The 121,896-nt window shown below is 37.9% G+C and overlaps 6 protein-coding genes and 2 long non-coding RNA genes across 12 annotated transcripts; 4 read left to right on the top strand and 4 right to left on the bottom strand.

The window, feature by feature from the left end:
- Positions 1 to 10,683: 10,683 nt before the first annotated feature.
- On the bottom strand, positions 10,684 to 49,160 carry LOC131333134 (eukaryotic initiation factor 4A-3-like). The gene is made up of 13 exons (XM_058367489.1): positions 48,828 to 49,160; positions 46,191 to 46,431; positions 45,849 to 45,896; positions 45,517 to 45,624; positions 45,297 to 45,404; positions 42,218 to 42,385; positions 38,604 to 38,899; positions 38,403 to 38,512; positions 37,648 to 37,790; positions 35,082 to 35,201; positions 33,632 to 33,901; positions 32,678 to 32,741; positions 10,684 to 11,246 (listed from the first exon to the last, which is right to left on the bottom strand). The coding sequence occupies exons 2-7, from the start codon at positions 46,239 to 46,241 to the stop codon at positions 38,639 to 38,641; spliced, it is 744 nt and encodes a 247-aa protein (XP_058223472.1). The 5' UTR covers positions 46,242 to 46,431; positions 48,828 to 49,160; the 3' UTR covers positions 10,684 to 11,246; positions 32,678 to 32,741; positions 33,632 to 33,901; positions 35,082 to 35,201; positions 37,648 to 37,790; positions 38,403 to 38,512; positions 38,604 to 38,638.
- Positions 30,865 to 32,141, top strand: LOC131333136 (uncharacterized). The gene is made up of 2 exons (XR_009201726.1): positions 30,865 to 31,112; positions 31,769 to 32,141. It is a non-coding gene; the product is annotated as an uncharacterized LOC131333136 (long non-coding RNA).
- LOC131332766 (uncharacterized) lies at positions 49,049 to 49,786 on the top strand. The gene has a single exon (XM_058367062.1). The coding sequence runs from the start codon at positions 49,049 to 49,051 to the stop codon at positions 49,784 to 49,786; it is 738 nt and encodes a 245-aa protein (XP_058223045.1).
- A 5,950-nt stretch (positions 49,787 to 55,736) lies between these two features.
- On the bottom strand, positions 55,737 to 60,174 carry LOC131333135 (uncharacterized). 2 transcript variants are annotated; one of them, XR_009201725.1, is made up of 7 exons: positions 59,836 to 60,174; positions 59,260 to 59,549; positions 58,681 to 58,986; positions 58,559 to 58,635; positions 58,355 to 58,488; positions 57,655 to 57,984; positions 55,737 to 56,615 (listed from the first exon to the last, which is right to left on the bottom strand). It is a non-coding gene; the product is annotated as an uncharacterized LOC131333135 (long non-coding RNA). The 2 variants fall into 2 exon arrangements; XR_009201724.1 differs by lacking the exon at positions 58,559 to 58,635 and having other exon boundaries at positions 58,355 to 58,476; positions 58,784 to 58,986; positions 59,836 to 60,170.
- A 6,132-nt stretch (positions 60,175 to 66,306) lies between these two features.
- LOC131333175 (uncharacterized) lies at positions 66,307 to 68,488 on the top strand. Of its 2 annotated transcripts, XM_058367543.1 has the most exons (3): positions 67,143 to 67,348; positions 67,446 to 67,564; positions 67,657 to 68,488. In XM_058367543.1, the coding sequence occupies exons 1-3, from the start codon at positions 67,183 to 67,185 to the stop codon at positions 68,047 to 68,049; spliced, it is 678 nt and encodes a 225-aa protein (XP_058223526.1). In that variant the 5' UTR covers positions 67,143 to 67,182; the 3' UTR covers positions 68,050 to 68,488. The 2 variants fall into 2 exon arrangements, 1 of the variants encoding a protein (XP_058223526.1); XR_009201744.1 differs by having other exon boundaries at positions 66,307 to 67,564.
- Positions 68,489 to 77,746: 9,258 nt separating this feature from the next.
- LOC131332477 (mitochondrial carrier protein CoAc1) lies at positions 77,747 to 89,794 on the bottom strand. 3 transcript variants are annotated; one of them, XM_058366742.1, is made up of 8 exons: positions 89,473 to 89,794; positions 88,454 to 89,314; positions 87,887 to 87,972; positions 87,590 to 87,797; positions 81,407 to 81,539; positions 80,634 to 80,818; positions 78,625 to 78,753; positions 77,747 to 78,094 (listed from the first exon to the last, which is right to left on the bottom strand). In XM_058366742.1, the coding sequence occupies exons 2-8, from the start codon at positions 88,646 to 88,648 to the stop codon at positions 77,993 to 77,995; spliced, it is 1,038 nt and encodes a 345-aa protein (XP_058222725.1). In that variant the 5' UTR covers positions 88,649 to 89,314; positions 89,473 to 89,794; the 3' UTR covers positions 77,747 to 77,992. The 3 variants fall into 3 exon arrangements, with proteins under 3 accessions (XP_058222725.1, XP_058222726.1, XP_058222727.1); XM_058366743.1 differs by having other exon boundaries at positions 88,454 to 89,152; positions 89,473 to 89,722; XM_058366744.1 differs by lacking the exon at positions 87,887 to 87,972 and having other exon boundaries at positions 88,454 to 89,718.
- Positions 89,795 to 93,683: 3,889 nt separating this feature from the next.
- Positions 93,684 to 96,247, top strand: LOC131332765 (uncharacterized). Its single transcript, XM_058367060.1, has 4 exons — positions 93,684 to 94,079; positions 94,175 to 94,880; positions 95,088 to 95,255; positions 95,472 to 96,247. Exons 1-4 carry the CDS (start codon positions 93,684 to 93,686, stop codon positions 96,128 to 96,130), a joined length of 1,929 nt encoding a protein of 642 aa, XP_058223043.1. The 3' UTR covers positions 96,131 to 96,247.
- A 4,383-nt stretch (positions 96,248 to 100,630) lies between these two features.
- On the bottom strand, positions 100,631 to 101,543 carry LOC131333657 (uncharacterized). The gene has a single exon (XM_058368291.1). It carries the CDS (start codon positions 101,327 to 101,329, stop codon positions 100,766 to 100,768), a length of 564 nt encoding a protein of 187 aa, XP_058224274.1. The 5' UTR covers positions 101,330 to 101,543; the 3' UTR covers positions 100,631 to 100,765.
- Between the last annotated feature and the right edge of the window lie 20,353 nt (positions 101,544 to 121,896).

Raw genomic sequence — 121,896 nt, 5'->3', positions numbered from 1 at the left:
AAAAAAGTGGTCCAAGAGTTGGGCATTATTTGCCCCTCTTACCACTGAACAACAATTCTCCCTTTTAAAAAGTTAGAGGGTCAGGTAAATTTCAGTGACGCCCCCGATGTTTTTTCTTAATGATAGATACTCCCTCCGTCCCCTTATTATAGTCCAGTATTTCATTTTGGGCTGTCCCTTAATAAGTGTCCATTTGGTAAAGTTAGTGGGTAAAAGTTGGTACATTGTCTATTTTGTCCCTAAAAGTAGATTCCATTTTGAAAAGTTAGTGAGTAAAAAGTGTAGTGATGATGGGTAAGTAGGGAAAGTGGAGGAAAAAGTTGATGTGAAAGGTATAATGATGATGTTTTTTTAATAAATTGGAGTTACGAAGCAGGACATTTAAAAAGAGACGGAGGGAGTACATCTTTCCTATATGAGAAACAATTATAAATTCTTCAGAATTTCAACGTTCATTTTTGATAATAAAACAAATGACAAAAAACTTCTCAATTCTCAAATTTTTGTACACGAATTTAATGAATTTGTCCTTTTTATTGAACAAGTTTTTTCAACGAGTAAAAAATAAAGGGCTATTAAAAATAAACGTATTCTTCTCCTTGTGGGTCGAGTGCTATGCTGAAATCGGATATGCTCGAATCTCAAGGCTCCATATCTTTCGCTGAAGATGAGCTAAACAGTTTCGACATAGTTCCGGAGATGCTCGGATTCTCTTGGCAGGATGCGGTTGAGATAATAGACTCCTTAGGAACAAATGGCTGCGAAACCTCAATAGTAGATATCAACTCTGCCCCACCGAAGAGGAAAAGGCAAGCGCCCAGGAAGATCAAAATGTTTGATAAGGTAAAGGGTTTGGGCATCCCGACTTGTCTTCCGAATGGCAAGATTCCCATAGATTTTGGGGGTTCTTGGCATTCTTCCTTCCTCAAGGACATGGTACCATCCTTCAGTTTATGCCAAGAGTTTGGTCGAAGTTAAGTTTAGTGGGGTAAAATTTAAAGGGCGATGGCATAATTTTCTTACTTCTGTCCCCAAGTTTCACCCGTCAGTTCTTGATGAGGAGTGGTTTCGACCATTTCCCCGAAGATAGAATCGTTCACCAATAAAAGAACCCTGGAGCATGCATTATTTGAGCGCTGGTTTTTTGAGACTAACACCTTGCATTTACTAGGCTTCGAGTTGAGTTCGACTCCTTCAGATTGGTTCATGATCACGGGATTGAGATTTGGAAGTATTCCAGTAGCGCGATATACAAGGACTAAAAAGCAAGCAATGAGGATATGCGATTTTGAGGATAAATATTTCTTCAAAGGCAAGATAAAGGGAAGTTGCTTATGTCCGAACAAAACTTTCCACTCCAAACTACTGGATGTAGATGAGGTTTTTCATCAGAGGTGCCGTTGCATGGTGATCTATTTACTCACCTGCTTTTAGCCAATAGAGAATGGCTGCTTCTCGTGTGACTGGGTGAGCATTGTGGAGACCAACAAGAATTTAAGAAGCAATGATTGGGGCAGTTTCACTCTTCCTTCTTTTCTTCGGGCTATGAGAATTCGGGTATCCTGCCCGATTGGGACTTTTCTGGGTTGCTTTCAGTTTTTGGCTTGCTGTTTCTGGGAGTATGCAAACGTTGGAGGGCCAACGATCTCCGAGACTGGTCTTGTCTACTTCCCTAGGGCCTCTTGCTGGGCGAGGGCAACAGCTAACCCAGGTAGCATTTCCACCCATAGGGCAAGTTTAGACAAACTCTCAGCTTTCAATATCATGTGGAGACCATACAACATTTCTGATTGCCCTAAGCAGTATCCCTTTAAGCAGGCCGAAGAGTTTTTAAAGTCAAGATGTTGTTTTGTCAGATTCTCCACGTGGGAGGCCTTCTTGAGGGAAAGATGCGCCAAACAGCTCTGAGGCTCATTATTAGCGCCTGAACCTCCTCCAAAGATTTTTTTTTTTGGTAAGCTAAGCTCTTTGAACGATCCTTCGCTAAATTATCCACCTTATGAGAATGCTCTGAAGTTCTCTTGGTCCAATGAAGAGTATTTCCCTTGGTACAAGAGAATATCGATCGAAAAATTGTCCATGGTCCAGAATGAGGATGGCCAGACTGAAGATGCTCAGCTAGCCATGATTAAACAGGAGAAATATGAGATTCAGGTTGAACGGGACAATGCTCTTTCGCATGCCGCCCATATGCGGTAACCGGCCACTTAGATGCAGCAACAAGCCGCTCAGATATAGTAGCACGCCACCCAGATTGTCACGCCCTCGAATTTAAATATAATTATTAATAACTTGTCATAAATAAAATCCTCGCAATATTGTACATAATTCCAACAAAAGGTTTTCCAAACTCATTTCACCGAATCATGGACAGTTCAAGTTATTACAATACAGAGACTCCAGCCCAAAGTTTTCAGATTTTAGTTCCTTTTTATATTATATTAGAATATAAAATATATAATATCAAACTAGTGGACAAACAAAAAATACAATTAGACTCGCTCTTCATAGACAAACTTGGGATTTACGAGCCCGTGTAAATCGGTATTAAGGGGTCTTTTTCTATCAGATAGGAAAGGCTGTTGTACAAAGTGTACTTCTAAGTAAGATACACCTTCCAACAAAACAAATATATTTTACTATGATGCTGAGACAACTTCCCTTCAACCTAACTTTCAACGAAAGTCTGACCCTGTACCAAGTGCTCCAAGCTACTACTGCCTCTCGTCCTTACCTGAAAATGAAGGGTTGAGCACACAATTGCCCAGTAGGAAAAACTCTAACTAACTTTATGTGCTAATGGGAGGATATGTGCCAAGAAAATATTTCAGCAAGAGCAAAAATATTTTTAACTGAAGGTAGAACTTACAACGCAATCCTTACTTTGGGAAACATAGAACTCTTCTTCACTCACATCAACACTCTCACCTACACACGCGCACGCACCCATTTCTATCTTAAGTAAACTTAGATTGTCATTACCGAACTCAAAACATATTACTACATTTTCATTTTAGCGACTTAAAGACAACCCCGAATTCTTTAATCAACCAATTTCTCTTTCTTCCCCCACTTCATTGGCCACACTTTTATCTAAGTCGACACACTACACATAAGGAAGTGAAATATAATGTGCACAAGGATTTCAGACGAGACCTCAATGTGTCATCAAAGAACTCGCACGTCCACCTAATTTAATCTTTCCAAACTTAAGTTTTATCTTGTCCTCCCTCGTATCCCTTTTTATCCTGTCTTCTTCTTTTCTTTTCTTTTTGTTTTGTTTTTTGTAGACACCCCAATTTGATACTCCTAAGATCTCCAATGATGATACGAGACAGAACCACGGATTTGAAGGCTTGATCAATGACTTTTGAGCATCCTAGAACCTGAACCCATCAACTGTCCAGCACAAGGCGTCATGTGCCCAGTGCAACGCACCAATTGCCCAGCGCAAAAGAGTCTACTACACTCTCTAGCGCTAAACACTCACTCCCCAGCGCTAGGAATCAAAATCTGTTACTAACAGCTTTGACTACTGCAGGAATCTCATCATGACCCTATAAAGCATCTAGCAAACTCTAAGCCTGCACAGATGTCCCCCCTCCATTTTTTCTTATAAATAAAGGTGCTTAGAGTCATTTCAAAACACACACACATACATACAATAACCATATACACCCCCACTCCACTTCTCTCCACAATATACCTCTTTCTCTCTCTAGAATATACATATATTCTGGTTTTCTTCATACACACTTGAAGAAAATTCAAAAATGGCTTACATTTGAAGAGAAAAATCTCATTTCCATCCTAAACCTACATTTCTTCAACACTCCACCACAACAATTCTTCTTCATCATCCATCAATCACCAAACAACCCTCAAATCATCCAAATCCAAGCTCAAAGTCTGGATCAAGCACTCAAAAGGTAGAAAACTACATACATTTCTGGTTTCTATCAATTTGAGGAAACCAAGAAACCAAAGCAGAGATACTAGCTAGCTAACGCGATCGTGGGTTTTTGTTACAAAAAAATGTGATTGCGTGTGCTTTGCACTGGGCATTCACACCCCAGCACAAAGCACTTGTTCGTCGGCTTGCTAAGTGCTTTGTGCTAGGCACTCGCTTCTCAGCATAAAGCTCTTTCTCCTGTGCTCGCTGATTAATCCGATATCAGTGGGGTCCAGGGGCTTCCACACCCATTTCTAATATTCATTATTCGCCTTTAATGCTTCTTTCAATGCTGTCTTTTTACTGTTTCATCTAGAAATACCTCATAAAAAGCTATTATTCATGCATTTTACCAATTAATCCACTGTTTGGATAAAAAAAAAACATTTTCAGAAATTAATCTGGATAACTGCTTTGCGCTGGGCATTGAGGTCCAAGCACAAAGGAGTTGTCCCAGAAGGTGCTTTGCGCTGGATAATAACTTCCCATAACATTTTCAGAAATTATCTCCATCTTCTGCAGACTTTCGACAATTTGCATTCATTTCATCCATAACATGTATCTTTCTATTTTGTTTCATTCTTGTATATATTATACACTTCAGCACACGTCTACACCACACATTCAACTTGCTATGTGTTTAAAAGTTAAGGAATTAGCATTTTTCAAAATCCCACAAGTATTTCGTAGAGACCGGTTCTCGTATCAGGCAAGAAGGGTGCTGGACAAAAGCCTTCCCTTCTCGTAACTCGGCTTCCGAATCCAAAATCTCTAGTTCATTTTCAAACTCAAATTTCATTTTCAAGTTCCAGGTTTCTCGGGTTGCAAACCATTTTTACAAAAAACTCGGGTGGCGACTCTTTCAAATTCTCAATAAATCCAAGGACGGTTAGCGCGCGGGGGAGCCCCCTCCGAAAAGGGGTGTCTCGGGCTCTAGTAGCCCACAGTAGCGACTCTGTTGGGGAGTTGAGAGCCAAGCTTGAAAGATATTTGTGGGATTTCAAGAAAAATGCTTATATTCTTAATTTTTTCTTTACACTTGCACCGTTCACTAGCCGCGCTGGCGTATTTTGGCTATCCTGTTAAATGTCAGGGAATCCCGAAATACACAGCAACCTCCGACAAAGAAGGGTCATGCTGCCATCGACCACTGCTCGGCGTACGTTCAGTAGTGAGAGACATACCTGTGACTCTGAGTTCGAGGAACCCCTCTCAAACCAAAACCCGACCTTTTTCACTTGTAGATAACCATAGAACTCTCCCTACTAGGACAGGAGCCCGTTGGTTTAGAACTGTGTGATATACTCTGCTTACGTGTTGCATCTTTTTCATCTACATGTACATCATTATGCTTCATCACATGTATAGTTCAACCATTAGGGTAGTTCTAGAACTTTCCTTTTTCTTTCCTGCAGCCTAGAAAAGGTTGCTAAGACCCGATGAAGAATCGTGTACATCATCAAATATACGCTGTCTAAAGGATGGTCCCTTCCAAGCAATAAGCCTTAAGAGGAATCAAAACTTGTTGCATCCTAAGCTTGTTCTTCGATCAAAGATCCAATGGAGAATGAATAAGTAATCAAGTGGAAGCGTCACGGTACCCACACCACTCATACAACGGTGCCATATCACCGTTCAGCTAAAAGCGTCATGCAACTCACGCCACTGTGGTTACGGTCTCATGTCGCTATTGCTAAGTTGTTTCCAAAATCAAAATTGGGACCTTGACTGAAGAACGAACTAAGATGAAACTTGTTTTGGCATCTCTCGAGTCTTTTACAACGAAAGGTGTATTCTTAAAATAAAAAAAATACTGAGGATCGAGGCAACCTTCAAGGGTTGTTTCCAAAGAGTCCAGGAGACTTAATATCCATGGAGTATACCTCTAGTGTTAGCCATGCTCGAACGGCTTCCCCGTGCTTTTGTTTCCTTAAGGTCTGTTTGTATCTAAGTCCTGGCAACCTCATTGCTTTGTCTCGGATGATCAAGATAAGGAGATTGGCTCTAGCTTCGATAGTATGAACTTAACCTGCCTGCAACGACTTGCCCGTGGTTGTTGTGACCCTTGGTACAAAAGCTATTGAGTGAAACAAAAGGACTGCGGATAGGTCTAGGGAAACGTAGACAATAACGATATACAAGCATAACATCCTCTTAAATAATAAGAAAATCACTCTTGAATTGATCTTTTGCTTTACTGTCAGTCTTGAATCATTGAGAAGAAGGCGAAGAAGGACACCGATCCCCATTGGACTCGACCCGCTAGACAATGATTCATTCGGCTTGAACCGGAAACACCTTTGCCAATTCAAATGACGGGCCGAAACGATGAGGAGGACGTTAGGAAAATGGTGACACGACAATCCAATCAGATAGAGTAGCTCATGGACATGATGAAAATGGTGACACGACAATCCAATCAGATAGAGTAGCTCATGGACATGATGGAAAAGCTCAATGCCCGTCTCCCTCCCACATCTGATGAAGACACGTCTGCTGGAAGCTTGAACACCGACATGGCTGATTTCGCGGCCATGATTATCAAACTTGATGAGGCAATCCTTAAGAGTGAGAAAATCGCTGTAACTAGGGTGGATATGGATAAGCTCTGCTTGTTCCCAAATGCCACGCTCCCGGAGAAATTCAAAATGCCGGACTTTGCTAAGTTTGACGGTACCGCTGACCCCAAGGCTCATCTAATGGGGTATGTGGGCTCCTTGTCAATGTGGAAGATCGAAAATGATGCAATGGCTCAAATGTTTCATCAAAGCTTGACGGGACTTGCTCTCCAATGGTTCTTGGCTCTAAACCTATCTAAAAAGAAGAGTTGGGAGGACATAGGTGCAGCCTTTGTCGCCCAATACAATTATAACATACAACTGGAAATGACCACCCGGGAGCTGGAATCAACCAAAATGGACTCTAAAGAGACCTTTGCTGATTTTGTCAAACGAAGGAGGTTCAAGGCAACACAGATGGTGGAGAGGCCAGAAAAGGACCAAATCCGCATGATCACTCGTAATTTGCAGCCAGCCTTTTCTAAGAACTTGGTTCTCGCCCAAGCCTCAGCCAACTTCAAGACCTTCTTTGAGGCTGGTCTTGCAATCGAGGAAGCATTGCAAACCGGCGTTCTAGAGAAAGGGGATTCAAACACCCACAATCGAAAGACCTATTCTAAACAACAATTTCAATCTCTACGCCCCCGACCGAGCCAACTCCACCTCTAACCGATCAGAACCAGTCAACCAGATATCAACCCAATCTAATTCCCAACCATCAAAGCAACCACGTACCTTTGCCAAATTTCCCATCCCCATCCATATTATCCTAGAAAGACTCGTTCAAAAAGCAATTGTCAAACCACTCCAACCAACCCCTCTCCCGCAAAAGCTGCCAGCCTCACAAAACCCTAACTCCCACTGTGCCTATCACCAAATGCCTGGTCACACCATCGATGACTGTTGGAGACTCAAACACAAGCTTCAAGATCTCATCGAGGATGAGACCATTGAAAATCCACCTTCCAAGCCAAACACCATTACCAATCCGCTCTCAAAACATGCTTAGGATTCCCAAGTTAACCATGCCAACATGAATCCTACTATATTCGACCCAAGCCAATACATAGTGCCATCAACCGAACCTAGACCTATGGCCCAAATTCCTGAAGAAAGAGGAATTCACAATGTCTAGGACATGGAATACGAATGGACCATCAAATGGGGGAACCTTGTGGATGAATGGCTGGAAAGGGAAGCTGCAGAATTCTATGCTAAAAACCAACTTGAACCCATGGAAGAGGGCATGGGAATTCTCCAAGCCAATGATGAATGGCTAAACATTGATTTCATGAACATCGATGAGGATAAACCAGAATGGGATTCAACGCCCAATGAATGGCAAATGATAAAGGAGGATGATCCACTAGACTATGTCACACTGCCCCTCCTCTTCATGGAATACGAGCAAGATGTTACCCGTGATCGAGTGAGTCCACGACCATTTGGGCAACCACTAGAAAATTTGGAAAACCTCTGCGGAAATGACAAGTTTTGTCCTTAAAACTACATCATCAATGATTTGTTGCCAAAACCTGTCGTCCATATTCCCAATAAGCATTGCGTTTCAGTCATCCAAGGCTTATAGGAAGACGATGACACAGTCAACCTCTGGGTGGGAGGAGAAGAATGGAGTGTCAGAAAGGCTGCGCTAGAGGAAGGAATCATAAGAGATGACTTATGGGCCTGCAAGACTGTGGAAGAATTAGGGGAAGCTTTGACTGCTACATGGCTAGACAAAGGAAAGCACAAGGCTGAAATTGGCCTCACTGATTTGTACGATGACTAGGAAGTATACCCGAAACTCATGAATCACGTGACAAGGAGCGGACGCATCTACCAACCTTAGGAATCTTCAAGCTGGAGGACCGTCTCGCCCAATACAAAATGGTCTCTTTAATCCCGTAGTTCAAAACAACATTCCTGAGGAAGATGTCATCTAGAGACAATTGGCCGAAATCCCTGTTGCTGTCTCTATTTAGGGCCTTCTATCTCAATCCCATGCCCACGGCCAAAAGTTGATTCAAATGCTCTCGCGAATGAAATTGCTCCCGAAACAACTCCTGAGGACATGGTGGCTTTACTTACTCCTCGCCTCTCAAAGCATGTTGTTACATTCACCGAGGCTGACCTACCAATAGAGGGAGCTGGACCCAACAAACCTTTGCACATCACTCTCAAGTGCATGGGGAAATGGGTCCCAATTATCCTTGTAGATAATGGCTCAGCCCTCATTGTTTGCCCTCTCCAAACCGCTTATTACTTGGGATTGAAAAACAAAGACTTCACACCATCAGACCAAGGCGTCAGCTCCTATGATAACTCCCTCTGAAGGGTAGAATGCACTATTATGATCAAGGTGATGGTGGAGAACTATGAAATGGAAGTGGAGTTCCATATTTTGGATATTCCTTCCTTGTTTAATCTACTCTTGGGTAGGTCGTGGCTTCACCATCCAAATATCATGGCGGTACCCTATACTCTTTACCAGAAAGTCCAGTTAGGACTTGCTTCCGGTACTTAAACTATCCATGGAGACTCCGGTATTCGCCCGCACTGCTAAGACAATTCCCCTCTGCTAGAAATTGAACACGGAGAAGAAGACATCATGCTAGGAGGTTTCTCTTTCGACATTGCCGGTAATGTTCTCACCATTAAAATAGACGAGGATTTCTACATTAGTTCCACGGTTATTGAGATGAGGAAAATGTCCTTAGAATGGGTTTTGGGCGTAATCTGCAAGGCCTGTCTGAATTCCCTGACTTTGAATCAAATCCTGGGCAGTATGGTTTGGGGTTTGACCTCACAGAAGAAGAGGCTAAGAAAGAAAGGAGGGGAAACAATGTGCGAAGAGCATTATTCTAAGATCCCGTCCCTATTCACTTCGTGCCAGGAAATGAGACCACCTATTAGGGGCATCCAGAACTGTTTTGGGATTCTGAGACAAAAGAGCAACACCTTCGTTTTGAGATCTTCGCTGTCGACACTTGGGAGGACGAGGAAACTGAGAAGCTGGAGGCACTGGTAAAGGCTTTGGCACCAAATTGGGAGGATGTTTTCAATTCAGGTAGTCTTGAGTCTTTGTTTGAGGAAACTGGTCCGGGGGTTCGATCAAGGATGCAGAGGTAATGATGATGGGGGACGAAGCTGTTGAATATCCAACCTCACTCATTATGGAAGCCATTGGAAACTATAAAAAAATGCACTTTCACACATGTCGCAACTTGTACTGGCACTGACTCTGAGTCTTCCGAGAATGACACTGAGTCTTGTTTTGAGTCGAAATTTGTGCCTTTAGGCCCTCCCCGTTGCAGCTTTATTTCGAGTTCGAGTCCACTGCCATGTATCCCTCTGTGGGAACCTCTGATGAAATCAATGAAGTGATTGATTCCATTTCCCCCTTTGTGTTTGAAATAAATTGCGTTGACCCCGATGATGAAGGGATAGAGTTTGAAGGGGACATCCCCAAGGAACTGAGACCTCTAATCGAAAGGGAGGACGAAAGGCATGCTGCTTCATCGTCTCCGATATAATGGAATAACACCCCAAACGTATGGATTAATATGTCGAGATAAACATAATTATCCGGAAGACCGGATATCGTACCCAAGGGAATATTTGTTACGACTTAGATGGATTTGTAGATGTAAGCAAGATTTTCGGCCTTTAGACAGCCAACTTTGTTTTACTTAAAGCGGTGAAAAATAAACAGCTAAATTAAACGAAGAATAAACTAATTTAAAATGAAATGCTAGGTCTAAGAGATCTTAACACCCACGACTCATGTCAAATCACTTTCTCATCCTATTACTCAGTTTGAGTTATACAACTAAGGTTCTCAACCCGGAAGAAATGTGGTTCGAATACGAACCGAGTTCTAAAATTCATTTGGTAAACACCTCGAGCGACAGAACTCCAAACATCGTGTGTGGCAAATAGCATACTCTTGCCTACACATGATCAATGAGGTTAACACCTTAGCAAGTTTGACAAACGAATCCAAACTAATCTCGATTTCCGAACCAAAGATTAAAACTTTATAATGAAAAAAGCAATATTAACTCAAGACATGAGGTGCTAATCACTCTATGACCAAGCCTTATAAACTACTCACTCATATCTAGAGAGATAGAAGCAAGACAAAATCTAGCTAATATATTTAATCAACGAAACTTGAAATAAATTAGAGATTTATATAGATCGAGAGCGTAGCTACAACTTTAATAAGAACAAAATAACAAACTACAAGAATCTAAGGTAGAAAATGTGGGAATTAAGCAAGAACAATAAAAACAATGAAGAGTAAGCAACAAGAAATTCTAAATCTAGTCTACATCTACAAATACAATAATATCTAGTTGTCTTGTTTTGTGACATCACATCGAATTTATATCACACCACGTTACGGGATATCCCAAAGATGCCCTAAAAATTCTGCTCTGAAGGCCCTTGGTACTGATACCTCTGCTGATTTGGTGACGGTACCGAAGCTACTAAGCTCCTTCCTTCTAACTCACTTGGTATTGATACCTCTGCTACTTTGGTATCGATACCAAAGCCTTTATCTGCAACTTTAGTGCTTCGGGCCTCCTCTTGGCCTTTGGTGCTTTCGGGTATATCCTTCGAGGCTTCCTTCCTTGGCTTAGAAATCCGATCACTCCACTCTTGATCATCTTTAAGTCTTGGATGCCTCCGACGCGCTTTAAGCTTTAAATATTCTTTATTAAGCGGTTTCCCTACAAAATGAAAATAACAAACCCTACGTGCCATATCAAACAACAAGCTAAATTAACTCAACATAATGTGATAAAACTAAGGACTTAGTGCAACCATAATGGCATTATCAGGTGCTTATCACACCCCCCAACTTGAACTTTGCTAGTCCTTAACAAACGAAATACAGAAAATTTGAAAACATAGAAACTATACAATCTTTCCGCTATCACAATTCAAAACATGCTCAAAGCTACCAACTAGCAAAAGTTCTTCAATCCGGCTTTTATTTCCTTTCTACAACTTACAGCTCGAGAATTTGACTAAACAACTATGTAAAGAGCAAGTTTATAAGGTTTGTTTCCTCGAAAACAGGGAGGCTACGGGACACAAAACTGCGAATTCAGACTAGTAACCATACCCCACGAAGAAGTGCTCGGAAATAGGCAAAAGTGAACAAGAATTACTATGCCTCAAATATGAAAAGCACTTAACTAATCGAAATGAGAACTAGTAGATGAAAACTTGGATATGAAAGGAAAACATGCCGTAATACTAAGGGAAATTTATAGAACTGGTCCTCCTAGTTTCATCCGAGTCTCATTTTCGTCCTCTAAGTATCAATTGCAACTCTTTTGACCTTCAAGTTTGGTTTTTGTACCAAATCGGTCCAATTGATGACTTCTATCAAACAAAATGGACGAAAAAAATTAGATTGATCGCAGTTTGGACGTTGCAGTTCGTACCAAGTTAGTCCAATTGGTAATGTCTGCTCTCAATCTGATTTTTTCCATCCAATTTGCCTGACAAATGTTATCAATTGGACCAACTTGGTACGAAAACTAAACTTGAAGGACGAAAATGAGACTCGAATAAAACTAGGAGGACCATTTCTATAAATTTCTCTAATACTACTAACCATGCAAATATCAGACATTGAATCATTAAGGAATCTAGGCGCATAAAAGATCAACTAAGGACTTTTTCAGCTTCTTAAGGGTTAGCAAAATGGGCGACGGACATTTACTAGCTTGGACAACTACCCGATTGACCGCCGCCAAAACAAAAACAACCAAGTCAGAGGCCACACCGGCCAAACCAATAATATTCAACTACTATTATGCATAACTAAACTACGACATGATAAGCAACAAAATGAAAGATAGAGTAGTTGGCATGTCAACCACCCTAGACCACGACCAAGTAAGGCGAATTTCTACTTTCCGAATCATCATCACACCACCTCACCACATCACCAAGTCAATCTCCCAACTCCTCACTAGCATACCCTGCAAAGTCATCACTCACCTCAGCTTCCTCTAATGATTAAACAACAATAATATATACTCCACTCAGATACCAATACCAAATCTCCACTGCTAAAGCCCTTACACTTCATATCTTTTGATAATAGTCCCTTATTTTTCGCATACTACACTTACAACACAATAATTTGAGCGAAATCTCAAATCCACTGCCCTAGTTACCAAAAAAACTGAGGACACCAATATAGGGCTAATACTGAGTAAGCCTTGCAAATCAAATTCTCTGCCAGTGTCATACAAAAAGAGTAGCGCGGCCACAATTCTTAAAGTCAAATTACTTTACTACATCTTGATGCATAGAGGTTCCATGTCCATTTTCTAACTATATACGACACCATATAAATTCTAAAACTTTATATACGTCTTCCAACCAAAGTTTTTTTTTTTTTTTGTTCGAAAAAGTACATAAACATCCCCCTTCTAAAAGTTCATATACGTCCAAACCACGTATAGCCATCCCTACGCACACATCACCAACACTCCTCTCTCTCTCTCTCTCTCACACACACACACACACACATTACAATCCTACACAAAAATTAAAGAATTTTCCAAATAAATTAAATACTAATACATGCAACCCAAATAACTTGATCTTCTCTAATAATGTTACTGCTCCAAAGTAATGAAACAAACAAGAATAATATTACGTACCCTGATAGAAGATCGAGAACGAGTTCCAAAACCATGGTGTAAGATCGGCTCCAAAGAACCCTAAGACTATGACTGTTGCTCCATATCCCAAAGCCTGCTCTCAATATTCTATCAACGTATAACCAAAGTATGTTGTGAATATCTCCTTGAGAGTAACTTTATTAAACCACCCATAACTCACAAAACCCTTGCTTCTAGCTGATTGATTCCCTAAAGTGCTTAATTATGGCACACTGCTACCTCTAATGTGCAAAAAATAGTAAAATAGGTTTGTACTATAAAAGCAGAATTTTTAGAAAAAATAATTATTTGGAAAAAGAAAAGATGTGGCCATAACATCCTCCCAACACTAACCAATATATCAATTCCCTTAAGACATACAAAAATCCACATATATCAAACCAACCCAGTGCTCATCCCTCTCTTAAATTAAAGCATCAACAAACCACCACATTGATATCCCTTCTCCGAAAAAATAATTTTTTTTTTTCAATGACTTCTAATCTTATAATGGAATTCAAAACACAACGCTACACAAAGTCACCTTTGTCGTCAATACTCCTTTACTTCAAGGATCACTAAACATAGGCTACTTATTTCACACCAAACTAGTACTTCAACATGAATGGCAAAATGAGACAAATGCCTATCCCGAAAATTGGGTTGCTTACTATTTGATACCCTTATGTTTCCCAAATACAACATATGCTCAAAGCAATTTCTCTATCTCTTCATCATATAACAATGAATCCTCCTAACCAAAGCAAATCACCCCATAACTAAATTGAAGTTTTTTTTTTTCGACTACCAAGGATTAGAAGCATGTCCACAAAGAAATCAGTGGGCATATATGTTACCATAAAGAACTCACTCCAAAATAAATAAATAAAAGTATAGACCAAAAGAATCCAAGTCTACAATTAGCCCAAGCTCTGATGATTAGATAGCAATAATATATAATCCGCTTAGGTACCAATACCAAATCTCCACCGCTAAAAATCTTACACTTCATATCTTTTGATAATTGTCCATTGTTTTTCGCATACAACAATTACAACACAATAATTTGACCGAAATCTCAAATCGACTGCCCTTGTTACCATAAACAAATGACGATTCCAATATTGGGTTAATCATGAGTAAGCCTTGCAAATCCAATTCTCTGCCAATGTCATAAAAAAAGATTAGTGTGGCCACAATTCATGAAGTCAAATTACTTTACTACATCCAGATGCATAGAGGTTCCATTTCCATTTTCTAACTATTAGACTATCTCTTCTACACACGACTCTATATAAATTCTAAAAGTTCACATACGTCCTGCTTCCAAAGTTTTTTTTTATTTAAAAAAAGTTTATATACGTCCTCACCTCGTATAGCCATGCATACACACACATCACCAAAACCACCAACACTCCTCTCTGTCTCTCTCACAGACGCACACACACACACATTACAATCCTACAAAAAAATCACAGATTTTCCCAAATAAATTAAATACTAATACATGCAACCCAAATAACTGGATCCCCTCTAATAATGTTACTGCTCCAAAGTAAAGAAACAAATAAGAATAATATTACGTAACCCAACGGAAGAATGAGAATGAGTTCGAAAACCGTGGTGTAAGATCGGCTCCAAAGAACCCTAAGACTATGGCTACTGCTCCATCTCCCAAAGCCTCCTCCCAATATTCTATCAAAATATAACCCCAGTATGTTGTGAATATTACCTTGAGAGTTACTTTATTAAACCACCCATGACTCACAAAACCATTCCTTCTAGCCGATTGATTACCTAAAGTGCTTAATTACGATACACCACTATTTATTAAAGTTAACTAGACTTACACCCTCAAATCCTTAATAATGACAATTATACCTCTAATGTGCACAAAATAGTAAAATGGGATCGTACCATAAATGCCAAATTTTTAGCAAAAATAATTATTTGGAAAAAGAAAAGGTATGGCGTAACATCCTCCCAACACTAACCAATATATCAATTCCCTAAAGACAAACAAAAATACACATATATCAAACCAACCTAGTGCTCATCCCTCTCTGGAACAAAAGCATCAACAAACCACCATATTGATATCCCTTCTCCGAATAAATAAATATTTGTTTTCAATGACTTCCAATCTTATAACAGAATTCAAAACACAACACTACACAAACTCACCTTTGTCGTCAATACTCCTTTACTTCAAGGATCACTAAACATAGGCTACTTATTTCAACACCAAACTAGTACTCCAACACGAATGGCTAAACGAGACAAATGCCTATCTCGAAAGTGGGGTTGCTTACTATCTGATATCTTTATGTTTGCCAAATACTAAATGTTTAAAACAATCTCTCTATCTCTTCATCATATAACAATGAATCTTCCTATACAACGCAAATCACCCCATAACTAAATTGAAGATTTTTCATTTCGACAACCAAGGACAAGAAGTATGTCCACAAAGAAATCACTGCGCATATATGTTAACATAAGGAACTCACTCCAACATAAAAAAGTATAGACTAAAAGAATCCTAGTCTATAATTAGCCAAAGCTCTGATGATTAGACAGCAATAATAAATACTCCGCTTAGGTACGAATGCCAAATCTCAACCACTGAAGCCCTTCCAATTCCTATCTTTTGGTAATTGTCCCTTATTTTTCGCATACTAAGTAAGCCTTGCAAATCCAATTCTCTACCAGTGTCATACAAAAAAAGTAGTGTGGCCACAATTCTTGAAGTCATATTACTTGACTAAATCTTGATGCATAGAGGTTCCATATCCTTTTTCTAACTATCAGACTGTCTCTTCTACATACGACTCCATATAAATTCTAAAAGTTCATATACGTCCTCACCACGTATAGCCAAGCATACACACACCACCAAAACAACCAACACTCCTCTCTCTCTCTCTCTCTCTCTCTCTCTCAAATCCACTGCCCTAGTTACCATAAACAAATGAAGACTACAATATAAGGCTAATACTGAGTAAGCCTTGCAAAACCATTTCTCTGCCAGTGTCATACAAAAAAAGTAGTGCGGCCACAATTCTGGAAGTCAAATTACTTTACCACATCTTGATGCATAGAGGTTCCATGTCCATTTTCTAACTATTAGACTGTCTCTTCTACATACGACTCCATATAAATTCTAAAAGTTCATATACGTTCTACGTCCAAGGTTTTTTTTGTTTTTTTTTAAAAAGTTCATATACGACCTACTTCTAAAAGTTAATCCATGTCCCAACCACATATAGCCATGCGTACACACACATTACCAAAACCACCAACAGCTCTCTCTCTCTCTCTCTCTCTCTCTCACTCTCTCTCACACACACACACAAAACAATCCTACACCAAAATGACAGATTTTCCCAAATAAATTAAATACTAGTACATGCAACCCAATTAACTTGATCCCCTCTAATAATGTAACTGCTCCAAAGTAAAGAAACAAATAAGAATAATATTATGTAACCCGACGGAAGAACGAGAACGAGTTCGAAAACCGTGGTGGAAGATCGGCTCCACAGAACCCTAAGACTATGTCTACTGCTCCATCTCCCAAAACCTTCTCCCAATATTCTACCAAAATATAACCCCAGTTTGTTGTGAATATTTCCTTGAGAGTAACTTTATTAAACCACCCATGACTCACAAAACCATTCCTTCTAGCCGATTGATTACCTAAAGTGTTTAATTATGGTACACCACAAATTATAAAAATTAATTAGACTTACAGCCTCAAATCCTTCATAATAACAATTCTACCTCTAATGTGCACAAAATAGTAAAATGGGATCGTACTATAAATGCCAAATTTTTAGCATAAATAATTATTTGGAAAAGAAAAGGTATGACGTAACATCCTCCCAACACTAACCAATATATCAATTCCCTAAAGACATACAAAAATACACATATCAAACCAACCTAGTGCTCATCCCTCTCTGGAACAAAAGCATCAACAAACCACCATATTAATATCCCTTCTCCGAACAAATAAATATTTTTTTTCCATGACTTCCAATCTTATAACGGAATTCAAAACACAACACTACACAAACTCACCTTTGTCGTTGAATAGGCTATTTATTTGAACACCAAACCAGTACTCCAACAAGAATGGCTAAACGAGACAAATGCCTATCTCGAAAGTTGGGTTGCTTACTATCCGATACCCTTCTGTTTGCCAAATACTATATGTTTAAAACAATTTCTCTATCTCTTCATCATATTACAATGAATCCTCCTAACCAACGCAAATCACCCCATAATTAAATTGAAGTTTTTTTTTTTCGACAACCAAGGACAAGAAGTATGTCCACAAAGAAATCGCTGCACATATATGTTAACATAAGGAACTCACTCCAAGATAAAAAAAAGTATAGACCAAAAGAATCCTAGTCTACAATTAGCCAAAGCTCTGATGATTAGACAGCAATAATATATACTCTGCTCAGGTAAGAATGCCAAATCTCAACCGCTGAAGCCCTTACACTTCTTAACTTTTGGTAATTGTCCCTTATTTTTCGCATACTGAGTAAGCCTTGCAAATCCAATTCTCTACCAGTGTCATACAAAAAGAGTAGTGTGGCCACAATTCTTGAAGTCATATTACTTGACTACATCTTTGATGCATAGAGGTTCCATATCCATTTTCTAACTATTAGACTGTCTCTTCTACATACGACTCCATATAAATTCTAAAAGTTCATATACGTCCTCACCACGTATAGCCATGCATACAAACACATCACCAAAACCACCAACACTCCTCTCTCTCCCACACACAGTTCAATCCTACACCAAAATCACATATTTTCCTAAATAAATTAAATACTAATACATGCAACCCAAATAACTTGATCTCCTGATATAATCTTACTGCACCAAACTAAAGAAACAAACAAGAATAATATTATGTAACCCGACGGAAGAACGAGAACGAGTTCGAAAACCGTGGTGGAAGATCGGCTCCACAGAACCCTAAGACTATGTCTACTGCTCCATCTCCCAAAACCTTCTCCCAATATTCTACCAAAATATAACCCCAGTTTGTTGTGAATATTTCCTTGAGAGTAACTTTATTAAACCACCCATGACTCACAAAACCATTCCTTCTAGCCGATTGATTACCTAAAGTGTTTAATTATGGTACACCACAAATTATAAAAATTAATTAGACTTACAGCCTCAAATCCTTCATAATAACAATTCTACCTCTAATGTGCACAAAATAGTAAAATGGGATCGTACTATAAATGCCAAATTTTTAGCATAAATAATTATTTGGAAAAGAAAAGGTATGACGTAACATCCTCCCAACACTAACCAATATATCAATTCCCTAAAGACATACAAAAATACACATATCAAACCAACCTAGTGCTCATCCCTCTCTGGAACAAAAGCATCAACAAACCACCATATTAATATCCCTTCTCCGAACAAATAAATATTTTTTTTCCATGACTTCCAATCTTATAACGGAATTCAAAACACAACACTACACAAACTCACCTTTGTCGTTGAATAGGCTATTTATTTGAACACCAAACCAGTACTCCAACAAGAATGGCTAAACGAGACAAATGCCTATCTCGAAAGTTGGGTTGCTTACTATCCGATACCCTTCTGTTTGCCAAATACTATATGTTTAAAACAATTTCTCTATCTCTTCATCATATTACAATGAATCCTCCTAACCAACGCAAATCACCCCATAATTAAATTGAAGTTTTTTTTTTTCGACAACCAAGGACAAGAAGTATGTCCACAAAGAAATCGCTGCACATATATGTTAACATAAGGAACTCACTCCAAGATAAAAAAAAGTATAGACCAAAAGAATCCTAGTCTACAATTAGCCAAAGCTCTGATGATTAGACAGCAATAATATATACTCTGCTCAGGTAAGAATGCCAAATCTCAACCGCTGAAGCCCTTACACTTCTTAACTTTTGGTAATTGTCCCTTATTTTTCGCATACTGAGTAAGCCTTGCAAATCCAATTCTCTACCAGTGTCATACAAAAAGAGTAGTGTGGCCACAATTCTTGAAGTCATATTACTTGACTACATCTTTGATGCATAGAGGTTCCATATCCATTTTCTAACTATTAGACTGTCTCTTCTACATACGACTCCATATAAATTCTAAAAGTTCATATACGTCCTCACCACGTATAGCCATGCATACAAACACATCACCAAAACCACCAACACTCCTCTCTCTCCCACACACAGTTCAATCCTACACCAAAATCACATATTTTCCTAAATAAATTAAATACTAATACATGCAACCCAAATAACTTGATCTCCTGATATAATCTTACTGCACCAAACTAAAGAAACAAACAAGAATAATATTATGTACCGAAAAGTTCATATACGTCATCCGTCTAAAACTTCTTATACGTCCTCAACACGTATAGCCATGCATACAAACACATCACCAAAACCACCAACACTCCTCTCTCTCCCACACACAGTACAATCCTACACCAAAATCACAGATTTTCCTAAATTAATTAAATACTTATAAACCCAAATAACTTGATCTCCTCATATAATCTTACTGCACCAAACTAAAGAAACAAACAAGAATAATATTTCGTAACGAAAAGAACCCTAAGACTATGCCTACTACTCCATCTCCCAAAGCCTCCTCTCAATATTTTATCAAAATATAACCCAAGGATGTTGTGAATATCTTATTAAGAGTAGCTTTATTAAACCACCTATAACTAACAAAACCCATACTTCTAGCCGATTGATTACCTAAAAAGCTTAATTACGGTACACAACTAATTTGTAAAATTAATTATACTTATAGCTTCAAATCCATAATAATGACAATTATACCTCTAATGTGCACAAAATAGTAAAATAGGATCACACTATAAATACCAAATTTTTAGCAAAAATAATTGTTTGGAAAATGAAAAGGTATGGCGTAACATCCACCCAACACTAACCAATATATCAATTCCCCTAAGACATACAAAAATCCACATATGTCAAACCAACCCATTGCTCATCCCTCTCTTGAACTAAAGCATCAAAAAACCACCACATTTATATCCCTTCTCTGAGAAAACATTTTCTTTTTTTTCAATGACTTCCAATCATATAACATAATTCAAAACACAACGCTAGACAAACTCACCTTTGTCGTCAATACTCCTTTACTTTAAGGATCACTAAACATAGGCTACTTATTTCAACACCAAACTAATACTCCAACATGAATGGCTAAACGAGACAAATACCTATCTCGAAAGTTGGTTTTCTTACTATCTGAGACCCTTATGTTTGGCGAATACTATATAAGTTCATAGCAACTTCTCTCTCTCTTCATCATATAACAATGAATCCTCCAAACGAACGCAAATCACCCCAGAACTAAGTTGAAGTTTTTTTTTTCGACAACCAAGGATTAGAAATATGAACACAAAGAAATCACTGCGCAACTATGTTAACATAAGGAACTCACTCCAAGATAAATAAGTATAGACCAAAAGAGTCCTAGTCTATAATTAGCCCAAGCTCTGATGATTAGATAGCAATAATATATACCCCGCTCAGGTACGAATAACAAATCTCCACCTCTAAAGCCCTTACACTTCAAATCTTTTGATAGTTGTCCTTTATTTTTCGCATACTACACTTATAACAATAATTTGAGCGAAATCTCAAATCCACTGCCCTAGTTACCATAAACAAATGACGAATCCAATATAGGGCAAATACTAAGTAAGCCTTACAAATTCAATTCTCTACCAGTGTCATACAAAAAGAGGTAGTGCGGCCACAATACTTCATATCAATCTACTTTACTACATCCTGATGCATAGAGGTTCCGTGTCCATTTTCTAACTATTAGACTTTCTCTTCTACAAACGACTAAACATAAATTCTAAAAATTCCTATATGTCCTTCCAAAGTGTTTTTTTTTTTTTTTCAAAGAAAACTTAATATACGTCCTTCTAAAACATCTTATACGTCCTCACCACATGTAGCCATTCCCACAAACACATCACCAAAACCACCAACACTCCTCTCTCACACACATTACAATCCAACACCAAAATCAAAGATTTTCTTAAATAAATTAAATACTAATACATGCAACCCAAATAACTTGATCTCCTCTCATAATATTACTGCTCCAAATTAAAGAAACAAACAAGAATAATATTATGTACCCCGACGGAAGATCGAAAATGAGTTCGAAAACCGTGGTGTAAGATCTCCTCCAAAGAACCCTAAGACTATGCCTGCTCCTCCATCTCCCAAAGCCTTCTCTCAATATTCTATCAAAATATAATCCCAGCATGTTGTGAGTATCTTCTTGAGAGTAACTTTATCAAACCACCCAAAAGTCACAAAACCATTACTTCTAGACGATTGATTACCTAAAGTGCTTAATTACGGTACACCACTAATTACTAAAATTAATTAGACTTGCACCCTCAAATCCTTAATAATGACAATTATACCTCATATGTGCACAAAATAGAAAAATATGATAGTTCTATAAATGCCGAATTTTAAGCAAAAATAATTATTTGGAAAAAGAAAAGGTTTGTCGTAACATCCTCCCAACACTAACCAATATATCAATTCCTCTAAGACATACAAAAATCCATAAATATCTAACAAACCCAGTGCTCATCCCTCTCTTGAACTAAAGCATCAACAAACCATCCCATTGATATCCCTTCTTCGAATAAATAAATATTTTTTTTTCAATGACTTCTAATCTTATAACGGAATTCAAAACACAACGCAACACAAACTCACATTTGTCGTCAATACTCCTTTACTTCAACGACCACTAAACATAGGCTACTTATTTCAACACCAAATTAGTACTCCAACAAGAATGGCAAATCGAGACAAATGCCTATCTCGAAAGTTGGGTTGCTTACTATCTGATACCCTTATGTTGGCCAAATACTATATATGTTCAAAGGAATTTCTCTATCTCTTCATCATATAACAATGAATCCTTCTAACCAACGCAAATCACCCCAAAACTAAATAGAAGTTTTTTTCATTTCGACAACCAAGGACTAGAAATATGTCCACAAAGAAATAACTGTGCATATATTAACATAAGGAACTCAATCCAAGATAATAATAAAAAAAGTATAGACCAAAAGAATCCTAGTCTACAATTAGCCAAAGCTCTGATGATTACACAGCAATAATATATACTCCGCTCAAGTACGAATACCAAATCTCCACCGTTAAAGCCTTTACACTTCATATATTTTTCTAATTGTCCCTTATTTTTTGCATGCTACACAATAATTTTTGCGAAATCTCAAATCCACTGCCCTAGTTACGATAAACAAATCATGACTCCAATATAGGGTTAATACTGAGTAAGCCTTGCAAATCCATTTATCTACCAGTGTCATACAAAAAGAGTAGTGCAGCCACAATTCTTGAAGTCAAGTGACTTTACTACATCAAGATGCATAGAGGTTCCATGTTAATTTTCTAACTATTAGAATGTCTCTTCTACATACAACTCAATATAAATTCTAAAAGTTCAAATACAACATCCTTCGAAAGTTTTTTTTTTTTTTAAAGTTCATATACGTCCTCCTAAAACTTCATAAACGTCATCACCACGTATAGCCATGCATACAAACACATCACCAAAACCACCAACACTCCTCTCTCTCTCTCTCTCTCTCTCTCACGCATTACAATCCTACACCAAAATCACAAATTTTTCTAAATAAATTAAATACTAATGCATGCAACACAAATAACTTGATCTCCTTTAATAATGTTACTACTCCAAAGTAAAGAAACAAACAAGAATAATATTACATACCCCGACGGAAGATCGAAAACGAGTTCGAAAACCATGGTTTAAGATTGGCTCCAAAGAACCCTAAGACTATGCCTGCTGCTCCATCTCCCAAAGCATCCTCCCCATCACAAACCACTACATTGATATCCCTTCTCCGAAAAAATAATTATTATTTTTCAATGATTTCTGATCTTATAACTTAATTCAAAACACAACACTACACAAACTTACATTTGTCATCAATACTCCTTTACTTCAAGGATCACTAAACATAGGTTACTTATTTCAACACCAAACTAGTACTCCAACATGAATGGCTAAACGAGACAAATAACTATCTCGAAAAATGGGTTGCTTCCTATCTGATACCCTTATGTGTGCCAAATACCATATATGTTCAAAGCAATTTCTCTATCTCTTCATCATATAAAAATGAATCCTCCTAAGCAACTCAAATCATCCCGGAACTAAATTGAAGTTTTTTTATTTTTTATTTTTTCGACAGCTAAGGATTAGAAGTATGTCCACAAAGAAATCACTGTGCATTTTTGTTAACATAAGGAACTCACTCCAAGAAAAAAAGTATAGACCAAAAGAATCCTAGTCTACAATTACCCCAAGCCCTGATGATTAGACAGCAATAATATATACTCCGCTCAGGTATGAATACCAAATCTCCACCGCTAAAGCCCTTACACTTCATATCTTTATATAATTGTCCATTATTTTCCACATACTACACTTACAACACAATAGTTTGAGCGAAATCTCAAATCCACTGCCCTAGTTACCATAAACAAAAGACGACTCCAATATAGGGTTAATACTGAGTAACCTTGCAAATTATATTCTATGCTAGTGTCATACAAAAAGAGAAGTGCGGCCACAATTCTTGAAGTCAAATTACTTTACTACATCCAGATGCATAGAGGTTCAATGTCCATTTCATAACTATTAAACTGTCTCTTCTACATGCGACTCCATATAAATTCTAAAAGTTCATATAAGTCCTTTCAATTCCCCTGAGACATACAAAAATCCACATATCAAACTAACCCATTGCCCATCCCTCTCTTGAACTAAAGCATCAATAAACCACCACATTGATATCCCTTCGCCGAGAAAATAAAATATTTGTTTTCAATGACTTCCAATCATATAACGGAATTGAAAATACAACACTAGACAAACTCACCGTTGTCGTCAATACTCCTTTACTTCAAGGATCACTATACATAGGCTACTTATTTGAACACCAAACTAATACTCCAACAGGAATGGCTAAACGAGACAAATAACAATCTCGAAAGTTCATTTTCTTATTATCTGATACCCTTATGTTTGCCGAATACTATATAAGTTCATAGCAACTTCTCTATCTCTTCATCATATAACAATGAATCCTTCTAACCAACGCAAATCACCCCAGAACTAAGTTGAAGTTTTTTTTTTCGACAACCAAGGATTAGAACCATGAACATAAAGAAATCACTGAGCATCTATGTCAGTAAAAGGAACTCACTCCAAGATAAAAAAGTAAAGATCAAAAGAATCCTAGTCCATAATTAGCCCAAGCTCTGATGATTAGATAACAATAATATATACCCCGCTCAGGTACGAATACCAAATCTCCACCTCTGAAGCCCTTACACTTCATATCTTTTGATAATTGTCCCTTATTTTTCTCATACTACACTTGCAACACAATAATTTGAGCAAAATCTCAAATCCACTGCCCTATTTACGATAAGCAAATGACGACTCCAATATAGGGCAAATATTGAGTAAGCCTTGCAAATCCAATTCTCTTCAGTGTCATACAAAAAGAGGTAGGGCGGCCACAATTCTTAAAGTCAAATTAGTTTACTACATCATGATGCATAGAGGTTCCATGTCCATTTTCTAACTATTAGACTTTCTCTTCTACATACGACTCCACATAAATTCTAAAATTTCATATACGTCCTTCCAAAGTGTTTTTTTTTTTTAAAGTTCATATACGTCCTCCTTCTAAAACATATTATACGTCCTCACCACATATAGCCATTCACACAAACACATCACAAAAACCACCAACACTCCTCTCTCTCTCTCTCTCTCTCTCTCTCTCTCTCTCTCATTACAATCCAACACCAAAATCACAGATTTTCTTAAATAAATTAAATACTAATATATGCAACCCAAATAACTTGATCTCCTATCATAATGTTACTGCTCCAAATTAAAGAAACAAACAAGAATTATATTACGTACCCCGACGGAAGATCGAATATGAGTTCGAAAATCGTGGTGTAAGATCGGCTCCAAAGAACCCTGAGACAGAACCCTAAGACTATGCCTGCTCCTCCATCTCCCAAAGACTTCTCTTCTCTCAATATTCTATCAAAATATAATCCCAGCATGTTGTGAGTATCTTCTTGAGAGTTACTTTATCAAACCACCCAAAACTCACAAAACCATTACTTCAAGAAGATTGAATACCTAAAGTGCTTAATTACGGTACACCACTAATTACTAAAATTATTAGACTTGCACCCTCAAATCCTTAATAATTATTTGGAAAAACAAAAGGTTTGGCGTAGCAGCCTCCCAACACTAACCAACATATAAATTCCTCTAAGACATACAAAAATCCACATATATTTAACAAACCTAGTGCTCATCCCTCTCTTGAACTAAAGCATCAAAAAACCACCCCATTGATATCCCTTCTCTGAATAATAATTTTTTTTTTCAATGACTTCTAATCTTATAACGGAATTCAAAACACAACACAACACAAACTCACATTTGTCGTCAATACTCCTTTGCTTCAAGGATCACTAAACATAGGCTACTTATTTCAACACCAAACTAGTACTCCAACATGAATGGCTAAACAAGACAAATGCCTATCTCGAAAGTTGGGTTGCTTACTATCTGATACCCTTATGTTTGCCAAATACTATATATGTTCAAAGCAATTTCTCTATCTCTTCATCATATAACAATGAATCCTCCTAACCAACGAAAATCACCCCAGAACTAAATAGAAGTTTTTTGTTTCGACAACCAAGGATTAGAAGTATGTCCACAAAGAAATAACTGTGCATATATGTTAACATAAGGAACTCAATCCAAGATTAAAAAAAAAAAAAGTATAGACCAAAAGAATCCTCGTCTACAATTAGCCAAAGCTCTATTGATTACACAGCAATAATATATACTCTGCTCAAGTACGAATACCAAATTCCACCACTAAAGCCCTTACACTTCATATCTATTTATTATTGTCCTTTATTTTTCGCATACTACACTTACTACACAATAATTTTTGCGAAATCTCAAATCCACTGCCCTAGTTACAATAAACAAATCACGACTCCAATATAGGGCTAATACTGAGTAAGCCTTGCAAATCCATTTCTCTTCCAGTGTCATACAAAAAGAGTAGTGCGGCCACAATTCTTGAAGTCAAATTACTTTACTACATCCAGATGCATAGAGGTTACATGTTCATTTTCTAACTATTAGACTGTCTCTTCTACATACGACTCAATATAAATTCTAAAAGCTCATATAAAACATCCTTCCACAGTTATTTATTTTTATTTTTTTTAAAAGTTCATATGTGTCCACCTTCTAAAACTTCATATACGTCCTCACCACGTATAGCCATGCATACAAACACATCACCAAAACCACCAACACTGCTCTCTCTCTCTCTCATGCATTACAATCCTACACCAAAATCACAGATTTTTCTAAATAAATTAAATACTAATGCATGCAACCCAAATAACTTGATCTCCTCTAATAATGTTACTACTCCAAAGTAAAGAAACAAACAAGAATAATATTAAGTACCCCGACGGAAGATCGAAAACAAGTTCGAAAACCGTGGTTTAAGATCGGGTTTCAAAGAACCCTAAGACTATGCCTACTGCTCCATCTCCCAAAGCCTCCTCTCCATCAACAAACCACTACATTGATATCTCTTCTCCGAAAAAATTATTATTATTTTTCAATGATTTCCGATCTCATAACTTAATTCAAAACACAACACTACACAAACTCACCTTTGTCCTCAATACTCCTTTACTTCAAGGAATCACTGATCATAGGCTACTTATTTCAACACCAAACTAGTACTCCAACATGAATGGCTAAACGAGACAAATGCCTATCTCGAAAAATGGGATGCTTACTATCTGATACCCTTATGTTTGCCAAATACCATATACGTTCAAAGCAATTTCTCTATCTCTTCATCATATAACAATGAATCCTCGTAACCAACACAAATCATCCCGGAACTAAATTGAAGTTTTTTTTTTTCAATAGCTAAGGATTAGAAGTATGTCCACAAAGAAATCACTGCGCATTTTTGTTAACATAAGGAACTCACTCAAAGATAATAAAATTAAAGACCAAAAGAATCCTAGTCTACAATTAGCCCAAGCTCTGATGACAAGGTAGCAATAATATATACTCCGCTCAAGTACGAAAACAAAATTTCCGCCGCTAACGCCCTTACACTTCATATCTTTTGATAGTTCTCTAATTTTTCCCATACTATACTTGCAACACAATAATTTGAGCAAAATCTCAAATTCATTGCACTAGTTACCATAAACAAATGATGTCTCCAATATAGTGCTAATACTGAGTAACTATTGCAAATCCAATTCTCTGCCAGTGTCATACAAAATGAGTAAGGCGGCCACAATTCTTGAAGTCAAATTACTTTACTACATCCTGATGCATAGATGTTTCATGTCCATTTTCTAACTATTAGACTGTCTCTTCTACATAAAACTCCATATAAATTCTACAAGTTCATATACGTCCTCACCACGTACAGCCATGCATACACACACATCACCAAAATCACCAACACTCTCTCTCTCTCTCTCTCTCTCTCTCACACACACACACACACACACACTAGAATCCTACACCAAAATCAGAGATTTTTCCAAATAAATTAAATATACTTCTACATGCAACCCAAATAACTTGATCCACTCTAATAATGTTATTGCTCCACAGTAAGATACAAACAAAAATAATATTACGTACCCTGACCGAAGATCGACAACGAGTTTGAAACTGTGGTGTAAGATCGGCTCCAAAGAACCCTAAGACTATGGCTGCTGCTCCATCTCCCAAGCCTCCTCTCAATATTCTATCAAAATATAACCCCAGTATGTTGTGAATATCTCCTTGAGAGTAACTTTATTAAACCACCCATAACTCACAAAACCCTTACTTCTAGCCGATTGATTACCTAAAGTGCTTAATTACGGTACACCACTAATTACTAAAATTAATTAGACTTACACCCTCAAATCCTTAATAATGATGACAATTATACCTCTAATGTGCACAAAATAGTAAAATAGGATAGTACTATAAATGCCGAATTTTTAGGAAAAATAATTATTTGGGAAAAGAAAAGCTATGGCATAATATTCTCCCAACACTAACCAATATATCAATTCCCCTAAGACATACAAAAATCCACATATATCAAACCAACCCAGTGCTCATCCCTCTCTTGAACTAAAGCATCATCAAACCACCACATTGATATCCCTTCTCCGAAAAAATATATATATTTTTTTCAATGACTTCCAATGTTACAACGGAATTCAAAACACAACGCTACACAAACTCACCTTTGTCGTCAATACTTCTTTACTTCAAGGATCACTAAACATAGGCTACTTATTTCAACACCAAACTAGTACTCCAACATGAATGGCTAAACAAGACAAATGCCTGTCTCGAAAATTGGATTGCTTACTATTTGATACCCTTATGTTTGCTAAATACTATATATGTTCAAAGCAATTTCTCTATCTCTTCATCATATAACAATGAATCCTCGTAACCAACGCAAATCACCCCAGATCTAAATTTCAGTTTTTTTTTTCGACAATTAAGAATTAGAAGTATGTCCACAAAGATATCACTGCGCATATATGTTAACATAAGGAACTCACTCCAAGATAAAAAAAAAAGTATAGACCAAAAGAATCCTAGTCTAAAATTAGCCTGATGATTAGACAGCAATAATATATACTCCGCTCAGGTACGAACACCAAATCTCCACCGCTAAAGCCCTTACACTTCATATCTTTTGATAATTGTCCATTATTTTTCACATACTACACTTACAACACAATAATTTGATCTCAAATCCACTGCCCTAGTTACCATAAACAAATGACGACTCCAATATAGGGCTAATACTAAGTAAGCCTTGCATATCCAATTCTCTGCCAATGTCATACAAAGAGAGTAGTGCAGCCACAAATCTTGGAAGTCAAATTACTTTACTACATCCTAATGCATAGAGGTTCCATGTCCATTTTCTAACTATTAGACTGTCTCTTCTACATACGACTCCATATAAATTCTAAAAGTTCATATACGTCCTCCTTCCAAAGTTTTTTTTTCTTTTTTCTGGAACATCTTACTCCGACCTATAACAATAACAATCAGCAAATTCACAAAAAATTACCTCAAATTATAATCCAACTTCACCCAAGAATTGCACATTCAAAATAGAAAAGAAGATAATCAACCAAGTCATTAATCGAATTTACAATTAGCTAAGTCATGGAAAGAATAACAACAAATCCTAGCCCAAACCAAATAAGCCAAGTAATGATGAATAAACTTCTATTACTAACTAATACTATACATCGAGTCTCAAAACCCCAAATCTAACTTATTTAACACCTGATATACCAATGATGCAAATAAAAGAATAAACATTTACCAAATTCCAACTACAAATCCGAGTCCGCTTAGCCACCTAAAGAGATGACAAAGTTATTGGCGATCATCATATAAACATGGACACCCTTATCAATTACTAAACTTCAGTATGGTTGTGAAAAGTAGTGCATTCCAAAAGAAAAGTCCATAGTACAATATCCCAATAAATAGCAATAGTCAAGACCAACTATTCCCTCAACAACTTAGGGCCTAAACCCACGCATCGAAGCATTAAAAATAATTTTATAGAATCTTGGGCACTACAAATTCCATCCATTATCACTGCAAAATCAGGTGTCCAAATCATCAAAAGAAGTAAATGATCCCAAAACCACCCATAATCAAGATCAGTATTAATCCATATTCACTTGAACGTCACAGTAGCAAGTTTCATCTCATAAGTTTATCCCGACACAATCTTCTATATACAAACTACCCATAATCACAAGATAGTAACGCTAGCTCATTAGTACATCAAATTCCATAATCGACACCTAAACATTCCATGGCTTCATGCAAGTGTCTTATGAGCAAAATATACCCTAACAATCCACTTCCATATAGCCCAAACAATCCACACATTCTCATGAACTTTACATATATTGTCGTAACCTACCAAATGGCCCTAACCATTCTAAAACTAAAACCTCCATTGATCACCAAGTTCTCCAAACCTAAATGGCTGTCATGAGAAAAATTGACCAAAATTGCACAATGATACCAATCAAACCATGGAGTCTCTCCTAAATCCTAGATTTTCTAACATAATACCTTTCAACGACGAAACATAGGATTCCTATCGACTCATGCTACTATTCACCTCCTGATGAACATCCGCAAATCCAAAGAGTATTTCCTAAGATGGTTTAAATCATTTATCTTTTCCAATAAACCAGTAACCAAGTCTGTATTAGGATACTAACAAAAGAAGTCTATAAAAAAGTATAATTACAATTGATCTCACCAAAAGTTACCGCATGCCAATTCAAAGAACAAAATATAAACATTTATGTGTCGTCAATTTCTAAAATTCATAAAAGGGGCACGGGAAAGATCAAAAGTATGTAACATGCTTAACATGGGTTCAAAGCAATGCAACATGAACACAGAACACGATACTAACATGTACATAACGAACCATACGAAATCACTAACTTTTTCAAATATAATACTACCTAGAGCAACTTAGATCTACCCGAAACGTAATTAACTATTGTACCCTTAAAACTAAATCAACTCAAGTCTCCAGTCAACTACCAAACCTAAAACTCTTATCTCCAAGTCCTTCAAGAAGTCCTCCAAGTAGTTTGATCCCTAATTGCAAGAACCTCCTATGTGGGTGGCGAATCCACCTCGAAACCTCGCCTCCGCGCTCATTCCTAGGAACCTCACTCCCATTGAGAAAGGAACCCACTCTCAACTAGGATAGAATTTCCAAGGCATATATATCCCATAAGAAACAAAAATAAAAAGACACCAAGCAAGAGAAAAGACAAAGTGATGATACTATATTATAAAAATATTAACTTAAATTTGCTCAATTACTTAATATAACCATAATATATTACTTAGTCACTAAGACAATCTTTGCAATTGACATGAATGACACATACTAATATTTCCTTGCGTACATATTTTCATGTATTATTCTTCAATGCTCCCCGTCCCGAAAGAGGAGCTCCGATAATCCTCCGCCCCCGCTTAGTGCAACTATGATAGAGAACAGCTGGAATCACATATTAAAATCATAAATATTTTTATGTTTTGCAATTTAAGTGGTAGAATAAAATTTCTTTTTGACATTTAACTATGTTAAAATACATTAAAATATTTATAACTTTAATAATATTTCATATATGCTCCTGATGACGCTCCCACACTTCTATGATCATCCATTCCCTCGCCCCCGCTCTCAGTTTTCGTTCCTGCTCCTGTTTCGTGCAACTAAGGTTTGATCCACGTACCAAAAACCACTTCCAAGTGCCAAAACCTCATGTTCCTATTCAAAACATCTAACCAACAACACTAGATTTATACTGTACTATAAAACTAGATTCTTTGCGTATACTATATACAAGCAGAAGTCAAACACACACGCCACCCCAACTCACCACATACAATCATGCATACACACACATCACCAAAACCACCAACACTCCACCGTCTCTTTATACTCTACAATAAAATTAGATAATCACACACACCACCCCAACTCACCGTGTACAGCCATGCATACACACACATCACCAAAACCACCAACACTCCTCTCTCTCTCTCTCTCGCTCTCTCTCATTACCATCCTACACCAAAATCACATATTTTCCCAAGTAAACTAAATACCAAAACATGCAACCCAATAACTTGATCCCCTATAATAATGTTACTACTCCAAAGTAAGGAAACAAACAAGAATAATATTATGTACACTGACGCAAGATCGAGAACAAGTTCAAAAACCGTGGTGTAAGATCGGCTCCAAAGAACCCTAAGACTGTGGTTGTTGCTCTCTCCCCCAAAGCCTCCTCTCAATATTCTATCAAAATATAACCCTAGTAGTTTGTGAATATCTCCTTGAGAGTAACTTTATAAAACTCCCCATAACTCACAAAACACTTACTTCTAGCCGACTGATTACATAAAGTGCTTAATTATGGCACACCACTAATTACTAAAACTAATTAGACTTATAACCTCAAATCCATAATAATGACAATTATACTTCTAATGTGCACAAAATAGTTAAATAGGACCATACTATAAATGCCGAATTTTTAGAAACAATAATTATTTGAAAAAAGAAAAGGTAGGGCATAACATAACTTGCTTTAGAAGGGCCTCAGAGCACATTGAGAGATCACCTTTAAGTTTGTGCCAGCTTCCGTATTGTCTCCAAATCTCAGATCCTCCATCACTTCGAATCTCCTATATCGGAGCAAAAATCCAATTGCGAATCTTTATAAATGACAACATTTGCATAGGCATCTAGGCTTTAAAGACTTGTTTCATTCTGTAATTTTTTTTATGGCCCACTGGGCATCGATTGCTCTTACCTCAATCATCTATTGAAGTTAAAGATCTTGTTTATTTAAAGGCCCAAAACCATAGATGTAGATGTTTTTACAGCTACAATATTTTACATGCCTACTTTAAGACTACTATAGTTAACCAGAGGTGGCATTTCCAACCCAAACCCGTCACCTCAACCAAACCCACCCTGACTGAATGGGGTTTGATTCCATGATTACACTATGGCACGGGGGTTCACCAATAACAACCCGCACGTAGATGTATTGATTGTCAAACGTCAATGGGCTAAAATATTGAACTTACCCGCCAGTCACGTAGCATATTCATGCAAGAAAGACATTATCACTTTTATTACAAGACTCGAAATTGTAAATTAAATGACTTTACATCCTTTATGTGGCAATAAAATCCAATCTACTTAAGAAATAAATGGGCAAAACCTAATTATTTGACACACAACCCACATATGAGATAACCTAAAAGGCTTGATAGGTTTTCTAGACTAGACCCCGCCAAATTGAACCCAACCTAACCTGCCTCAGCCAAGTTGGGTTAGTTTACCACGTAAACAATTTCGATCCACCCAATCCTCCAAACCCAGCACACACACACACTTTTACAAGTTGCTTCTCTACATAAATTCATTAATATATGTGAAGAATACACGTAGGTATGTATATCATGCAATAAGAAAAACCCAAGAGTAGCGTAAAATTTATTAGATTAAGGAGAGATGAGAAAAGAAACTGAAGGAATATGAACATATTAAAAAAAAAATTGGCCACCTGTCATAAAATTTTCCCAAGCAACTCCACCAAAGGATCAGTTTCTTGTGTTTTAACCACTTCTGGATCAGTCGACCCATTAGCACAACCGATGTAAGAATTAACGGAAAGGGTTTGGTTGGCATCCTTATCGTCATTTGTGCTAACATGCAATTGAGAATGGCTAGTTTAGGCCCGCCCTTCAATCTCTAGCATCATCCTCTCTAAGAACTGTGCATCGGTTCTGTTATTGCTAATTATGTCTAACACCAGCTTTGTCGCTTCCAGTGCCTGCCACATTAAATCACAGATACCTTCATATAGAATCAAGAATTCTCATCAATTTCCACACAAGACGAATGCAGTACCCAAGAAGTCAGATCACTAAGTCAATGTGAATCATTTACACAAGGAACAGACCCAAACAATATGAAGTAGTTGGTGTAACTCATGCACATAGTACTACAGCATACCGACTAAGCATTCTATACATGATAGGTATGGTGGGCCAGGATGAATTATCTTATTTGATTATGGATAAAAAAAAAAAAAAAAACTTAGATGAAATGTTCTGACCTTGCCCACTTCAAGTAAAGTACATGGAGGGCAAAGTTTCAGTAGACTGATTCCTTCCCTAGTCATAGATCGTGTCATCAAGCAGAGTTTAGGAACAAGGGGTGTAACTATTGTTTCTGTGTATATTTCCTCAAGTCTCTTGGTCACCTGGGGGATAATGAATGCATCATTACTAGCAGAACTTCATATCCAGGCGCATAACTATAACTATATCTATGACTAGTTTTCTGATAATTAGACACCTCCCACAAGGACAGAATCCAAAAAAAGAATTATAAGCACCTTCACTCTTAAACCGAAGCTAGACCCATCTTTGGTTACAAATGCAAGGTCAAACATATACCTATCTAGTACTCAATGAGGGCTGCCCCTACAGCACAGTTTCGTAGTATATATGATTCTTAACATACCCTTGCTCAAGCAAACACAGAGAAAAAAAGAAAATGATAAATCATGAGTAAACCAACTCGGAGAGAATAAATAAATACAGCACAACCTAGCCAGTTCTATGAACCTGTGAACTGGACAACAAATGTTATTCACATCAAACCCTAAACATCCTATATCAGCATCTGCCTTTCACCTGACACCCTCAATATTTTCATATTTTCTCTAGATGCTTAACATGAAACATGTGCAGAAAGTGAAGGGGCCAAAGATCATCTCTTTCATTTGAAACGGGCAATGCACAGGGATATACTGTGTTTTCCATATGTTTTCATCTTGTCCGTATGTAATTTTTACCGATCAATACAACCCCGCTATCTCTATTCAAATCGTGCACAGAAGAGTGGAATAAAGTATAAAATAAAATAAAAATTAAACGCCGCAACAATTATCCCGCAACCAAACATGCCATATTGTGTACAACCAAAAATAGAGGATTAGGGGAGACCTCGTGTTGGGACGAACAACAGTCCGGATAAAACGAAGAAAGAAGAGGGGCATTGACAGAGACAACAACGAAGCACTTCAAGAGCTTGCAGTAAGCGGACTGTCGATCATTTGGAATTGGCTGTTCTTCAAGGAAAAATAAAATGATATATGAACCATGTTACTTTATCTCAAACATTTGAACATACACCAACATGTCTACAACATTTCAACTATATACACCAAGCTTCATATTTAGATTACATAATCAATGCATGTTCCTTTCAAAAAAAATAAAAAATAAAAAAAGTTCGAATACACATGGCTTGATCATAACATCTAAATACCATGAGTCCCAAGTTCAAGATTACAAATTTCATAGGTAAAGTGCTAAGTTTGACCTTATCGCCTTACAAAAGAATATAGGTTGAATATTTACATCAAAATACTACAAAAAGGAGTCATCAACCATAAATCCTTCCTCTTAAGTCCTTGAATCCTCTTTTGGTCCTGAGATGGTTACAACACATGAGCAAACCCGTAGGAATGCATGCTAAATATATGGATAAGATTAAGTAAGCATGATACTCAAAAAACTACGTAGGTCCCCATTTATAGAGTTATAGTATCCAAAAGATAGATTTCTCATCTTTATTCATGAAAAATAAAGTGTCTGACTGTAGCCATTCTATTCTAAATCAAATCGCCAAAGAAGAACTCACTCATAAGGGCTAAGGAATTTTGAATTAGCTCCAGTGCGAACATATTTTATTATACACCTATTAACGCATCATAGTCCCCAAATGTACACCTTACACATTTCACTAGTTATATACCCTTCTCGATATAAAAAAAACGCATTCCTACATTTCGCTAAAACACAAATCCATGTTAATATTCATTTTCATATCCTGTACCATTTCGATCATTCTCATTATCACTTTTCATTCGTTGTTTCTATCAACAGTTAACTTTCACTATCAAAACACCATTCACAACAAAACTAACATTTTAACAATAACCAAAAGCTCCCAACTCAATATTCAATGGAACACATTCATATCTACTTGATCAATTTGAAAGATACATATTTCCTAAAAATGCCCGATTATGATAACAACATCTATCAACACATGGTGGCAAAAGCCTCATAACTTAAAATTCAAATATCTCTTAACATTTCTCTATGTGCCCTAAAGTCCATTATCCAGGTAAAATATCACACAATGAAGCCAGGTTATCCTTATCAAATACTATTCTATCAACCAGCATTTCATCGAACACAAGATGGGCATAAATATATCCAAACAACTTCTTTGTTTATTTATTGATGCATTATAACCTCCTCTAATCAACACAAACTGTATACAAGTTGAGAGAAAGATTATAATAGTTCATTATAATGGTTCACCAAACACCTCCTCCATCTATGCCATCTTTCCCTCCCTTTGTTCGAGCATTCACATGTAGGCTATCGTGTCCTCAAGAGTTGGAGACACTACTAAGGAAGGCTGGAAAGAGATACTGATGCGGCGACGCCGGGCGGTGGCGGTGGTGGTGGATCCTTTGTTCCAGAGATACCAGTATCTGCGTTTTGGAATTCACCACCCATTTTGATCGGACGTCAAGTAGAGTTAGGTCGGATAAGAGAGGTGGAAGAGAGAGGGATCTAAACCACCGTATCTGAAGTTTCACGTTGGGTTCCTTAAACTATTGTAATTAAGATCAATCATAAACTTGCACATACAATTGTATTCCGTTTTTCTTACCAAGCAAGGCTACCATACACAACCTAAAACGGGCATTCAATATTCCAACCACAAAAGATCGTAGCACCACAAAATAAAATAGTTCTTCTCTAGCACCCACAAAAGTATATAACATATCTGCACAGAAAACCAATAAGTTTTCTCGCCACAAGTCCTTGTACTACACAATGATTCGTAGAATTGATTGGAAAATGTGAACCACAGATTTCACCTCTGTGCACATACAAATATAAATTCAATGTATATGTGAAGTGAAGAGAGAGATGTAGCTGCCCAAAAAGAAGATAAGTCGCAATATCCACATCCCAAAACTCAAAGCTTTGCTCTCCAGCCAAAGAAATAAACACGGGCACTTGGACTAATTAGTCAGTGTACTGTATAGACTACCCAAAAATGAGCATCACACTTCCTTCTAAGTTGCATTCTCTAACTAAACTTCAACCAGTCCAAACTCAATCAATTTAGCTAGTCATAAACGGATCTTTCGGTCATAGTGGTCTCTGTAGATTTTTCTTCTTTACATTTTCTATGGCCAGACAAATTTGTGTGCATTTTTGTTCCTAGCCCAGAAAATGCACTATTTTTTACAAAGGTCTATTTTTGTTCATCCGACATGTGAGATTTAATTCACTTTCTATATGCAGATAATATGTACTACACATTCTTTATATAAAAATGGAGAACATTCCCTGCAGAAAGGAGAAAATGACTTACAACCTGCCACACTGGTTTTCATATGCAGTAAACATTCAACACATGCACATTGTAATTCCTTTAACGTGATATTATTATATGGAGAAGAAGGACGAGAACTCTTACCTTGAGCAATTTGACCCCCTCTTGAAAAGTAAGCCGAAGGCCTTTCTCAAGTACTGTACAACCAATCAATCTCAATAGTCAACACAAACAAGTGTATAGCTATGAAGCATGGATTATAGGATACGAATACGATACGGATACAGCTGCACGAAAAACTCGGAAAAATTAGGATATGGGTATAACCCAAATACATTAGACTACATAAAATGCAAGTATGGTGAGAACCGTTCTGAGCTCTTCGTATGCAAAAGTGTAGTACACAAGTTTACACAGTCACTTGTTGAAATCAAATTTTATGAACACATGTATGCCATAATGAATGTATTAAAAACAATTAAAAATATTGATACAATTTTCATCTTAATATATCTTCCTCTCTCTAAAAAGTGAAGTATTAGACATGAACATTATCTGTATTCCTATTTCCTAACAATTTACTCCAATACTATGTAAGAAGTGCCACATTCTTAATTTCATAAAGTTCAAATACATGACCAAGACCATCCAAAAAGGATCCGATACTTCAATAATCAAAAATAATAATTTTATATAGTAGATGCTTCTGGGATATTCATCCGTGAGTATGGGAGGAGAATCAGTATCCGATACAGATACACTTCCCATATAGAAGTAATTCACGCAAAATACGAGTATACCCACGTGATAGGAAAATTAAAATAATTTATATTAACTTTCTAGCATGCAGGCATATAATAACATCAGTGTCAGCAACACATTGATAATGGTTCACAGACCTTTAAAGGCTCAAATGGATATTGTTTTCCATGGCTTCAAGCTCTTTCTGAAATCTTTCATCCAAACTGTCAAACAGTGCAACAAACAAGCGGTCCACGATGTCCATAACCTGCATGAAAAAGCTAGGCATCTTAACATCACACAGGTTATAACCTTTGTTAATTTGTGATCCTACACTCATAAGCCAACAACTCAATTACCTCAGAATAGTGCCTCCTTGATCTCCATCTCAACATCAAAACCTGTAAACTTGTACAAATGTCTGTGGGTGGGTAAAGGAATCCTTTGCTCTGAAACCATGACCTACCTCAAAAACACGGCCAAAATCACCACAAATTGCCATTTGCTTGTGAGGCTGAGGTGACTGAACTAGACATGCAGGTTGCCCTTTGTAGTCCAGCCTGAACATAGCTGAGCCGCCCTCATTAGAGCCTGCTATCAACTTTGGCGTATGAATCCCCACAAAGCCTTCAGATAGCAAGAACTGCTTGAATATCTGTAGAACAGCATAAACTGAATTACAAACCAGGCTACTAATCACACCATGTGCTCTAGTCTAAGTGTAAAACAACAATGAAAGAAAAAGGCAAATTGGTATGTACAACTGCAACAAAACATGTGTCATACACAGAGTGAAAGACAACAATAATAAAGATGAAAAACTTGTGCCAAAATAGCCTACACTACTACTGCTTGAAATTGATAGCAACCACAATAAGAACACCGAACAATTACAAACGAGAAGGCAATAATGATGTCCAAAAACAACCTAGTTTTGGAAGAAGGCTAGAACAAATCGAACAAAAAGAGTGCATACACAATCATTGTCAACAAATAAACAGTGGATCTAGAAAACCCATGAATGGTCCACTACTGCAGTGAGTTAAATGGTACAGTCAAGCCAACATAAACGATTTGGTAATGCCTACAAAAGTCACGTGTTTATCCCTATATTTCCTTCATATGACTAGTAGTCTTAAAACCTACTAACCGTTGTGTGTTTTTCTCGTGTGGTCAGTGGTCATAAACTACAAGGAAGTAGGAACAACTTCTTTACTTCCATCTCATCAAGAAAACATGGTCCTTTTATTTCGAATCAAAGCAATAGGCACATTCTTTTATCTATAAGATTGATCCAACTCTTTCAATGAGAGCAACATTAGTTCGACGCAACAAATACTTATTGGATCTAGTACGTAATCTTTGATCAATATTAGACCGAGGCAACATCAATTCCAAGTAACAAGTACATTTCGGATCCGGTACGAAAACTTTTATACATATAAAACCGACATAACATTGAATCCACATGCTCCAAAACCATTCAAGGCAATAAATATTTCACAATACTGGACTTATTCGATGAATTGGAACTTTCTATTGAATCAGAGCAAAATATATTTTGGACCCATCAAAGATTCTTGATCTTACAACATTTTGACAATTTTTGTTCTCCGTAGCTAGTAGCCCTCTATTAGGAATCACTTTTTCAACGACCAGTAACCTTCTAACCTTCTACTAGGAGCTACATATTGTTGTCGGTAGTCTCGTTAAATTACTGGCTCCAACTTTTTCCTAATTTCATTATCTCAAATGCACACTTTCAAAATTCTAATTACTCAGTAATCAGTAGTCTTTACACCTACGACAAATCACAATTTTTCATTCACATGACTAGTAGTCTATACACCTACTAAGCATCACGTGTTTATCACTCTATTTACTTCACATGACTAGTAGCCTTAAAACCTATTAACCGTCACCCGTCATGTGTTTTTCTCGTGTGGTCAGTAGTCATAAAATACAAGGAAGTAGGGACAACTTCTTTATTTCCATCTCATAAAGAAAACATGGTCCTTTTATTTCAAACCGAACAACAGGAAAAATTTTGGATCTTTAAAATTGATCCAACTCTTTCAATGGGAGCAACATTAATTGGAGGAAACAAGTTCTTATTGGATCTAGTACGTAACTTTGATTCATATTAGACCAAGGCACCATCGATTCGAGGCTACAAGTATGTTTCAAATCTAGTACGTAAACTTTGATCCGTATTCAACCAACATAACATTGAATCCATATGTTCCAAAACTAATCGAGGCAACAAATATTTCTCAATAAAGGACTTATCACATGAATTGGAACTTTCTTTTGAATCGGAGCAAAATATATTTTATACCATCAAAGATACTTGGTCTAATAAGATTTTGACAAATTTCATCCTCGGTAGCCAATAGCCCTCTACTAGGAATCACTTTTTCAGTAACCACTAACCAGTAGCCTTCCACTAGGAGCTGCATATTGTTGTCAGTAGTCCCGTTAACCTACTAGCACCAACTATTTTTCTAATTTCATTATCTCAAATGCACATTTTCAAAGTTCACTTAATAATCAATAGTCTTTACACCTACTAGGAATCAATATTTTTCTTTCACATGACTAGTAGCCTAAACACCTACTAACTGTCATGTGTTTATCACTATATTTCCTTCACATTACTAGTAGTCTTAACACCTACTAACCGTCATGTGTTTTTCTCGTGCGGCCAGTTATTACTAGGAAGTAGGAACAACTTTATTTCCATCTCGTCAAGAAAACATGGTCCTTTTATTTCGAACCGAAGCAACAAGCAAATTTTTTGATGTGTAAAATTGATCCAACTCTTTCAATGAGAGCACTATTAATTCAAGGCAACAAATAATTATTGGATCAAGTACGTAATCTTTGATCCATATTAGACCGAGGGAGCATCAATTCGAGGCAACAAGTACGTTTCGGATCCAGTATGAAAATATTAATACATATAAAACCGACGTAACATTGAACATAGATCTTGAGCATCTCCCAACATAACCCACTCGAAGGGCCAACATATCAAGCTTAATATCTCGTTCTGTGCTTTTAATTATTTTCTCGTCTTATATTAGGCCAAAATTAGAGGCCAAACAAACTAGTTTGGTTTATACCCCAAACAAACTAGTTTGGTTTATACCCCAAACCAGCTATTTTCTTGATGAACTAAACCACTTCATTAGGAAAGTCGTTGCTTTACCTGGTTTATCAAGAATGGTCCATTACACATGCGATTTCTATGACGAGTATCGAAACTGGGCCAAAATACCTGCTACGTCTAGGACAACATCTAGAACCTAACTGACATGTCAAAAATTCGCCAAATACATAGTATTCGAGAGATGGACCAAAGCTTAAATTTCATGATTGAGAACATACAACTCTCAATGTGTTACTTGAGTTAGGCCCTATCCTACCTCTAATACTCACGACCTTCTACTCAATAACTTCTTTGCCCAACAACCACCAAATGGATGGACCGAGTTATGCTGCTCATTACATTCATCAACCACCAATTTGTGTTTTTAACATCCGAAATTGCCAATTGAATTAGATCTAGTTAGGCTAGTAATTATGCTAAGCAAATATAGCTGAGTACATAAATAGCATCACCAGTTCACAAATGTTCACATAACTATTAAATAGTCCCTTGGCACAAATACTACAAAGGACAAACTACAAATGCCTTGTTCGGTTGTGAGTTTGGAAAATTTTTGGGTTTGGTTTTTGGGTAATGAGTGAGGAGAGAAAATACGGTAATAATTGGGGATAGGGGTAATGAGTAGAGAGAGATAGACAGAGAAATGAGATTAGTGATTGGATATAGGGGTAATGAGTGAAGAGAGAAATGAAAGTAATGATTGGAAATATAGGTAATGAGTGGATTTGGGTTTGGAATTTCCAAACCCACAACCGAACAAGGGCAAAGTGTATGAACAACGAGACGAAAGAGAGTACTTGCCTGTTGAACATCCAGCCCTCGAGCCCAAACATCAATAGTGATTAGAACATGGGTGTCACGATCTCGGAACTCTTTCATTGTTGCATCTCTCTCCTTCTGGGGCATATCTCCATGCATAGAAGAGACAGTAAAGTTGTTGCTAGGCATCTTCTCAGTTAGCCAATCAACCTACACATAAAACATGGTAGTTAAATACAAAAGAACTTATTGAAATTAAACTGTTCTATTAATCACTGGAAAGTGGCCAAGTACAACTCAAGCTCTATAAACAGTGGCCAAGTATAACTCAAGCTCTACAAACAGAAAGAAAATATTCTTGAATAACTTCTACCTCTTGGCAAACATCGTAGAGAACCATGTAAATGATACAATTATTCTTTTTACAGATGTAGATAAGATTTGAAACTACAAAAACACATTACTCATCCCTGAAGTCAGTACAAGAACAGAATACATGAAATATCTTTGATCATCTAACACAGTGTGGTTATAAAAGTTACACCTAGAAGAGAAAGATTTGTAGCATCAAATGAGTACTGCAATGGAAAAACTAACATAGAATTCATTGTTTTAAATTACCTTAATGTCATAAAGTGTCCCAAACCATCCACACGAGAGAGAAAAAGGAAAAAAAAAAAACTGACTACCAACATACCTGGTAAGCAAGTTTGGTACGAGCCAAATCCAATGGATAAGTGCACAAAACTGCTGTTCCTCCAGATGCTGAACCAGCTAAAAAATCTACAATGGGACCCGTTCCCAAGGCAGAGTAGTTATCCAGGATCCAATCTCGATACTGCTCATATGTCATGAAATGAAATGCCGCATAGGGAATAATCCGAAGGACGCTAGCTCCATTTCATCTGGAAGAGATGATAACAAGAGTTTAAACATCTTTGTCCAAGAAACAAGTCAAGTTGAAAATGACCAAATATTGTAACTTAGAACTTACTTATAGAATCCTAAACCACCTTCATGCTTTAGTACACTTTCTTCAGTGACTGATAGACCCCTAGAGAATGGAACCCTTCGGTTCTAGTCTACACATATCACACAAGATGGGAGGGTTAGAAAAATATTTAAGGTATTTGCAGAGGCGACAACTAGGTAAAACATATATCTAATATAAGTAAATCATCAAGAAGAAAATACGGCAGATGCTTAACAAGCACCAAAGTTGTAAATTCCATAAAGAAATCATCCAAAACATAAGAAACCTTCACATAAGTACTTCAATTACTACTAACGGAAACCAATAGGAAGAAGAAAAAGAAACCCAAAAATAGCTAATTTGGGGGTTATGCCGTTATGGTGCAATGGCATTAGTTTGTAGAAACAAGTTTTGGTGTTTTTGTAATCCTTTACAATGAGAAAAAACTCAATGTGTAACACCAGAAGACAATCCACACACTCCAAATATAAGCAGAGTGAAAAGATTACTCAAAATCCGTAACAAGCTTGAACCCACTACATTAAATCCAACTTATCATGAAAAAAAACGTTCACCTGCAAGAGTATTTTAATCTGTCCCAAAGGAGCAACAGCAGTTTTTGCAAATGCTCCAGCAGTGCCTCCTGCGATAAGTTCCCTGACATATCCGGGCAAACAATCAACCAATACAACCTCTCTATCCACCGCTGACCCATCAACAAGCCCTGCCACATCTGTGGACAAACTACAAAGTATATGAACAACGAAACGAAAGAGAGTACTTGCCTGTTGAACATCCAGCCCTCAAGCCCAAACATCAATAGTGATCAGAACGTGGGTGTCACCATCTTGGAACTCTTTCATTGTTGCATCTCTCTCCTTCTAGGGCATAACTCCATGCATAGGAGAGACAGTAAAGTTGTTGCTAGGCATCTTCTCAGTCAGCCAATCAACCTGTACATAAAACATGGCAGTTAAATACAGATGAACTTATTGAAATTCGACTGTTCTATTAATCACTGGAAAGTGGCCAAGTACAACTCAAGCTCTATAAACAGTGGCCAAGTACAACTCAAGCTCTACAAATAGAAAGAAAATATTTCCATCCCAATGCATTGTCCTTGACAATCAAAGATAGCCCCCAAATCCTTTCCTTTACAATATTTTGGCATAGATAATATTCTACATCCCAAAAGTAATCCATACAAGGTCAAATAGCAAATAAACACCAATCAAATACTCTGAAAGTTTCAGCAGCCAATTTGTCCCTTGATCAACCAGATGGAATGGAATAGTAGAATGATGGATGTGTAAGTTGAAACTACAAGGGAGTTGACTAAGACAAGGAATGTACTCATTACCTTCAATAAACAGAGGTTGAATGTAAAAAACACAGGGCATTATTCTAGTCTTTGAAGTTAATTAAACCCCGTTTTCAAATGAAGGAACCGAAGGGAACACATTTTGGCCAACTTCAAGACAGGTCTAATTACTTGGATTTCAAATGTTGGATTCTTACTATGATATAGGCCTAAATCAATCATAGGATACAAACTTAATGGATAGCTGGCTGATTATCTAAAACAAATGCAATCAACTAAACTGAATAGATTAAAATTGATAGCAACAAATCAAAAGGGTACGGCCAACAGTTGAAAACACCAGATTTGGTCATCTTAATTGGGCATTAACATTAACAATTTCAATTATAAAACTGCATCTGGAGTTATATGAAGCATGGGTACGTCAAAAATGATGCCTCTGAATACATATTTGATGTTGGTATAGCCCGGGCATGACTGATTGTATGGGGTATAAGGTACATGAATTACGTGACCAATTTTTTCTTAATACTGTTATAGCCGATCACCATTTGGGCATATCTACGGTGCGTACAGGTACTTAAGTGGATACGGAGAGGCTTCAACATAATTTTCTTGCACTACATGGAAAAGAAATATATTGTTAAGCCGATGCCAACACCTATTCCCTCTGCATACCGGGAAATAAAGAATTAGACACAAAAATGCATATACATTTAGATCCCAATTACATTTTGTCTACTATTAATATGCCATAAACTGCATCACAATGAGACATTAAGTACATCAACACTCAATATCATGAACAAGACCACTGAAAACAATACCTTCCGCATTGTGTTGCACAAAATAACAGCCTGGGTGATGGTAAGGGTATCATAAAGATCACACAAAGTATCAAACTTCCACTCCTCCCTTTCTACTGCAACGAAGAACTGCTTATGCAATATTTGGAAAATATAGTTAAAAGGCAATTAACAGGGAATGAAATTTGAATTTTAGATTCTCAAAACTCAAAAGGAAGATAAAGAGCAAAAGATAAGTTACCTCAATAGTCAACTCATCACGTTTAACAAGAATCCTAATAGGATCATTCATAAATTTGCTCGTCGTCTCCAAAATTTCATTAGGAAGGGTAGCAGATATCAAAACCACCTGCAATAAAGTTCAGATATTATACATTCTAAATATTCAACCATGCCACTCCCGGCAGGATCTGCACACGTCTCCATGTGTGAGCAGCTAACTACCAGTAATGCGAACCCAAATTATGTCTCAGCACAAGCTAGGTGCATGCTTAAATAAGTAACTACAAACAAAATTATCATAATTATGTCTCAGCACAAGCTAGGCGCATGCTTAAATCAGTAACTACACACAAAATTGTCATAAACCAGTAGAAGCTCTGGTGGAAGGTATCTGACTATCTGTAGACATCATAAATTTGATCCTTAAAACCTCAGCTAAGCATCTCATCCGACTCATCCTAGCTCTGGTGGAAGGTATCTGACTATCTGTAGACATCATAAATTTGATCCTTAAAACCTCGGCTTAGCATCTCATCAGACTCTTCCTGTTGCAATATCGATTACATAGAAATGAATTCCCCAAGTGATATCCTCAACATTTAACAATAATCTCTACAAAAAGAACCGGACATAGAAAAATAGCAGAAATAACTAAATGAAAAAAAAAATACAAAAACGGGAAGTTATACTCACAAGAACCAACATTTTGATAGCTCTAGTCCACAATGTTCTCTGCTTGATCATGTCACAAACTCTCCGAAGAGTTCCAGAAACCACATGAACTCCACTTTCTAGTCTTCTGATATCCTCACCTATGCTTTTGCCTCCAACGCATGCAAGGGTCTGTATATTAAGGATATTCCCAAGGGCTAATATCGTCTTTTCTGTTTGAGTAGCTAGTTCCCGTGTCAGTCACAATATCAATGCTTGGACCCTGTGAGATTGAAATGAATTTATCAAGCTGCAAGATATTTAAAAGCTAACAAAGAAGTTAACTAAACCTTTGACTATAGTAGAAAGAGGAAATTGTTAATATTATAATCGACTATTCCAGTCAATCCCACACTGCTTTTTTCTTTTCTACATCTCCTTTTCATCCACAAAGCAATACACCCATCTTTTCCACATAAAGTTTGCCTAACCAATCACCATCGGACCATCCTCCAGTTATTCAATCCAGTTCCCCGAAGAGACGGGAATGGGTGTTTGAATAATCTCAGGATACCCCCTTCTTTATATTTTGATTTTGATGGTGAGTCTCAGGATACCTTTACGCAACTCATTGCGTAATTTGACAAAAGGAAAAATAGAAGTTTCACAGGGGACCTGCTCAGAACTTTGGCATTTTAACTTTGTGTTCAAGACTGTATGCTTTATTGATAGGAACACGACTCTGGTTTTTCATAGCAATGTTTTTGTTCAATCACAAGGTCAAAAGTACCCTTATCGGGCATCCAGTTAAGGGTATGGGATTTGTAACTTGAGTTCACCAAAAAACTCAGGATAAATCTTGCACACTGTGTATAGAATAACATATAGCACTTGTTAAAAACATATTTATCCTAGGACACAAGACCAAAACACAGATTTGTTAAAAACTTAGTATGTCTATTTTTCATGTCCCTGTGTTTTTAAGATGGCAATTAGATGAATCAGAAACTTGGACATATACATGCACAATGCACCCAACCCCCATGCACGAGTTCTTATAACTTAAGAGTATTTGGGGCAATACCATGGGTATTGCCCTAATAGTGACCCAAAAATAGAAAGATATGTCAGTGTCATTAAAAAATGCTACCAAACACAAAGCAAATGCTACAATATAAAGAAACCAACATAAAACGCAGAAAGCCATCAAATGGGAACAACAGAAAGACATCAATCGGAATTACGGTCCTCTTACAAACAACATACTCCAAGCCCTAGACTACAGGATAAATCAAATACGAAAACAGCACAAGCCCTACGCGTCCACAAACAACATAATACACAAAAACCCCAAACACGCATACTTATGTAACTTTATAGTCATTGTTTAAACCCCAAAAAAAGAGGAGGGGCAAGGACATTAGGGTACGGACTGGCAAACGGCGAGGGCAATCATGGAGGAAATTATTATATGATTGAAAATTGCAACGAGACGCAATATAGCAAGAAGAGAAAAAAAAAAAAAAAACAAATCCATCAAAATTAGGGTTCTGCAACAAGCAACATTCACCAAGCCCTAAAATACAAGATTTCCGGAACCAAATACAAAGACAAGACGAACCCTGTTCCTCCAGAAACAACATAAAACGCTCAAACACTAAAACGACAAAGTGTTGGGTGACGACGGTCTAGCAAGAGATTGAATCGGAGCAACATATATTTTGGACCCATCAAAGATACTTGGTCTAACAAAATAGTGACAACCTCACTCAACCCAACTGATTCAATTTCTTACTTCAACTTGACGAAACAAGAAAAAGGCTGAATGTGCAAACTCAAAAGAAATAAATGAGGATAGCTTGAAGCCTTAAATGATAAGCAAAGCTACTGTCAAGTTCATGAAATCCCTTTTCTACACTAATCAAGTTCATGAACTCCAATAATTCATGAAGTATTCAAGAAACTAATTTGGTTCCATGGTGCAAAATTGATAGTTCAATATCCAGGAGGAAAACTTATGTTGATACAACACAATTAGGAGAAATTATACATCACTAGAGAGACGTATATCAGACTCATGTTCTCACTTTGTTTTTCAACTTGTAAGCAGGTATGCTGTAATGTTAGAGCATTTCAAACTTCAAAGTCAATAATATACTGAGACTACCATGGATCATCCACAAAGTTTGCAAAAAAGGAAAATGAGGAATCGAGGAACATTAGGTAGATGCTCATTACCAAGTCCATTAATCACTTTCACTGTCAGAAAGCTCGACCGCAATAGAAAGAATATGAGCCCAGTTCCTCTAAAACAAGTAACTTTCTACCACCAAACATAGTGCACCAAGGTTTTAAAGGAGTTCCATTAGAGTGCAAAAGGAGGACAATAGAACCTAAAACATCACAATTTAAAGTAGCATCATTTGGTAAGATTTTCACTTGAGAAAACCTCTATATGCAGTTTTCAAGTGACATCAATTTCTTTCCAATTGTTTGCTACTATTGTTAGAAGTTAATTTGTAATTATCTAGAAGTCTGAAGAAGTCTTGTGGAAAGGTCTAGAATTGGTTAAGATTAATTGAGTCTTATCTTGAAGTTGGAAGGTCAAGAGTTAATATTATCTAGTTACATCAGCAAGTATAAATAGGAGATCCTGATGTAATCTTTGGAGGTAAGTACCAAGAATAAAATTCCAGAAAAATGCTTCTCTTTGCTGCACCTCAGTACTAGTAAATCTTGGGCAAATCCAACTATAGTTTTCGTTACGCCAACAAATTTGGTATCAGAGCTATCTTAGCAGCCCCTTCATGGCATCAACTCCAACCCCTACCATGTTTAAATATTCTCCAAGTCAAGTCCCCATCTTCGAAGGAGAACACTATGACTACTGGAGTAGCGAAATGGAGAATTTTTTTGTATCTGAAGACGTATGGGAAGCTGTTGAAAAAGGCGTGCCAGATCATCCTGAAGCTGCGACACAAGCAGCACAAAAGCAGCATAAGGAGAACAACAAAAAAGATGCAATTGCACTCCACTACATCAAACAAGGGGTAAGCAAACCAATCTATCCTAGAATTTTCAATGCAAAGAGTGCAAAAGAAGCATGGGATGTGCTGAAAGAGGAGTTTCAAGGAAATGAAAAAGTTGTTTCCATAAAGTTGCAATCTATGTGGAGAGATTTTGATAACTTATCAATGAAAGAGAGTGAATGCATTAGAGATTTTTTCTCTAAAGTTGCTGAGATTGTTAATCAAATTAAAAGCCATGGTGAAGCCATTCAAGATAAGAAGGTGGTCGAGAAAATTCTCAGGAGTTTACCTCCCAAGTTTGATCATTGTGTTGCTGCCATAGAAGAAGCTAAAGACTTGTCAAAAATGACAATGTTTGAACTAATGGGTTCACTCCAAGCACATGAGCAAAGAATTAACAGGTCTTCGACTCAGCCAACTCAGCCAGTAGAACAAGCATTTCAGTCCAAACTCAACATTTCAGAGGGAAAGAATAACAAGTCCCAACAAGAGCAAGAGCAAAGAAAAGGTTCGCACCAAGGCAATGGTCACATGCAAGAAGACATCAAAATCAGAACAATGGTAACAACAAATGGAAAGGCAGTAGAGCAAAATGGCAGCAAAATATAGGTAACTCTAATCCTTGCTGCATTATTTGCAAAAGATCAAATCATGAATCAAAGAATTGTCGTTATAGATGCACCAAATGCCGAGTCCCTGATCATTCACAAAGAGATTGTTGGTTCCAAAAGGGAAAAAGAAAAGGATGAGGCAAATTTCACAAAAGAAAGTTAAGAGGAGCAATTATTTTATTCTTGCATGGCTGCTAATCATGAATCACAGCATATATGGTACTTCGACAATGGTTGCAGCAACCATATGACAGGAAATCGGGATTTCTTCGTTGAGCTGGACAGCAAATTCCATTCGCAAGTGAAGCTTGGTGATGGAAAAATGCAAAGTGCTGAAGGAAAGGGAGTCATTGCTATTCATACCAAGGGAGGTAACAAAAAGCTTATTAGTGATGTTCTCTATGTTCCAAACTTTACTCAAAATCTCTTAATTGTTGGGCAATTGCTGCAAAGAGGTTTTTCACTATTTTTAGATGATGGAAAATGCAAATTGTAGACAAGAAGAACAATCACTTGGTGGCAAATGCTGATATGTCACCAAACAAAGTTTTCCCTCTTACTTTTCAACTCCAAGAGGATGCTGCTTTTAAGAGTGAATGCCTAGATAAAACGCACTTATGGCATTTGAGATATGGGCATTTGAATAGCAGGGGTTTGCAGCTTTTACGAAAAAAGAAAATGGTGATTGGACTTCCTAGTATAGAGGCGCAGGAAAGAATTTGTGAGGGCTGCATCTATGGTAAAATGCATCAATTTCCTTTTCCCAAAACATCTTGGCATTCTAAAGCCCCTGTAGAATTGGTGCATGCTGATATATGTGGTCCTACTAGGACTCCTAATCTTAACAACAAAAGATATTTCATTATTTTTGTTGATGACTTCACCAGAATGATGTGGCTGTATTTTTTGAGTGAAAAATCAGAAGCTTTCCCGACCTTCCTCCAATTCAAAGCCCTGGTGGAGAAGCAAAGCGGATGGGAAATACAAACCCTTCGCACAGATCGTGGAGGAGAAGTTATCTACACTCCATTCATGAATTATTGCAAAGAAAATGGCATTCAAACGTAGCTTACTGTTCGGCATACTCCTCAACAAAATGGAGTCGCTGAAAGGAAAAATCGCACCATTGTGGAGATGGCCAGGAGCATGCTGAAAGGCAAAGGTTTGCCGAAAAAATTATGGGCTGATGCAGTTCATACTGCGGTCTATATTCTGAATCGATCTCCTACAAAGGCAGTGCTCAATAAAACTCCATTTGAGGCATGGAGCAAGAGGAAGCCATTGGTTGATCACTTCAAAGTATTTGGCAGCATTGCTTATGCTTTAAATCAAGCTCAAAACAGGGATAAATTTGATGAGAAAGGGCAGAAGTATGTCTTTCTTGGCTATAGCGATGAATCGAAAGGTTATCGTCTTCTCAATCCTTCAACCAATCAGCTTGTGATCTCAAGAGATGTTATTTTTGATGAGATGGCAGCATGGTAATGGAGTCCTGAGAACTCCAAATGAAGTTCCTCATTCTCAACAAGCTAGTGCAAGCGCAGGATCACCAAGTTCAAGCTCTTTAAATCCCGACGCTTATGATTCGGATTCTCCACCAAGAAAGGTACGCTCGTTGAGAGATATATATGAATCATGCGATGTTGCATTTTTTGCTTCCGAACCTTAGAATTTTGAGGAGGCAGCTAAACAAGAGGCGTGGATACAAGCAATGAATGAAGAGATTGCGATGATAGAGAAGAACAACACTTGGGAGCTTACAGATTTACCAAAAGGCAAACAAGTGGTTGGTTTGAAGTGGATATACAAAACCAAGTATAAGGAAGACGGTTCTATACAAAGCATAAGGCTCGATTGGTCGCAAAAGGCTATTCACAACAGCCCGGTGTGGACTACAATGAAACATTTGCACCTGTGGTGCAGATGGAGACGATACGGACTGTTCTTGCTTTGGCAACTCAATTTGAACTGAATGTATTCCAACTCGACGTTAAATCTGCATTCTTAAATGGAGAATTAGAAGAAGAGGTATATGTCGAGCAACCCCAAGGATATGCAGTAAAAGGAAAAGAAGAAAAAGTCTATCGACTTCGGAAGGCATTATACGGCTTCAAGCAGGCTCCTCGGGCATGGAACAGCAGGATTGATGGTTACTTTTGCAGAAAGGGTTTCCTAAGAAGCTCTAGTGAACCATCTCTTTATGTGAAGAAAGAAGGTTCTAATTTCTTGGTGGTGTGCTTATATGTCGATGACTTAATTTACTTTGGCACAAACATGAAGCTGGTTGCAGAATTTAAAAATCAAATGATGAAGGAATTTGAGATGACAGATTTGGGTCTTATGCGATACTTTCTGGGAATGCAAGTTAAGCAAGCCAAAGGGGAAATTTTCTTATCTCAACAGAAGTACATCAAAGACTTGCTTAAAAAGTTCCACATGGAAAATTGCAAACCAGTGGCTACACCTATGGTTCCAAATGAGAAGCTACTGCAAAATGATGGAGCAAATCTGGTGGATGCAAAGACTTATAGAAGTTTGGTTGGTTCCTTAATTTATCTAACAAATACTAGACTAGACTTCACGTTTTCTGTGAGCTTGATTTCAAGATACCTGAATCAACCAAGTAAGAACCATTATGCAGCAGCGAAAAGGATACTCCGGTATCTACAAGGAACCAGGAGGCATGGCATCAAGTTGGTGAAAGAATCAAAATGTACTTTAGTCAGATACACCGACAGTGACTGGGCAGGTTCTCTTGATGATCGCAAGAGCACATGTGGTTATGTTTTTTGCCTAGGCTCCAATGTGATTTCATGGAGTTCAAGGAAACAGAAATCTGTGGCATTATCTTCGTCTGAAGCAGAGTATATCGCCGCAGCGGAAGCCGCTTGTGAAGCTGTCTGGTTGAGAAGACTACTCAAAGATTTGCAGCTAGAGCAAAGAGAGCCGACAAGAATATTCTGTGATAACATGTCAGCAATTGCGATGAGCAAAAATCCAGTTTTTCATGCTCGTTCAAAACACATTGAGCTTCGCCATCATTTCATTCGAGATTTGATCAGCAAAGAAGAAACTGATATGGAGTTTATCAGCACCAATGACCAGCCAGCAGATATTCTCACCACAGCAGTGACTTCGGAGAAGCTTGATAAATTCAAGACCCAATTGAAAATTACAAATTAAGAAGGTGTGTTAGAAGTTAATTTGTAATTATCTAGAAGTCTGAAGAAGTCTTGTAGAAAGGTCTAGAATTGGTTAAGATTAATTGAGTCTTATCTTGAAGTTGGAAGGTCAAGAGTTAATATTATCTAGTTACATCAGCAAGTATAAACAGGAGATCCTGATGTAATCTTTGGAGGTAAGTACCAAGAATAAAATTCTAGAAAAATACTTCTCTTTGCTGCACCTAAGTACTAGTAAATCTTGGAAAAATCCAACTATAGTTTTCGTTATGCCAACAACCTTACGTACGTGTTTTAACTCTTGGGGCCATACGGATCCAAAAATTCTATACAATGGGGGCACCAATTTCTACTAACAAAAATTTGAAGTCCTAGACTAGACTTCATCATATGCAAAAGGCCCTAAACTCAGTATCAAGAAGCCCTAATCAAAAAGTTCAATTCGGCCAATTATTCAATAGTACTCTCGGAGTACCATGTTTCATTGCGATACTTCCCAGTTTCGACAAATAAAAGATCGTCGGGGGCACCAATTTCTACTAACAAAAATTTAAAGAACTAAACTAGACTTCATCATATGCAAAAGGCCCTAAACTCAGTATCAAGAAGCCCTAATCAAAAAGTTCAATTCCGCCAATTATTCAGTAGTACTCTCGGAGTACCATGTTTCATTGCGATACTTCCCAGTTCCGACAAATAAAAGATCGTCGGGGGCACCAATTTCTACTAACAAAAATTTAAAGAACTAAACTAGACTTCATCATATGCAAAAGGCCCTAAACTCAGTATCAAGAAGCCCTAATCAAAAAGTTCAATTCCGTCAATTATTCAGTAGTACTCTCGGAGTACCATGTTTCATTGCGGTACTTCCCAGTTCCCACAAATAAAAGATCGCCGCCACACAATGTGGGTCACTCATTGTGTCCTCATCACCCAACAAAAGTGAATGATAAATCCCCTACTGCAAAATTTGTCGTAAAATGTAGAGAGACAATTGGTGTATGTGTATAAAGCTGTAAAATCATTCTCTAAAAACCCTAATTAAAAAACCAATTTATATAGATACATGTGCTGCATATGAAAAAATGCGTGTTAAAAAATCCCTAAACTCAGTTGCACAAATTCCCAATCAAAAGGCCAATTAACATATCTACTTTAACTATGCATCACGAAGTTGTAACACATACAGACCTCGGCTTTGGTTTAGGTCGGTGACGGAAGATGGCAAACGACAAAGAACGACGACTGACGACGGTCTTCTCAAGATCTCAACTACGAATCCACATCGAATCCACGTGTTCCAAAACCAATCGAGGCAATAAATATTTCTCAATACTAGCTTATTAAATGAATAGGGCCTTCCTTTTGAATCGGAACATTTATTTTAGATCAACAAAAGACACTTGGTCAAACAAGATTTTGACAAATTGCGTCCTCAAGAGGTAGTAGCCCTCTACTAGGAATCAATTTTTCAGTAACCAATAGCCTTATCCAAGGAGCTACATATTGTGGTCACAAGTCTCGTTAACCTACTAACCGCTAGAAAACCACTGTTTTTCAGATTTCATTATCTCAAATGCACACTTTTAGACTTCTTATCACTTAGTGATGAGTAGTCTTTACGTCTCCTATGAACCACTATTTTCAATTCACATGACTAGTAGTCTAAACACCTACTAACCGTCGTGTTTTTCTTGTGTGGTCATAGGAAGTAGGAACAATTTCTTTTATTTCCATCTGATCAAGAAAACATGGTCCTTTCATTTCAAACCGAAGCAATAGGAAATTTTTTGGATCTATAAAATTGATTCAATGAGAGCAACATAAACTCGAGGTAACAAATACTTATTGGATCTAGTACGTATCTTTGATCTATATTAGACCAAGGCACCATCAATTCGAGGCAACAAGTATGTTTTAGATCCAGTACGTAAACTTCAATCCATATTAAACCGATGTAACATTGAATACACATGTTCCAAAACTAATCGATGCAACAAATATTTCTAAATACAGGACTTATCAGATAAATTGAGCCTTTCTTTTTAATCGGAGAAAAATATACTTTATACGCATCAAAGATACTTGGTCTAACAAGAAATAAACAAATTATGTCCTCCGTAGCCAGTAACCCTCTACTAGGAATCACTTTTTCAGTAACCAATAGCCTTCTACTAGGAGCTACATATTGTGGCCAATAATCTCGTTAACCTACTACGAAACACTGTTTTTCCGATTTCATTGTCCTAAATGCACACTTTCAGAGTTCTTATCACTTAGTGATCAGTAGTCTTTATCACTATTTTTCTTTCACGTGACTAGTAATCTAAATACCTACTAACCGTCGTGTCACTATATTTCCTTCACATGACTAGTAATCTTAACACCTACTAACCATCATGTGTTTCTCTCGTGTGGTAAGTAGACATAAACGAAGTAGGAAAAACTTCTTTATTTCCATCTCATCAAGAAAACACGGTCCTTTTTATTTCAAACCGAAGCAACAGACCTTTGGATCCATAAAATTGATCCAACTTTTTCAATGAGAGCAACATTAATTCAAGAAAACAAATACTTATTGGATCTACCACGTAATCTTTGATCCATATTAGACCGAGGCAACAACAATTACAGGCAACATTTACATTTCGGATACAGTACAAAAACTTCGATACATATAAAACCGATGTTACATCGAAACATAAATCTTGAGCATCTCCCAACATAACCCACTCGAAGGGCTAAACACAAATCGATCTTAATATCTCGTTATGTGCTTTTCATTATTTTCTCATCCTATATAAGGCCAAATTTGAAGGCTAAACATACCAGTTCGGTTTACACCCCGAACCAGCTTTTTTCTTGATGAACTAGACCACTTCATTAAGAAAGCCGTTGCTTACCTGGTTTATCAAGAATGGTCCATTACACACGTGATTTCTATGGCGAGTATCTAAACTGGGCCACAATACCTGCTACGTCCAGGACAACATCTAGAACCTAGCTGACATGTCAAAAATTCGACCAACATACAGTATTCGAGAGATGTACCAAAGCTTCAGTTTTATGATTGAGAACATACAACTCTTTCACTGTGTTACTTGAGTTAGGCCCTAGCCTGCCTCTAATACACACATAGCCATATAACTCACAGTCCTCTACTCAATAGCTTCCTCACCCTACAACAACCAAATGGATGGACCTAGTTATGCTGCTCATTACTTTCATCAACCACCAATTTGTGTTTTAAAATCCGAAATTGCCAATTGACTTAGATCTGTTTGGGCTAGTAATTCTGCTAAACAAATATAGATAGCTGAGTACATAAATAGCATCACCAGTTCACAACTGTCGACATAATTGTCAACTAGTCCCTTGGCAAATCGCAGCTAGAAGAAAACTTCACCGAATACTACAAAGGACTAAGTGTATGAACAACTAAACGAAAGAGAGTACTTGCCTGTTGAACATCCAGCCCTCGAGTCCAAACATCAATAGTGGTAGTGATCTGGTAGTGATCAGATCACAGGTGTCACCATCCCAGAACTCTTTTATTATTGCATCTCTCTCCTTCTGGGGCATATCTCCATGCATAGAAGAGACAGTAAAGCTGTTGCAAGGCATCTTCTCAGTTAGCCAATCAACCTGTACATAAAACATGGCAATTAAATCCAAATGATAGAACTTATTGAAATTAGACCGTTCTATTAATCACTGGAAAGTGGCCAAGAACAAAAGTGCATTAGAGAAATCATTTTAAAGACCAAAAGAACATTCTGGATTAAGAATAAGTTTACATTCCCAATTGCAAAACCACATACGCACCATACAATAGCATCTCCAACTGAGCATTACATAGACATTTTTTAAGACCAATTCTTATGGACGCACTGCAAACCACCTAAAAGCATCATCAATTTAAGCAATGCAACCTCCTCTTTCGAAAGGGGAAAAAAAAAGCCTTCATCAACATGATCAACCATAGGAAAAGGTTTAAACACCCAAAATAATAACACATCACAAAAAAACCTTAAATAGGCACAGACCTCGCATTTACACGTATTATATGCAACAAAAACAGAAAATGGAACAGAGCTTCAAAACCACAGTTGTCCAAGAAATTGAAAGCTGGATGATGATGATTGTCATCCATTAAAAATCATTCACAAGGCATGGTTCAGATACTCAATTTTCCGTTTGGAACGAAATAGAAGTACCAGAATTTGAAAATTAGTTCCAACTTCAACTCCAAATTGGCATCCTAGGAAAAGTTCAGGTAGGAATAAAAACAAATGATTACCCATAACCACAGAGCCTTCAAAAGTAGTTAAGCATGATCCCAGCTCTAACCTTCATGGTTCAAAGTTAGAAATACAAAACATTTGGAGCCCTAGCCCATAGTGGTCTATATTAAGGTAAAAACTGATAAAGTACCACACTTCATAATTCAGCAAGTACTCAAATGAGAATATAAGAGGATGCTCAGGCCCTGAGTTTGTGGTTGTTGAAAAAAATAGACCATTGTTTGATGTTTGGATGAACAATTTGCAAAGGTGATGAAAACGATAGGGAAATCAAAAATTAGTTTTTTCACTTCACTAGCTTCTTATCAGTCACCTTTTCGGTTTACTCCATAAAAGCCAAAGAGTGACAATATTTCTAAGGAAGTAAGAGAGGTACTAACCTCTAAGCCTTGTGGTCATACTGCCGTTAGACATGAGGGGATACACCAGAAGTCTCTCGTTCTGGATGGTACAGTATCCGATTAAGCGCAATAAAGTCTGATGGATAGCAAGCTAATCATCTCCAATTCAGTCCTAAATTGTGATTCCCCAGCTGTTCCTACCACGTCCTTCAAGCGTTATACGGCCACCATTGTCTCATCCGCCAACTTTCGCCTGTAGACATTTCCAAAACCCCTAGCGCCAAGTATATTCTTAGAGCTAAATAGTCTGTAGCAACTTGGAGCTCTAACTTCTGAGAATGCCAAAGCTCATCAGACCCTCTTGCAAGTCTACAACAAAGTTAAGCCCCAGTTAAGGATCTTGTAAAACACTGATATACACCGTATGTGTACTTGTCAAAAGAAAAAGAAAGAAACAGAAACTGTTTCTTTCTTTCAGTGCTCTTTTAAAAAAAACTTCACAAAGGTTAAACACGTTTTTGAAAACTCATAATGGGAAGATTTTCCTGAAATAGTCAACTCGAAAAGGAAAAATGTTTCTGAATTTTTAAGAACTACTCCATTTTCTTAGATAGATGAAAACTTTATTCCAACGAGGGCTTCGGGATTTCTTTATATGTTTTATTCTAAAGCACAAAACAAAACCAAAAACACAAAGTCAACCAAACAAAAACAGTTCTAAGCACTGTTAGTTACTAACCAGTGATGTTAAGAACTGTATGCTTTTTTGATCTATTTCTGCTCCAATATATATAGGAACACAATTGTGTACGTATGAGAATGAGAGAGGCAAACCAGCTACTTTCTCGGAGCTGTCTTTTCCTGAAAAAATTACTATAGTGTAAGAAAAGTTTGGATCAAGAAAAGAAAAATAGAGAGATAGAGAACTGCGCAGGGGATGAACTAAGAGAAAATGAAAGACAAATAGGAAGGATGATCCAGAGCAACATTAATCCAAAAATCAGTGAGTTACCCTACAAACTGCAACAATACATGGAAAACCCACGTCAGAATAAGAGAGAAAACCAAACAGAGAGTCAAGCTTCTGATTAAAAAACCTTATAATATCCATTATTTGATAACAAATGTTTATGTAGATTGATACACAATAAATGCTCTGATTTCTTACACTTGGCAAAGATTGTCCAGGATATTGGAGGAGTGAGAGAAGACGGGCCAAGAATCCTCAAATCCCAAGCCAGAATCGACACGCGCTTGATGATCGTGCTCTTGTTGCACTCGATCAGCTCTGACTGCCCGAACTAGTCGAACCGCATCCACAGCCTGAGAGCCTCGCTCTGCCGGCCTCGCCAGCTTTCTTCTTCGCCTTCCCTGCCGCCCAACAAAAGTGAATGATAAATCCCCTACCACAAAATTTGTCGTCACGTAAATGGTTGGGGGTAACATGTAGACAGCCAATTTGTATGTGTATAGAGCTGTAAAATCATTCTCAAAAAAACCAATTTGTAAAGATACATGTGCTACATATGAAAAAGTGCATGTGTTAAAAAATCCCTAAACTCAGTTGCACAAATTCCCAATCGAAAGGCCAATTAGTTTATTACAATACACTATTCATCACGGAGTTGTAACACACACACAGACCTCAGCTTTGGTTTAGGTCGTCAACGGCCGGACGAAGATGGACGGACGACGGCAAACGACAAAGAACAGCGACGGACGACGGGCTTCTCCAGTCTCGACTACGACTCTACGAAATACGTATGTGTACTTTTGAGGAAATCATGTAGTTGCAGTTTAGGGGTTTTGGCGTCGACGAGCAAACGAAGAATCGGGGCTCTTGTTGCACTCGATCAGCTCCGACTGCCCGAACCAGTCGAACCGCATCCACAGCCTCGCTCCGCCGGCCTCGCCGGCTTTCTTCTTCGCCTTCCCTGCCGCCCAACAAAAGTGAATGATAAATCCCCAAACACAAATTTGTCGCCATGGTTGGGGGTAACATGTACACAGCCAATTTGTATGTGTATAAAGCCGTAAAATCATTCTCAAAAAACCCTAAACAAAAAAACCAATTTGTAAAGATACATGTGCTGCATATGAAAAAGTGCATGTGTTAAAAAAATCCCTAAACTCAGTTGCACAAATTCCCAATCCAAAGGCCAATTAGTTTATCTACAATACACTATTCATCACGGAGTTGTAACACACACACACAGAGACCTCCGCTTTGGTTTAGGTCGGCGACGGACGGACGAAGATGGACGGACGACGGCGAACGACAAAGAACAGCGACGGACGACGGCGAACGACAAAGAACAGCGACGGACGACGGGCTTCCCCAGTCTCGACTCCGACTCTACGAAATACGTATGTGTACTTTTGAGGAAACCATTTAGTTGCAGTTTAGGGGTTTTGGCGTCGACGAGCAGACGAGGAATCGGGGCTGCTTGCATCGGTTCCTGCATCTGCTGCACTCTCCCCTTCACCCCGTTCCCCTCTCTCTCTCTCTCTCTCTCTCTCTCTCTGATTGAAACGGGATAGGTAAACTTCTGCCGCAAGTCTCCGTTCGGCGAAATGTTAACGGGCCCACTCAGGCTCTGTTTGAAACTTTGGCTCGGCTAAATAAGCCTTCCTGCTTCTTCTTTTTTTGTTTTTATTTTTTTTTTCTTATTTGTTAATTTTTTGTCAATTTTTTGAATATTATTGTATCATCATGATAAGAAAAATTTAAAAAGTAAAAAAATTAAGATCGAAACTTAATTTTTTTGAATAAAGGCAAAAATAAGTCATAGGTTTCGATCCTAATTTTAAAAAAAAAGAAGATTATTTTTGTCTTTATTAAAAAAAATTATGTTTCAATCCTAATTTTTTTGCTTTTTAAATTCTTCATGTCATGACAATACGATAATCCTCAAAAAATTGACAAAAACTAATAAATACAAAAAAAAATTAAATAAGGATTAAAAAAATAAGCTAATTGGCTTATTTAGCTTTATGGGGCCTTAGGCCATCTACAATGGTATAATCAAAAATGGATAATCAAAAGTTGACACATCAGCTTTTGATTATTCTTTTAAGACGTTGCTAAGCATAACAATATTGAGGTTGTAACGCCCCGCTATTTTCTAAAAATAAACTCCAAAATACACTGTATTTTCAAATGCTTCTAGGCTCCTATTTTCTCTATAGATAAATTACATCATCAAAATAAACTTAAGCCGTCTTCTTCTGCATCATTCTGCTCAGCACCGAACTCTTCCAAATTATAAAATCCTCTCTGTTCGTCTCTAAACTCTGGCATAAGATGTCAGGGTCACAAAAGTAACACCGTGAGCAATTAAGCCCAATAGCTAACTCATACCTCTATATCCCATACACTAACAAAAATAACATATAGCAATTTATCAAAAACAAAATTTAGCATCACAAAACTAATCAAATGTGTCGGTGTCTTTCAGAGTTATAGTAGCGTATCGGAAACCGTGTCATCATTTTTCAAGTATAGATTCCACTTTCCATTTTACTTCCTCGAGCACTAGTTCCGCTGACCATCTTTCAGGACCTACCGGGCTCCCAGGCTAAATTTAGATTTTGCCACCCAAAAGCACTGATTCCGCTGACCGTCTCTTTCAAGATCTATCGGGCTCTCAGACTTTAATCATTTCTCATTTCTCATTTCATAACGCATACAGGGCACTAGTTCCGCTGACCATCCTTTCAGGACCTACCGGGCTCCTAGGCCACACACGCACACCTGAGCCATGATTCCACCGACCATTCTTTCAGGACCTACCGGGCTCTCATGCTCACACACGCACACTTGAGCCATGATTCCGCTGACCATCTTTAATGGACCTACCGGGTTCTCATGCTCATACAATCATTAATCTTTTCCACATTTCTCGTTTCTCGTGTCTCGTAAACATGCATCATTTTCTCGCGTTCACATTATTCTTTCAAAGCTTGCTAAAAATCATGCGATAATAAATCACTAATTTCATGCAATTCTATCTCTGACAATATTGAAAATTATAACATCACAACTTATCAACAATCATGCAATTAATTAAGCACTACAACGAAAAAATCAACCTTTCAACTCAAACAATTTAATCACGGAATATCATAAATAAATAGTTAAACATATAGCACATCAATATTATACTTAGGTGAGCAGATAGGAGGTTTCTACCGTTCTTCTTGGCAGTAGCAGGTTATGGATTCGTCGGGTCGAAACGGAGTGACGTTGCCTCGGTTGGAATTTGATGAAAAGAAAAATAATTTCTTTGAACTACAAATTGGGAATTTTAAAGATCGACTAATGGTTTTGAGTGGTGGTGGAATTTTTTTCCTCTTCTCTCTCTCTCCCCCTCTCTCTCTTCTTCCTTTATTTCCTTGGTGGCGTGTGTGAAGAGGGGTGGAAGGGAGAAGCCTATTTATACTAGTGGAGGTGAATCTAAATCATATCTAGGAAATCATAACCATATCTTATAAAATCTAATAATATCCAAATCAAATCTAAGAAAATCCAACTATATCTAATAATATCTAATCAAATCTTATAATATCCAATAAAATCTATATAATATCTTACAAAATCTTTATAATATCTAATAAAATCCAATAAAATCTAATCATATCTAATAAAATCTCAATCAAATCTAATAAAATCTTATCATATCTAATAGAATCCCATAAAATCTTATCAAATCTAATCCTAATCATATTTATAAGATCCAATCCAATCTTAACAAATCCATATCAAATCTTATATAATCTAACAATATCTAACGAAATCGATTTAATATCCATTAAAATCAAATAAATCTTATCCTAATCAAATCCAATCTAATAAAATCTAATCTAATCCAATCTAATAAAATCTAATCCAATCTTAGTATATCTTGTAAAATCTAGGGATATCTAGGGAAAATCTATATCAAATCTCCCAAATCTCTCCTAGATTTCTCAAATCTTCCTAGATACCTCTCCTAGATTCATCCATACCTTTCATAAATAGTTAGGATCACAAACAAAAGGTTAGGATTCTATAAGAGTTGGGTACAATCACTTTAATAAATGATAAAATAATTTTTAGTAAAAGAATTATAATAAAATGTTAAAACAAATTGACGTGAAAATTCGGGTCGTTACAGTCTACCCCCCTTAAAATAATTTCGTCCTCGAAATTGGTGCATGGCTACGGATTAGATTTCGTTGCTATACTGGTCTTGGAATCATCGTTTATCCCCCTTAAAAATAGGAGTAGATCACCATCAATCTTTTACATGCTTTGTTCCTCGAAATAAGCCTCATCACTTGCTTAGCAAGATGGGGTTGAAGTCGCTTCAGCTGTCGAACAGCTTGCCTTGTTGTCGACCTTTGTTGAAGTTTCCCCATCGTAAATACCATCGCCAACTGCGAAACCTCTACCAAATCATCATGCGGACTCGTATCCCACAAACGTTTCCTTAGCACGTTCCTTCTCCACCTAAGCACGATCCTTCTCCACCTAACGATATTAAACTCGTTTTCAAAACTAGGAGACAACGGATTAACTCGAACAGGATCACTCCAAAATCGTAAAGCGTAAGTACTCCATTCCCATTTAGGGGAAAGTCGAACATCAGCAAGCAAGCCCTACGATATTCTACAAACTCGGATATTATTAGCAAAGGCACTGAAAGAGCCTATTCAGTCACAGGAAAAATAAGTCCTTGGCAGCGTCAGCTTTCAGCAGTAATTAAAGGAGTACGACAATCCAATCGTATTTATTCAAGATAATCCTAGGTGTCGGGTTGGAAATGATTGATTTAAGCTGCCCTCAAGTAGCGCAAGCTTTTGATGATACTTGGCTAGTTCAAGGAAGAGTACCCATCTCCCAAGGAGATTAGTTTCAACAAATTTGGAAGAGTTGTACCATAAGAGTGAAACAGAGAGTTTTTCCGAAATGATTTCAATATTATCACGAGATGATCTGAATTTATTGATTACGGACGAGGTGGAACAATTATCAATGATTAAATGGACCAATCAGCAAATCTCGGTTATGGCATTGCCGATCATTATTGAAAGTGTCAGTAAAAGTTGTATCGGAAGCTAATGGTTGCTATGATTCTCAAGGTTCAAAACTCAAGAGTCAATATCAAGAGTTACGAGAAACTCGAGAGATAGTGAAAGGTTATCCAACAAGTGATAACGGTTAGGATCAGTAACACCATAGAAGGTACTACTGAGTTGAATCGCTAGCCAATAAGGTTAGGTCACAAAGATACCCAGGATTACGCCACTCTTGTCAATAAGTGTCGTAAAGAGTTAAAATGGATGATTTCATTACTTGAAGCGATAAGGGTTTCCTTCACAAGGATGTCAATTTCAAACAGAGATTTGAGAGAAGCAATGTAGTTGGAAAATAGTACGGTATATACTTCCTACTAGGATTTAGCTGGCGGACGTAATTGTCGTTCCCTTCGAGCATTCCCAATCTAAACGAACTTTTTGACCTCAGTGTTTCCGGTTTGCGTCCGGTACAGGTGGTTAGCGTCTGCAGCCTTTGGACAGTTTCACGCCTTCCTTTGTCGATTACGATTCTAAGGAATCTTGCGGTGTTAGAGGTTAGAATGGAAGCTCTAGGAGTAATGGTTGATCTTGTTGGCTTCAGACGTTGCGTTGGGATGTTTTTTTAACTTCTGCATCAATGTCGCCCTTGTTGCTTGCGGTGGCGGCCTCACCGTTGGTGCTGGCATCTTGATTTGTTCTCGTAGTCCTTTTTTAGTGTCAGAAAGGAGTTATTCTCAATCTGGTTTCCTACGGGTGCATAACTCAAAGCGCAAGGTTCTTACTCCTAGTGAAAGGGCTATGAGGTGAGAAAAGACCATCGAGATTTTGAAACGCGAACCAATTTTCAAAGCAGCAATAGAATATGATGCAATTTGAATTCGGCTATTGTTTCAGCTGCTTAGGCCTAGGGTTGGTTAGTGCTAAGAATGGCTACAATAGCTTAGTTAGACCTATTCTGCGTTTAGAGGGTCCTCCGTTATCGTATCCAAATCCGTGGCGCGTATTCACTATCTACGAAGGAAAATCGAAAGGGGTTTTTTTTTTTTTTTTTTGTCTACTAAAACAAATGATGTATCTTTCTAAAGGTCAAAAGCAATTTTATCACGTAGTATGCAACCGTACTCTTTAAAATAAAGCAGTGTTCTAAAAGGCGGGATTAATCGCCCATTAATCGGCGATTAATCGAAATTTTGCCCTCTCCGATGAGATTAATGCCTAGGCGGATCGATTTGGCGGTCGGCAGGTTAATCGGCGTTCGTCGGCGGTTAATCGGCGATTAGTCGATTAATCGTTAAAAGGCGATTAATCGATTTGAAGGCGATTAATAGGGGTAAAATCAGTATTTTTGGAAAATGAAGGGGGGCAACTGTTATATTTATTACCAGTTTAAAGGGGCTTCGGCTACACTTTTAGCCTTTAAGTCTTCGTTGCAGTCGATCGATCGACGATCTTGGACTTCGAGTGAAGTCGCCGCCGACTGTGAAGTCGCCGTCGCCTGTGAAGTCGCCGCCGTCTGCCGTTGCCGCCGTCTGCCATCGCCGCCACACTGCTGTAATCTTTCTCTCTCTCTCGATCGTATGATCTCTCTCTCACACAGTCTCTCTCTCGTAATTTCTGTTTTTATTTTGAAAGTCCATGGTATATATGGCCATGGCTGGACTCTGGACACTGTGGACAGTGGCCATGTGGAGTAAATTTTTTTTTTTAATCTTAAAACAGAAGTGTAGTATTGAGTATTGACTGTATTGTTTGGTGTATTGTTAATCTTAAAAGTTAAAACAAAGTGTAGTAATTTTTTTTAATCTACCCGTCTGGACTCTAGACATTGTATTGACTGTATTTTGTGTGTGTGTGTTACTGGTGTAGTCTATACTGATATAAAATGTCAATGAATCCCACTCATATTCCATCTTCGGAGGCCTCTAATTATGCGCCGCTATTGAAAAGAAATTCAGTTGATGTTGGATGGGATTATGGAGTTATTGTGGATCCTAGCAATAAGGACCGCCTACAATGCCTTTTGTGTGGGAATCAGTATATTGGTGGGGTTAGTAGGATGAAAAGACACATAGCTCAAATTAGGGGAGATGTTGCCTCATGCACTAAGGCAAGCAGGAAGATATATTAAAGTGTAAGAAGGCAATTGATGATAATGCAGCTAAGAAAAAAAACAAGAAGAAAGCAGCCTTGGAAATTAGGGAGGAAGTGAATATAGTAGGTGATGAATCCGAAGGTGATGAGATTGAAAATGTGGCGGTGGGATCAAAGAAGAGGCCCTATGTTCTTGGTCCCATGGATAGATATACAGATATTAATCCCGATTCTTTTGACACGAGTGGATTTAAGAAGATGAGACAACCAAACATAAATGATAGCTTTTGGAAGGAGAAGAGTCATAAAGTGAGTCAATACTTGGCTCGATGGGTGTACGAAGCCGGCATTCCATTTCATGCCATAGACAATGATAGCTTTAAACGTTTTGTTGAAGCGGTTGCTCTATTTGGCCCAGGATACCAACCTCCAAGCCAATACCAACTAAGGGAACCATTGTTGAAGGAGGAGGTGGAGAGAACCAAAACATTACTCAAAAAGCAAGAAGAAGAGTGGGCTTTGACAAGTTGCCCAATCATGACAGATGCTTGGACCGACCGAAAAAGGAGAAGCATTATGAACTTGTGCGTTAATTGTAAGCAAGGGACTTGTTTTCTTTCTTCAAAGGAAGATTCAGAGGCGTCACACACGGGGGTGTATATCTTTGACTATGTTGACAAGTTCATTGAAGATATTGGGGCACAAAATGTAGTTCAAGTAGTGACGGACAATGCATCCAACAATATGGCCGTGGCGGATTTGCTAAAGATCAAGAGGCCTAACATATTTTGGACCTCATGTGGCACCCACACAATTAACCTCATGCTTGAAGGAATTGGTAAGCAATCCAAGTTTAAAGCTACTATTGATAAGGCCAAAGCGTTCACTATATTTGTTTATGCTCATCATAATACATTGGCGATGATGAGAAAATATACGAAGAAGAGAGACATAGTGAGGCCGGGTGTTACTCGATTTGCTACATCATTCTTGACTTTACAAAGTTTGATGGAAAAGAAACAAGAATTGCGAGCGATGTTTAGTAGCAATGTATGGGGTGAGAGTAAATGGGCTAAGAGCCCAAAGGGAAAAACGGCATATGCTACTGTGATGAGTCAGGCATTTTGGAATGGCGTAACCTTATGCTTGAAAGTGTTTGGTCTGTTGGTGATAGTTCTTCGACTTGTTGATGGGGATCGTAAGCCCTCAATGGGCTTTGTGTATGGAGAGCTCACAAAAGCAAAAGAAGAGATCAACGCGGCATACAAGCAAGTTGAGACTAACTACCGGCCAATACTAGATGTCATTGATGGGAAAGCTAAGGGTCGGCTAGATAGTGCATTGCATTTGACAGCTTACTTTTTGAATCCTTTTTACTTCTTCAACAATTCTACCATTCAAGATGATCCTATCATTATGGATGGGGTTCTTACTTGTGTTGAAGCTTTCTTTCCCGATGATGTCAATGTTCAAGATGAAGTCATCAATCGAGAGTTGTTGAAGTACAAGAACAAAGAAGGTGGATTTGGAAGACCATTAGCCGCAATGGGATGTGCGACGAACAATGACTCTTATGATCCGGGTAAATAAGTAGTTACTTTCCTTCTTAGTATTATTCTTTTTGCTAAGTTACTTAGTTACTTAGTACTATTTTTTTGTGTGCTTTCTCTCATGACTAGTTGGATGGTGGTCTAACTATGGCAATCATACACCCAATTTGAAAAGAATGGCCACTCGAATTCTCTCTTTGACTTCAAGTTCATCGGGGTGTGAGAGAAATTGGAGCACTTTTGAGGGAGTAAGTACATACACGCACTCTCTCTCTCTCTCTCTTTCTTTGTATATATATGCATAAGAAATTATATTAACTTAAGATTTTTTTTTGTATAGATACATACAAAGAAAAGGAATAGACTAGATGCGACAAGGTTGAACAATCTAGTCTATGTCCAATTCAATGTCAAACTCATCAACAATAAAAGAAATGGGAAGGATGTATTACGTACTAAAGAATCAACAAATGCACAAGGATGGCTAGTTGAAGGTGGTGACGAGGAAGTTGACCCGGTTTCGGGACTTACATGGGAGGTAATTGGGGAAGCTACGGGAGCGGATGAAGTCCTTCAACCTAGAAGGACTACTAGAAATATTGGAGTACGAGAACTACATGAGGAAGATTTTGTGTCGGAGGATGATACCGAAGAGGAGGTAGATGAGGATTTTGAGTGTGAGTCCGATGGAGACGAAGTTATGCATGGATATGGAGAAGAAGAGGATGCGTAATTGACTAATAATTTCATACTTGATTTCATTTGGTTTGAACGTTGAAGTTTGTAATTGACTAGTAATTTTCCGTACTTGTTTTCATTTGGTTTGAACATTGAAGTTTGTAATTGACTAGTAATTTTCAGTACTTGATTTTATTTGGTTTGAACTATGAATATTGAACTTCTATGTCTCTATATTTGAAATGTAGAGAAGTGTTAACATTGAGTATCCGATAGCCAAAGAGAACTAAGAAATTTTTTGGGAGAGAAGATATATCACATCAACTAGAAAAACTGTGATTATTAATGTCACGGACTCTAGGGAGGTTGTAGAATATTTATAAAAAAAAAAACCCGACTAATTGCTAAAAGGCGATTAACGGCCGATTAATTGGTCTCGAAGCTTGAAGGTGGTCGGCCGCCCGCCTAGCGCCGATCACTTTTTAGAACATTGAAATAAAGCAAGTTTTTCATAAATAAAAGGAAATTACAATCATAAACATAGAGTTCTAGACAAGATTTCCTTAATACAATTTGAAACACGATCCTAATCTTCGACATCCTACATCTGAAGGTTGGCCTAAGATATGCCTAGTTGGCATCCTCGGTATCTCGCTCTCCTCGAGGTTCCCTACCATCTCTCATCGAAGGCTTGGTGAAAATGACGTTCGTATTCTTTTATGATCGCTGTGAGTACGACGATCACGGCGAGAGCCCAGTACCAGAAGGTGTTGAGATGGTTATTCTCGGCAAACCACCGTGGCATGCCTATTATGAGTACTGCACAAAACAAGACGAGGGTGAAGAGTTGCAACCATGGGGTTTGGATTGTTATGGTTATTTTGGCTCGCTCGATTTCTCGGAATATGGTGTCTTCCGGAAATCCTCGTCGTCGGGTTGCCATGGCTCGGCTCGGTTCGATAGGATAGGATTTGGAGGGGTTATGATGGTGGGGGAGATGATGAGATGGAAGTGGTGGTGGGGTATATATAGGGGACGGGAAAGGGGTGTTGTGGAGGGAAAAGATTGAAAATTTAAATTTGAAGTTTGAAATTTAAATTTTGGAGGTTGAAATATTTGAAATTGGAAGGTTAGGGGGGTGCGGTTTGCCGCGCCTAATGGAATGGTACTCGGCACTCGGTATTAGATTCCGCTCTCGTCGTTTAAGAGGCGTGGAAAATATTTATCCAAGAATGAGCCGCAAGGTTTACTAACACCAAAAATGTTTTCGAGTTTCTAAGTTCCACATTCAATTCTTGATTTAAGTCATCATCCAATTGTTCGGGAAATCCCAGTTCGGCGGTACTGCCAATTTCCGCGCCTTGCTTCAATTCGAGGATTGTTTTGACAGAATTTCACCCAATTTGGGACGGTAAACTTAAACTCAATTCACGTTTGTGCAATGGTCAATCTATCTCATGGTTCTACCCATTCTACTCATGGCCGAGGTTTTAAACCTAAAGCTCTGATACCATTTGTAACGCCCCGCTATTTTCTAAAAATAAACTCCAAAATACACTGTATTTTCAAATGCTTCTAGGCCCCTATTTTCTCTATAGATAAATTACATCATCAAAATAAACTTAAGCCGTCTTCTTCTGCATCATTTTGCTCAGCACCGAACTCTTCCAAATTATAAAATCCTTCCTGTTCGTCTCTAAACTCTGGCATAAGATGCCAGGGTCACAAAAGTAACACCGTGAGCAATTAAGCCCAATAGCCAACTCCTACTTCTATATCCCATACTAACAAAAATAACATATAGCAATTTATCAAAAATAAAATTTAGCATCACAAAACTAATCAAATGTGTCGGTGTCTTTCAGAGTTATCGTAGCGTATCGGAAACCGTGTCATCATTTTTCAAGTATCGATTCCACTTTCCATTTTACTTCCTCGAGCATTGGTTCCGCTGACCATCTTTCAGGACCTACCGGGCTCCCAGGCTAAATTCAGATTTTGCCACCCAAAAGCACAGATTCCGCTGACCGTCTTTTTCAGGACCTATCGGGCTCTCAGTCTTTAATCATTTCTCATTTCTCATTTCATAACGCATACAGGGCACTAGTTCCGCTGACCATCCTTTCAGGACCTACCGGGCTCCTAGGCCACACACGCACACCCGAGCCATGATTCCGCCGACCATTCTTTCAGGACCTACCGAGCTCTCATGCTCACACATGCACACTTGAGCCAAGATTCCGCTGACCATCTTTAATGGACCTACCGGGTTCTCATGCTCACACAATCATTAATCTTTTCCACATTTCTCGTTTCTCGTGTCTCGTAAACATGCATCATTTTCTCGCGTTCACATTATTCTTTCAAAGCTTGCTAAAAATCATGCGATAATAAATCACTAATTTCATGCAATTCTATCTCTGACAACATTGAAAATTATAACATCACAACTTATCAACAATCATGCAATTAATTAAGCACTACAACGAAAAAATCAACCCTTCAACTCAAACAATTTAATCACGGAATATCATAAATAAATAGTTAAACATATAGCACATCAACATTATACTTAGGTGAGCAGATAGGAGGTTTCTACCGTTCTTCTTGGCGGTAGCAGGTTACGGATTCGTCGGGTTGAAACGGAGTGACGTCGCCTCGGTTGGAATTTGATGAAAAGAAAAATAATTTCTTTGAACTACAAATTGGGAATTTTAAAGATCGACTAATGGTTTTGAGTGGTGGTGGAATTTTTTTCCTCTCTTCTCTCTCTCTGTCTCTCTCTCTCTCTCTCTCTCTCTCTCTCTTCTTCCTTTATTTCCTTGGTGGCGTATGTGTGGAGAGGGGTGGAAGGGAGAAGCCTATTTATACTAGTGGAGTTGAATCTAAATCATATCTAGGAAATCATAACCATATCTTATAAAATCTAATAATATCCAAATCAAATCTAAGAAAATCCAACTATATCTAATAATATCTAATCAAATCTTATAATATTCAATAAAATCTATATAATATCTAACAAAATCTTTATAATATCTAATAAAATCCAATAAAATCTAATCATATCTAATAAAATCTCAATCAAATCTAATAAAATCTTATCATATCTAATAGAATCCCATAAAATCTTATCAAATCTAATCCTAATCATATTTATAAGATCCAATCCAATCTTAACAAATCCATATCAAATCTTATATAATCTTATATAATCTAACAATATCTAACGAAATCGATATAATATCCATTAAAATCCAATAAAATCTTATCCTAATCAAATCCAATCTAATAAAATCTAATCTAATCCAATCCAATAAAATCTAATCCAATCTTAGTATATCTTGTAAAATCTAGGGATATCTAGGGAAAATCTATATCAAATCTCCCAAATCTCTCCTAGATTTCTCAAATCTTCCTAGATACCTCTCCTAGATTCATCCATACCTTTCATAGATTGTTAGGATCACAAACCGAAGGTTAGGATTCTATAAGAGTTAGGTACAATCACTTTAATAAATGATAAAATAATTTTTAGTAAAAGAATTATAATAAAATGTTAAAACAAATTGACGTGAAAATTCGGTCATTACAAAGGTCCACAATGGTCACTTCATGTCTATAACAGAAATAAGGGATCCACTACAATTTCACTATCTCTCTCCCCATTTGGTTTCCGTCATTCACTTTCCTCCATCACGTTTTTTTTTGGCAAAAATATATCGATTCCCTCCTTTAATTTTGAAAAAAAAAGAATAAAATAGAAACAATAAAGAATAGTAAAATACCTTAATCCGGCGACGATAGGTTGAATTGTAGATGATCAAAAGATATGAGTTTCACTTTTGGAGGGAAATTAAAGAAAGAGAAATAATTTGTGGGTGAAGTGAAGAAGATATAGAGCAGGCGAAGAAGAGAAGAAGAAAATACCAGTTGAAACACGCGTGTATACAAATTTTGGAACAATTAACTTATGTGGTATGGGGTCCACAAGTTTTGATTATTGAAAAATGTTGCTAGTTTTGGTCATCCAAAATCTAAAATTTGATTATTTCTAAAGATGTTGCTAAGTTTGATTATTCCATTATGAGCATTTTTTGTACCAACATTGTTAACTTTAAAAACAAATGGCTTTTGATTATACCACTGTGGATGGTCTTATTAGAGAAAAAAAGGAAAGTTAAACAACCAAAACTTCTGGGGAAAATTTCAAAAAAATCTTTGAACTTACACCGCAATGTCTCATAAGCCTCCAAACTTTAGTTAATATCAATTAAACCTCTAAAGTTCACAACATTTCTTCAATTATGCCTTTGCAGTTATTTTCCGTCAATGTCCAAATGGAAAGTGTTGGGCCTGCACTTAGGGAGGGATTTGTTGGTTGTTAATGGTGCTAATGGTGGCCATAAAGTGTTGGGCTTTCATAGAATCCGTAATCTGGTACCAAAAATACACCTACTACCAACCTTCTCCAAAATCACCGCCTATAATTTTTGACAAACCCCACCTGTGTACCTCGTGCTCTTGTGCTCATAGTCCTACAGCCATGGGGTTCATAAAAATTTAATTCTTACATCAGTTTATTATAAACCCCACCCACATATATTATTCAACAAATCCAATCGGGCTATACCAATAAAACCCAATCATTGATTTGCCGAAAACCAATTTTGGATGCATGCGAGATGGGTGATTGAACGAAATTGCAATGGGATGGGTTTAGACAGAGAGAAAAATGGAGGGGAGGAGATTGGGTTTTTGGGTTGGTGAAGGTTAGAGAAGTGAGGGAGAATTTGGGTCGATGGTGGAGGATTTCTAGTTCAACAAGGTGGAGAGAGAGAGAGAGTAGTTCCACGAACGGTTGAGATTTTATTTTTGACACGTGTCAGCGTATAGAGCATGGGGGATCCTTCTCTCGTTTGGACATTAACGGAAGCTGACGGCAAAGGCATAATTGAAGAAAATTTGTGAACTTTGGAGGTTTAATTGATATTAATTGAAGTTTGAAGGCCTATGGGACATTGCAGTGTAAATTCAGAGGTTTTTTCGAAATTTTCTCAAACTTTAGTGGTGCTCCCAAATGGTAGGGCGCACCATACTCCTAATGAATTACCGCTCTTAGATTGAAAATAGACAAATCACAGCCCTTGGACCAAAACCAAAAACTAAAAGTGATGTGGCTTTGTTGAAAATGAGATGGTTTTGACCAAAAAAAACAAAAGATTATTTACCACAGAAACAGGCAACACTTATCATTTACTAAGGAACACTTACCATCGTATAAGGTAAAACTTATCACACAAACAGGCAACACTTACTACAACCGATTGGTCTGGTAACAAGTTACCATTAAGTAAAAAAAAAAAAACCCTTTTTTCTGACCAAAAAATTTGGAGATTTTGAGATTTATATATTCACACCACTTTAAGCTATATATACACCATATATTTTGCCTTTTTGCTAAAAATTGGGTAGTGAAAAACCTAAAAAATGGTGCTCGTTTATAAATCTAGTTTAAAATTTTAATTTGTTATAAAAATATAATTAGAAGAATTATCTAAAAACAAAAAAAAATTGACAAATATTTTTCATAATTTCCAAATGACATTATAAATGTATTTAATCAATTTATTTTTAAATAACCATTTATTATAGATATACTTAAATAACTTACTTTTAAATATTATGAAAAAAACAAGATATTCATTTAATATTTTGATAGCTTACAAATTTAGTTAATATATATTATAAAATAACTCTATAAGTTGATTGTTACAACAAAATTGAACAATAAATATATTTTTGCTTAATAGCTATTGAATAATTTTGTAGGATTCTCAATTGAATTTATGGTAGTATTTAATGAAATTAGGCTATTTAATGAAATTAGGCTATTTAATTTAATTTATATAGTTTATAGTGATCAATATGATATAATTTGCAAATCTAATAACTAATAGTGTTGAAATCACTTGGCCAATGTAGCAATAACCACTAATAAACCAGTAAATTTCAAATCTCTCATTTATTTGATCCCTTTTTAAAAGTAATTTTATTAATATAAATGCTTTTATTTAATTTATCGTAAAAATAATACAAGTAGATCCAAATAAAATTTAATGTGGTAGGTACTATTAAAAATAAATAAATAAATAAATAAATATAATAAATGGTTATTTAAAAGTAAGTTACTTATTATCCAAAAAAAAAGTAAGTTACTTAAAAGTAAATATATCTATAATATTATTTTTTCATAAATATTTAAAAATAAATTACTTAAATATATCTATAATAAATGGTTATTTAAAAATAAATAAAATAAATAAATTTATAATGTTATTTAGAAATTATGGAAAATACTTGTCAAATTTTTTGTTTTTAGATAATTCTTCTAATTATATTATATCTTCATAACAAATTAAAATTTTAAACTAGATTTATAATTGAACACTATTTTTTAGGTTTTCCACTACCCAATTCTTAGCAAAAAGGCAAGATATATGGTGTATATAGCTTAAAGTGATGTGAATATGCTTCGTCCCAACCTAACCGTTGAAATAGGTTGAATTACCCCGAGCGTAGGGCTAGGTCGTTGTCAGCATAATATCCGGAAGTCCGGTATCGTTGCCACAGAGAAAATTCTTTATAACTTGCTAGGATTTGTGGATGCGAGGGTTTGTGGCATTTGACGGCCAACTTTTGGTTTTGCTTTGACCGGTGATTAACACTTATAACAATGACTAGAAAATGAGTTTTAACTTAATTAAACAAGCAGCAAGGCGTTGGGGTAACTAATGCCCGATACTTTAGCCATCAAACCATTCTCAACGAAACCACGGTTGAATCGCACGGCATAGGCTATCAACCAGAAGATTTAGCTAGGAAACCATTAAAGACTAGAAGTGTAGTTTGGTAAACAAGTGAGCTCTTTCGTTCTTTAGGCAAACACGAGGCGAGACATAGCTCACGGAACCACATGAGCAAGCATATGATCACCGGAGATTAATATCGACAAGTTTTGTTACATAAAATTACGGCGAGTCACACACATTTATAAACCAAACTTCAAGTTTTTAGTTGAGAAAAGCAAGATAAACATAAGTCACGAGGCGTTAGTCACCCCGTGCCAAGCCTAATCGACTACTCAAACACAATGAAGAAACTAGAAAGCTTGCTAATTATTGAGAACATGTTTACCCGATAGAACCGAAAATAAACTTGATTTTATAAAGGATCCAACACATACGAGCAACTTTAATACTCGAGAAATTAATGTAACGTAAATACCTTGAAGTGTTCTTGATAAATTACAACTTGAAAAGCTTAAGAAGACATTAATGGAGAAAAACCTAAAAGTAGTAATGGGCTTGCTACAGGAGAGTGAAGGAACCCCCTATTTATACAAAATGAGTAATATCTCACAAAAATATCTAAGAAACATACTAATAAAGGCAAATATTCCATAAATGGAAAGCCCAAAAAGTAAGAAATATCTGGCCGAAGACTCCCCATATCGATACAGATTATGTTAAGTATCGATACCATGCTGTTAAGTCAAAATGGGCCATTTCCCGAGCTCTCCCGTATCGATACGGATTAAGGCCATATCGATACAACGTTGTCTGCCTTCCCACGAAGCTAATGCGTATTGATACTAATTAAGCCTGTATCGATACGCGTTAGTTATCTCCCGAACTTCAGTCAACTTCCAAAACTTGGCACCCGATGGCTCGCCGGCTTGCTCGACGCCTCACGCCTTCACTCTTGGGTCATGCTGGCAGAAGTTTCACTGGGCAAGGATACTTGAACTTCCTTGGAAATTAGCCTCGTGATCAAAATACGCCTTTTAAGGACGTTTTGCCTGAAACACTTAACAAACTACCTTACGAGCATTATTGAATTACAAACGACAAATTATAACTATTACAGCTACAAACTAGGGGACTTAAGCACCACGATCAAGCAATCTTAGGTGCTTATCAGAATATATATATATATATATCCCCAAAATCTTCAAATTTTTTCGCCAAAAAATAGGGTATTTTTTTTTAAATTAATGGTAACTTGTTACCTGACAACCGGTTGTAAATATTGCCTACTTGTGTGGTAAGTTTTGCCTTATACGATGGTAAGTATTGCATGTTTCTGTGGTAAGTAATCCTTCGTTTTTTTGTCAAAAGTTCATAAAACCATCTCGTTTTTAATAAAACCACCCTACTTTTGGTTTTGATCAAAGAGCTGTGATTTATCTATTTTGAATGCAATGATCCATATTCAGTGGGAGTATGGTGCTCCCAAAACCGCCTGGGAGCACCATAGCCGGAACAACGGAAATTCTGCACACCCAAATACACACCCTCACTCACAATAGAAGTAGAGCCCGCCCGCACTATTATGAGTGAGGGTTTGTGATTGGGTTCTGGGTGTGCGGGTTCCACCCCTATTGTGATTGGGGTGTGTATATGGGTGTGAGTGTAGAATGATTGGTTAAACAATTGGATTGGAGAGAAAGATGAGAGAAAATAAGAAGGGGAGCTCCCCTTTTTCTTAATGCTACTCTCCTTTTTGTCATTATTAGATAATTTATTTTGTGAGAGAAATGAAGTGGCATTAACAAAAAGGGGAATGACAAAATCAATTCCCAATAAGAATTCTAGTTTTGAGAATAGTAAAATTTCCCTCTCATTTTCTCTCAATTTCCCTCTCATTTCTCGCTCCCCCCCCCCCCCGCCCCGGGTCATTTTTCATCACTTTCTCACAATTCCAAACAAAGCCTTATGAAAAGGAAGGGAAAAAAAAAAGGAAAACTAAAAAAATTCCTTCTATTGTTTGGTTGGGATAGAAAGAGAGAAGAAAAAAGAATCCAAATTTTGTGAATAGTAAATTTTCCCTCTCATTTTCTTGTATTTTCTTTTCCTTTCCTTTTCTTTTCCTTCAATTCCATTAGTTTTTAAATGAAAAATGGGAAGATTTGATTAAGCACTTGCATATATCGAATTAAGCTGATTTTTCACGAGCCCACTTAATTTTTTTTTAAGTTATCGGCTTGAATTTTTCGTGCGGGACCCGAAGTGAACCTGCTCGACCGTCGGTGCAATATGGGTTCAAAAGTGGTCGGTGTCCCTAGAAGGGTTCTTTGCTCTTTGCCTATCTCGTTTCAAGCCCAAAGCCCAAAAAGATTGATGCAAATTCAAAACAATCTTTGATATCTTTAAATATAGTATATTTTTGGAAAAATGACGGGCAAGGACGTGTTTTATAATTAATACCCGCCAGGGATATTTTCAGCATTAACAAATGTTTTCAGCATGCCCTTGACGGGTATTAATTATCAAAACACGTCCTTAACCGTAATTTTCTATATATTTTTTTGCTAAGTAGCCCAAAACATGTTTTCGTCTTGTAAAGTAATCCAAAATAAATGTTTGGAAAACTTATTTTCTAAAAAATTCTTAAGAGTCCATCGGTTCCATTACAATTGTAATCCCAGCATCGTAAAATTGTAGTGGATTTCATTTTTATCTGTCTCTTGTTAAAGGATAATACAGGAAAGCATCTTGATTTAACATTTTCATGCAAGTGAGAGTGCTTACCAACGGTAAGAAAATGCCTCATCTACCAAATTTTATCCATTGTAGGGGTTTAAATCACTCGCCCAAAAGTAGGGCTCAAAGTTCAAACTAAACATCACTCGTCGATGCCCCAACTGGAAGAAACTACTACGGAGTACTATAATACAAAACATAATATTCTTCAGCAGATCGTATGATCTTAAGACAAAATATGATGAAAGAATACAACCATCAATCCATTACAGTTCCTCTTTCCTGCAATAGCACGGATCAAAGACTAAGAAATCACAAGTCAAATGCTCGTTTGGAAGATAAGAGAACAACCAATTTTCAATGACCATTGCGCACAGTATTTGTATCCTAGTATAGGCCATGAACACAAGGATATGTATGTGTAGTGGTGCGTCTCGGCGATCTTAAAGGGCTTTATGCAGTGGATACCGGTTGCAATTTCTGTCTGGGTGGTATGTTAAGCGAAGACTTCATTGTGTCGTATACTGTGAAACCAATTGCAACAGAAGGAACGATCTGGGAACAAGATCACAAAAGCTATCATTAGTCATGGTACCTCCTCATTGAGAGAATTATTTGAGTATCACTAGTGTTATACCAACAATCGGAGTAATATTATACATGCTTCTCTTCTTCGACATAGTATGCAAAACATGACTTAGGGCCGGGTACGACACCCTAAATAACCTTCTGTTGATCTTTTGAAAATGGTTTCAATTCATACAAGAAGAAAAGGTACACCCGTAGGGTGGGCTATGAAAATCTTATAAACCAACCGCCTATTATTAACAATCAAAATTCAAGGAGTGGAGAGAAAAGAACAGAGAATAATCGTTACGTCATATATATTTATAAGTGAAGCAGTTAAAAAAAACTGAAGTTGTTGAGATATCAAATCCTTAACTATCTGACATAGAGCTGAATTAGGTTTCTATCAGTTTTTTAATGGCACTTTTCGTGTTGGAAATAACATTCCATGGTCTTAACACAGAGGAACACGAAAATAGAGTTCTCCCTATGTATTTAAATAGATCAAAGAAAAGTACCTTAATGTAGTTAATGCTTAGCCCAGCAAACAACTGGGTCCACCCTTGATTACGGACAATAGTGGCAAGGCCCTGCATGGTGCTCCTGTATCTGGCACCTCCTGGTATTGAAGGTCGCAGATGTTCAACCTAAAAACAAAAACAAAAAAGCCAATTTAGTAAGCAAAAATTTATATAGTAATGCTAGTCCCGGCCTGGCACCATAATTATCCCGAGATTCTAAAATCAAGTTGTATCTTACTATTGCAGAATAGGAAATGCACCAAAACCTTGGGTTGACTAGATTTAATCTACTATCAGACATCAAGTTACATCCAGCTTGAGTCCCAAGTCAAAGTTTCAAATTGGTTTCATAAATCCTATGAACTCCTAAGGAAAGCACAATCATGCCTTGTCGAGTAAACGACTGCTAAAAACACAATACTTGTCCCTTCAAACACAAATGCAGAAGGGACAAAGGCAGCCTAGCCTGGTTAAGCAGTTTAATTTATGGTAAATTTTAGAGATGGTCTCTCTAGTTTGCGTGCAATTTCAATTTCGTCCCTCTAGTATTAATTGTGCCATTTTTTTTCATTGGATTTATCTTGATTTTTACAATTCCATTGTGTTATTTTTTATGCGATTAGAAAAGAAGAAAAGTTGTTATGAAATCTTCTGTTAATCTTTTTCTTTTTTTCTAATCGCGAAAAATAAGAAAAAGTTTTTTTGGGCAAATAAAGAAGAAGCTGTCATGAAATATTTTGCTAATCTTGTTACAAAACACTTTCCTTTTTTCTAATCGCGTAAAAATGAACATAACGGGATTGTAAGAATCAAGATAGACCCATTGAAAGAAAACCTGATGCAAAGTTATTTAACTAACGGATGCTTTTCGAATTTCATAATATTATCCGTAATATATTCCAAAATAAAAAAATTTCCTCAATATATTTTGAATATTCAATCAAAAAAATAATTAAGGTGAAAAAGATATTAGGTATGAGTTTGTCTTTCCAAAAATAAACAATCAAATGTAAAATTTCTGAAATAGTCCATCTAGTTTGCATTTTGTCTCAATTCCGTCCCTCTAGGAGGAAAATGCCAATTTTACCCATGAATTCCGTTAGTTCTAACTTCTAATAACACCGTCAATGAGAAGGATCAAATTGAGATGAAATATAAACTATAGGATTAAAAATGGCACAATTCAATATTAGATGGACGAAATTAGAGGGACTATTTCTAAAATTAACCCTTTTAATTTAACATGTGGAAGAAATGAAAAACAACAAAAAAAAAAAAGAGAAAGTGCAGAATAAGAAGAAGGAAATTCTTATTCAAAACCAAAAGAGCAAGAATAAGCTCAGAAAATCAATAAGACTTGAAAGCAATATAAATGAGGGATGTCGATTTTTTTAAATTAGCATTAAGAAATTATGTCTTGTCAAGTTCAATCTTTCACTCTATCTCTGTCCCTCAGTAAACTATGAGAGACAGAGAGACAGAGACAGAGAGAGAGCAGCTCCAAAGTGTTTCAAGCTCTACACATTACAAAGGGGTCAATACCAGGTGTAGTAAGAAGAAATCATCCTACATGCAACCAACCTCCAACCAAACCTACCAAAACGAACCGAGGGCATAAAACAAATCCTAACATGATGCGGCAAGTTCCGGGTATACTCATCCAAACTCGATTCTGGTTGGTGCTGTTCATATTCCTTGGCAACCCATTGAATTTTTTTATTTTTTTTAACACAAGTATGGCCTGAAGAACAAGCATTTTATGTCAGAAAGAGAAGCCCTGCTTGTGCAGCGTTGAATTAGACTTCATTCGCTGGTTTTTTTAGACACAATGGACTACAAAGGCTTTGTAATCTCTGAAATATGGTTTGTCCCAAAAGCAAACTGTATCAGCATCCCTCACTGACTATCCCATTATAAAACCCAATATGTTGATTAGCTACAGAGATCAAAAAGCAAAGGAACACAACGCAACTCTACTGGATGTGTAAAGGTGCATGAAGCAATACCTGCATCTGTCTCCTGACAACATCTAAGGGGTACGTCAAAGTTTGCCCAAATAAACCAGCCAAAGCTCCACATGAAAGTCGCATTGTAATGGACTTTTGTTGGTCTTCAGGAACATGCCTCTTCAGTTCTTCATAGATGTAAAACTTCAAACCAGCATAAGGAAGGATACCGATCAGTGTTGGACCTGCTTAAAAGTACAGCTTCAGTCATTTGGACCACATGGAGAATTAGCAAAATACATAACAAACCAATGCAACAAGCGATCAACTAATCCAATCAACAGTATCACACAATGAGATAAGCTACGTAAAGGACTAATACTCCCATCTTCTTCACCCAAAACATCTTCTTTTTGTGGTGCATAAAAACTGGATTACTATCGGAAAACATCTTACAAAATAAGCTTCAAAAACCATCAACCAAACAATTTTTGTAAGTTTCAGAACATGAGTCCAAAATATAATTCTGAAACTGAAATCGAACAGGTCGTCTAAATCTTGGATTTGAACAATTCTCTTCCACAAATCCAAGTTGTGTTTCTCTCATCATTTAGTTTAAAAAACCAGCAAGTCTCCTCCAAATTCATCTCAAACACAAGAATCAGCTTGAATTTAATTCCCACCCATGGCATAACGAACTACTTATAGAAAATGCAAGTTTATTGCAAATCTATTGAACAATATATGACAAAATAAAAAACTACATGCATGCTCATAAGATTTCAAATAATAGCCATCCAATGTTTTCAATAAAGGGGAACTGTATAATATACCTATACCCCGATACAATGCACGTACTCCCCCTTCTTTGTAGACACTCTCTAATACATTTTTTATGCCATTGTAAGCAGGCTGCATGTGAGTACTTCTCGCACTATTCTGGAAACTTCCTCTTGTATCCACAACCTTTAAAAAATGAAGTATCAATTTAATATAAGAAAGATATCATGTGAAGGCAATCCAACTCTTGGGCAGGTGTAAAAAGAAAGAGAAAAAAGACATACAACATAAATGCCATATCACAAATCCTTGAACATATCAACAACAGCAACAAAACTTGTATCTATATAACACATGCTAGAATAGACCAGTACCCTACGGATTACATTTTCGTAGTGCACATTCCAATCACGATCTTATTGTGTTCAAAAACACCAAACTTTGCTATCCTCAAAAGCTAGATCGAGAGGGGGATAGCTTTACCAGTGAATATTAAACAGACAAATTAACTTGTAATTCTATACAAAGAACTCCCTACGTAGTGGAAGTGCCACAGGTTACTTTCCCGTCGTATGAGCCTCATCAAGCAGAGTGAGACCATCAACCAGATATCCAACTTTTGCCTACCTTTGTCCTCACTCCACACCAAAAGTAAAGAAGCTCCATCACCTAGTTTGCTGGATGCACCCAAACTACACCGAACTGAGAATTGATGGAAGTCAGAATTTCCAAGCCACTGACATTGCAAAAGCAAGTGAACTACGTACTCCGCATACCTCTTGGCCATCCAACACTGCTTGACGAAATTTTTCTTGCTCCAATCAAGTTACCAATTGTAAGAATCTTGCCTTGTGTTGTGAACCAAGCAAACAAATCTACCTTAAGAGACTTTCTGACAGGAAGTAGGCAGTAGGCACTGCTGCTGCCAAACTACTATCGCAACATGTCTTTATTGGAATTACATTGAAAAGGTTAGACGCCATTTCTTAAAGAATCATCCTTGGCCCAAAGCTTGGCAACCTATGAAACCTCTCAACAAGTGCCATTAACTGTCCATTTACCAATTTTACACCTTCCTGCGAAGCAAAGTATCCCATGTGACATGATCCCGATCCCTATGAAGGTGGTTCCCCACGAGGCACTCATACTATGGCAACTGACGCCAACTGTCATCAATATCCATCCCCAAAGTCGACCTTTAACCATGCCCACACCAAACCCAATGTAGCACACAGTATCTTTCCACCCCTCCCTCGAAAAGTAACCTTTCGAAAGGCCCCCTCAACAACGACAAAACTGCCTTCTGCAAATCATACTAAATCCCAATCCATCAAATGATGCTTAAGTTCTTCCCCGACTCCTCCCCAATGAACATTCCTGAATAACTTCTCCTACCTCTTGGCAACACATCGTAGAGAACCATGTAATGTTGTGAGAGAAAGAAAGGAAAGATGTATAGGGTGTTAACTAACCCTAACACATGTGAGCTTTATTTATATTATGTGGTGACTAGTTACATAACATAAGCAACCAATGTGGGACTAAGTCCAACTCTATTCTAACACTCCCCCTCAAGCTGGAGAATAAATATCACAAAATCCCAGCTTGTTACGTAACAACTCTAAACGTGGTTTAACTAGAGACTTGGTGAAGATATCTGCCAACTGAGCTCCTGTAGACACGAAAGGGGTAGCCAACAGGCCACTATCTATCTTCTCCCGAACAATATGACAATCTACCTCGATGTGTTTGGTTCTCTCATGAAATACCGGATTCGAAGCGATATGTATTGCTGCCTGATTATCACAATGCATAGGAATAGGTAACTGTACACCAAGCCCCAACTCCTCGAGCAAAGCTCTCAACCATACAATCTCGCATGTAGTATGAGCCATGGCACGATACTCTGCTTCAGCACTGGAACGAGCAACCACAGTTTGTTTCTTGCTCTTCCAGGTAACTAAATTTCCACCAACAAAAGTACAGTACCCAGTTGTGGACCGTCTATCAGATGGTGATCCTGCCCAATCAGCGTCGGTAAAGGCTTCGACACGCAAATGACCATTTGAACGATAAAACAAGCCACGTCCAGGATGAGCCTTGAGATACTTCACAATACGAAGACAAGCTTCCCAATGTGGAAAACGAGGAGCTGACATGAACTGACTTACCATACTGACAGCAAATGAGATATCAGGCCGTGTATTGGTGAGATAATTCAGCTTGCCTACCAAGCGACGATAACGGTCTGGATGAGGAAATATCTCCCCCTGATCAACACACAATTTGACGTTTGGATCCATAGGAGTTTCCGCAGGCTTTGCTCCTAATAAACCAGTCTCCTCTAGAATATCTAGCGTATACTTTCTTTGAGATAAACTGATCCCTTCCTTGGATCTTGCTACCTCAATACCCAAGAAATATCGTAGCTTACCCAAATCTTTGGTGTGAAACTGACGCTGTAAGAACTGTTTCAGCTCATCAATACCTTTCTGATCATCCCCAGTAATAATGATATCATCCACATACACAATCAACACTACTCTTCCCCGATCTGACTGAATAGAGAAGACAGAATGATCAGAATGAGAGCGACGCATACCAAACTGCAACACAGCATCACTAAACCTGCCAAACCAAGCTCGAGGGGACTGCTTAAGACCATAGAGGGCTTTGCGAAGGCGACACACCTGAGAACGCTCCCCCTGAGCAACAAACCCAGGAGGTTGCTCCATATAAACCTCCTCGAGCAGGTCACCATGTAGAAATGCATTCTTAACGTCCAACTGAAACAAGGGCCAACCAAGATTGGCAGCCATAGAAATAAGAATGCGAACAGAGTTAATCTTGGCCACCGGAGAGAAAGTCTCAGCATAATCAACGCCATACGTCTGGGTATAGCCTTTGGCCACAAGACGGGCCTTGTACCGTTCTACTGTGCCATCTGGATTATACTTGACGGTAAATACCCATCGACATCCAACAGTAGACTTTCCTGGTGGAAGAGAAACCAACTCCCAAGTGCCATTGTCATGAAGAGCAGACATCTCAGCCTCCATAGCTGTCCGCCACTCAGAAATAGATAAGGCCTCCTGAACAGTGTTAGGAACAAAAATGGACGAAATAGAAGTAGTAAAAGCACGAAGGGACGGAGACAGATGATCATAGGAAACAAACTGAACAATAGGATGAGATGTGCAAGACCGAATACCTTTGCGAAGAGCTATAGGAAGACTAGGTGATGGCGGAGGTGGAGGTGGAGGTGGAGGTGAGGGTGGAGGTGGAGGTGAAGGTGCAACCGGATCTTGGGACGGAGGAGGCGTGGTGGCTGGTACTTGTGGGGCTGTTAATACTTGTTGCCGACGAACATACACCTGCAAGGGAGGACCAGATGGTACACAAATAGGAAACACAGACTCAGACTCAGGAAGGTCAACTGGAGTACTGTGACCCGAGTAAAAGGGCAATGACTCATTAAATGTGACATCAGCACAAACAAAATGACGACGAAGAGATGGTGAGTAACATTTATACCCTTTCTGAGTGCGTGAGTACCCCAGAAAAATACACCGAATTGACCGTGGATCAAGTTTGTCCCGGTCAGGATCCAGAGCATGAACATAACAGGTGCACCCGAACACTCGTAAGGGTAATGAGTGGAGAGAGCGACCAGGAAATAAAACGGTATGGGGTATCTGACCACCTAGAACGCTAGATGGCATACGATTGATCAAGTAACATGCTGTAAGAATAGCATAACTCCAGTAAGACTTAGGAACTTGCATTTGAAATAATAGAGCACGCATAACCTCTGATAAATGCCTAATCTTGCGTTCGGCAACTCCATTTTGTTGTGGAGTTCGAGCGCAAGAAGATTGGTGAATTATACCATGGTCATCAAAAAACTTAGAAAGAGAATTATGAAAATATTCACCTGCATTGTCAGAACGAAATATACGAATGCAAGTATCAAATTGAGTTTTGATTTCCATATAAAATGACTTAAAGATAGAAGACAACTCTGACCGCTCTTTCATGAGATAAAGATACGTAACACGAGAATAATCATCGACAAAAATAGCATAATACTGAAAGCCAAAAACATTAGGAACACGCATTGGACCCCAAATATCAGAATGAACTAAGTGAAAAGGACGGGTTACGCGACTCTCAACCCTAGGATAAAAAGACACTCTATGATGTTTACTAAACTCACAGACTTCACAAGGCAAAGCATCAACACGGCTACATGAAGGTACCAGCCGTTTAAGATTCTGAAGAGATGGATGACCAAGTCGACAATGATGTTGATAGGGTGACACAGAAGACTGAAAGGCAACAGAACTAGGGTGAACATTGTCAGTAAAGTAATATAAACCACCACGCTCAGTACCACCACCAATTTTTCGCCCCGTCTTGAGATCCTGAAACACACAACCATGAGGAAGAAATGTGACAGAGCAATTTAAAGATTTAGTAAGTTTACTAACAGACATAAGATTTAATGGAAAACGAGGAACGTGCAATACTGAATCCAAAGTCAAAGAAGAAGTAACAGAAACCGAACCCAAACCAGTAATATCAGTGGTAGAACCATCTGCTAAGGTAACACGAGATGGTTTATCAATAGACTGATGGCCAGAAAGAATAGTAGAATTACCAGTCATATGATCAGATGCACCAGAATCAATAACCCAAGGAACAGAAAAATGAGAAGTTGCAATACAAGCACTAGAAGAACCTGTCTGAGATAGCGTAGCAATGGAGGAACTTGTCTGAAGTGACACAAGGCGTTGGTACTCCTCCATAGAAATAGTCACCATAGCAGTGGAGCGTGCAGCTTGCCTAATATCCTTGGGAGAAGTAACCCGATGAGCCTGAGAAAAACCATGTAGGTCATAGCAGTGGTCCACCGTATGATTAGTTCCCCCACAATAAGTACAAAGTCTATAACCATGGCCTCGACTATGGCCACCTCTCCTTGACATGTGACCTGTACGACTAAATCCACAACGACCAAAACCATGACCACCAGAAACGCGGTCAAAACGACCACTGTACCCATAATCACGGCTAAATGAAGAACCAAAATCACCAGAATCAGCGGAAGTAAAATCAGAACCAGATTTCATTGCAAACATATCACCGTACAATGAGAGGCAACTAGTCAACTACCGATAGATCAACCAACCAAATACTCCACTAACAAACGGCCAATAAACAAGAAATAAGGAACTGATTGACCGGCTAACGACCAAGGGCACGACACCGCATGCATCCAACAAAACCAAAGTAGCCACCGAACAACATAATCCCAATATCAAGCAACAACCAAGAGCTCATATGCCAACATAGACCAAATAACTCAACACAATCTAACAATTGAAATCAGACTTCAACATACCCAAACTACCATCTATTGGAGAGGATAAACTGTAGATTGACCAAAAAATCCAAAATTACCAGAACAATCAGTGCATAAGAGTAACGGAATAATACCCAACAATGATGAACAGTGCGCGATGAACAGTACGACGGTGAACAGTAATCGGTGAACAGTGCCGACGGTGAACAGTATCGGTGAACAGTGCCGACGATGAACAGTAATCGGTGAACAGTACCGACGGTGAACAGTCCTGTGAACTAATGATTAGGGTTAAGGCAGAGGCTAAGATTAGGATTGTGATTTTATGTACAGAGACTAGGGTTTAGGCTAGGATTGTAGGGATTATGTACAAAGGCTACGGTGGTTTAGGATTGTTGTGGTGGTTTAGGATAAGATCCCGCTTTGATACCATGTTGTGAGAGAAAGAAAGGAAAGATGTATAGGGTGTTAACTAACCCTAACACATGTGAGCTTTATTTATATTATGTGGTGACTAGTTACATAACATAAGCAACCAATGTGGGACTAAGTCCAACTCTATTCTAACATAACTTATACAATTATTCTTTTTACAGATGTAGAGAAGATTTGGAACTACAAAAACACATTACTCATCCCTGAAGTCAGTACAAGAACTGAATACATAAAATATCTTCGATCATCTTACACAGCGTGTTTATAAAAGTTACACCTAGAAGAGAAAGATTTATAGCATCAAATGAGTATTGCAATGGAAATACTAACATACAATTCATTATTTTAAGTTACCTTAATGTCACAAAGTGTCCCAAACCATCCACGCGAGAGAGAAAAAGGGGGGAAAAAAAAAAACTGACTACAACCAACATACCTGGTAAGCAAGTTTGGTACGAGCCAAATCCAATGGATAAGTGCACAAAACTGCTGTTCCTCCAGATGCTGAACCAGCTAAAAGATCTACAATGGGACCCGTTCCCAAGGCAGAGTAGTTATCCAGGATCCAATCTCGATACCGCTCATATGTCATGAAATGTAATGCCGCATAGGGAACAATCCGAAGGACGCTAGCTCCATTTCCTCTGGAAGAGATGATAAAAAGAGTTTAAACATCTTTGTCCGAGAAACAAGTCAAGTTGAAAATGACCAAATATTGTAACTTAGAACTTACTTATAGAATCCTAAACCACCTTCATGCTTTAGTACTTTCTTCAGTGACTGATAGACACCTAGAGAATGGAACCCTTCGGTTCTAGTCTATACATATCACACAAGATAGGGAGGGTTAGAAAAATATTTAAGGTATTTGCTGAGGCAACAACTAGGTAAAACATATATCTAATATAAGTAAATCATCAAGAAGAAAATACGACGGATGCCTAACAAGCACCAAAGTTGTAAATTCAATAAAGAAATCATCCAAAACATAAGAAACCTTTACATAAGCACTTCAATTACTTACTAAAGGATAGTAATAGGAAGAAGAAAAAGAAACCTAAAAATAGTTAATTTGGGGGTTATGCCATTATGATGCAATGGCATTAGTTTGTAGAAACAAGTTTAGTGTTTTTCAAAAATCCTTTACAATGAGAAAAAACTTTCTTCAAGGCTCAATGTGCAACACCAAAAGACAATCCACACACTCCAAATATAAGCAGAGAGAAAAGATTACACAAAATCTGTAACAAGCTTGAACACACTACATTTAAACCAACTTATCATGAAAAACAAGGTTCACCTGCAAGAGTATTTTAATCCGTTCCAAAGGAGCAACCGCAGTTTTTGCAAATGCTCCAGCAACACCTCCTGCGATAAGTTCCCTGACATATACGGGCAAACAATCAACCAATACAACCTCTCTATCCGCCGCTGACCCATCAACAAGCCCTGCCACATTTGTGGACAAAGCAGACCTTTGTGACGAAGAACCCATCTCAAATTCCAGCGAAAAGAACAAAAATCTCTATATAAGAACTCAAATACGATTCGCTATCCGCTCTGCAGTTTGAAGAACTCCTTATCCCATCTATCTCGAGGGATACAAAATGAGAAGACGTTATAATCCAGGTACAAAGACAATGGCCTGGGAACACCCCAAAATGAGCTGGGAAGGTTCACAAGCCGATCCTCTTCTTCGATAACCCCAAGATACATCAACAAATGAAGATAAATTGACCACAAAGATCAAGTAAAGCAGTCTTTCTTCAATTCAACCAATGTCCCCATGGATCAATATCAAATTCATCAATGCCCATAACAACTTATTCACCAATAAAATCAATAACTTTACCCAAAAAGATATCGGAGTTCGAAACCCGTCAACCCGAACGGCACACCCAAGTAAATCAGATACCAAATCACCTCAACCCTCTTGAAATTCTTCTCTCCTGCTCTCTTGTAATGTTTTATTGTTATCAATGAAATGTTACTTTCATCGCTGATAACAAAAAAAACAACCCTCTGAAATTCGAACCAGAATTGTTGAAAACTCCAAACAGAAACAATGCTATTGTAGATTGATCAGAAACCCACGTAAATCTAAGACCGAATCACCTCAACCCACTTGAAACTAAAAATTCCACACCAAAAAAGACTATATCTGCAGAATAAAGAGAACCTAATTTAATACTCCAAATGAAAACAATCAAAGCCCACGTGAATCTAAGGCCAAAGAAAAGATAACCAGTTGGAATTGATGATTCTATCGGTGATTCGGGTCGAAAATCAACAGCAGAGAAGGTAGGGATTGAGGAAAACCTGGGGGCGGCCGATTAGGTTACAAGAGAGCGGAGATGACGAGGATCTGATAACGAATGTGAATGCTTTGACCCGTTCTCCTTGGCCGCGGGAATGAGGTTTTTTCCTTTTGTGTGGGGTTTCTTCTCTTTTTCGTAGAAGGAGAGGCTTTTGGAGCCTTGCAGAAACTACTTGGGCCCTCTTTGTGAACGCGTGGGCGTGTTCAACGGCGAGTATCACGTAGCGCACGAATTGAAAGGTGACAGATTATTTGATGACGTTGGGAGAGGTTGGAATAGACACGGGTCTGGTCTACTGTTTGGTTTGACAGGAACGATGGTCTTTTCCAAATGGATAGTGAATGGAGGTTGGAAAGGGGAACAAACACGGGTCTGAGTTTGGCCAATTTCAGCTTCAACAGTTGAAAAAGGGAGTTGACGAATTGGGGATTTTTTCATCCCAGTGCTTTAAATTGGGGGTTTTGAGGAATTTCACTAAAAACTCAAGAACATAGGTATTGGAGATTTTCACGAATTTCATGCAAAACTCAAGAATGTTGCTGGGTATAGGAGTTGAATTGATTAAAGGGCTTGCAGTAGTTGTTCTCGGACGAGCAGTAAAGGGAAGCAACAAGTCTGTTGACACAGACATATTGAACACAGAGCACGCATGGACTTTGTGTGGGGGCTCCACACTAATGATTCGAGTTGTTCATTAAATGTAAAATATTTTTTTAAAAACCCCCGTTAAAAATCAACATAATCCAATACGTATAGGTGTTTAATTCAATTGTCTAACTTTTCATTATTCTGAAATCCGAATAAAAAGTTAGATGATTTGATCGAGTACTTATAGGTATTGGATTGAGATAATTTTTCGTGGGAGTCATTGAAAAAATGTTTTACAATTAATGAACGGTTCCAATTATTTGTATGGAATCCGGAATTAACCCCACACAATATCTGTGCGCGATCTATGTTCTATTTGTATGTGTGGATAGCACAGTTGAAAAAGGAAGTAGTGAATGGAGGTGTAACGAAGGTCGCAGAGAACTGCGGGCTTCACTCCGTTGGGAAATTGTATTAAACGACGTTGTTTGGCTTTACAAGAGCATGTCAACAATGCCTACGGTTGGATCTTCTCATTAATGAGGTGACAGCTCCACAACAAAAATCTCACAAGATTCGAAAATCCTCGTAGAGAATCTGAATTCGGGATTCTCTACCATTGGGGTTGAGAATTGCACGGGTTCAGTTCACCCTCTTGTCATTCAAATATCGGCCTTAATTTCATAATAATACCAACTCTTCGGGCTTCTTTGCCATTGGGGCTAAATTGAACAGGTTCAGTTCACCCCCTTTTCATTCAGATATTGGCCTTAATTTCATAATAATACCAACTCTTTATATTTTCAATCTTGTTGTGATCCTCTCTCATCACTACAAATTATATTAATTGGGCATCTATATACTATATATGATCCAAATACATTTAGACGCAAAAATTGGATTTTTTTGGGTTTACAATTCAATGCAGTGCACAAAACTGGCTTACCGACCCAAAGTTTGTACATGATCCGAACAACTTTGGTTCGCTAAACCAATTCAATGGGCATTGAATCAGAAACAAAAAAAAACAACCCAATTTTCACGTCTAAATGTAATTGGATCATGTATTTATTCACACAAATTTACAATGTTATTCTTGGATGTATAAAAAAGTGTATTGAAAAAATGGTAAGATAGTAAATTTGGCCATAAAGACAAAAAGAAGTGTTGATTACAAAAGGAGAATGTAAAAATCACCTTCCATTACGAAATTATGACAGATATAATCACGCAAAGAGGTGAACTGCACCTCTGCAATTTCAATCCCAATGGCAAAGAAGCCATATCCTTTTCCAATAGCTGCAGTTCTGTTTCCAGCTAATCATGCATGGCGGCTTTAGAGTCAACTTTTATTATTATTATTATATAATCGCAATAAAAACTATAGTATAAATTGTTGGAAATTTACGGAATTTCGGTTGAATGAAACCGGGATTTTGGAGGGTCTTCCGAGGCAACCAGTCCCGGGTTCGTTGTATCTGGACGCACCACCACAATCAATAGACGTATTGATGTGTGTGGCCGTAACTCCCGCAGCATTACTCCTCCCCATGATGGCCATGATGATGCTTTATTCAGCAATTGATGGCTGTTTTATTCTTGTAACCTCCAAGCTCTTGATGGCAGAAATCAATACTGAATTCAATGGGCAGAATTCACTGCAGGAGTTATTCAGCCCTCCTCCACTCTATAAATTGAAGCATCTCGGTTTGGAGGAGTATAGGCAATTCCACAATCCTCTTGCATATTCTGAAATTCGTTTTTTGAGAGAGAAAGACAGGCAGTAGTCAGTTCGCCAAGGCGGTCGACGGCGGTGTTCCGACGGCTTGCGGTTTAGCCGAGCCAACCCTGGGAGGAAGACGCCGAACAAGAACCTACAACACCGACGGTAGGCGGCGAATCTTTCTTAAGGAGACTGTGGTATCACACAGGACTCGGTTTGATTTTCATTCAATCTGTTTGTATCTCGTTTCATAATCTGTCTATTGTTATGTATTCTGTAACTTCGAATTATCAATGGAATTGTTCTCTGGAATTTTTCTGTTATTGCCGAATTTTTCCCAACATAAATCTATAAAATTGTTTAGATTATGCGTGCATGCAAAATAAATTTTGTGATAGAGTAATGTAAGGCTATAATTTGAAGAATAGATTATGACGTGTTTTTCTACCATCATGTTTTCCTTTGAAGGATTTACGTACACCATTTTTTTGAAACATAAGTGATAAATCTATCTTAGTTCAAAGGTGCTTGAAAAAAATGTAAAATAAGACTACAAAAGCTCCTCTAAAACTGATCCTCGGATTGTGACTCTATCCTCAAGTTTAGTTATGCCAGAATGCATTTTCTATGTCGCTGTCAAGTAAAAAATGCTCCCAAATACCTCCTCAATCTCCTTTTTAGACTTTGGTTAAATTCCACTAAGATTTTTTGACTTTTTCTTGTTTTGTCCTTATTCAAATCGCGTTTGGTAGTTTTTCACCTAACTTTTGTGGATTATTAATTCGTCTCGCCAAAACAAATTGGGAAAAGTAAAAAATTATGAATCTTATCCAAATATATTTTGAAATATCACAAACTTAGTATTCAAAATCTAACAAATAATGGACTGCCTATTTTGCCCAGCTGCGTTTCTCTCTCTCTCTCTAAAAAAAAGAAAACCCCAAAGCAGATCTGGTTTTGGGGAGGGGGGCAGCCGCCTTCTCTCTCTCTCTCTAAAAAAAAGAAAACCCCAAAGCAGATCCGGTTTTGGGGAGGGGGGCAGCCGCCTCCCCCTCCGCCCCCCCCCCTTCCTCCCCCCCCCCCCCCCCCCCCCCCCCTCCCCTCCCGCTCTCACCCTTTTCCCTCCTCATCCTTTCTCTTCTCCGACGGTGTATCTTCTCATCGGTTTTGGAAGCATGTGCTGCAGTGTTCGTGGTGACCTTGTTTCAGGTGTTCTGACCTTCGGCCGGTGACCTGTGGGCTGGATCCATCACGGCTCCATCTTGTCTTTCCAGAATCCGAAGTTTAATGGCCATCGGAGGAGGTAATAATGGCGGCAGGCCCGGCTTTGGGCTAAGGCCCAAGAGGCCCGGGCCTTAAGCCCCCAAAAATTGTCAAAAAAATAGGGCCCCCACTTATTTATGAGACCTAGTATATATGTGTTAATTTATGGCCCAATTTTAAACCCAATACATTCTACAATTGAGGCCCAATGGCCCAGAAAAATGAACAAGGAACGGTCGGAAGTTCAGAACGCAAGAAAAAAACAAAAAGGAGCAACAACGAACAAAACTAGGGCAGAAAAAAATTGAGAAGAAGACGAAGAACTAGAGGAACAAGATCAAAGAGTAAGAGAGACAAGAAGGAAATTAGAGATTCAACAGGTATTTTATGATCGATTCTTTATTTGTTCTCTTTTCCCACATCCTATCTAGGGTTTTAGTTTGGGCCCTTAATGAGTATACACGGTTTAAAATCATAAATTCATAATATTGGATGTTAGTTCTTCAATCTAGACGTCTTATGTCTATATGAGTGTGGACTACATGTTTGATATCTTTATGTTTATTTCTTGATGGTATCATGTTTCATGGCAAAATTGACTGTTGAAATTTTTTGGGATTTGCAGATTTTAAGGAATCATGCCTAAAATTAGAAAGTATATGTCTGGATTCGAAAAAAGAAAACGAAAGCGAAGAGTAGATGAATTGATTCAATCTCAAGCGGGGGCTCTCGATAGGTTTATAAGTAGTAATAAACAAGAAGAGAGTTCAAATTTGAATGAAGAACAAGAAATATTGGTGAATGAAGAACAAGAAATTGTGGGGAATGAAGGACAAGAAAACTTGGGGAATGAAGGACAAGAAAATTTGGGGAATCAAGAACACAAGGAATCCAATGAGCGCGTAGACGAGAGTGGTCACGAAGGTGTGGATAATGATAGTCAACATGAAGACATGAGTTTTGAACGTGGGGTGAGAAATATTGATGATCCAAGTAATTGGGACAAAATTGATCAAAAATTCATTGACTTCATAGTAGAAAGAGGTCCTTTAAAGAGAGATAAAGTTAATTTTCCTATGGATAATGCGGGTAGGCGTTTCTCGTGTTTTCATTATATTCGTTGTTTAAGCAAGATGAAAACAAGACTATGTTGGCTACTAGTGGGTTAAATGATTGGCATAATCTTGCCCAAAGGCTCAAGAGTCATGAAGCTAGTAATGAGCATATTTTTGGCATGAGCAAATGGATCGAATCAGAAATAAGATTGCGATTGAACGAAACAATTGACAAAAGTGTGGAAGATCAAATCAAGAAAGAGAAAGTACATTGGAAAGGGGTACTAGAAAGGGTAATTGAGGCTGTGAAAACACTTGCTAAAAATAACTTGGCATTTCGCGGGGACAACGAGAAGATTTATCAAAAGAATAATGGGATTTTTCTGAGCATAATTGAAATGATGGCCAAACATGACCCAACAATGCGAGAGCACCTTCGACGGATACTGAATTGTGAGATTCATTACCATTATCTTGGTCACAATATTCAGAATGAATTGATACAAATGCTAGCTAATGAGGTCAAAAGTGCAATGATTAGAAGGATCAAAGATGCAAAATATTTTGCCGTGATACTTGATTGTACTCCAGATATAAGTCACATGGAACAAATGTCTCTTGTAATACGTTGTGTGGATGTTTCAACGACTACAATTCAAGTGGAAGAGTTCTTTTTACAATTTCTTAAGGTGGAAGATACAACGGGATCCGGACTTTTTGGGGAACTTGAAGAAGGCTTGGTCGCTCTTCAACTTGACATTGGTGATTGCAGAGGACAAGGATATGACAACGGCTCTAATATGAAAGGAAAGCGCAAAGGTGTTCAAAAAAGATTACTCGACAAAAATCCTAGAGCGTTCTACACGCCATGTGGTTGCCATAGTCTTAACCTTGTGCTTTGTGATATGGCTAACTCTTGCAATTAAGCAATATCTTTTTTTGGAGTCCTACAACGTATATACTGCTTGTTTGCAGCTTCTACGAAACGGTGGAAAATTTTTACTGATAATGTTGAAGGTTTCACTGTTAAGCCATTATCACAAACGCGTTGGGAAAGTCGCGTTGAAAGTGTTAAAGCCATAAGATACCAAGCTCCGGAAATACGAAATGCTTTAATTGAATTGGCAAATTCCCCTGACGAAGCAGGTGCAAAAAGTGAAGCCGATTCCTTGGCAAGACATGAAATTGGAGATTTTGGATTCTTGGTTAGCATGATTATTTGGCATAATCTATTGTTTGCCGTTAATTCTGTAAGCAAGACATTGCAAAAAGAAGATATGCATATAGATGTAGCTATTGAGCAACTGAATGGGCTTATTACCTTTTTTAAGAGGTACAGAGAAAATGGTTTGGTAGAGGCCATTATTGAAGCTAAGGAAATTGCATCAATGATGGGAACCGAGCCTGTTTTTTATGAGAAGCGTGTCATTCGTAGAAAGAAACAATTCGATGAGAATGTGGGTGAAGAGGTGAGCTTATTAGCTGCAGAATCATTTAGAGTCAATTATTTTTTGTTTGTTCTCGATCATGGTCTTTCTTCTCTTGAAAGCAGATTCGAGCAATTTCAAAGATATGAGGAAACTTGGGGTTTTTTGTTTGATGTGAAGAAGTTAAATTCTATGACTGGTCAATGTTTGATGGCACATTGTGTGAAGCTAGAAGATGTTCTGAAGCATGAAGGGACTTCCGATATCGATGGAAAAGATTTGTTTTCAGAATTACAAGTCTTGAAAGACTGTTTACCGCGAGAGACAACAAAACCAGTTGAAGTGCTCAATTTTTTGAAACAGATGGAGGGCTGTTTTCCAAATGCATGGATTGCTTACAGAATCCTATTGACTATACCCGTTACCGTTGCGTCCGGAGAGAGAAGCTTTTCAAGGTTGAAGTTGATCAAGTCTTATCTTCGCTCAACTATGTCACAAGAAAGGTTAAATGGACTGGCCATCCTATCCATCGAGAGTGAAATGGCAGAGGAGATTGATTTTGAGGGCATAATTAGTACTTTTGCTGCTAAAACCGCAAGATGAGTGATGTTTAAGTAAAGATAATGATGCTTTTGAAATAGTGTGGTATATTGTATTTTTTGTTGGGTTTTCTGTCTTGAATACATGTATTTGGTTTTGAAATTAAAGTTCATGTATCGACTCTTTATCTGATTTTCGTTTACAATTATTAAGGGCCTCACTTTTGAAGATCGTCTTAGGCCTCCAAAATCTCAGAGCCGGCCCTGAATGGCGGTTTGGGGTTAGGCTCTGATTGGGGTTAGGTTTTCTTTTGTTTTTTTTTTGTTTTTTTGGGGCCGTTTGGCTCGTTTTCTCCGGCTGGGTCTCCCCTAGTCCGATTTGTACCGGTCTAGTGCTCTAGATTTGGTGGGTGTTGGTTGGTGGACAAATAATTTTAGTTAGGGTTTTGGTGGGTGTTCGGAGTGAGGTCTGCGGTGGATGACGGCGGTGTCGATGATGCTTTTTGGGGGTTTCCGGCAGTGGTAGCAGTGACGCCGTTGTTGGGGTTTTCCGGTAGCAGATCTGGCCTGTTTGTTCGCCGGCGTTGTTACCTTGTTCTGGGCCATCAACAGCAGTTTCAGGAGTGAAGCAGTGTTTGGTCTCCGGCACGAGATTAGATTTCTTCTTTCGCTTGTGATCTGTTTGCTGTTTGATTACATCCGTTTTTATTGATTATTGGTTTGTACTGGGATTTTATTTGATTTCTCTCCGCCTAGTCCTGGATGGGATTCTCATATCGGCACCTAGTGCTGATTTGCTTTTGCAGGGTGTTCTGTAATCCCGGAGTAGGTAGTTTGGTGCAATCCAGTATTTTTGCGATGTAACCTTTGCCTTCGGGCTTGAAATGAATTGACTGAATAAAAAAAAAAAAAATCTAACAAATAATAGTACGGCTACTATGGTCTATAATGTCCATCCACAATCAATAATTGTACCGGATAAAGTCCCACTCTTTCTTCTTTTTTCCTTTTATATATACCAGCCGGGTTGGTAGTTTATTAAAGTTAATTGAAGTTATAGCACATGACAGAGCGGAATGGAGGAGGAAAAAAAACGAGAAACGCGCTAGTTTTGTGATCATGAGAGCCCATTCACACAACGCGCGGCTGGAAACGAATTGAGTTGGCTCGTCTGTTGGTTGGGCGATAGTATTCGAGTTGAGTTTGAACCTGAATTTGTGCTCGATAACTAGATTACTTAACCAGTTTAGCTTGAAATAGAATGAGCCGAGTTCAAAGCCCATAAATGTCGGCTTGGAAAAGGAGCTAAAGCATAAATTTGAGCTCAATAAACAAACACATAAAGTGTCCATATCAAACAAGTTAACACTTGGATAAGACAATGGATTGTATGTCTGGCATCTATATTCACCAAGGAAGAATATTCCTCGGTCATTAACTTCAAGATTCAGAAATTAATAGAGGTGCGTACAAGTTGGCCTAGATATCCAGTTATCAAAAGAACAATATATACTCCTAGTTTGAAAGGCTAACATTTTTTTTTGGATCACATGTTAAAGAAGAATTTTGACGCAGAGGAATTCACGAAAGCTTAGTTAGCGTATTAATCCAAACGAGATAGAAACTCGTAGCAACGAGCCATTATTGAATCCACAAGAAGAAAAACAAAAGTCTGGATATTATTGATGGAAAAACTTATAATTGAATAGGTTAAGGTCCTTTTATAAGACCCTAATCCTAAAAATCCTACTAAAAAAGAAAGTGGCATTATAAAAAAGATATTTCCTAATTATTTAAAATTAAAAACCTAATTCTTCCAGACCAAGAATTCTAATAAAGGTAGAAATCAAACTTAAACTGGATACAGAAAGTTAATAATTCTAACCAAAACAAAAATATTCCTAGTAAAAATCTTATTCTAACGCAATAGAAATAAAATATAAAAATCCTCCAATCTAGTCCTACATCAAATTTACTCTACCCCAATCCCTTCCCCAACCCATCATTTTGCACCAACACCTCCATCTGAGACTACCTGGAGTAGCATACTCTCGTAAAAAGGGAACCTAATAGTATGAAATTCAAACTTACATCATTGAGAGGGAACCCTGTCTTTTAGATCACAACCTACAAGGGGTTTGGCGCCTGCAAAGTGAAATAGGATTACAGGCACTGCACATGGGTTGGTTTGGATTTAAGGCACATGCACATGGGTTGAGCTTTGATTCCATAATCGTAGTTCATTACAAACCTCAACACATGAATTGGGTATTTAGAATTGGGCAACAAGTAGACAAGATTTGGTCATAAAACAATTTGTCATGCGCACATGGGCTTGATTCGATAATCGTAGTTCCAATACAAACCTCAACAATAGGAAATTGGTTATCAGAATTTGGCTACAAGTACAAAAGATTTTGTTCATAAAAGAACTTGGCATACACAAATAGGTTGAACTTGATCCCAAAATCAGAGTTTCATCACAACCGACAACATATAGGAATTCAGTATTAAAACTGAGCAACAGGTCGACAAGATTTGGTCATACAACAATTTGGCACACGCACACGAGTTGAGCTTGATTCGAGAGTCACAGTTCCAATACAAACCTCAACATTACGAAATAAGTAGTAGAATTGGGCAATGAGTAGACAAGATTTGTTCATACAACTATTTGGAACACGCACATGGGTTGAGCTTGATTCAAAAATCGCAGTTTCATTGCATCCATCAAACATAGGAATTGGGCACGTGCACATGGGTTGAGCTTTTTCCCATAAGCGTAGTTCAACATTAGGAAGTGGAATTTGAATTTGCTTACAAGTAGCCTAGCTTTGTTTGGTAGGAGTATAAAAGACTGAAGCATGAGTTTTAAGCACATAGATAACTTCTCGAAGGAAAAGAATCAAGAGCTTTTACTGATATGCTATGGATACTATGGAGTGAAAAAGAACTTCAAATGCTATGTAGCAAGGCACACTCACTCTAGATACCATGAGAAAACCAGAAATATGTCAATTACACCACTTACTACACAGTGGTTATAATTCTCAGGCAGTCGATAATACGTTACATTTGCCTTGAGAAAAACAAAAATTTGCACACCAATAATAAGGAGAAGAAAAGTGGACAAGTTTCTGATTCATCCAGTGTCTCGCGAAACTGGGAGCAAATTGGAAACAGAACAAAGATACTTAAAATTGCTAACAGAAGGAAGTCAGTTACGACTGAAGGAATATTAATGATGGTGATATTAACGATTAACGTGTCAACAAGCCTAAACAGGATGGTATCTTGGGGGTTAAATCACACACAAGTTAACAATTCATGAAGAGAACTCCATTTTAGTGTGGCCTACTTTTCTCAACCAAGAAAAGGAAGGAAAAATTTGAGAGATGAAGCTGGTTAAGCTAAAAAAACACCCAAATACCAATCCCGTTCGCAAAAAAGGAGAAAATTTCCCAACCACTGGGAAGAATCAGATGAACATATACAGAGAATTGGTTTAGATAACTCATAAATGTTGCAGAAGTCCCGTCTTTAAGAAACCAATTGTCAAACTCTTAACTTATGCACAAAACCAACAATAGATAGAGAGGAATAAGAGACACCGGCAATTCAAACAGTCAAGACAGAAATCTTGAGACAATCAAAGATTTATCCCATTTGGATCAGATCCTGTTAAACCAACACTCCCAAAAAATCAAGAATAACCTTGCCAACGAAAGAAAGAAGTTCATTCCAACTTAGATAACACAAACCTTGATTATTTTATGGTAATGGACCGTAAATCTAGGATTCGGCCGAAACAAAACTATGATTTAATCACATAAGAGAGCCACTTGAAGCTCCACTCCAGAATCAGCATATCCTTGCAACTAGCAGTCTCACCATATACACACACCATCTAAAAAAATCATCAAGTTGTTTCTCTAGTCGTATTTTTTACTCTAGTTAACAGTGAGTAGCTTGTATAGCTGTTGGTACTTAGTTTTTGTTTGTAGAGTGCTCTGCTGAGCAAATTTTTGGCCCTTGTTCCACTCGGGAATGCCCCTTTGATTTTGTATCTCGTAAAATCTTCAATTACCCCCAAAAAAATCAAGTTAAAAACCCGAAATTCGGTAGAAAGTGAACAAAGAGAACGTTGAAATATGCAAACAATTAAGATAAATATAGAAAGATGATATGGTCATGTGTGTGTGTACACAATTGCATAGACCACTAAAGATGAATTCCTGTATTTCCCAATATCAAGTCTATTAGAGCATCTCCACCTCTTATTCAAATTTGAGTAAAAATATGAGTAAAAACTTCATTTGGTATTTTGTGCTTCAATGGGTAAACTCATACTCAAGCACAAATATGCACAAATTTGAGTAAAACTTCATTAATGACAAGTCGTAAATTTAATAATGTGAAATTTGCCTAGGGTTTGAGTCTTTTGCTCAAATTTGGTAAAGGTTTGGTTAAGGAGTGGAGGAGGGTTTTGGGTGATTTTTACTCAAATTTGAGAAAGAGCTGAAAAGAAGTATCACTTCACAAAAAAGAGTAAGAAACAAGTTCATTTCTTGGACAAACACACCATGGATTTTGACAACAAAACCAGTTTACAAGAAATCCCAATTTTATCAAACAGTGCCCAATCAGTCAAGCACAAAACATGAAAAGCTGAAGCATTAATGGAAAAATCACACACTCATCACCACAACCCATTGACCACCTGGGTATACCTATTCTTAATCCACCTGAAGCTCTTCCTCAGGGACCCTTTGACCTTCCCTTCAACAGAGTACACCTTATAGCTAGCAACCCTCTTCTTCCTCTGGAACTCAGGGTCACCCAAACCCCAAGATTTCGAACCGGACGCACTCGTGCTTTTCGCCTTCTTCAGCTTCAAATCCTTCACGGGTACAATCTGGTTCGGTTGTGGGGGTCCATAAGCATAAGAAGAGTCATATGAAACACTCTGAGACCTGGAATGATTGTGGGGTTTGTACCCATAGGAACTCTCCTTTTGTTCTGTTGGTCCATAAGCATAAGAAAAATCATATGCAACACTTTGAGACCTGAAATGATTAGGGTTTGAACTGAGTTTGTTTCCATAGGAGCTCTCCTTTTGTTCTGGTGGTCCATAAGCATAGGAAGAACCATATGAAAAGGTTTGAGACCTGAAATGATTGGGGTTTGAACTGGGTTTGTACCCATGGTAGCTCTCTATCTGCAGCTTGTCATCACCATATGGCTTTGATCTGTAATCTCCCATGGGGGTTTCCTGAGAGATTTTGATCAAAGTTGTGGAATTGGATTCTTTTGGGATATTGGGAGGAAGGGAGAGAAAGGGTATTATTATGTGGGCTGGGGGACCATATACTGAATGAGAACCGCAAATTATTTCACTCAAGCCGTCGGGAATATGTTCCCTGTACAGAGGGGGCAATTTATTTGTTTTCTTGAGTGGAAAATTGATTCTGAAAGAAGAAAGTGATGGCCTTGAGTGTATGGTAGTGATGTTATGTATATTTTGTGCATACGGATATGTATGGATATCCTGTCGTATAAGTTATACTAACATTTAACTACGTGTTCTTATAGTTAGTTATGAATTTCATATTTTTTTCGTTTTATAAAGTTAATTTCTTACGAAATTATTTGTAATCTTTGCAATATTTTGCCTATCCGGCTGCCGTTACCAACTTTTACGTGAGGGAAAAAGTAGTATAGTTTATTGCGTGTTTGTAAGTTTGATTAGTTACTTGTTGGTTTTCATTTGTTGCGATTTTGGTGTCAGTAATGGATAAATATTATGATTTGTACAAAAAGTATAACGAATTATTTTTGCTAATTATAAAATATTATTTTTGTTAGTATAGTATATTGATTGAGTATAGGATAGTCTTCCTTACAGCTGTACAGTATAGGCTTCACCGTAAAATAAGGGATATTCCGGGAATTGCATTGTCTGCTCTGTTGTTTTCAATGCGGTACCTGAAACTCCGTAAGCTCTGTCTCTTCTTACTTGATGGGATGACTTTACGGTTTATGCCACCCTTTTTTTCTTAAATCGGATGTTGAGCCAATTTGCGCGAACATGCACTAATTTTGTGACTCTAAATTTACTGTCCAAACGAACCTCCTGTGGGCCCCGTCCCAAGGTTCGCAATATTTGGATTTCATGACATTCAAACTTGCCACCTCTTAAAAAGTTGCTCTTTGGTTATTTTCGCAAATTAAAGGTGCCTAGAGTCCCACGTGTTGGGTCAATTCGGGTCGTTTATGTTTGGTAATGAACAGTTCAAATTACATCTCAACCAAACAGATCTCGGCTGTCCAATACTATTCGACTGAGATGCAATCTGAGTAGTTCATAGACAAGCATGGACGAACCGAATCAGCCCAACACGCATGTTGCCCCTGAGGGACAGCACACACCCCGGACATACCCGCCCGCTAAACCCCTTCGCCTTCTTATTCCATTCGCATAACAGGGTCTCACTCTGACATGATTCTAGAAAAATTATGAAAGTTCCAATTATCATTTATAGTTGACTAATAATGGTAGATTTTCATTGTTTGGTAATCTGACTTCTATAATGTCACTTCATTTTTCACAGAGTTACTGATTAGCCCTTGTATATCATATCATATATAAAATCTTGATTATAAATTTATAATACCAATAAAAATAATTTTGCCATAGCTTAGAATTCATTGTTCCATTTGACAAGTCAATGTTTGCACACCCTTATTAAAATCATTTTAGCAGTTGAGAATTAATGACTCTCCAAAATAATGAGTCGAGTTTGAATAAATTATCAGGAGTACTAATATTTGATAAGTCAATGGATATGGCAAGGTCAAGATAAAAAAAAAATTTTGATATGGCAAAGTCAAATATATACTGTTTAAAAAAAAAAAAAACTTAGCAAGAAAAATAGCCAACCATTAGAGATTTTGTAATAGCAGTAACAACTTGGTGTGGTTTTCCAAATTTTCATGGCTCGACCAGGATACTGGTAATTAGCGAGACGAAGGTAAAAGTGACATTAAATGTGTGTACAGGGCAACGCACATACTACAATGGCAGTGATAGTGAGAAGGGGCTGGGAAAAGCTTGATGCTAATTCCCACAGTCATATTCACAATTGAAATTCTTGAAGAGTAATATTACATTTGTGTATTTGATAAGATCGACTACTTACTATTCTTGAAAGTCGAATGTTTCTCCCGAATGAATCACATAGTTGAGAGAAACCATGAGTCAACTAAAAATAGAAGAGCTTGCCCCACAAGGTACTTTTATAGCGCTCATGAATCTTATCCAAATTAAGGGATCACTAGGAGGCGAGTCGTCCCCTTATCTTTCCTTCAGTTAAAAAAAATGTTAGATGGGCTGGAAAAATGCAATAGAAATTACCATCTCGGTGTGAATGAAAAAGACCATTTTAGAGAGCAGTTACATACAAACTACTATCATTGAGTATTTTTTTTGAATTATCTCCAAACACCTCTCCGTTATTACATGACTAAATTGCAAATATATGTAACATTCAAAATTATTCTTATTATTTCGGAAAATATATTTCCCCTGTTATGCAAGTTTTGAAATTAATACTAGTATATTCTTTTAGAAAATAAGTTGCCCGTTTGGATTAGAATGGTGTCACCTCCTTCTATTTCATTGACTTGGCCAACTTGACCTGACGTTGGCTACCCCAAAAATAAATAAATAAAGCAAAAACTTGAGCTGATGTCTAACGTGAATTTTGGAATTAAAATGGAGTAAGAAAATGATCACATGGGGGTACACCCACGCGGACACCCGTCAAAACAAAGCTTAGCGTCATTTTCATGGATTAGGTGTACTAATTAAATTGTGAACATCATTGAATCATTCAAAATTTCAAACTTCTTACTTTCTCAAACCAAATGTCTAAAATTCTGGCTGACTTTCTGCATACTTTCTCGAAGTCTTTTTTTTTTTTTTTCAGCAACCCAAAAAGCTAGGTTTCTTTGTTAGAGGTTTTCACGAGGATTTTGGGATAATGAGTGGAGACGTATAAATAGAAAATCGAGGATAGGAATCTATTGGAAACCATGCACAGAAAAAAGAAGAGGGAGAGGGGTTTTGTTCTCTTGTGGCCCGTTATCGGACGGATAAGATTTTAGGTAAATAAGGAAAAAGGGTGGATAAGATGTGGATATGTTATAAAGAGGAATTATTTAAGAAGGGGGATTACCTCATACGTACTTGGTTTGGGTAAGTAGTTGATATAGGTGGATAAGAGTGGATAGTGTGATAAATTATTTGGTTGCCTCATTTAATCATTTCATCGAGAATACAAAATGATTTGAGGGGTAATTTGGTCTTTTTTTCCACTTGAATAAGCTAATCTTAGGGTGAGACGTGTTGTTAGTTAACATCCTTGGGGCCTGTTTGGATGCGGGATAAGGATTGGAGGTATTAGTTATGAAGGGGGATAAGATAGTATGGGGTATTATGTAAAAAGAGTGAGCCCACATTGATGTGACAGGAGAATTAAATAGTACTTGGTTTGGATAATGGATAAAATGGAAGGATAATGTTGTTTTGTAGTTGAAATGGAAGAGAGAGGGGGTATTATCTGGGGGTATTATGTAATAACACCCCAGAACCTCCCCATAAATAATACCCCCTCCGGGAGTATTAGGGGGTACAATAGAATCTGGAGCTTACCTGATACCTATACCCCCTTCATTTTACTTCTCAAACGAGGTCTTAAGGCTGGGCCCACAGACTAAAAGGGGATATCATAATCCCCATTCACAATACCTCATCCAAATAGACCCTTGAAGGGGGAAGTTCTCTCCTCCCTTATCCCCCTTCCTTCTCCCACCAACAAACACCTTTCTTCCTTCTCCCCCTCCCTCACTTCTCCCCCTCCCTCCCTTATCCTCCCAACAAACAAGCCTTGGGGTTGCGAGGCAGTATCTTGAGGTAATGAGTGGTGAAAGAAAGATAAAAAGATGGACGGAATAAATAGAGATAAATTATTGAAAGCCCTGCACAAAGAGAGAGAGAGCGCTTTGAAACCCCAAGCGAATATAAGTCTGCAAAGAGCCTTTGCCCTAACTTTTTAAAGGGTTTTCTAGCATGGTGTTTTTGGTTGTTTTATCTTAATTTTTATTATATTAGAGTCAAAATTTAACTTCACATCGTTTGTCCTAGTGAGAGAAATTAGAAACGTAAAAAAATATAGGTCAAAATTGAAAAAAAAAATCATACAATAAAAAAAAATGACCCCGAACGACTGACTTCTTCGAAAGACTGAATTTAGCAAAGTAATAAAAAGACCCTCAAAATTGTTCGAAGTCACTCAAACAATGTATCAACCTTCAAAGAGACTTCTTTTCTTGCATGAGTATAAGCTCATGAAATGCAAGAGTGGAGTTAGGATTTTTGTTCAAAGAAAACTTAATGCAAGAGAACGAGAAGCCGATTTGATAAAATATTCTTCGTTTTGGCCGCGAATGAGGACACTAAGTTGACACTCAAAACTACGTCATTCTGTGAAGGATATTAATAACACCTGTAGCGCACTTCAAAATCCCAATAAACTTGGAAATTTTGAATAAAGCAACAGCACCAGTCTTGGTATTGATGGGTTTTGAGCTACTTTACCTATCCGAAACAATAAAACCACCTTGCACTAGTCTCGGTATTAACCTCGGTAGAATTGCTCCTACCACTGTGCTTCGGTAAATTTGGCGACGCACTATTCAAAAGGTATTCATTAGTTTATTATTTCCGGGCCATGTGTTTATCTCCTCTCTCTTTCTTTTCATTCAGATGTTTCTCTTTCATACCTCTTGTTCTCTCTCATGTGTTATATTTTATGATATTTAATGGATAGAGAGAATATGATAGAGAGGTTGGTGTAGGGTGGGAGGAAAAAGTGGATAAGTAAAATACATTTTGCACCTTTTTTGCTAGGTATTTTGGCTTTCATTGGTGTACATGCTCTAAGAATCGAAAGTAAAATATGCAGTCAAGCGCCCTCTAATATGTCCACTCTCGCCAAATTTGAAAAATATAAGAGTCATTCACGATGAATTTAAATACTTGATAGAAATTGGACAGATGGTAAATTTAAACCCCAACATGTGTAACACCATAATAAGTCTCACCCAAACAAATAAAAATCATGTAGGTTCCTTACTGAAACATTAAACAAAATTCAACCCCTCATTGATAAATATTGCCCTTACATTACACTTAAATTTTGCATAATCATTCAAGAAAATAATAAATTATTGTTAGCAAATAATGCGGGTAATACAAAATACCTGCTGCGGATTACACAAATATAACGGATCGAAGACTTGTCTTACGAGCCCTAGCAATATGCACACCATGCACAAAGAAATATTAGAAAAACTTCTCGCAGGTGGAGAGGCTACTAGAGTCCTCCACTAACTTCACACGTTTCATATCCCTAGAGGCTAGATGGTGCCCTAGAGAGAACTAGGAGAGAGAGACTACTAATTGATATCTGAGAGAAAATTCAACTGATATCTTTTCTATTGTAGGCTATAGGAATATATAGATGAGAAGAGTAGAGATATAAGACTTACTTATCTCTATCACTTAGGTAGTTTAAGTCCCTGTAGGACTCATCACCTTAAGTGGTTGAATCCACTTAATATTTATCATCTAAAGTTGTAGAGTCCACTTAAGACTTGTCACATATTCAAAATACATGATAAATACAACCAAGTATTATCCCATGCGGATGCACCCATAGGTCCCATGCAACATCTCCCACTCATACACAGTGGGTATATATATTGAATCTCTCGTTCAATGAATTCCTCAATCCTATTCTCCTCTGCATACGGGAAACTGAAACGTGCGACCAAGCAAGAAAAGTAATAAAATGAAGTGTCATATTAAGCCACCATCTAACTAACATAACACTCAACATCTCGTCTATACCCCAAATCATCTAACTACACCAAGTTTTGCACCTCTGATCCCTCACGTAGTATAACAGCGCCATGCAAGACCTTTTAATGCATTTGTGCTCAAAGATTCGATACAATCGCCCGGGCTAAGAGCCACAAATCATTAGTGTAATATCAAATGATCTTTCTTTAGACACTCATGTCAATCTATCTAATCTTGACTGCTTTCCTAGACATGCTCCGCTAGACCGTATATCTCGTGATCCTTGGATGACATGCTAAAGTGGCAACATCAAGCTTCAACTTCATGACATAGTTCTAAGTCCCAGAGGGTATATATGTAGAAGGACTACATAGTCCAAGGGCTCACACAGTGACGAAGTGGGGATCTATTCTGTCACACCCTTTCACGGTCGACTTAAAGCACATACAAAATGATTTGCATGCTATGGTGGAGCTCCCACTTAGGTTATGTCACACTCGTACACCATATAGATCTTGGTCCAAACGCTACTCAAGCGCCTAACCTGAGTTTCTGAGACAAGTTCTACTAAAGTTCCTTCTTAAGAATCTCACATCCGGCTTTATACAGGTTGCATGGAGGTGTGAAGACACTCCATGTTCGACTTGTTCAGTCTCATCTTAGCCCTCGCTAAGGCGACAAATAATTATTTAGTATAAATTCTAGCTCACTCTCCAAAAGCTAAGGAGATCACACATTGTGATCATTTTGAGTCTCATCCCGCGCGCTACCTAAGCACCGGGGCGATCTCCCGTGTGAGAGGGACGATCAAAAGCCTGGTGACAAATTTTTAATTACAAGATATGTACACTAATTAAATAATATTCCAATTTTCATATGAATAATTGAAGACAAATTTCATTATTGCATAAAATTCCAAAAAGTGTCTATCAAACTTAAGCATATCAAATCCTACGTAAGCCCAAACCCCTAACATGTCTGTGAAATATGTCTCTAGTAATGGGTTTGGTTAAAGGATCAGCAACCATGTCGCTCGTAGAGACATGCTTTAGGACCACCTGTCCTTGCGCAATGATATCACGAATGAAGTGATGACGGGTGTCAATGTGCTTTGTTCGACCATGGTACTTGGGATCTCTTGCATAAGCTATTGCTGATGTGCTATCACAATGAAGCACCACAGCCTCACCCAGATGTCCTGTTACACTCAAGCTTTCTAAGAGTCTCCTCAACCATATCGCTTCTTGAATAGCAGCAGTGCATGCCACGTATTCTGATTCCATTGTAGATAAAGAAACACACTGTTGTTTCTTGCTGCACCATGTAATGGCTCCTCCTCCAAGTATGAAAGCATAGCTAGAAACAGACTTACGTTCATCTCTATCAGCAAACCCATCTGCATCACTATAGCCGACCAATCTAAAAGTGCCACCTTGGTAGCATAATGCGAAGCCTGCAGTCCCTCGCAAGTATCGCAATATCCTCTTAACTGCACTCCAATGGGCAGTACCAGGATTACTTTGATATCGGCTGACCATCCCAACTGCGAAACATATATCGGGTCGAGTACACATCATAGCATACATCAAACTTACAACGGCACTTGCATATGGAACATTTGCCATTTGCCTCTTCTCTTCTTCAGTTTTAGGACTTTGGTCAGTGCTAAGAATTTGACCCTTCTCGATTGGAGTATCTATGGGTTTGGAATAGTGCATACGAAAACGTTCCAAAATTCTCTTTATGTAAGTCTCTTGAGACATACTAAGTAGTCTCTTGGAACGATTTCTTGAGATCTTAACTCCAAGCACATAATCTGCTTGACCCAAGTCCTTCATCTCAAATGTAGAGGACAACCACTCTTGAGTGGCTTTGATTAACTCCAAATCATTTCCCGCCAACAAAATATCGTCCACGTATAGTGAGAGAATGAGAACTTATTCTCAACTCTCTTCGATCATCGTGAAGCCCACAGTAATAATAGCTCAATGAAACCGAATGTACCATTGTCTAGATGATTGTTTTAGGCCATAAATAACATTTTAAGCAGCACACTTTGCGCTTTTGTCCCTCGACCTTAAAACCCACTGGTTGATCCATATAGATCTCTTCATCTAGTTCTCTATTGAGAAATGCTGTCTTCACATCCATTTGGAACAATTCCAAATCTAAATGTGCGACGATAGCGAGAATGAGGCGAATGGAAGCAAATCTCACCACAGGGGAGAACGTTTCCTCATAATCTATACCCTCACGTTGGGTATAGCCTTTCGCCACGAGCTTGGCCTTATACTTGTCAATTGATCCGTTAGCCTTGCGCTTAATCTTTAGAACCCATTTGTTGCCAATGGTCCTGCGCCCAGGCGGAAGATCAACTAACTCCCAAACTTTATTCTTAGCCATTGAATTCATCTCTTCATGCATAGCAACTATCCATTTATATGAAGCAGGTGACTCGATAGCTTCTTCAAAAGAAGCTGGCTCATCAACATCCACCGAAACAGTCATGCAGGACTCTCCTTCAATGTCGAAGCGGCAACGAGGAACTATTCCACGTTGGCTTCTTCGAGTCTGTGGATCTTGAGAGTCTGCTAGTGGTACACTCCCACTCAATGGTACACTCCCACTAGGTGAAGGATCACTCCCACTATCTCTAGCAACTATAGGATGAGGTTGCATATCCTCATCTTGCCTATGTGATGGAGATAAATCTCCATGTGTTTCCTCTAACTCATTGAGCTCAAGATCCTTCTTAACCTCACCAATGCTTGGAAAATCCTGCTCTAGGAAATCCACATTGCGCGACTTAATTTCAGTCATTCCCCCATCTGGGTGTTCACCACACAGAACGTATCCCTTGGAGTGCTCAGAATATCTAATAAAAACACATTTATTAGCCCTAGGGCCCAATTTTCCATGTTCATGGGAAGTATTGTGAACATACCCAGCAGTTCCCCAAGGACGTAAGCCCTCTAAATTGCTTTTCGCCATTCCATAACTCATATGGTGTGGAAGAAACTGATTTGGGAGGTACTCGATTAAGGACATAGGCAGCAGTCAAAAAAGCATCTCCCCAGAAACTTATCGGGAGATTGGCTTGCGCCATCATCGACCTAACCATATCAATAAGTGTTCGATTCCTTCTCTCCGCAACTCCATTTTGTTACGAAGTACCAGGAATCGATAATTGTCTGCGTATCCCTTTTTCCTCACAAAATACTTTCAACTGATTAGATAAGTATTCTCGACCCCTATCGGTTCGAAAAACTTTCAAGTTTCTCTCTTTTTGATTCTCAACCTCTGCCACAAAGTGTTTAAAACAATTCAAAGCTTCAGAGCGGTGAGACAACAGAAATACTGAGCCAAAGCGTGAGAAATCATCTATGAATGTTATAAAGTAGGATGCGCCATGACGTGCCTTGACATTCATTGGTCCACATATGTCAAAATGGACTAGCTCTAACGGATGAGTAGCCCTAGAAGCCTTACCAAAAGGCTTCCTGCATGCTTTACCAGCCAAACAAGGCTCACAGGTAGGCAGGCTTACTTTGGCGAAAGGGCCCAATAGCCCTTCTCTAGCCAGTCTAGCCAATCTTTCTTGGCCTATGTGGCCAAGTCTCGCATGTCATTTTATTGAATCAAACACAATATCAGAAGAAGAAGATGCAACATAAATAGCAGAATTATTATTAAAATCTGAATCCAAATCCAGCATAAAGAAATCATTCTGCAAATACCCATGACCATAAAAGGTTTCACCAAGATAAATAGACAAACCATTATCCTTAAACTGAAAAGAAAATCCTAACTGCAATAATGTTAAAACTGAAACTAGATTACATCGGATAGAGGGTGCATGAAGCAAATCATGAAGAAGTAAAGAACGCCCAGAACGCATCTTTAGTTGATAGGTTCCAACACCCAAAACCTCTTCTTGCGCTCCATTGCCCATTATTATGTAGTGTCTACCGAGTGGCATCCGATGACAATCTATAAACCTAGCTCGATCTCTAGCTACATGTTTTGTTGCTCTCGTATCTACAATCCAACCAAGGAAAGAATGAGTCATAAACATATGTGAACAAACAAAAACTTTTAGAGAGCTAGTTTTAGGGTTTACCTTCTTTGGCTCAGAACACTCCAGAGCAAAGTGACCCTTCTGTCCACAGTTATCGCATTTCAGATTGGACTTATCCTTTTTAGCACGCTTGCCTTTTTGACGCTTGGTTAACCTGCCTTCTTTTGGCCCCATCTTTTTAACCTTTCCTTGTCTTGCTCCCTTTTGCTGTCCTTTGCGCTGGGACCTATGTCCATTGCGATGTCCAGCTCTAGCGACAAGTGCAGCACTACGGTTCGCATCAACGCGCTCCGCCTCTAGCTCAAGGTGCCGAGAGATCTCATCAAAATTCTTTATCCCTTCATTGTGTGTTAGCACAATTTTTTATGTCTTTCCACAAAGGATCAGAAGGGATCTGATGACAACTAAAATCTGTTGCTCATTAGTGAGATCATTACTAGCTGATCGCATTTCACGAATCATGGCTGACATCACCTTAAGGTGCTCAGCCATGGTATGCTTTGGGTCCATCACGTATTGATTGAACCTCAATGTTAAGGCACGAAGCCTTGTTGCTGATGGGCCACCATATTTTAGGCGCAATTGATCCCACATTGCTTTAGCAGTTTGGAAATTCTCAAATTCCCCAAGAAGGTCATTGTGCATGCAACTCAGCAAGGTAAAGCACATACTTTTGTCCTTCTTACGCCAAACGTCATAGGCCTGCTCATCACGACGATGTTGTGCAGTGGTCCCCTCCTTAGGCGGGGTCATGACATTGGTCAAGTGATCAAGCGATTCTTGCTCGTTGAGAAGGTACTGAATCTTCCTATGCCAGATTTCATAGTTGGTTCCATTAAGTTTCTCTCCCTTATTAAGATCAGCAATAATATTCTTGGATGCCATTTGACTACATTCATTGCACAATGAATTAATTAGGCACATATCATAATATTTTATTTGCAAATTTTTAGATTATAAAATTCTTTCCCACATTATAAAATCGAAAATTTTGCATTTTAGATGCTAATAATCATCTCCCATAATGTGAGATAGAATTAAATATCTAGTTAATTTGAAAATAAAATAGGGGAACAACTCCCATTTTCCACATTATCTAAGCATGTGACAATATGCAATAATAATAATAATGCACTAAAACAATTATTGCATAATTTATTTGAACGAATCAAAATAACAGGCTAGCAATAAATCATTGAACTAATCAATTACTAAACAAAATGGCTCTAACATGTTGAACTTATCAATGATAAAGATGATAGCCATAGAATTTTATGTAACATATGCTAGCAGAAGAAGAAAAGAAAAGAAAAACAGAACAACTCTTCCATTTTTTTTTTTAATGGAACATATTGATCATCAATAAAAGAACAGGAAAAAGTCCAGACAACAGGGATACTCCGAAAACAGATTTCGGTTCCACATAGCTTTTACATACGCAACCCATAAGTCCAGTTAACAACAAACCTAACACTGTTAAGGAGTAAAACCAACCAATTAAAATTGATATGTCAAAAAAAAAAGGTCTGTACACAACCAGAGGGACTAACCCAAACTTTTCCATGCAAAAGAGACCTATGTATGACGTGTTTTTCAATAACACAATCTCTAGAAGTCCTTTTAGGAGATAAATATGATACATGGAAAAACAGGATGATTAAGTGTGGAATAGCCATAAAATATAGTGGTGTCATGCACGTGCCCACAAAAAGCTATGCCATGCCGTTTCGACTTCCATTGGATTCAAGCCACCACACAATTTTGATCTCAATCAAACACATGTAAAACTGATGCAAACCTTCACAAGTCATCGTTTACTCTATTAAAAACAAATCATCTGTTCTCTGTTCGGTTTGAAAGCTTAAAAAAAAAAAAAACTGCATACTTTCAATCTACGTAATTCTTGTTCACGAAAAACAAAAATATTGGTCAATAAAAATGTAACGCCCCCAATTTTTGGGTACGTTAAATGAGGCATTTATTATATAATAAAGAGAGTCTGGCTCATTATTACATCATAAATACATCATAAGGAAAGGGTACATTTATTCAACAAGAAAGGAACTAGGGTTCCTAACACTACTCTGCTTGCTCTTCCATCCTAGCAAGCTCCTCTGCTCCAAAAGCTTCCACGGTGTACATCTTATCCTGTTCATCTAAGGAGTCTGACACATTATACCAGCGTCGCCACCGATATAATATGTCAGGGTCACCAAAAGGTAACACCGTGAGCTACAACGCTCAATAGAACAAACTCATACCCGCTAACCCATAACTTACAAACAACAGGTTATACAATCATCGATTTCCACATGATACATGTATATACAGCTAACAATGACACATCCACATTCGTTAATCATCTATCGTTGGTGTCCAAGATTTTCGTGTTTCTCCTACGCGACTCATCGTAGACCGTGTCAACATTTCAACCTTTCAAAATCATTTGTATTGGCTCCGTACCGCGGATAACCAAGCTACACACCCAACCTTTCAAAATCATTTGCATTGGCTCCGTACCGCGGATAACCAAGCTACACACCCAACCTCGGTTCCGCCGTTCCGGTCTCCCGAGTATCCTCACAATGGTTCCGTCGCACCGGGTTCCCATTGGCACACAATTGCATTGGCTCCGTAACGCGGATAACCAAGCCACACACCCAACCTCGGTTCCGCCGTTCCGGTCTCCCGAGTATCCTCACAATGGTTCCGCCGTCCCGGGTTCCCATTGGCACACATTCACACACACACATCTCACATAATGCCATCAAAATCGGTCATTATGTAGTTTCAAAAATATTTCCTCATTCGAAACACATTTTTCTTGTTAACCACACCCTAGGTGTCATGTTTCTATTTTCTCGATTTTCGTGTCTCGTTCTCATGCATAGACTCCGCGGTAGGACCTTTCACATACGCAACCATAAATCATTCATTGTAATCTAACAAGATCATCCAATTCTATATTGCTAAGCATGCTCGAAAAGATCAAAATATGAATACTTCAATTCAAGCGTTAAAATCTTATCTTTCGAAAATCGTTATATCTTACTTTTTGAGAAATTCAATACAACATATGTTTATTCAAGACAAAGTCATTTATCCAACATGTTCATACCTCCATTAGTGAGATAAACTTATTAGTTTATTGACAATCATGCATTTTAAACGATAAGCTTATTTACTTGAAACCAAACAATAGATAATCTTATCTACGATATTGATACTTTGAATCAAGAACATGCTACTTTCTAACGTAGATTCTATACTATACGTAGAGTTATTGGACTAGGGTTCTACGTATACTTAGGGAAGTGAGCAGAGAAAATCTACATGATCGTAATGTCATTTCAAGATTTTGTAAAACGAGCTTGCTATTTATTCCTAATACTTTAACTTGCCTTATCATAAGCAAAATAACTAAAGTTATACTAGGGAAAATGAGTAGAGATTTATCTACATGATCGTAATGTCATTTCAAGATTTTGTAAAACGAGCTTGCTAATTATTCCTAATACTTTAACTTGCCTTATCATAAACAAAAATAACTAAAGTTATACTAGGGAAAATGAGTAGAGATTAATCTACATGATCGTAATGTCATTTCAAGATTTTGTAAAACGAGCTTGCTATTTATTCCTAATACTTTAACTTGCCTTATCATAAGCGAAATAACTAAAGTTATACTAGGGAAAATGAGTAGAGATTAATCTACCTTGATCCGAAACTTAGTCGGGGCCGAATAAGCTAGTTGGAAGATTTTCTACGGGCGGTGAACTTGCAAATCTGGACCAAACTTTGGATGGCAGTAACTCGGTCAATATTTGGCCGAATACGATCGTTCTTGGGTCGAAGTTGAAGCTCTCGAAGTGCTCTACGACTTTCGTGAAGGAAGTTGATCCTAGAAACTATTTTAGGTAGGAGAAAAATGGTGATAAAGGCAGAGACAGTATGCTGTCAGGAAATGGAAATCCGAGATTTTTACTGAACTTCGGATGCCAATATCTTTGGCATTTCTTCACCGATTTGGATGGTTCTTGGGTCTAACTTGAAGGTTTCGAAGTGCTCTACAACTTTCTCGAAGGGAGTTGGTTCTAAAAACTACTTTAAGCAGGAGAAAAAGGAAGATTTGTGGAGGGCAGTAAGCTGACTGGAACTGGAAATGGTGTTTGGAGAGGAATGTAAGCAAGGAAGTGAAGGGGTGAGTTGAGCTTGGAGTGAGCTTGCTATTTATTGCCAACACTTGAGCTTCTCCTTCCTCCTCTATGGCCGGCCCCCCCTTCTCTCCTTCCTCCCATGGATTTGCTCCATTGTCATGTCCAATCAAGCTTGAAAGCATGCCAAGTCTTCCATGACTTGTCACTTCCATTTGTAGGCCAAATCTTAGGTCATCATGAAGGGTTTTGGACTTGTCAAGTCTATGGGGAGGTTGCTTGCAAGAAGGAATATAATCATGGCCTAGCTTTATACTTTGGAAGACTAGAATGGGTTGGCATGTAGTCAAAAAAATAGGCTTAAGGCTATAAATGTTGCTTGTGTAAATAATCAAAACTCATGCACACACTCCACCCCACTCTCTCCATCCGGCCTCTCTCTCTCTCTCTCTCTCTCTCTCTCTCTCTCTCTCTCTTGTATCTATATACATCCAAGAAAATCTAGAAAAGTAAGTCTAGGATTTTAAGACTAGAACATAGGTGTGCATGCATGCATGGCTAGTCTTGCTTCTTTTGGAAGCAAAATGATGGGATTCTTTGTATGACTTGTCTTGTCATGCATATTGGCAAGTCAAAGGTCTATTAACCAAGGGATAAAAATTTCCCTAACAATTATGGACCAAGGGGTAAAGAAATATTGGTAATAATTTGATATGACTAGTCATGAGAATCTATTGTCCAAGAGATAATATTTTCCCTAACATTTATGGACCAAAGGTTAAAGTTTTCCCTTGCCTTTATTATCCAATAGGTAGGGTAAGTAATGATGCTAGGTAAAGTGAAATGACTAAACATAGGAATAAAATGATTACTCCTATAGTCTAATGGTTCAATAGGGTTCGGAGGGTTTCATAAGGCTCAAAGACGGTCAAAAAGGCCCATCTAGGGTTAGGAAATTGTAACTAGGTGAATTGGTGGTCTGGTTCCACCAACTAATCGGTTGGATGCTAATTCTACTTGCCAAGTAGGATTTCTAGCCAAGAAATATAATTTAAAGATTTTATTTAACTCACTAGAAAAAAAATACAAGAGCTTCTACAAGCATACTTGTCTTTAGAAAATGACTAGATTGCTCGGCGTGAAAATATATAATTTTATAAATCTCAAATCTAATTATGACGGATTATTAAAATTACAAAGAAATTTTTAGTAGCAAATCCAAGGAATTAAAATAAAATTTAAATATTTAACGAAATTTTTATTTACCAAAAATCAGGGTCGTTACAAACTATCCCCCTTAAAAATAATTTCGTCCTCGAAATTGGTGCATGACTACGGATCAGATTTCGTCGCTTACTGGTCTTGAAATCATCGTCTATCCCCCTTAAAATAAGAGTAGGTCACCTTCAATTACTAGCGTGATGTTGAAATGATCATCTTCGCCACATGAAGATATCTCCATCGCGTAACCTTCGTGGATTTTGTGGACGGCTATTCCTCCTCCTGAAGTGATAACAGGTTCAACAGCGATCCTATGGGTTCAGTTTCTAGGTATGCAGTGATAAACAGTTTAGGAAAAACCTTCTCATTCCAAGGGTAGATTCTCGATTGAAAGAGGATAGAATACGCTACATGGGTATAGGTACCCTTGCAGTGTTGATCAGGCTCGAAAATTAGGATTTCAACTTATGACTGAACGGAGAGGGGTGATGTCAAGGAATGAAAGAAATACCCCTGCAAAATCAGGAAGGACCCTATAGGTATTTTTTAAGCCAATCAGCGATCTAATCAAGATTCGAATACTCTGGCAACCCACAAATGCTTTGGCATCACACGGCTACTGTCTAAGGCTCCGGCAGGTCCTAGAAGTATCTCGAAGTAAGACGACAGCGTTTCAAGCATCTCTCACAATCTTCTGCATGTTTTGTTAATCAAATTAAGCCTCATCACTTGCTTAACAAGACGGGGTTGAAGTTGCTTCAGTCGTTGAACAATTTGCCTCGTAGTACGCCTTTGATGAAGTTTCCATCGTAGATACCAACGCCAAATGCAAAACTTCTACCAATCATCATGCGGACTCGTATCCCACAAGCATTTTCTTATCACGTCCCTATCAAATCAGCATGCTCCCCACCTAACGATATTAAACCCATTTCTAAACTAGGAAACAACGGATCGCTTGGGCAGAATCCCTCCATTATCGTACAGCGTAAGTACTCCATCCTTATTCAGGGGGAAATCGAACATCTGCAAGCAAGTCCTACTATATTCTACAAACTCGGATATTATTAGCAAAGGCATTGAAAGAACCTATGCAGTCACGGGAAAATAAACCTGGGCGGCATCGACTTCTGGCAGTAATTTCAGAGGTACGGCTATCTTGAAAACAAAATTTCAAAAATCCAAGATAATCCTAGATGTCGGGACGGGAATGACTGAGTTAAGCTGCCCTCAAGTAGCGCAAGCTTTTGATAAGGAATTGATGATACCTGGTTAGTTCAAGGAAGGGTACCCATCTCCTAAGGAGATTAGTTTTAAACAGATTTGAATGATCGTACCATAAGAATGAAACAAGCAGTTTTTCCGAAATGATTTGAATATCATCAAGAGATGATATGAATTTATTGATTACGGACGAAATGGAATAGTTATCAATGATTGAATGGACCAATCATCAAATCTTAGTTATTGCAAAATGACATTGCCGATCATTATCGAAAGTGTCAATAAAAGTTGTATCAGAAGAAAATGGTTGCTATGATTCTCGAGGTTCAAAACTCAAGAGTTACGAAAAATTCGAGGGATAGTGAAAGGTTCTAAATGATAATAGTTAGGATTAGTAACACCATAGGGTGCATCGCTTGGCCAATTAGGTTGGGTCACAAAAGATACCCAAGATTACGCCACTCTTATCAATAAGTGTCGTAAGGAGTAAAAATGAATGATTTCATTACTTGAAACAATGAGGGTTTCCTTCACAAGGATGTTGATTTCAAATAGAGATTTGAGAGAAGCAATGTAGTTAGGAAATAGTACGGATATAACTAGTCGATTGGTATATACTTCCTACTAGGATTTAGCTGGCGGACGTAATTGTCATTCCCTTTGAGCATTCCTAATCTGAACGAACTCTTCGACCTTAGTGTTCCCGGTTTGCGTCCGGTATAGGTGGTTAGCGTCCGCAGCCCTCGAACAGTTTTTCGCCTTCCTTTGTCGGTTTACGATTCTAAAGAATCTCATGGTGTTAGTGGTTAGAATGGAAGATTTGGGAATAATGGTTAATCTTGTTGGCTTCAGACGTTGCGTTGGGATGCTCTTTTAACTTCTGCATCAATGTCGCCCTTGTTGCTTGCGGTGGTGGCTTTACCGTTGGTGCTGGCATCTTGACTTGCTCTCGTGGTCCTCCATTTTTTTTAGTGTTAGAAGGGAGTTATTCACAATCTAGTTTCCTAACGGCGCGTAACTCGAAATCGCAAGGTTCTTACTCCTAATGAAAGGGCTATGAGGTGAGAAAAGACCATCGAGATTTTGAAACGTGAACAAATTTTCAAAGCAGCAATAGAATAGGATGCAATTGAATTCGGCTATGGTTCCGGCCGCTTAGGCCTAGGGTTGGTTAGTGCTAAGAATGGCTACAATAGCTTAGTTAGACCTATTTTGCGTTTAGAGGGTCCTCCGTTATCGTATCCAAATCCGTGGCGCGTATTCACTCTCTATGAGGGAAAATTGAAAGGGGTTTTTACTAAAATAAATTTTCTTTTTGCAAATGGTCTATCTTTCAAAAGTCAAAAGTAGCTTAATAACATAGTATCCAACGGTACTCTTTTAAAAGTAAAGCAGGTTTTTCATAGGTAAAAACATCATACAACATAAGCATAGAATTACAAACATAAACATAGAGTTCTACTATAAAACAAATAGATTAGAACAAGATTCCTAATACAAGTTGAACACGATCTTAATCCTTAACATCCTACATCCCGAAGGATTACAATCGGCCTAATATATGTCTAAATGGCGTCGTTGGGTTCGGGTCTCGCCCATCCTCGAGATTCTCTACCATCTTTCGTTGTAAGCTTGGCGCAACTGACGTTCGTACTCCTTTATGACTGCGGCGAGTGCGACGGCCACGACGAGAGTCCCGTACCAGAAGGTGTTGAGACGGTTATTCACGGCGAACCACCGTGGCATGCCTATTGTGACTACCGCACAAAATATAATGAGGGCGAAGAGTTGCAACCATAAGGTTTGGATTGTTATGGTTATTTCGGCTCGCTCGATTTCTTGGAATATGGCGTCTTCCGGAAATCCTCGTCGTCGGGTTGCCATGGCTCGGCTCGGTTCGGTTCGGCTTGATAGGATATGATGGAGATTTGGAGGAGTTATGATGGTGAGGAAGATGATGAGATGGAAGTGGTGGTGGGGTATATATAGGGGACGGAAAAGGGGTGTTGTGGAGGGAAAGATTGAAAATTTAAATTTGAAGTTTGAAATTTGAATTTTGGCGGTTGAAATTTTTTTTTTGAAATTGGACGGTTAGGGGGGTGCGGTTTGCCGCGCCTAATGGGGTGGCACTCGGTGCTAGGTTCCGCTCTCGTCGTTTAAAAGGCGTGGAAAATATTTATCCAATGACGAGCCGCAAGGTTTACTAACACCAAAAATGTTTTTGAGTTTCTAAGTCCCACATTCGATTCTTGATTTAAGTCATCATCCAATTGTTCGGGAATTCCCAGCTCGGCTGTACTGCCAATTCCGTGCCTTGCTTCAATCCGAAGATTGTTTTGACAGAATTCCACTCAATTTGGGACGGTAGACTTAAACTCAATTCACGTTTGTGCAACGGTCAAACTATCTTATGGATCTACCCATTCTACCCATGGCCGAGGTTTTGAACCTAAAGCTTTGATACCAAGTTGTAACGCCCCCAATTTTTGGGTACGTTAAATGAGGCATTTATTATATAATAAAGAGAGTCTGGCTCATTATTACATCATAAATACATCATAAGGAAATGGTACATTTATTCAACAAGAAAGGAACTAGGGTTCCTAACACTACTCTGCTTGCTCTTCCATCCTAGCAAGCTCCTCTGCTCCAAAAGCTTCCACGGTGTATATCTTATCCTGTTCATCTAAGGAGTCTGACACATTATACCAGCGTCGCCACCGATATAATATGTCAGGGTCACCAAAAGGTAACACCGTGAGCTACAACGCTCAATAGAACAAACTCATACCCGCTAACCCATAACTTACAAACAACAGGTTATACAATCATCGATTTCCACATGATACATGTATATACAGCTAACAATGACACATCCACATTCGTTAATCATCTATCGTTGGTGTCCAAGATTTTCGTGTTTCTCCTACGCGACTCATCGTAGACCGTGTCAACATTTCAACCTTTCAAAATCATTTGTATTGGCTCCGTACCGCGGATAACCAAGCTACACACCCAACCTTTCAAAATCATTTGCATTGGCTCCGTACCGCGGATAACCAAGCTACACACCCAACCTCGGTTCCGCCGTTCCGGTCTCCCGAGTATCCTCACAATGGTTCCGTCGCACCGGGTTCCCATTGGCACACAATTGCATTGGCTCCGTAACGCGGATAACCAAGCCACACACCCAACCTCGGTTCCGCCGTTCCGGTCTCCCGAGTATCCTCACAATGGTTCCGCCGTCCCGGGTTCCCATTGGCACACATTCACACACACACATCTCACATAATGCCATCAAAATCGGTCATTATGTAGTTTCAAAAATATTTCCTCATTCGAAACACATTTTTCTTGTTAACCACACCCTAGGTGTCATGTTTCTATTTTCTCGATTTTCGTGTCTCGTTCTCATGCATAGACTCCGCGGTAGGACCTTTCACATACGCAACCATAAATCATTCATTGTAATCTAACAAGATCATCCAATTCTATATTGCTAAGCATGCTCGAAAAGATCAAAATATGAATACTTCAATTCAAGCGTTAAAATCTTATCTTTCGAAAATCGTTATATCTTACTTTTTGAGAAATTCAATACAACATATGTTTATTCAAGACAAAGTCATTTATCCAACATGTTCATACCTCCATTAGTGAGATAAACTTATTGACAATCATGCATTTTAAACGATAAGCTTATTTACTTGAAACCAAACAATAGATAATCTTATCTACGATATTGATACTTTGAATCAAGAACATGCTACTTTCTAACGTAGATTCTATACTATACGTAGAGTTATTGGACTAGGGTTCTACGTATACTTAGGGAAGTGAGCAGAGAAAATCTACATGATCGTAATGTCATTTCAAGATTTTGTAAAACGAGCTTGCTATTTATTCCTAATACTTTAACTTGCCTTATCATAAGCAAAATAACTAAAGTTATACTAGGGAAAATGAGTAGAGATTTATCTACATGATCGTAATGTCATTTCAAGATTTTGTAAAACGAGCTTGCTAATTATTCCTAATACTTTAACTTGCCTTATCATAAACAAAAATAACTAAAGTTATACTAGGGAAAATGAGTAGAGATTAATCTACATGATCGTAATGTCATTTCAAGATTTTGTAAAACGAGCTTGCTATTTATTCCTAATACTTTAACTTGCCTTATCATAAGCGAAATAACTAAAGTTATACTAGGGAAAATGAGTAGAGAT

The sequence above is a fragment of the Rhododendron vialii genome, chromosome 7a (assembly GCF_030253575.1).
Source record: "Rhododendron vialii isolate Sample 1 chromosome 7a, ASM3025357v1".
Lineage (NCBI taxonomy): Eukaryota > Viridiplantae > Streptophyta > Magnoliopsida > Ericales > Ericaceae > Rhododendron > Rhododendron vialii.
This window is presented reverse-complemented; position numbering and strand designations above follow the sequence as displayed.

Coding starts and splice junctions, on each gene's coding strand:
- LOC131333134 (XM_058367489.1), bottom strand. CDS start 46,241: ATGATCAAGCAGAGAACATTGTGGACTAGAGCTATCAAAATGTTGGTT. Junction 45,625..45,848: donor TACTGGTTTATGACAATTTT/GTGTGTAGTTAC, acceptor ACTTTATTGCAG/GTGGTTTTGATATCTGCTAC. Junction 38,900..42,217: donor GAGGGCTGGATGTTCAACAG/GCAAGTACTCTC, acceptor GCTGTTCTACAG/ATATTCAAGCAGTTCTTGCT.
- LOC131333657 (XM_058368291.1), bottom strand. CDS start 101,329: ATGGGAGATTACAGATCAAAGCCATATGGTGATGACAAGCTGCAGATA.
- LOC131332765 (XM_058367060.1), top strand. CDS start 93,684: ATGCCTAAAATTAGAAAGTATATGTCTGGATTCGAAAAAAGAAAACGA. Junction 94,881..95,087: donor TGGTGATTGCAGAGGACAAG/GATATGACAACG, acceptor CTTCTACGAAAC/GGTGGAAAATTTTTACTGAT. Junction 95,256..95,471: donor TGACGAAGCAGGTGCAAAAA/GTGAAGCCGATT, acceptor CCATTATTGAAG/CTAAGGAAATTGCATCAATG.
- LOC131332766 (XM_058367062.1), top strand. CDS start 49,049: ATGGAGAATTTTTTTGTATCTGAAGACGTATGGGAAGCTGTTGAAAAA.
- LOC131333175 (XM_058367543.1), top strand. CDS start 67,183: ATGGATGGGGTTCTTACTTGTGTTGAAGCTTTCTTTCCCGATGATGTC. Junction 67,349..67,445: donor CAATGACTCTTATGATCCGG/GTAAATAAGTAG, acceptor TCTCATGACTAG/TTGGATGGTGGTCTAACTAT. Junction 67,565..67,656: donor ATTGGAGCACTTTTGAGGGA/GTAAGTACATAC, acceptor TTTTTTGTATAG/ATACATACAAAGAAAAGGAA.
- LOC131332477 (XM_058366742.1), bottom strand. CDS start 88,648: ATGGGTTCTTCGTCACAAAGGTCTGCTTTGTCCACAAATGTGGCAGGG. Junction 87,973..88,453: donor GGATTAAAATACTCTTGCAG/GTGAACCTTGTT, acceptor TGATATGTATAG/ACTAGAACCGAAGGGTTCCA. Junction 78,754..80,633: donor TTGTCAGGAGACAGATGCAG/GTATTGCTTCAT, acceptor TTTTGTTTTTAG/GTTGAACATCTGCGACCTTC.